Source organism: Tachypleus tridentatus, chromosome 1 (assembly GCF_004210375.1).
Source record: "Tachypleus tridentatus isolate NWPU-2018 chromosome 1, ASM421037v1, whole genome shotgun sequence".
NCBI lineage: Eukaryota > Metazoa > Arthropoda > Merostomata > Xiphosura > Limulidae > Tachypleus > Tachypleus tridentatus.
In genome coordinates, this window is record NC_134825.1 from 159,772,443 (window position 1) to 159,914,201 (window position 141,759).

At 34.5% G+C, this 141,759-nt stretch overlaps 1 protein-coding gene and 1 long non-coding RNA gene across 7 annotated transcripts; one reads left to right on the forward strand and one right to left on the reverse strand.

Annotated features, from left to right (window-relative positions):
• Positions 1-5,428: 5,428 nt before the first annotated feature.
• LOC143228975 (XK-related protein 6-like) lies at positions 5,429-108,729 on the forward strand. The gene is made up of 4 exons (XM_076460530.1): positions 5,429-6,362; positions 96,773-97,343; positions 106,253-106,521; positions 107,448-108,729. Coding segments are annotated over exons 1-4 (1,449 nt in total). The 5' UTR covers positions 5,429-6,361; the 3' UTR covers positions 108,056-108,729.
• LOC143228982 (uncharacterized) lies at positions 30,702-75,606 on the reverse strand. Of its 6 annotated transcripts, none has more exons than XR_013015591.1 (7): positions 75,383-75,606; positions 75,214-75,263; positions 50,126-50,224; positions 43,271-43,453; positions 38,060-38,227; positions 37,819-37,879; positions 30,702-30,972 (listed from the first exon to the last, which is right to left on the reverse strand). It is a non-coding gene; the product is annotated as an uncharacterized LOC143228982 (long non-coding RNA). The 6 variants fall into 6 exon arrangements; XR_013015595.1 differs by lacking the exon at positions 50,126-50,224 and adding an exon at positions 67,467-67,581; XR_013015589.1 differs by lacking the exon at positions 37,819-37,879.
• Positions 108,730-141,759: the final 33,030 nt, after the last annotated feature.

Sequence of the window (141,759 nt, forward strand, 5' to 3'; positions counted from 1 at the left end):
ACAGTGTTGGTATTTAGTATATTAAGATATCTATCATGTGTATATTCAGTAAAACAGTGTTGGTATTTAGTATCTATAGGACAATCAATCAACAGTTTTATCGCTCATTACTTCAAACACCTTTCTCATATCAGTTGAATACCACACTTCTATTAATTATTCTATGTAACTGTTTTACAAAATAAGTTTCAAATGACACAATATCGATACAATCCGATATTTTAAGTCGTTATTTCGTACATTACTGACTGAAAACAATTTATTTACTTAGCATTAGTTTAATAATTCTCATAAAACTTGATGCAAAATGAAAGTTTTGTTATAAGTAATTATCTAATTTATAGACAACGCGATTAAAATGTGAAAAAGGAAGTAAAAAATACAGGAAACGATTAAAAGTAAAATAAGAAATAGAAAAATGAGTGAAAAGAAACTGCGGTAAAACAAGTAATATTACGAATCTCGTTCAATTTCTTAGTCTCGAAAAAATTCAGTGACTTTTTATCAAAGAAGGTTTTTAAATGAAATTGTTACAAAGAGATCAAAGCTGGCTAGGGAAATAGATTACGACTGGGTACACCAAGTCAGTTTAATGTTCTCGTGTAATGAAACAATCATATTGGCGTAAAACAAGACAAATGAAAAAATCTAACTAAAAACATGAGGTTTCTGGTTACTTGCTCACATGATTTATGTTTGTATCGGTGGTTGCATGTCTTCTACTCACACGCTTCATTGAGGTTATTCTAATCAATTTTTGCTCAATTTTGATTCATTAACTTCAATGCTTTACAAAGAATTCGTTTCACTGCATTTTCTCATTGCAAGATCCTCTAATCAAATGAAAAGTTTCTTTCTTATTTTTGCATCCGATAAAATATTGGTTGCGGTATCATTTACTAAAACATGAGAAGGCGTGTATTTGCTAATATGTGAATACGACAGATGCACAAGGTAACGTTACAGGTGAGCGAAAGGTGCTATCGGCTTCAGTTCAAGTGAAAAGGTAATTAATATTGTTGTTGTTTACAAATAATAAACATTAGTGGAACAACATTGAACATTTCATCTAAGAATCCAATCTAAAACTCATGTTTTGTGTCACTGTTACCCCAAAACCTTAAGTATTAGCTCGGAGAAGTATAAGAAAAAAAGAATTCAAACATCAATTATCAAACAGTATCTTTTTCTGTTTTGTTTTTTCGGAGTATTGTTTGTTTGTTTGTTTTTTAATTTCGTGCAAAGCTACATAAGGACTATATCCGCTAGCCGTCCCTAATTTTGCAGTGTAAGACTAGAGGGAAGGTAGTTAGTCATCACCACCCACCGCCAACTCTTGGGCTACTCTTTTACCACCAACGAATAGTGGGATTGACTGTAACGGCTGAGAGGGCGAGCATGTCTGGTGCGACAAGGATTCGAATCTGCGACCTTCAGATTACGAGTCGAGTGCCTTAACTCACCTGGTCATGCCGGGGCCCCGAAGTGCTGATGTTAATTAGAGGAACTACGCAGAACAGTTACATAAAGAATGAGGCCTGGCATGGCCAAGCGCGTAAGGCGTGCGACTCGTAATCCGAGGGTCGCGGGTTCGTGCCCGCGTCGCGCCAAACATGCTCGCCCTCCCAGCCGTGAGGGCGTTATAATGTGACGGTCAATCCCACTATTCATTGGTAAAAGAGTAGCCCAAGAGTTGGCGGTGGGTGGTGATGACTAGCTGCCTTCCCTTTAGTCTTGCACTGCTAAATTAGGGACGGCTAGCACAGATAGCCCTCGAGTAGCTTTGTGCGAAATTCCAAAACAAACAAACAAACATAAAGAATATGCTTCAAGTTCTTAACTTTATGGAATGATTCTTCACATCATGTTCGTTTAGACAGTTGGTATGAACATATAATTGCATCTGAAATACACACAATTCCTCATGCGGGAGTCGGAAATTGCGGCCTGTTAATCATTAACTGGACAGTATCCGTGTCTCTAGTTGCTGTCTAAGATTTAATTACACCGTGGTTAGCTCTTCCTGGTTAATGTTTGCTGAAGGAACTGTCATTATTCCACAGCATTGTCAAATATAGTCAGTCCTCGGCTGCGTTCGTATAACAAAATATAACTTCTTATTTTATGACTTGGTGTTTACGATATTTCATTAGTACACATGTATTTTATCAATACCACGTGTGCTGCTTTTATTCACCTTATATGGCTGCACCACAAAATTCCGGGATTTAAAAATGTAACCTAAATTAATCTTCTAGGTTTCAACTGACAACACGAGAAATGGCAAAGCTCACGTACACAGAACAATAATAAATAAATAAAAACATCGGAAAAGAAAAAAAAAACCGTTTGAAGGAAAAGTCTATAGCATAATCAAATATATATACATGTGTGTATGTATGTATATAAAGATTCACGCAGATTTTTCCACGAACAAAAAATTGCAAATATAAAAAAATGGTTGTCTGTTTTGTTACGTTTAAACACTTGCTGACAAATAAACCTTTACGTCTCGCGCATACTGAAAGCTGTCGGAGCTTTCTTACATTTGAATGTTCATAAAATGAAAGAGTCGTGAAATATCAAGCATAATATTAACCCAGTTTTCAAGCAACCGCCTTAAAATGTCTTGCAGTAATTAAACATCAGATTAAATACCCAGACATAGCACAATAAATAGGCATGGAAGTGACTAAAATCGAATCTTCTACAGGGTTCCCAAAGTGAATCTATTCAATGAAGCATAATAGTACACTGCAATCGTAGAATTTACGTATGGGGTCAAGGAACTTAGAGGATTTTAAGAAACGTTTAAAAATTCTACCTAACAAAGTGTTTGTATATTCATGACCTTAACAGTTAAACAGCTCCAAATAACACGAGTTACACACATTAAACAAATAAATAAGAGAACACTAGTGTAATTAATCTCAATACTTACAGTTAGGGTTCCTCATGTATTTTATCAAATAACGAGTGGTTTTTTTATCAGTTCATTATAATGAGAAGAACGTGTCTTGTGGTTATCGTATCAAGCTATGGATCAGAAAGACGTGGTGCCTTATAAGAATGACAGTTAAATTCTCTAAGTGGTTAATTAAGTGTAGCTGCTTTAGACGGTGTGTGCGTTCGAATGTTTGACCTTATTCTGATCTGTCTCAAACTTTCGACCTGATTCTATATCTCATTGCATCATCAGGTGTCGTATTTACCGTTGTCACAGGTAAAATTTCCCTGTTTTACAATGTGATGAATCCACTAATAATAGCCCGGCATGACCAGATGGTTAAGACACTCGACTCGTTATATGAGGGTCGCGGATTCGAATCCCCGTCACACCAAACATGCTTGCCCTTTCAGCCGTGAGGGCGTTATAATGTGACGGTCATTCCCACTATTCGTTGGTAAAAGGGTAGCCCAAGAGTTGGAGATGGATGGTGATGACTAGCTGCCTTCCCTCTAGTCTTACACTACTAAATTAGGGACGGCTAGCGCAGATAGCTCTCGTGTAGCTTTGCGCAAAATTCCAAAACAAGCAAACAACCCACTGATAATAAACGGTATAGAATAACAAGTCGGTAATTTGAGAGTTAACTTGTTCGAATTGTGTAAGCAATATATATATACATATTTATACGTATATAGGTAGATCCAAGATTCACTAAGTCATATCATTAAGTTCATGTAGGATTTATATTTAATACAATAGATTAGTTCTACATTGAGATTATTGATATGAAACATACAAAGTGCCCGGAAATTACGTTGACAAAATTTTTCATTTGTGTTTCAGGCTTGCAATGTGTACTAGAATTCCATAAGACCAACAGAGATATATTGCAGTGGGACTGAAATATCCTGGAGTGAGACGCGGGCTCAACGAGATTCAGTATGTTGAGAGATAGGTGCTGATAAATTTGTTAATACAATATCTGGACACCCTGCACACTTAAGTTATGATCTAATACTATCAATCGTTGGGGAAAAGTAATAGGGGATCTAATGTTAAGGGCTAATTGGTTTATTACCCTCCTCCACTATATCATCAACTGGTTTGTTAAGGTCAGAGATTAAATACATAGACCATTTTTAGTGTGCAGTGGATAATATTTTAACTTGCTGTTTATTTTATATGGTGATTACAAAAAATTGTCTTAAGAAAGTACATACAGAATACTCCCTGACCTGTTTTCGTTAAATTGCAATTTTGACTTGAGCAAAGTTTTCAGTTTTCTATATTAATATATATTTTTTAATTTTCCTTCTTCCTTGAAATTGTGCACTCTTCACTCTTACCTTTCGTGTTATTTAATGCATTTTTGTCTTTTCGTTTGATTTGCATGTGATTCAGCAAATGGACAAAGGTCACCAAGTCCATTTAACTTTTCATTCATCCCCAGTTACAAAATATAATTCTTTCAGTGACGACTCACAAATGTTTTTCATCGTTGCTCGTGAGACATATCTTAAGTGTTGTCTTACAGAAACAAGTATTACATGCGCAGTATTTTTATCTTCCAGCACATTGATTTACTGGTGTTACATTTCCAACAGCAACGTTTAATGTTTTAGCTGGCACAAGTGTTAAAACAGGCCCACTTCCATCGTATTTCAGCAACTGTTAAACAATTTAGTGTTACAAGTGTGTCAGTGGCTCAAAATCATCATTCTCTGGTGAACTTTTGTATTTATTTAGCGACAAATTCTATTTCTTAGCCATAACTAAGCTAAAAATTCTGAATCTGCCGGGCGAATTGATGTGAGTGAAGATCTGAAATTTGTGCACGAGGCACGACCTAAATTTTTTTCGAAGTAAATGAAGGTAAAGTGATCATCAGAATGAAAAAGGTAAAATACAAACATCACGTGCAGATAAGGTAGTTTTTCATGATATTTTTATATATCTTTGTTTCTTTGAGTAACATTCCAGAATTCAATTAATCTATTAGAACGAAGTATCATGATTAACATCCAGCCTGTTTCAGTTCAAAGTTGCTGATTGTTTCGTATTGATTTCTATCGAGAAAATTAGCTTTTCTTTTTTTTCTGTTTGGAGAACCACAGGAAGTATCCCAAAATTTAGATTGAAAAAAATAATTGTGATAACTTCCTTCATTGCCACCTAACCAAAGATTGAGGCATATTATGTCAGTGTAGCACCATTAAAGCGAATGTCATTGTAACACCATTATATTACGTAAGTTGAGAGATATCTCGATGCCCGTCAGGCTAGATTCTGCCACGACGATAGACAAACCAATTCCGTGCTGAATCAGGAAAATCGAAAATGGAAAACTAAACACGAAAGTGTGAGAAAGCGAGGGGAAGGAATTATGAAAACCCATAATTCCATGCAGAACGAGGACTTAAGAGAAAGCTCTGTATAAAAATCAATAGAAAGACTACAGCAACTGTAGAAGGTAGAGCAGTGGCACGTGCTCACGTACATTCTAGACATCGATGTAGAAACAGATTTACTTTATAGACGTAGATAGAAGAGGCCAGAATAACAACAATGAAGCATCCTGTTGTTGGTATCGTATACTATTAATAACAGAAATGTGTTCTATTGGTTTCTACGTATTTATTGGTGGGCCAAAAAATACCTAACATTGACAAGTACGGTTTGGAAAACGAATGTTAAGCTGCTGAGACGAGTTAGAAAATTGTTATAAAATATTGTTTGTCTGTGAGTTCAGAAAACGTGGGTATGTAAATCACATAGTACGAGTAATTACCTATTCGTACTCAGTTTAGTTTACCTGCTTGGAGAATTTGAATTTATCCGAATGTAATGTAAACTGGTTAACTTGAAGATACAAAAACCCTCGCTTGTCGTGCATACTGATCTCGAATTGCACATCCACAATCTGATATGATACAAGTTAACATAAAAGATATTACGTGATGTAGTTAATTAAAAAAACAACTGGGTAACTTATTTATACGTTACCGTAAAAACAGTTCAAATTCTATTTTACGTTTATCACTTTGACTTGAAAGTGCCAAATATCTTGAGAGAAGATTTTCAGACCACTTTGTCAGGAATCTAAATATTTTGTATCTTAGTGATCGGTTCTGGTAGAGTGATATCTGGATTTTTTATATATATATTTTTTGTAAGCCATGCGTAAGGTTATATAAACTGATTGTACTTCAGTGAGGACTTTTTGCTGCTTTGAGATCTTCCGGATAAGACATACAGTATAACTTCGTATTCTGAACTGTATATTCACGTGTAGACATGTGACGCCTAGGGTCATATCGTGTCTCGTATTTATAGAAATACGTCGTTCCAAAACTAACAGATTCATCTTCATTCCTGAGAGAGAGGGAAAAGGATCTTTGCACTTGGTCACAAAGTAAGTAAACGTTTATGTGTACTCATTAATAGATTGTTTCATGAGCAAAACGTATTAAGAGAAATACGTTTAGACCTTTAAGAGTCACTTCGATTCCTCGAGAGCAAAATCTTTGTTTAGATCGACCAGATAATGCACGTACAAACAAAAAAGCGCTTTCCAGAAAAAGAGAAAAACTATAAGGGGAAACAGTACATAAATAAAGCACATATAAAGGCATATATTCTTTGAAGCGTTGTTAACATAAATATTATGACATGAATTTTCAATGTAAAATCGAACCGAATCTTCAATCCGATGGAGGGTCCTCAGTCTCAGTGAGTTTGTTCATATGAGAGGAGTTTCTATAGCACACCATAACAACACTGTTTCCTGCTTTATCAATAAGAAATATTGGAATTTCTTGTAATGATACACACATACATATTTATATATATATGTGATTGCCTTTATATTAATAATGTGCTAGGTACTTCAAGTTCTCGAGTCTCATGAATCCGTTTGTCGTACTAATACATTCTCCATATAATTATTTAGCTGCATAACTGGCATGGATTGACCAAAGATATATTCATTTGTCGTGTTGTGAGTTGATTAACAATCAAAAGGTTTGAAAAACCAAGTACTACAGCAGCTATTATTGTCTAAACAATACACGAATAACTGTTTGATACAAACTCAGAAATAATTACTTTCTAAACAATATAATAATAATAATTGTTGTCTAAATATTAGTTACATATTTTTTTATAAAGTTGTAATGAATTTTAGAAAAAAAATGTAAACAAATTTTATTTCTTATTGCATCATTTAATGAGTAAAATTAATTATATTTTATCATGAGACATTAGTGTTAGGCCTACTATATTTTCAAACAATATATTCTATATTTAGACCTTTAGGAATTCTCAAGATTTAGAAGAGTTTATAATAACATTTCAACCACTATATTAGTTATATCCATTGCTAACCGACATTCGCACCATAACATCTCTTGTTATAAAAAAAATGGCTTATATGAATGGTGCTTCAACCAATTCTGTGTTTTATGCATACTAGCAGGCTTCAAGGGCTCTGGATTGAGTGAAACAGCAGTGGATTTGACGAATACAGTATGGTTGGAATATTAGTATTATACGCTCTTCTAGTACTTAAAACTCCTTTAAAATATAGATACAGAAGGTAGTGATTGAAACTGTGATAGGTCTAATACTACTGTCTTATGATAGCCATTATTTATTATCATGTCTCGCCAGCTTGTTAAATGCATTCATATCATAACATTTCTGTAGTGAGTAACTCAGGCGATCATTTTCTTGAAATTCCAAAGACATTTCTTCACTAAGGTTAGCATTACAATACAAACTTCGGAACCAATACTCAGGCAGAACTGTACGATTGGCACTTGGAAGCAAAATAAAGAAATCTTATAACTATGAACTTTGCTATAGGCATAAGCGATTTGAAAAACCATTATATTTAAGACCAGTTTTTGTCCAACTTAATATCGCATTTCATATCTGCTTACCCGATGTCTTCAATTTTATTACATATTTTATATAGATATTTGTCCTGATATAAGTTTTGGTAGAGTACAGATGTCTATATAAATGTAATAGTAGTGTCTGTTGTATGTCCACATAACTATTTCGCTTCCTGAAGATGGATCTTCACCGAAATTGGTATGGAGATTTGTTGGGTTCATGTGGAGATACTGTAAACTTGCATTTTAAATCTATTGTTTCACATAGTTCTTTACAGTTATATATAAGAGAAGCAACTTTTCGAGTCCTAATGTAACCTTTCATTAATCATAGATTCACATGCCTTCCGTCCGGGAGTGGGGGGACTTCAGCTAATTTCCCAATTTAAATATAAAAATAAGCATTCAACAGTTTCAATTACTGTTGCCCAAACAGTGTTAATGTAATAAATACGTCATGGCTTTCTCCAGATTACTAATGTAATATATTCTATTGTTCTTAAGACAGTTAAAATTCAACCGTTGTGACTTCAATATGTCTTGATTTTGACATGCTCTTCACGAAACAGGGCCCACCGTGGCCAGGTGGTTTAGACATTCGACTCGTAGTCTGAGGGTCGCGGGTTCGAATCCACGTCACACCAAACATGCTCGCCCTTTGATTCGTGGGGGCGTTATAATGTCACGGTCAATCCCACTAATTCGTTAGTAAAAGAGTAGCCCAAGAGTTGGCGATGGGCGGTGATGAATAACTGCCTTCCCTCTAGTCTCACACTGCTAAATTAAGGACGGATAGCGCAGATAGCGCTAGAGTAACTTTGCTCGAAATTCAAAACAAACAAACATTTATTTAATTTTCACGCAACAGCTAAGGTAGAACAAGCGTTAATAGTTGTACTAAAAACTGATCTATTCTGTAGCCATCACATTTAATAATAAATAGTTAAGGTACAACAAGTGTTAATAGTTGTACTAAAGACTGATCTATTCTGTAGCCATCACATTTAATAATAAATAGTAAAGATACAGCAAGTGTTAATAGTTGTACTAAAGACTGATCTATTCTGTAGCCATCACATTTAATAATAAATAGTAAAGATACAGCAAGTGTTAATAGTTGTACTAAAGACTGATCTATTCTGTAGCCATCACATTTAATAATAAATAGTTAAGGTACAACAAGTGTTAATATGTACTAAAGACTGATCTATTCTGTAGCCATTGTGTTTAATAATAAATAGGGTAACAAACAGGAAAAGAGTCGTTGGTGTATCAGCTTGTTTGTGTGCAGTTTTCGCCATTATGCGCAGTCTCTTTGTGATCCATCATAACAATCCCGTCCGGTTTATGATATATTTAGATACTATTATCCGCTTCTAAATGGTGGAAAATGATATATCTGTTATTACAGAATTGTTCGTTTTCTTCGAGCCGCGTTGCTGTACTTGTCGTTCAGTTCTGTATAAGTATAAAAATTGGAAATAATTTTAATTAAAACAACCACCAACAAAATTGCGCATGCTCGTTGTCTTCAATTTTTACAAAGTTCGGTATTTAGAGCTTGCCTGAGGATAGCTAAAAGCACTAAAAAGTGCTCTTTAAGTATTAATTTCAATAACTTTTTCTCAGGTCCTATTTCTCAACAGGTTAACAAGTGTTCTTATGAAAAATGAAGTTGTAGAATATACTCGAATTATCCTGAAGTACTTTGAGGAACACAGAAAACTTCGAACATGAGATAAGATAATGTTACTTAATTTTCAGCGCCATTTAGATATGTATTATTCAAAATTTCTAAATATTAAAGTTGTATTATATTGTTTGTTTGTTTTTTTGAATTTCGCGCAAAGCTACTCGAGGGCTATCTGCGCTAACCGTCCCTAATTTAGCAGTGTAAGACTAGAGGGAAGGCAGCTAGTCATTACCACCCACCGCCAACTCTTGGGCTATTCTTTTACCAACAAATAATGGGATTGATCGTCACATTATAACGCCCCCACGGCTGAAAAGGCGAGCATGTTTGGTGCGATATGGATGCGGACCTGCGACCCTCAGATTACGAATCACACGCCTTAACCACCCTGGCCATGACGGGCCTTTGTATTATATGTTTAACGTGTGTCAAACAATTGCTGTAGATGATTAGAATTGTGTCTTGTGGAGTTTGTGACTCATAGTTTAAAATGTTCAAAGATCAACCTAGAAAAAAAAATTCATATTTAGTTGCACTAAGTTAGTTTTCGCGTGATTGACTTAACCAGAATTTAAAATTTAAGATATTTGGTTAGCGATTTCAATGTCTTGATAACAACAGTTTTGAGTCACGGAATACTAAAACATTCTTATGTAATACTAGTCTTACACTGCTAAATTAGGAACGGCTAGCACAGATGGCCCTCGAGTAGCTTTGTGCTAAATCCAAAAAATAAATAATAAATAAACAATGTCACTGTGAAACTCACCTTAAATATTGCCCGTTACGGCTAAATTAACAATAACGTAGTTTAACTTAATGTTTTTTGACTTAACTTTACTAACTTAACCTGCTTTCACTTGGTCACCTACATATATTAATATTGTGCAACTGAGGCCTAGAACGTTCTACACACTTTAAGAGGCTATAATGTAACAATACTCACAGGAAATAAGAAAAATGGAGAGGTTTCAGAAATGTAACTTCATTTCGCAACAATGAGCGACACAATGTACCATCCGCATGAACTACATGACGAAATTTGTTGTAACAATCGTTTTTAAGATAAACAACTTTCAACAGTCTTGTTACAAAACCTAAATGAACTCACCAAATAAGACTAAGTAATAACCGTTACGCTAAATAGCCTTGTATATCCAAATATTTCAGCTAAAAAACGAAACCAAAACATATAGTTTAGATATTCAAAGTGTGAACACATTCGTATTAGATCTTTTAAATAGATGCAAAACATGTGGCAAAAGTTTGTTACTGTTGTTGTTTTTTTAAAGCTCGTTCAATGTATGGTTCTGGAAGAAAATGTAGACTTAAAAACAAACTTTCACCTGGTGATTTAGAAGATAAACTAGAAAACAAAACACTTTATTGATAACTTATAAGCCTACTTACATGTCAAAAGTAACCATACACATTAAATGAGGCCTAGAAATTACTGTCCCAGTACATCAGTTAATCTCTATTTACCTGAGTAACTGCTGCTATTTTGCGAGACAGTTACTTCCTTTATGTTAGCAAACATCTTGTATATTATTTATTTGCTGCTCTCTGGAAAGCTTGGCAGTTGAAGTAGACGAAAAGGCTGTGTTCCAAACATTCACATTAGGTTTTTCAGATAATTGCATATATGCTTGGCTCTTAGATAGACAATCCCAGCCCGTCGATATTGTTATTTGTAAAACAGACATATCGGCTGTATCCGTCCTGTAGTCGATCATCATTCCGTTAACAAAGTATATTGTCCAAAAGTCCAAAACAAACAACTACCATTCCTCTAAAATTACGCATTTAAGATCCCTTGGCATCTATGACACCTTAATAAACATGCATACATTAACAGAAAAGTTCCACTTCCATCATATTGAAACTTTGCACACAGTTGTCCACAGTTAGTATAATTATAGTTAAATTGTCCACCTGCTAGATTTCAAGCCCATATTTGACCATATTTCGAAACAAAAGGACATTGTAAATTTAATATCAGCCACCAAAATTCAGTACTGATAAACTTTACACTAAGAAAATGGATTCGTTGTTCAAGGGTTCGTGCATGTAGTGCACACCCCAATTCTTTAAAAGGGTTCAATCCGCAGAAAACAAGCTGACGGACTTCATAAATATTACATTTCCATTATAAGCTTGTTTAGAACTTTGGAAAGATGATTCCCGTTAAACCTGCAAATCTGTAGGCTTCAATATCTTCAACCAATCTGAACTTTTTATCAGATGTTAAACTGTTTTTTTTTATGTTACTCAGTATATTTTTCTAATAGATTAATTTTACTTTGACCATCTTAATGCGGTTAAATGTTTTCATATCTCAATCAAATTTCGTATATGTTATTTCATTAAAAATTACATAAGCTGATTAATTATAATTTTAATAATAATTAAAATTAAGTTCCACATTTAATAAACGCTATCTTATTACCTTATAGATTTAGTTTATAATTTTCAGTTACATGTTCTTACTGTACATAATAAATAAAAACACATATTATACACTATTAATTTAGTACACACGGTGTGTAAGACATACATTATTAATTTAGTACACACGGTGTGTAAGACATACACTATTAATTTAGTACACACGGTGTGTAAGACATACAAGACGCATCTTCAATGAAAAATTAGGCACGGGTGCACAATTTTGAAATTGTTAAATTAAAGTTATAACTCATAACTTGTTTGTTTGTTTTGAATTTCGCGCAAAGCTACACGAGAACTATCTGCGCTAGCCGTCCCTAACTTAACAGTGTAAGAGAGAAGGCAGCTAGTCATCACCACCCACCGCCAACTCTTGGGCTGTTCTTTTACCAACAAATAGTGGGATTGGTTGTACATTATAATGCCCCCACGGTTGAAAGGGTGAACATGTTTGGTGTGACAGGGATTCAAACTCGCGATCCTCGGATTACAAGTCAAGCGCCTTAACTACCTGGCCATGCCGGCCTAATTTATAACTTAAAACCAGTGTATGTAATTAATGACTGAACACAAGGTAATTTTACCTTAGTGTGATCGTATATTTTATACCCTACACCTCTGGTTGGTCTTGGCATATTTATTATTACTTTTTCCATGTTCTTATTTAGCTGCTCTTGGTGTGTTTTTTATTCCGTACAAACGCACCTGATCCCGCTTATCCTGGTGTGCCCTCTTATCCTGGTGTACCCGCCTATTCTAGTGTACCCGCTTATCCTGGTGTATTACATTTACATCCTACTTTAATCCTGCACATACTAATACCTTGGCTGGTCTTGGTGTATTAGTTGTGCATTCTACCTTAGTTGGTTTTGATAAGTTTTTAGTTTTGTACAGACTCCAATTCTTTGGCTGGTCTTGGTGTATTATTTTTCTTTGTGTAGTACGTTAAGTTGCTCCACTTCATGATATATTAACTACAATTTGGTTGTTTCTATACTATGTGTAAAGTTTATTTAAATTTATGGTATTGTTAATACCATGAAATAATATAGCACCTTTCGTCCTGTATTGGCTCACCAATAAGTTTGAAATCTTATAACCCTTATATTCATGACTTGGTCCATGTTATGCAACTATGCTCTTAAAACATAATAACAAAGAAATTGAGTATAATCTGGGATAGTATATAAATACGATAATATTATGACTGCATTGTCCTTGTTGAATGTTAATTAATACCTTCCATATATATATATATATTCCAACCTTCTAAACCATTGTTACCAGGTCATAATATTGTGAATAGTAATCAAAAAGTGCTGCTTAGTGATTCGAAACGTACATGTAACTATATTAGACTGTGTTGTCTTCTGTCATGTTTACATCTTTACAACATGTTATGACAAATCAATTCTTATTTTAACACAACGATAGTTTCATATCGATTTTCTAAACTTGTTGATCTGTGTTTTGCCTCCTTTACTTCTATTTGAAAATATCTACGAAACAACGAGTAATTCCAGCTGTTGTTGTTTTTTTTATAAACCAGGAACAGGTAAAGAATTCTGGAAGTTCTGAAGTGGCGAAAAATTCACAGAACGTTACGAAAATATAGTGTAGGTCATTCTGTAAAAAACAAAACAAAAAAACATTTCTTTAGATGCATATGTTTATTACGGTATTATTTCCATCCATCTTTCTAAATCTTTTACGCTGTTCTGTTCTATTTGAAAAAGAGTTTCACTAAAGATGAAATATTTGATGTTTTTACGAATATTCCTCAGAACCAATCCCAGAAAGACTATCCTGCCCGACAATATCAGAATGTGACTAAATACTATTCTATCCAACAGTATCACAATGTGACTAAAGACTGTTCTATCCAACAGTATCACAATGTGACTAAAGACTGTTCTATCCAACAGTATCACAATGTGACTAAAGACTGTCCAACCCGACCATATCATAATGTGACTAAAGACTGTTCTATCCAACAGTATAACAATGTGACTAAAGACTGTCCAACCCGACCTTATCAGAATGTGACTAAAGACTGTTCTATCCAACAGTATCACAATGTGACTAAAGACTGTTCTATCCAACAGTATCAGAATGTGACTAAAGACTGTCCAACCCGACCATATCAGAATGTGACTAAAGACTGTCCAACCCGACCATATCAGAATGTGACTAAAGACTGTTCTATCCAACAGTATCACAATGTGACTAAAGACTGTCCAACCCGACCATATCATAATGTGACTAAAGACTGTCCTACCCGACGATAGTGACTAAAGTCTACAACAAAACAACTAAATCTTTCATTTATAATAACACAGAAACAAGTTACCAAAGAGAATCAGTTCTTTTGGAAGTTTTCAGACACGATAAGTATTGTACAGCGTCTACAAACCAAGTAACTTCTTGCAGTACGTTTTTACATTGCACAACTAACGCGTACGCCAACAGCACTTATAAAAGTGAATAGAATAAAAGAAAATAAAAACAGCAGAGCAGTATTCTTGTTGAATATACCGTTACGTTTCTCCAGGGAAAAGGACAAGCATCAGTACATCTCGTTGCTTGGCTTTTATGCCACGCACGGAATCGGCTATGTTAAAAGTTTCTTTGGTCGTGACTGCTGCTTTCCCCGTCTACGATGACGCTAATCGGTCCCGAGATTGTAGTAGATCATCTGGAAAAGCGTTGTTATCACACGTGTTATCAGCGTGGGGTTATTGTACATCATATCACGGGAACTTTATCCCAGCATGTCGTCTCTCGTTGGAGTGCTGGCCATCGTATTCAACAAGATTTAATGTAATATTATAACTGAAGCCGGCTCTTCTTTTACACCCTGGCGTCCAGTGTTTCACTAATTCCATCAGTTATCGTTGGTCGACACAGCTTAGCGTTTCGTCGTCCACCATCTCTTTTTTTCTTGTGTGCGTGTGAACGGTCAGCGAAGCCATCGAAGTTTCACGGAGTTATAGCAGAGTTTTCGTAAAACGTCTGTGACTCGCGACGTGGAAACGGAAGTTGGACGGTCGTCGCATTCAAAATGGGAAATGGAAAAGAGCAACAGAATACGAGAAATTTGATAAAAATGCTATTGCCAATTTAACAATAGCACAATGGAAGATGTCATTGACAGCAAGGAAACCCACCTGGTGAAACAATGCATTCTAGTCATTATAAGTATTACAGATGTTAATATTGGACTTAATTAGCTATTCTCGTAATAAGAAATATATTATTAGTTACGATACACGTAAGTAGCTTGTTTTGATCAGAAGAGAAAATAATATTTCCTCATAAGTGAACAGTAGAGAATATAGAAATGATCATGTGAACAGTATAGAATATAGAAATGATCATGTGAACAGTATAGAATATAGAAATGATCATGTGAACAGTATAGAATATAGAAATGATCATGTGAACAGTATAGAATATAAAAATGATCATGTGAACAGTATAGAATATAGAAATGATCATGTGAACAGTATAGAATATACAAATGATCATGTGAAGAGTATAGAATATAGAAATGATCATGTGAACAGTATAGAATATACAAATGATCATGTGACATTCATGCAGAATAAGATGTTATTAAGTAAACATAACGTCACTGAATGCATAGCGGGACAGTTACTGTCATCTTGGTAACCACTCACTCTTAATAAGTAAACATAACGTCACTGAATGCATAGCGGTACAGTTACTGTCATCTTGGTAACCACTCACTCTTAATAAGTAAACATAACGTCACTGAATGCATAGCGGGACAGTTACTGTCATCTTGGTGCAAGGTGGGTTAAGGCAATCGACTCGTAACTGAGGATCGCGGGTTCGAATCCCTGTCGCACCAAACATGCTCGCCTTTCAGCCGTGGGGGCGTTATAATGTGAATGTAAATTCTACTATTCGTTGGTAAACGAGTAGCCCAAGAGTTGGCGGTGGATATTGATGACTAGCTGTCTTCTCTCTCGTCTTACACTGCTAAATTAGGGACGGCAAGCGCAGATAGCCCTCGTGTAGCTTTGCACGAAATTCAAAAAAGAAAGAAAGTAGACACGTGATCAGCAAAAGACGTAGTGTATCGTCTTATCAGTCCTGTATAGTTTAAGTGGCTGTAAATACAAAATTAGAAAAGTGATGAATGAAATAGTGTTCCACCCTCAATAACTAATCACTCGTAGTTAATTAGGCCCATTGTGATGGATGCGGTCAGTTAAAGGTCACGGTCTTACTTTTAATAATATAAGTAGCCGTGTCAGAAGCGAAATATCATAATGTAACAGTGTTTACATCATCCTTGAGAACTGTCAATAAATAATGACTGCATTTTCATAAGAATGTGTGTAAATACTCTATGACTCGTCACAATAGAAAATCATTCCTACCTCACGCAATGTGTATTATTGTGAGATGCTTAGTGCCTTACAGTCATATCTCACGCAGTGTTTATTGTCCTGATGTGGGTTTCCTTGTGCCTTATAAACCTACCTCACACACGTTTACTGTCGCAGTATAGATTTTCTAGTATCTTATAATCCTATCTCATGCACTATGTAATGTCATTACATGGGTTGTCTAGAAACTGATAGTCTTACCTCCCGTACTTTATTATCGTGACGAGCACATCCAATCTCACACAGATTTCTTATTGTAACACGCGTTTCCTGGTGTTTTAAGAGTCCTATCTCATGCAATGCGTATTATTGTGTCATGTGTTTTCTAGCGCCTTATAGTCCTACCTCAATGCACTGTTTACTGTCGTGACATGGGTTTCGTAGTAACCTACAATGAATACTTGTCACGTGATCGCCATGAAAAATGTTAGGTAAACTTATTGGGCTTCTTTTATATCGACTGTTTCCATGGGAACGAAAGACGTGTTAGGTAATGGCGCATGCAACGTCGTCAACTCTAATAATAAACAATTCAAGACAGGTAGTTTATCACAATTTGTAAGCTCTCTGGAGGCTAAGGTGAAAGGTTTTTGAAATTCTGAAAGTAAACGTGTGTTTCATATAATTAATATAAATATTTTGTGTGTAGCGTGTATGATAGTACAAAATACAAACTCTGTGTTCATATAATGAACAAAATGTGTAATTAAAACTATCTTACATAACTAATACATACATGTACACACTGAATATATATTTATGTGTTAAATACGTAAATACAGACAGCATCGTCTTTACTTCAAACACAAGAAATTCGAAAGACGGAATTTTATTTCATTGTTTATAATGCTGAAAGATACGAAAGAAATAAAATATGTTTTAAAGATTAAAAATATGGTGGAGTTCTGAAGTGAAAATCTTCTGTCTTGCGAACACGTCTTAAGGGAAAATTTCCTAAGATAACTAGTTATTCAGTTGTTGGTGAAAACATTAGAGAGTGCGAGATATAATTTAGTTACACCTTAAAATTTAAGGTCAATTCGGTCGTAAAGCTACATATGGGCTATCTAATGTGTCACCATGGTGGGGAATCGAACCCTGAATTTTAGCACTGTAAGTTCTTAAACTGTAAGGAATTGCGAACGATTTTTGTCTAGACACTAAAATATATAAATGTTAGAAATTCATATCCTTTCTTCTCTAATTTCTCTTCGGCTTCTCTTAAAAACCCTGTATGTTTGAATGTGACTAGAGGAACAATATCAGTTTGAAGTGGGTTTCGCTGTGATAAATGACTAGATTCAGTGTTGTTGGTTTCTGTTAATATATCTGAATCTCAGTTTTGTTTCTGAGCTCAAAGTTTTCTCATTAGTTTTGAGAACACAAAAGCACACTGACAGCTGATTCTGATGGGCGTCTCCACGAGAAATAACGGATGTGACGTTCATTAATCATGTGCTACATTATTGGCCGACCTTATAGCACGTGATGAAACTATGTCGCAATGTTTGTCAGACATTTGTCAGACCTTGAAATATCATAAAAGAAAAACGTTTCTGTTTTGTCTTTAAAAAATCGCTACAAGAACAAAAAATGGCGTTGCTCATATTTTTTTCTCTATATTTACATTAGATCATTTGTAGGCCTGTCTATCTATTTACTACTAATTTAAGCTAAATGATCGTTCACTAGGGTTTGTTCAATTGGTAGTATTTAAGCCTGTTTTAGTCAACTACAGATACTTAGTTTCGTGATCTGTTTTTCTGTTTATATACATTACTGTAGAGCAGATAACAGTCTTTCAAGAGATAACATCTGACAACAGATATGTCTCGCAACAGATAACAGTCTTTCGAGACATAACATCTGACAACAGATATGTCTCGCAACAGATAACAGTCTTTCAAGAGATAACACCTGACAACAGATATTCTCGCAACAGATAACATTCTTTCAAGAGATAACATCTGACAACAGATATGTCTCGCAACAGATAACAGGCTGAAAACGTGTACAAGATTCCATGATACGACCAGAAGATTTACTTACCTGTTAGTTGCACTTTTCGAAAAGTTAAAACAAACAGAAAACCTTCCAAGACTGTAACGATGAAGGTACTTTTCGAAACAAGAATGGCTAACGAAAGGAAAAATATATTTATTTATATTCATTATGAATTTCTATGTGCTATTAGTGTTCTAGCAGTTTATGCATCGAGGTTGTACAAATCGTTAGTACTGTTCAGTATATATATGTGTGTGTGTTTGTGTAGATAAATATTTTGTTCACATTGCTTTATGGTAGCTTCGTGTTTGTTTGTTGTTTGTTTAGAGTGTTTATACAGAATTGCAGTACATTACTACCTCTATCCTTTAGAAGTGAAACCAACATTGTCTTATTTCTTCAACACACAAATGTCTGGCTAATGACGAGTGAACTTTAATTAGGCCATCTTTTGATTTCGTTTTGTTTTGTGTTGTTATACACAACGATACAGTGTTTGATGTATGGAATAAATTATTGTAAAACAAGCACTTTTAAATGAGACTACCGTTCACTATAAGAAAGATGAACCCGTAACCCTCAACAAATTCCAAATCGTTTCGGTTAGTTGATTGCACGTGGACTACCATACTCTCCAGGCACGTGCGCCCAAGACTCTACTTCATGATAAAAAGATTTTTCTCAAAGAAATAGTTGGTTAAACTGCACTGTAAAACTAGAACCAATTACATTTTTCTTTTTTAGGTGTCAGCCGTCCAACTTTATTCAAATAAGAGACTTAGGTTCACGATCGGGAAACAGTTTTATAGAAAAAAAAAACACCCAAAAAACACTTCTTTCTGAAGGTACTTCATTGATTACATGGAATATATCAATAGTTGTATAAGTACTTTAAATAAAATTATTAACTAGTGGCTCAATCATAACGATGCTGTTTGCGTGGATTGAAAATCTTAAATACTGAACGATTGCGTTTTGTCTTATCTCTAAATAGCATTAGAATAAATTTATTGATTTAACGTATACAGTTTTCATTTCATTAACTGTCTAATATCATTAGTGTAAACAAGAACATTGTATTGTGAGAGGAGTGATTTAAACACGGGTCTAGATTGGCCCTATTACATAGCGCTGCAGTTCGGAGCTGGCGAACCGGATACGAATCCTTGTGATAATACAAATTATTACTCACTCTATGAGTGAGTTATCCGATTGACAGTCAATTCCTTAGTGTAAAAGATGGATGATAGGGTGCTGCTAATTGATTGGCTACTCTCCAGTTAGTAGTAAAATATCATAGATGGTGCTAGATATTTTTAATAGCCTTGTCATAAAAGAAGATACAAATACGTTGGTATAGTTGTCAAATCCTGTTTAAACATCATTGTTCGAGTCGCTATACGAACGGGAAGAAGCTTAACAAATGAAGGTAAACCAGCCATGTTGGTTTTCTTTAGCTAGATTCAGAATCGATTATTTCAAATCAGGTCCGTTCAGGGCTATTTCCATATCGGAGATAAATTAAATTATGCTGGTGCATGGCTACCTCCAGATCTTTAATAAATCAGCTTAGGTTGGTGCAGGCTACCTCCAAACGGGAGGTAAATCATGTTAGGTTGGTTTGAAACTAGCTTCAGGCTACAGGTGAGACAAACTAGATTATTTCGTGATTATATCCGAACGAGAGAAGTTAGGTTGGTTCAAGGCTAGCTCCAGATTATAGATAAGTTAGATTGGTTCAAGACTAATCCCAGGTTATAAATAAGTTAAGCTGGTTCAAGGCCAGCCAAAGGTTATATGTAAGTTAGGTTGGTTCAAGACAAGCTCCAGTTTATATATAAGTTAGGTTGGTTCAAGCCTGGCTTCAGGTTATAAATAAGTTTGGTTAGTTTAAGACTAATTCAAGATTAGAGATAAGTTAGGTTGGTTCAAGGCTTGCCACAGGTTATAGATAAGTTAGGTTGGTTCAAGGCTAGCACTAAATAGGTAACAGTAAGTTCTCCTGAAGATCTAACAGTAACTTATTTTCTTTTTTATCAATATTAACAGTTTCACAAATGAATCTTCAAGGTAACGTGTGTATAAATGGGCTAGATCTTACCAGAGAGTCATTAGTTTCTGTGAAAACCAACCAGATGTAGCAGGTGGCGGTTTAAGTTCCATTTGAATGAAACCAAGATATTTTATATTAACTTCGAGAATACGTATTAACTTATCTGAGTTAAGATGTCAAGAAAAGAACATATCACTTGATACAAAGGTAAGTTAATGTTACAACAGTATTTACATATTTAATGATTCAATATAAAACCACGAATTTCAAGTATTAATAAAATTCTGATAAGCTACTATTGTAGCTGGCAATACTACTAGTTTTACAGAACAACCTGGTGTTTGAAACTTAACTTATGCATTAAATATAATAATTTTCAATGCGTTATTTTAAAATGAACTTTATAAAAATGACCGTTGTAACAATTATGTGTGCTTTATAATCAAATTATATTTGTATCAGACATATTACGATTTTGAACGAAAATAATAACTCCATCAGAATACACATGTTGTACGAAGTCTCAAATGTCAATGTAATAATTGCGTATGCTCGTTTTACTCTAACATCCTATGTCGATCATTAATATATATATAGTGCATTATCTAACCCCCCCTCCCCCCTCAAGTGGCACAGCGGCATGTCTGCGGATTTACTCCACTAGAAAGTGGGTTTCGATATCTGCGGTTAGCAGCGCACATATAGCCCGCTGTATAGTTTTGTGCTTAATTTTAAATAAACAAACAAAGCATTACCTTAACTTTTACAAGAAGCTTTTTAACAAGAGATTGAAGTGGTGTAACTGCTGTGAGTGGTTACCTTCTGAATGGTTTTGTTTGACTGTTTGGTGTGAAATTGGTGTTTACCTTTACAATAATTTTATTTGACTGTATTGTGTAGTACCTCCTCAATGATTTTATTTAACTGTTTGGTAAGGTATGGGTCGTTATTTTCCAAATAAGTTTGGTAAAATCATTCAGTAGAACAACACTGTTGACTACTTGTAGTTAACGGCTTGAAAAAACTAAGAAGTTAATTTATTTAAATGCCCACATGTTAACAAAACCATTTACCAATTAATCAAACTGTTAATGTCCACTAGCTTACAGTCATTGTTCTTTAGATGGTTCGTCCATTGGTTGAGCAGTAAGCTCGAGAGTTTAAAATGTTAAACATTGGGATGTGATACACGCTGTGGGCACAACACGGATAATTCATTTTATAACTTGGCGATTAAAACCAAATAACTTCTTTAGCTACCTATGTTTTATCTTACTTTAATAAATGCTCTAACTGTCTAGGTCTAACCTTTAATAACTTCCTTAGCTATGTCTATTATTTACACTAATAACTTTAAAGCCAGTCATTGATTATTCTACCGCTACCAAAATTCCCAATGTCACTGCTTTTAATATCATTAAAACTTTATGTTTCTCTCTGAGCTTTTTCTTTAGAAAGTACCTGGTTATTTGTACTCTTTACACTGTTAGTAAAATATACTAGTTATTCATTGCTAATCCTTATACTGTTTATATATCATTCTAGTTATTCCTTGGTGATCTTTATGTTGTTTGTATATCACTCTAGTTATTTCTTGGTAATCCTTATGTTGTTTGTATATCATTCTTGTTATTCATTGCTAATCCTTATGTTGTTTGTATATCATTCTTGTTATTCATTGCTAATCCTTATGTTGTTTGTATATCATTCTTGTTATTCATTGCTAATCCTTATGTTGTTTGTATATCATTCTAGTTATTCATTGCTAATCCTTATACTGTTTATATATCATTCTAGTTATTCCTTGGTGATCCTTATATTGTTTGTATATCACTCTAGTTATTCATTGCTAATCCTTATACTGTTTATATATCATTCTAGTTATTCCTTGGTGATCCTTATGTTGTTTGTATATCATTCTAGTTATTTCTTGGTAATCCTTATGTTGTTTGTATATCATTCTTGTTATTCCTTGGTAATCCTTATGTTGTTTGTATATCACTCTAGTTATTCCTTGGTGATCCTTATGTTGTTTGTATATCACTCTAGTTATTCCTTGGTGATCCTTATGTTGTTTGTATATCATTTTAGTTATTCCCTTGTGATCCTTATGTTATTTGTATATCATTCTAGTTATTCCTTGGTGATCCTTATGTTGTTTGTATATCACTCTAGTTATTCCTTGGTAATCCTTATGTTATTTGTATATCATTCTTGTTATTCATTGCTAATCCTTATGTTGTTTGTATATCATTCTTGTTATTCATTGCTAATCCTTATGTTGTTTGTATATCATTCTTGTTATTCATTGCTAATCCTTATACTGTTTATATATCATTCTAGTTATTCATTGCTAATCCTTATACTGTTTATATATCATTCTAGTTATTCATTGCTAATCCTTATACTGTTTATATATCATTCTAGTTATTCCTTGGTGATCCTTACATTGTTTGTATATCACTCTAGTTATTCATTGCTAATCCTTATACTGTTTATATATCATTCTAGTTATTCCTTGGTGATCCTTATGTTGTTTGTATATCATTCTAGTTATTTCTTGGTAATCCTTATGTTGTTTGTATATCATTCTTGTTATTCCTTGGTAATCCTTATGTTGTTTGTATATCACTCTAGTTATTCCTTGGTGATCCTTATGTTGTTTGTATATCACTCTAGTTATTCCTTGGTGATCCTTATGTTGTTTGTATATCATTTTAGTTATTCCCTTGTGATCCTTATGTTATTTGTATATCATTCTAGTTATTCCTTGGTGATCCTTATGTTGTTTGTATATCACTCTAGTTATTCCTTGGTAATCCTTATGTTATTTGTATATCATTCTTGTTATTCATTGCTAATCCTTATGTTGTTTGTATATCATTCTTGTTATTCATTGCTAATCCTTATGTTGTTTGTATATCATTCTTGTTATTCATTGCTAATCCTTATACTGTTTATATATCATTCTAGTTATTCATTGCTAATCCTTATACTGTTTATATATCATTCTAGTTATTCATTGCTAATCCTTATACTGTTTATATATCATTCTAGTTATTCCTTGGTGATCCTTATATTGTGTGTATATCACTCTAGTTATTCATTGCTAATCCTTATACTGTTTATATATCATTCTAGTTATTCCTTGGTGATCCTTATGTTGTTTGTATATCATTCTAGTTATTTCTTGGTAATCCTTATGTTGTTTGTATATCATTCTTGTTATTCCTTGGTAAATCTTACGTTGTTTGTATATCACTCTAGTTATTCCTTGGTGATCCTTATGTTGTTTGTATATCACTCTAGTTATTCCTTGGTGATCCTTATGTTGTTTGTATATCATTTTAGTTATTCCCTTGTGATCCTTATGTTGTTTGTATATCACTCTAGTTATTCCTTGGTAATCCTTATGTTATTTGTATATCATTCTAGTTATTCCCTTGTGATCCTTATGTTATTTGTATATCATTCTAGTTATTCCTTGGTGATCCTTATGTTGTTTGTATATCACTCTAGTTATTCCTAGGTAATCCTTATGTTATTTGTATATCATTCTAGTTATTCTTTGATTGTTCTTATGTTGTTTACGTACCATTCTAGCTACTCATTGGTGATCCTTTATTTGCTATAAATAAGTCTCTCTTGCAGTATTAACTAACATATGACGCGTAAGTTATCAGTTGTTCAATCAGTAAGTACTCTTTACATTATATTGACCTTCCGTACGTCAGTTGTCAGCTTGTTACAACTTGTTGACCTCTCAAAAACAATACGTACACCAATATTTCTACTTCACGCATAACTGAACATAAATCAATAGGTTATGTCGTTTATTCCTAGTCTAACGGTAGGTGTCTGCTGATGTACTTTTTCAGTTAAAGTTATTAATTGCTATCGAAATTACACAAGTAATATACAAATAAAATAATTTATGTATTTCACAGTTCATGTTTGAATCAACGGTGAGTTTACGGAGTGCATCGCTAAAATCTGGGTTCGAGTTCTCGTAGTGAAATAGCCCATTAAATAGTTTTTGCGCTTAAACTAGTTCACAGTTCGTTGGTTTAAGTAACGAAGGCGAGGTAATTCTATAAAATAAGAACTTTATGTCATACATTTTTTCTTCCACACAAGTCGCTAAATGGAAGCATAGCTCATCAGAATGAATGGTACTATACTGCCAGGGGGCGACAATCGAATTTTGTAAATAAAAGAAAATTCGCTTTAAAGTTGCAAAAAAAGTTACGTAATCAATGTTGTAACCGAAGGACGCCCAGCGGGACCAGAAAAAACGAGTGTGACTGTTTTTTATTTTGTTTTTAGTGGTTATAAATAGGTGTAAAGTTGGAACAAAATGTCTGGCAGGATAGTAAGAAAATAAAATCAGAACGAAGGGTATTCTTCAAAGTAACCATAGCTGCTAAGAAAACCTAACCGTATCACAAACTATAAACAAATATATCTACAAGTACTACTCAAAACCCCGGAAAAAAAAATTGTTTTATGGTTAACGTTTTGGTCAATAGAGAAATTATATTTTTCCTTACAGCGATTTTGACCTTTCATATTTATTATCAGGGCTTCCCATGACGTAGCTGCATATGCTTGCTACTACTTCTCTTTATTATTGCCAGAGAAAAGTACTAAAATAGAAAAGAAAGCAGAAACTCTAGTAAAATATTTGTTATTTTTCTCGTTCTGCCGTTGAACAGAAGTATCATTTTTATTGGGCCCGGCATGGCCTAGCGCGTTAAGGCGTGCGCTTCGTAATCTGAGGGTCGCGGGTTCGCGCCCGAGTCGCGCCAAACATGCTCGCCCTCCCAGCCGTGGGGGCGTTATAAAGTGACGGTCAATCCCATTCTTCGTTGGTAAAAGAGTAGCCCAAGAGTTGGCGGTGGGTGGTGATGACTAGCTGCCTTCCCTCTAGTCTTACACTGCTAAATTAGGGATGGCTAGCGCAGATAGCCCTCGAGTAGCTTTGTGCGAAATTCAAAAACAAATAAACCAAATCATTTTTATTGACAATATTTTCTATTCCTCGACGTATGTTTCACCGTTATTGCATGAGTGGTGTTAAAGTAAAACGGTTTAATCTAATGAAATTTTAGTTTGTGATTCAATTTAAATTATTGGAAATGTTTATTAAGTACATACTTCAGTTTGACATTCAAGTAAGATGATTTAATCACACCACACTTGAATTTACGATTCAAGTGAAGTAATCTAAACCATGCTTCAGTTTGCGATTCAAGTGAAATAATCTAAACCATGCTTCAGTTTGCGATTCAAGTGAAGTAATCTAAACCATGCTTCAGTTTGCGATTCAAGTGAAATAATCTAAACCATGCTTCAGTTTCCAATTCAAGTGAAATAATCTAAACCATGCTTCAGTTTGCGATTCAAGTGAAGTAATCTAAACCATGCTTCAGTTTGCGATTCAAGTGAAATGATTTGGTCAAACCACATTTCAGTTTGCGATTCGAGTAAAACGATTTAATGAGACCACACTTCAGTTTGCGATTAAAGTATGAATATTTAATCAAACCACACATTAGTTCCTCACTGAAGTAGGTTAGTTTAATCAGACTACCTTTTAGTTTGTAATTCTAATAAGATGGTTCAATCAAACCACACTTCATTTTGCGATTCAAGACGATTTACTAAGACAACACTTCCGTTTACGATTCAGTTAAGATTGCTTGCCCCTCGGTTTTAGTGCATAAGTGACTGATTTACGCAAATTGAGAAATATATTTAGATTTAAAATTCCAAAATGAATCAATTTTAAAAGAAATACTAACTAATGAAAGTGATTCTGGTTTATGTTAATCTACAATCATCAAAGTGATTCTGGTATATGTTAAGCTAAAATCATCAAGGTGATTCTGGTACACGTTAATCTACAATTACCAAAGTGATTCTTGTATTTGTTAAGCTACAATCATCAGATCGTTCTGGTGCTTCATTTAGAGTTGAACCTATACATTCCAAACCCGCTCAACGCTAGTCATATATTCATGTTACATCAACTAGAATCTCAGTGAAGTTAACAGCACTAAGTAACAACCCTAATGTCTACGTTTTGAAGTGTAGCTCGTGCGGAACCAAGTACAACCTGTCATTACGGTATCTAGACTAGATTATGGCTTTCTGACATCATTTGTACATTTACACTTAAGCTACATTAAATTAGAAACCGAATTTCTTGTTATATTACCATAAGGCTCAATTTTTCATTTTGTATTTTGTTGGCTTCGCAGTATACTTTAGACATCTATATAAGGTTTGATATGAACAGGATTACTCTATCTATGTAGACTTCATTCTAAAGATCACCCCTTTAAACCACTTTCGCCATTATACAGTACCGTATTGTCTGTCAGTCAGTCAATAGACACTAAAATAACATCACATAAAAGACGGTTCAATTTGTATTCTTGTGACGTCAGCTAAATATGCGCATGCCATGAATCACGAGAAGAATTATGCATTTTATAGGCTACAACACAGCATGACATATGAAATTGAAAAGCAAGTATCAAATATATTTGTTACTCTTAATTTTAATTTTATTTGCTCTTAAGATATAACACTTTCAGGAACTCTGCAGAAGTACATTTAGTAATAAAGTTGATTATCTTAATAAACTGTTGTTAGAGTGGGTTCCCTCAATTACGAACAATATTATACCCTCGAAATAAAATAAAAGTAGAGACCAATGATAAAAAAGAAAACTCGAAATCCTTCATTCTACACTTTTATATAAGTGTTTATAGTCTGATCGTGAAGATATTCTCCCGAGATTATTATCCATAATTACATGTTAAACACATTCTTTTGAGCAAATACAATATTCTAATCAGAACTCTTATTTTACAAAAAGTTGTAGAAATTACGGACATGTCAAGAAGTTAGATCATTCTGATAATATATTTGTTTTGAAGTTAAGCTCAAAACTACACAATGTGCTCTACTCAACACGGATATCGATATCTTCTAGCGTTGTAAGCCCGCAGACATACCGCTATGCCACTGGGAGGACTGTGGAGTCACTGGATTAGAAATCCATATTAATGTCTGTGAGATTAAAACATGTATTTTTCTTTCTTTGTTTTAAAGAAATCAGATCCATAATTTAAACCGTCATTTCTTTGATAAAGAAAGACTAAGACAAAATTTTATAACGCATTCACTAGCTAACCCTTGTTTTATCTTGTCAGTGTTAAAGGATATTAAAATGTTATTTAAAAAAGAAGAACTCTGAGTCGCTTTTGGTTGATAGCTGTGACAAATTGTATTTATAACGAGTGAAAATGCAGCAGGGTGTATTGATGTAAACTGAAAAAAAAAAATGCGTGTACAGTATCTACGCAGGTTTTGTTATGACCATTATATATTAGTTCCATACCCAATCGATATTTAAACATTTTACTTTATTAATAATTGTTATTCTGACTCCAAACACGCAAGTAGAGGCTGCGTTTTTGTCGTTGTTGTTTGTTTTTTTTTACGTGTAAGGCATGTACTTCAAATTGTTTTGGATTTAATTTACTATTGAGTTGTTCTGCATTATGCTTTACTCAATAAGATTCGTTAAAAACGTATTGGTGACGTAATGTAAAACGATAGTATATTTAACATACTTCTCGAGGGTCTTTAAGACCCATCAAAAAGGTGGCGCTGTCTATATACACATAACCATGCTTTATTTAGGTTCCAAGAAGACTCTTGTTCATTGATCTTTAGGATGGAAGAAAATATTACTGTTTATATGAACTTTTATATAGCCACATTTTATTGAGGGTATGACTGTTCATTGATCAACATTATCGAATAAAATTGGTATTGTCTTTTGGATTCGTATCTATTCCATAATATTTTATCGAAGCTCTAGAAAGGCACTATTGAAGTTGAAAACGGGAGAAGGATGTAATATTTTTTAACGCTTTTCTATGTAAAGATGTTATATCGAGTATCTAACAAGATAGTATTAGTGTTAAGGTACCAAAGAAACAGTATTTCTCAGTGATACTCAGAATGTTCTGGTTTGGGGGAACAGGAAATCAATGATTTAAAAATGAATTAAACAAATAAGAAACAAATTAAATGTAATATGCTAGTGTTTTTATTGATTTATCAGACTTGTGAAATTGTTGAACTGGCGACAGCTGCTATCTTCAGGAGTGGTCCGTCTATATCTTTTGTTGTTTAGTCTCTGCACTTCATGAAAGAACTCATTTTCTATGGTTCCGTACAATAAGTAATATCGTACCAATACACCCTTAACAATAGATTTCAGAAAAAGGAACTCTTCAATTCCACACCTCAACAGATCCATCAGTTTTCTGGAGACAGTCTGGAAAAGATATCTCTTCTCTATTTCTCCAGAGAATCGGAGAAGTAAAACAGTTGATGGTATGAAGATCCCGCGAACGTACCAGACTATAAGAAGATTCGTCAGTGTCACATTACTATAAGAAAGTAATAAGGGTTTTAATGCTGATGAAAACGGGGAATGGATTTTGTGTTATCTTTCCAACTAAAACTCGCCCAGCTGATATGGTCGACTAGTGAGGCAAGTCAGAGATTTACTACAGACTGAGAGATCGAACAGTAAATAATAACCTTGTGCATTCTACTGGGAAAAAATATCTCTCTTTCTCTCTTTTTTTTCAATGACGCAGATGTTTCAGTTGCACGTCAAAGTAACACAAACAAACACAAACGATGTTAGTAAATTAACTTTACAACCACAATAAAAAAACTAGAAAAAAAAGCAGGAAAGTTTAACTGAAATAACGTTTTCAAATTCTTGAGAAATCAATTGAAAACAGTGTCACTGAACTGATGTGTTATAATACAGCAGGTACGAGTAGCAAAACACATTGAAATCACAATTCGCTTACGTGTTTAGTTTGAAAAATTATAAATCTTATCGTATCAAGTAATCTTTGTATAATTTAAAGTTATTCCTTCTATTTAACATAAATACAGTCATCTTACCGCTTATAAAAGATGTATTTTTTCTCAACATTTTCATTCGAACTATGAAGGTGTTACTGTTTTTATCTTATATTTTTCTAAGAATTCAAATTCGAATACTTTAGATCTTACTAAAAATATCATTACAAGAAATTTCTCCAAGTACATTTGTCACTTTTAAGTACACTGATTGTATAAAATTTTTAATTGTGCAAGTCCTGCAAATTGTTATTTATAAAAATTCCGTTAAGTTAAGGCTACTACGTTTTTGTTAACTCGAAGAGGTTGCGGTGGGTGATGTTGACGAGCTGATTTCCAGTCCTTCACTGCTAAACTAGGAACGACTAGTGCATATTGACCTCGTATGAAACCAAGCTAAGTCCTAAATAATCCCACGATATTTATTATTGTCTTCTTTTATATTGTGTTTTTTTAAGACGATAAGGTATACAGGTATCTTATATTCTTTCCTGATGAAAATACGATGCTATTTGAATACAATCTTCATCTCGTTCGCTGTATCTTCGAATTTTTTATCAGTATATTAAAGCATGATCATTATACGTTTCAGCATATCTCACAGATGGCAGTCATAGATCCCATATAAATACATACTGTTTTTATAGGTTAACACATATTTTATTGGCTGCAAATGTCTTATCTACTTTGTGGGTTATGCAGTTCTTGTAAGGGTTGGTTGCTAATAAACATTTCCTGCAGTATTTCTTCTTACTGATATCTATACACCTATCGACACCGAATTTTGTGCTTTATAATGTGCAGTACCATTAATAGTTTATGAAATGAATTCTATCGAATGACGTGAAGAGTCCGGAAAACTGTTGATACTGATTAAAAAAATTGTTGAAAATCCAAAAACTGAATTCTATATTAAAATGTTACATATACAATTAAATCAAATAATAACAATAATATTAATAGAAGAGTTACATAACGTGACAGTTTTCCTCTTCCCTGTTTACCATAAACAGGTAATTCTATATTTTAAAATATTCTTAGAAAGAAAAACGTAAGACCGTTTGCAGTATTCAAAGGCCTTTTCAAACGTTGTGAACAGGTAACTTTTAGAGACCGTTTTATGGAAGAAAACAGAAAAGACAAACGGTTCGATTGCATTTTTAGTAACGTGTAAGCAGCTGCCTCGTGACCTGCTGCTCGAGGTGTGCTACATTCACAATGGTTTTCGTTGTTCTCATCTCTACTTGGAGCGAATAAAGAGTTAACATTTACGATCAAAAGGATATAAAACACAGAACTTTATTAAACAGCACAAAACCAATTACAAGAAAAGAAGGAAAATCGCTCAGAAATTTTATAACGTGACATATCTGTTGCATTAATATACTTCCTGTAACCCACCGTTCATTGCGTAAAATGATATAGTAGCTTCGTTTCTTAGCGTTGTATTGTACTGTTCCTTCAAGATTAGAGCTTGATTATTTGCTTGGATGTTTCTTTTGAGAGTAAAATGTTTCAAATGCCTCCATCTCATCACTATCTCTTAACTGAAACAAAGCAGAAAACAAAACATCAACATACTTTACATTGAGCCCGACATAATAGTGTCTTCTCTATAACAGCAAACACTGTATTGAATGACTTCAAGCATCGACAACAAACTCATAAACTGGTATTTATATTCTACTTTTAAAAAAACTCTACACTGTTCATTAAGGTTATTCTGTGATGTTGTTGTTGTTTTTTTTAATCTTGTCACGTTTCTGAAAGTCGAAGAACAGCCTACCAGCATCTCATCAGAGTTCTGTTCATTCATAAGTAGTTTAAAGTTTTAAAACTACTTCAAAGCAATTCCTCCTCAGGGAACGATCGGTTCAGATCAAATAAATTCTGGCAAGGTCGAGCCATTAGCTCTAGGTTTTATTCAATTAGTATGTAATACTTACGATGTACCTGTATCGTATGTAATAGCAATCAGCTTATATACGAGCTGATCTAACATTTTGTAAAAATAAACAACTTATTATCCGCTGATTGTAATCTTGTTTCAGTTAACCAATCATTTTTACAACGTATTTACGTCTTTTATTATTTAAAAAAGTAAATACACGATCGATATTGAAGCAAACAGTTCGAAAAACAGCGAGAAACCTACAATCTAGTTCTTTTACAGTACGATTAATATAAATTATGTTCAACCACATATCAAAATGGTTCTGTTTTACGTGTTTCTATGTTTTATGTTTTACAGAAATGCTCATTAGAATGTTTGTGTGTGTGTGTGTGCGTCTATTGGAAAATCAAAAAACCTAAAAGAAAAAGATTACAGCGTTCTGTAACAACTATTGTATCTCGGTTTCCCTGGAGCTGTTTGTCGATCTCTGTGTCTGAGAGTTTTTTTGTAGTTCACTAAAGAAAAAAAACGTTTAACCTGATAAAAATGAAATCTGCGTTGTAAAGAGTAAATAACCCTAATGGTCATTTCATGTAGTGGCCCGGTATGGCCAAGTGTGTTAACCTGATAAAAATTAAATATGTATTAAGGTTATGTCTTTTCTTTCTGACGTCTATTTTTGATTTTGATTTTTTTATATATAACATTTTTGCCAAGAGCGGAAAATGGACAACAACGTACGTTCTTAAACAGCTGATTGTCACAAACGTTACGATATTATTTGAACATTAAACATATCAACACAAACGACCATTATTATTGATCATCACCAAGACAAGAATTCCACAGTGGCATCAAATACAGTACAAAGTTAGTGAATATTTGTATCTTTCCTAGATATGTAGGTATCAGTAACGTTGTGGTAAGACAAGCATTCCTACTTAATAAGGCCCGGCATGGCCAGATGGGTTAGGGCGTGCGACTCGTAATCCGAGGGTCGCGAGTTCACATCCCCGTCGCGCCAAACATGCCCGTTCTCTTAGCCGTGGAGCGTTATAATGTTATGGTCAATCCCACTATTCGTTGGTAAAAGAGTAGCTTAAGAGTTGGCGGTGGGTGGTGATGACTAGCTGCCTTCCCTCTAGTCTTACACTGCTAAATTATGGATGGCTAGTGCAGATAGCCCTCGAGTAGCTTTGCGCGAAATTCAAAACAAAGAAGCCTACTTAATAATATTTCATTGTATTCAGTGTGATGCGAAGTGTTGCATTAGAAAATACTCTAACCCAGATTTTAATAAAGAATACAAACAAAAACAAGCGATGTTCGAATACTTCGGATATTTAATGTTAAAAACTATATATATAGTGGTAAACAGTCCAGAGGATCATATAAACGCATTAATACATGCCTGGCTCATAGAACTAAGTTATGAAAACGCTGAGAAGATATGAAAAACTAGACCAGTCAGTAAGGCAAATGAATGTCTCTGCTAGATAAGTTTCAATAGGAGGCTGTTGGCGAAATTTGTTGTAGGGCTGTTACGCGGAAATTCTTATGTTTATTTGTTTGTAGCTAAGCGCAAAGTTACCCAATGAGCTATCTGTACTCTTCTCACCACACGTATCGTAACTCAGTCGAAGCTTTTGAGTTCATGTTGAGCGTTGAGCTGTGAAATGAGCTATCGTTGTTGATTGAACTCATCATGAGGATCTAGCTCCAAATTTTAGCGTCGTAATGCATCAAGCTTACCGCTGAGCCATCCGGGAAACGATAAAAAAAATCCTCTTTCAAAAAAAATTTAGTGACTAAAATAAAGAAACTTGCTTGGACAAAGTAATAACGGTTTTGTCTAGATTTTCGACTGCTCAGTATTATAACCGATAAATATTACATTGATCAACGTGTCACCAGGGGCAATTGATACATGTTGAACTGCAAATATTACCCCTTCTTTCTGACCATGGTATTTTGACAAAACAGAAAGAAAATAAATTAGTTTCAGCGTTTGGAAAACTTGGCAATTTTCATTTTAACTTGAGTATTTTTATCTATTAGTTTTCGAAAAATTACTAGCGTGGAAGTTTCAAGTAAGTTTGAACACAGTTTTTGTTAAATTCGTTTCGGTATGGGAGCGTAAAATTAACAACAACAACAACATTTTCCGCATTATTATAGCACAACAAAGTGAATAGGCTTACAATCGTATTCAAACACCAAGTCAATCCTTCATCCAAAGTTTTCTTTAGAAAAAGTGTCGGACTTTTGGTGCGTGTCATTTTCACCAATAAACTAAATTGAATCTATTTTGAGATTTAGAAAACATTTTTCTACAAGTTAATACGATAAGTATTGACTGATGCATAATATGGCACTTTTATGTTTTTGTTTGGGTCTTTCTAAAGAACTAAAGTAAGGCACAAAAACTGCACATTCCACCAAAGTGAACTCTATTTGTCAGTTGTTATTGTTTTTATCACCAACCTAGCCACACAGATCAGATCTAATATAATACCATAGTTCGCAGTCGGCCTCGTCACGTTATGTGTTTTGTTCTAACATATGAGGTGATAGCACATTTCAATTTCTTTAAGCATGTCTTTTTGAACATGTGGCGCCAGCTCTAATTACGTTCATTTATATTTGTGGGTTGAAGTTTATTTGGTTTACTGTTATAGTACTGTAATGTCTAAATAAAATCTTAGAGTATACGTCTACGAACAGTACAGAACAAAGTGTCAAGACATTAGAACAAATTTATCAGCCTTATTTATCAACAAAATCTATGATCTTAATTAGGGCCCGACATGGCCAGGTGATTAAGAAACTAGACTCGTAATCTGAGGGTCGCGGATTCGAATCCCTGTCACACCAAACATGCTCGCCCTTTCAGCCGTGGGGGCGTTATAATGTTACGGTCAGTCCCACTATTCGTTGGTAAAACAGTAGCCCAAGAGTTGGCGGTGGGTGGTGATGACTAGCTGCCTTCCCTCTAGTCTTACACTGCTAAATTATGGATGGCTAGTGCAGATAGCCCTCGAGTAGCTTTGCGCGAAATTCAAAAAACAAATAAACAAACAATTTGTGGAAAACTAGGCCTAAATTTAGTGTTAGAATTATGAGTATGGGATCTAGTTTTAATAGAGTAAAAACGCTAAACTTTTTCCATGTGATTAATGAAATAGTGTGTGCTCTTTTGTACTATTATAATTATTTCTTTATTTCTACAGCTGTTAGATTTTATTATTCAAGAAGCTTTCAAGTCAATAACTAATCTCGAAAACACGGTCGAAATTCTATCATAAAACAGTATTAAGAAACATTTAAACCGTTAACCCTCTGTGTTTGTGGCTAAAATCTAGTAATGTCAAATTACTCTGTGTCTGTAGCTGAAAATTAGTGTTATTAAATCACGAAATCGATATCTCTCTGTGTCTGTTGTTGAAGCTTAGTATTATCAAAATACAAAACTTGTACCACTCTGTGGCTTAATATTAGTGTTATCAAAATATGAAACCGTTGTCAAGACGTTCCTTTTTCTTTTCTTAAGCTTCATTAAGCCTGAAATATTTGAACTTGAACTTGTGGTTTGGTTTGTTTTGAATTTCGCGCAAAGCTACACAAGGGCTATCTGCACTAGTCGTCCCTAATTAAATAGTGTAAGACTAGAGGTAAGGCAGCTAGTTATCACCACCCATCGCCAACTCTTGAGCTACTCTTTTAGCAACGAATAGTGGGATTGACCAAACATTATAACGTCCCCACGGCTGATAGGGCGAGTAGGTTTGGTGCGACGAGAATTCGAACCCGCAACCCTCGGATTACGAATCAAGTGCCTTAACCACCTGACCATGCATTTAACTTGTGAAGCAATAACTAAAATAACAGTTAGAAAGTGGATATATGTCGCTGGTGCAGCGGTAGGTCTACGGATTTACAACACTAAAATCAGCGGTTCAACTCCCCTTGGTGAACTCAGCAGAAAGTCCGAGGTGGCTTAGCTGTAAGAAAAACACACTACACTCACTGTTATGATTAAAATTAAAAGCAAGTGGTTTTAGTAAATGTTTAACTTTGTGTTTGTTGTCTCTAAACTTATGATAATCTTATATATTTCAAGGTATTATATATATATATTTAATGAAATAAGGTTTTGGCATATAGAGCTGATATAATCACACCAACATTTCTGATCATAAATTATACTTCGCAGATTGTAAATCTTAAAATTGCGTGCATATACATGGCTGTCTTTAATACATATGCAGAACAGTTCAGTTTTCTACCACTTGGTTTCAGAATTTCAGAGTGATGTTTTCTTTAAGAATCATCAAATATTATAAATAATCACTTTGTTTAAAAGGAAAAAAAAAGTCGAACATTTCTGGGTATCAGTACAACATACTTATAATACATGTAGCCTAGTTCACTGTTGATCCCAACTGGTAAGATTCGAACTACGGAAGTTATTAAAACCTGGCCAACTTGAGTTTCGGTCTGAATTGAAACTCGAACACGAAGCGAGAGTTCAAGTCACAAGATTGATGTACTTTGAAAGCTAAGATACCAACAGCGAACGGCTCTCACAACAATTCTATTCATCATGCTTGTTTAAACTCCGCCCTCAAATGAAACCAGTATACCGTGAAATATTACTCTACCAACTGTTTCATGGATTTTTTTTTGGCAAGTTGGAAATTCATGATACCAGAAAATGTTTTAAATAGTCACGCGTTTTCATTTTAAAATATTTATATATATTTCTATTATTTATATGTATATGTGTGTATGTTTGCATATTTATGTGACGTTTTAACTTCACGAGGAAAAAATGTCGCCCTCTGAAAATTAATACCAAAAATTTTGTTTCTTTTTCGCTTTAAAATATCTTCCACACATTCCAAGATTTCCACAACTGGACGTGTGTGTACCTTAAATGGAAAAATTAGAATCAAAACTGAAACCGAGTCACACGTTCGTTCTTATCCTTCTCTGCAAGTATGTTAAATTACGTTAATTACGTTGGCCATTTCAGTTCGTCATAAACACAGGCATTTATAACGATATGTTTTCAAATATGGTCTCTACCTTATCATCAGACGTCCTTCTTCAAGTAGAATGTTAATTATTATGAAATAAGATCTTATCGTATGAATTTTTGATACAACTATAGTATAAATTTTAACGATAGTTCCTTGTGTGAATGAATTAACAATGCGCATTTTTCTATGTATTTTACGTTGAGGCGCTTCCAATGACTTACTCAGCACTGTTGATTAGTAGGCTTAACGAAGCGGTGATCGTTTCGTTACACGCTTTTAAATTTCGATTTGTAATTTAGTTACGAAATGTTCCACTTGTAAGTACTTTACTTATTTATAACAAGTTAAATTATATGATACATTTTTAAAGCGCAAAGCTGCACAATAATCTATTTGCACCGTGCACACCGTATGGATGGAACTCCGACATTTAGTGCTATACGTTCTGCGTGGATGTCATTAAATGGTACGAAAGTTTAATTAAGTTTCTTATAACACACAGCTAACGTTCAAAAAATCATGCTGTGATTTTCAATATTAATTAATTTCCTAAAATATGTTCCCCCCTGGTACAGCGGTGGGTTTAAGGATTTATAACGCTAAAATCAGGGGGTTCAAATCCCCTTGGTGGACTCAGAAGATAACCCACTGTGGCTTTGCTATTAGAAAAACACACATTCCTAAAATATTAAACGTTGTAGTATTGCATTGTATTGGTGTTTTAACCCTCTCTGCCTCTATTTACAGATGTAAGTACATAAAACTAAATAACTAGACTTATCAATAAGGAAATCTTCAAATCATTTTTGTTATTTCCCAGTGAGGTTTCTGTGGTTTCTCCACTGAATGCGATAGAAAAAAAAAAAAGATTGTTCCAGCATCAAAGTTTTGTTTGCTGACTTACATAATTCACTTAATATAATCTCTCTTAGTTGTGAAAATGTTCGCTTTTATGACATCTAGCTCGGTAATAAAAAGTCCGCTTTTATTATATCTGCCTCAGCAGTAAAATATTCGCTTTTATTATATCTATCTCACTTATAAAAAGTCCACTTTTATTATATCTATCTTAGTAGTAGAAAAAATGTTCGCTTTTATTATATCTATATTAGTGGTAAAAAGTCCGCTTTTATTATATTTGTCTCAGTAGTGAAAAAACTGTTTGCTTTTATTATATCTATCTCAGTAATAAAATGTCCGCTTTTATTATATGTCTCAGTAAGTAAAAAAGTCCGCTTTTATTATATCTAGCTCAGAAGTGAAAAGGTTTGCTTTTATTATATCTAAAAAAAACAAATACAGTTTTTCAAAACTCTAAGGTAAATTTAAGAGTAAAAAGGTTAAAAATTCGTATGTTTATGTAAAATATTTGATTAGTTATTAGATTAAAAAACAACTGAGTTGAGTAGAAAAGTGATTAAATTTCCTCTTCTTTAAAGATGTTTGAAACTTAGTACCTGATGCTCGTATCCGAGATGAATCATTCTGTTTCGATGTGTATTCCAGATGTTTTACTTTCTATAAAAAAAAAACTAGTTTCGTAAATTTTGTTAGCTCCCTCTATGGTTATTCTGTTACTCCACACAAAAAATCATTTTATCCATTGATTTTCTAGCCACAGAAACCTAACCTTTGAGGAATGAACATGATATGATTTCAATATTGTCATAATAACCAAATAAGCTTCATCATTCTAACCTGAATTATCCTAATCAGTCAGAAGCCATTAGACCGGATGATCTTTCTAGGACTTCACTTATATGCTGCTTGCTCAACGTCATTAACGACGGAATGGCACGTGCCGCTTCAGCTGATGCACTGACGTGAAATGAACAAAACAGCCAACTGATGTCTTGATCTAAATTCCTAGAAGGATAAAATGGAACTACTCAGAAAATGTTCACCAGCAATCCGTATTTATTTACAATGCATCTTCACCGTCTGTTAGGGTTAGCTTAAAGTCATTTTCCGACTGTAGTTAATAAGTTCTTTTAATATATTTTTTGTGCTCTTCATCGAAGTCTTAAAATCTGAGTTCTCTAGATCCTATGATGATAAAAAAAATTCTGTTTTTTTATCTTTCTTATCTGTATTTCATACACTACAGCCCTGGGAACTCAGAAAAAAATGTTCTTTGTCTGGTTAGTCAACTCTCCTAGAACCCATTCCAGCTCGTAATGATTAAGTTAGCTGCTTTCGGCAGTTGATTAAAAGGGTAATTCATAGGAAGATATTCTCAACATTTCCCAAAGAGAGAGGAAGAACTGTTTGGTCTTTTACTGAATTACCATAAGACTCTCGGGAGAACTGAGAGATGCTCCTTATGGTTAGAGGGCTTTAAAACCTCCAAGTGGAATGTTGTCAGCTCGAAACAAGGAACTCTGAATTCACCTACATCGTGTACACCAAAAGCAGTCGAAGCAAGCAAAGCTTAACTAGAAGGGCCATCAGTAGAGTGTATACCTCCGCAACGCATCACTAATATCACCCTCTCTTAAAAAAAGTAAGAAAACGTATTCCTATGTTTGTCGTTATCAGTGGGCCATTTTTGGCAGAACAATGAGGAATATTATCTTGTTTATATATATCCACTAATTTTCATCACTGAGTTAGAGAGCAGCATAACGTGAACAATCATTCTCCATATCAATATATATGGATTTTTTTTTATTTTGGATTTTCCAGAAATTAATCACTTCTAAGTTGGGGCATAGTCCAACTCTGGTAAACAATCCATTCAATCTTTTTGTGAGAAATATCGCTAGCAAACACACACACAGGGGTGGAATCAACATTTGTCCACCTTCGACGGCGGAGTTAACCAGCATCAAGAGTAATCTTATAGAATTACGGTCTTTCATATATAATTACTTATAGGGATAATATAAACTACCATGTTAGTCTAATTAATAACAAACAACTTACCTGTGATTACACTGCTTGTTAACAGTAAGATAATCAATACCGTATGCCTACATTAATTTATATTGTGAGTGCAATAAAGATAACACACTTCGAAATAACATTCTTAGTTAACATTAAAGTGATACTGTTTTGTTACCAAGACAATATAATCCCTAAGAGTACCTTTATTTAATCCGATTATAAGTGCCGACAGTGTTATATTTGAAACACATAGTGATAGTGGTAACACAGTTATGCTCAGAAAAAAACACAACAGCATAATATCTGGAACACCTAACGTCAAGCGAGAATAAGTATTACCTATATAGACGTTATATGACGTCAGAAAGGTACTGTTCAAAAGGATTGTTTTTTTAATTTCGCACAAAGCTACACGAGAGCTATCTGCGCTAGCCGTCCCTAATTTAGCAGTGTAAGACTAGAGGGAAGGCAAGTAGTCATCATCACCCACCGCCAATACATGTACTACTCTTTTAGCAACGAATAGTTGGATTGGTAGTCACAGTATAACGCTACCCCGTTTGAAAGGACGAGCATATTTTATGTCATGCGGATTCGAGCGTGTGACCCTCAGATTACAAGTCCAACGTCCTAACCGCCTGGCTATGCCGGGCCGTTTGGCAAGGAGTAATTCCTTTATTCAAATCGATTTTTACATTCGTGTATAAAGCACTACATGAGTTATTCAGTCTTTACTCGTATTCCTAAAATCGCGTCATAACCTAGACTGCTTTAACACAGTTGTTGTTTTTTGATGTTGTTGTTGTTGTTGCTGATTTATTGTTGTGTTGAGAAACAGAGCTATTTTATTGTGTCATTTACATTGAAGTCTCCCGCTAGTACAGCGGTAAGTCTACGGACTTACAACACTAAAATCACGGGTTCGATTCCTCTCGGTGGGCTCAGTAGATAGCCCGATGTGGCTTTGCTATAAGAAAACACACACATGTAAACTGAATTGATCCATGTGAAATATTAGATAGGTTTTAGATAGGTTCGTTATCAAGTAATTTCTAAACTTTGGACTATATACCCCTAAAAATGGTCCCACCAAACCGTGCACTAAAACATCTGAGAGAAAACAGTTGGAAAATGGAGACAAAACATAAATCGTCTTTTATTGTGTTTTTCTTATAGCAAAGCCACATCGGGCTATCTGCTGAGCCCACCGAGGGGAATCGAACATCTGATTTTAGCGTTGCAAGACTGTAGATTTACCACTGTACGAGCGGGACGCAGAAACCATCTTTTAATTTCATTCCAAACAAAATGCTGTAAAATTCAAACATAAAGCCGTAATAAATAAAACGTCAAAAACTTTAGTCCACGAAAATATACATAAACTGGATATTCTGGATGTCAACTTATATGTAGTTGTTAACCAACTCGTTTTGATTAATACGTTTTCTCTTCCTTCGGGTTTTTTTTTCTTACTTTAGAATTTACTGAAGTGTCAACATAGCGAATGATGGATTACCCAAGTCTGAATTTTATATCGCAATTCTGAGTATAGATAATATGGAGACAGACTGGCCGAAGTGAAATGGAATAGTTTCAATAATAATATTATTATTGCATGAAGATTTCTTGTATTAAACTATGATTGTATAGAAAGCAAAGAATTATTGGAAGTAATGCTGGATTTATGTTACCATTAAGTAGTCTGAGAAACATCAGGATCTGGTGGATTCAGCACATGAAGGTGGATCTGTTTTCACAAAAGAACAAACCGTTTAGATATTATAATGCATGTATTTTTCTTTTTTATGTAAAAACGGCTCGTTCGGGCTGAGAATATATTTTACGTAGAGGAACGAACAACGTTTCGACGTTCTTCGGTCATCGTCAGGTTCACAAAGAAAGAAAGAGGTAACTGACCGGAAGTTGACCACATGTTTGAAAGGGGTTGCGTAACTGAGTGTCGGAATGTAGAGGGCGGTGTTAGATGTTGGAATATATAATTTTATATTATTTATTTTATTATTTTTAATATAGGTACAAAGGTGTTCCTTTGTATTGGTTTATTTTGGGCTTGAGTTGTTGTATAAGTAAGGCTTCTTTAATTTTGCGTTTGTTTATGTTTGTTATTTAGTATTTGAGTGTTTTCTATGGTTATGTTGTGTTTATTAGACTTGCAGTGTTCGAAAACGTGTGAAGGTGACTTTTTATGTTCTTTGAATCTGGTTTCCATTTTTCTACTTGTTTCTCCAATACAGAAGTCGTGGCAGTTATCACATTGTATTTTATAAATAATGTTGGTGTGGTGTTTGTCAGTGTAGTTTTTACATAGTATAGACCTCAGTTTTGTGCCTGGTTTTTGAATAAATTTGGTATTAACTGGAATGTCATATTTTGTTACTAGTTTTTGCCAAATGTTGTTTATTTTTCTGCTGATGTCGGGAATATATGTTATGCAGCAGTATATGGTTTCGTGATTTTTTGATTCGTGAGATATATTTACTTTTGTTGGTTGATTTTGCTTTTACAGTAAATACAACGAAATTATTTTTCGTGCAATGTATTTTATTTCAAATCTCAAGGGTAGCATCACTTATCACAAAAAAAAAGTGTTGTTGTTTTTGTTCTAGGTTAACAATAAGCTATGCAAATATAATTAATTTTGACAATAAAAGTGGATCAGTTTTCAGTGAAAATGTGAATAATAAACATAATCAAAATTCTGAAAGATTTTAATGGACTATTCCTTGTTTCTTAAATATAACAACGTTTCGGGCTTAAGAATTTGTCAGTATAGAAATGGAATGAAGCATAAGAACACAGTAAACTTCCATCCTACAGTAAATGTATATGTATATATTGTAGGGTTATTACGACGGTTGTGACACTTAATATACTAATTTATCATCTGTGATTCTCGGGCAGTTGTTTACGTGGTGGCGCTCATCTCCTCTCCAGATGCCCTCCCCTCTCATTTCGCAGTGAAAGACTAGAGGGAAGGCAACAAATCAATACCACCTTCCGCCAACTTTTGGACTACTCTTTTACCAACGCCTAATGAGATTAACCGTAACATTATAATGCCCTCATAGCTGAAAGAACGAGTATGTTCAATGAGAGGGAATTGAATCCACGACCCACAGCTTGTGAGTTAAGCACCCAAACTGCAAGGCCATGGTTGTCTTTCTACAATACATACACTACTGGGCCCGGCATGGCCAAGCGTGTTAAGGCGTGCGAGTCGTAATCTGAGGGTCGTGGGTTCGCATCCCCGTCGCGCCAAACATGCTCGCCCTTTCAACCGTGGGACTTTATAATGTGACGGTCAATCCCACTATTCGCTGGTAAAAGAGTAGCCCAAGAGTTGGCGGTGGGTGGTGATGACTAGCTGCCTTCCCTCTAGTCTTACACTGCTAAATTAGGGACGGCTAGCACAGATAGCCCTCGAGTAGCTTTGTGCGAATTTCAAAACAAACAAACATACGCTACTTAAACTACAAAACAAGAAATCTGAAAGATTTTCGTCGTATTATTACATTTATTTTATCGTAAGTATTTTTTTATTCCAGAATGATGAGTTAGCTTGAAATGTTGACTTTATAAATAATTATGAAATATCGATTAGTTTGTCATAGTTAGTTGAAAACAGACCTTAAAACTAAAGCAAGTAGAAGATCGTCGTTCCTGTATATTCTGTAGCTTTGCGCGAATTTCTAAACAAACGCATACACTCAGTGGCCACTCAAACGTACTGAAAGTCCTTCCTTTTCCTACCTTTTCAATGTCATCTTAACTCTAGCACATTGATATCCATCCAAGATTAGTTTTGACAGGCATTTTGCAAAACGTTGCTATTTATAGATTTTCGGCACGTTTACAGCTATAGAAAGTTGTGTTATGTTTTTAGTTGTTGTTGTTGTTATTTAAAAAAAATAAAGTTAACTTTAGATTTAATAGTTTGTTTTTTTTATTCTGGTACATGTCTATTTATCTTCCACAACTACTTCAGTTATCTCTATGACTTACCTTACGGGTACAAGCATGGTTTATTTGATTGACTCATTGGACTGTATATGCAAATATTTCTGATTCTAGATGTGGTGCTACAACTTTCTTCTAGGGGTGCGTTATAAGAGTGTCAGTCAATCTCGGCTTTCGGTTGAAGGTATCCACTTCAAGCGATGAATATGTTGTGGATTGGCTGTCTTCCTTGTGATCCGTGTTTCCAAATTAAGAACAGAAAATGAATGAGTCATATAGGTCTCTGACCTGGTCAGTTACCTCATTGTGCATATAGATTGTCGCTTAAGTGAACAAGAAAACTAACTTGTCATAAAAATCATTTACAACTAACACTGGTTCCTTAGTTGTCTTCCGAGATAACTTATACAAATGTTTAAATAAAACAAATTAGAAATAATTAAATCAAATCACATACAAAAATCTCCAAAACAAAACTGAATTTAATATTGATGATTTAATATTCATCGGACAATTACTAATTTTTTGAGTGACAGGGAGCATAAGAAAACACGAGATTAAACTTTTAACTTTAACGCATAGAGAACATTATTATGGGTCACTACAGAGAATAAATTTCATGTACATTGTTTGTGAACCCGGGTTAGAGAATAGCTAACTATACGATAAAAAAAAAAAAATATTGTGTTACGGGCTATCTCGCGTGTGTAGTTATTCCAAATACATCAGAGAAATCAAATGACCAATCGGTAACCGCATAATGGAGCATGGTGTGGACTTAGGAAACAGAAACACCAATACATTCTTTGGAATAATTATACAACAGCACAGAATAATCGAAGGATGCCCTATTTATGTTTTTACTGCAAAAGGTTTGGAAAACAACAACTAGAGTTAATAGAAAAATACTGGAAGCGGCTAAGACTTATAAGCTCAAACTAGGAATTGGAAATAGACACACCCAGCTTATAATCAAAATTGTATATGGCAAAGAGTCCCTTGTATTCTTTGTTTTTGTATTTCTATATTATTATCATTTATCTATTTATTTTAAGTGTTTCTATTCAAAAGTGAAAATACGTTATGCATTTTAGTACGTGTACATAAACATTCATTTTCTGTTGGAATGAAAACAATGAAAAACGAATTCATCAAATCCATGCCTTCATAAATAATTAAAAGAAATACCCGGATAAATAAAACGTAAAACTTGTTCCTTGTCGGATATACAAAGTGTATGTTTATGTTGCCATTTAAGACTCATAACAACTCCTGAAGGAGATCGAAAACTAACTCAAAAAATGGTTTCTATTACACGTATGAATATGGTTAAAATCAGTTATAAAAACTTTCGTTCTGATATTACTCATATTAGAATAAGTCGTCTGTTAAACATAGCCTTTTTAGAGTTGAATATCTTTGCCCCCGGACTACAAACATTTAAATAAATTTTTATACCGTATATTGCTGTGGTATTATATTTATTCTGTGTAATAAGACGTCTTCTCATGTTCATTATTAGTGTACAACCGACAACTATCTGACGTTGGCCTAAAGCGGAAACGTTCCTAAAGAATTCTGTTTTTGGTTTGCATTCAACGTCTGGTTTCGTTTTCTTAATTTATCGTTTCTTTTCTTTTATTCAAACATGTGAACATATAACAGTTTCTATAAAACAACCAATTAATAATAAACATTTTCCTCATAACTTTTCATATATCGACCTTTTTCTTATATTATATTATTATATAATTTTTGTAAGTTAATATTTACAGCTGATCAAAGCAAGGTACAAACAAGATTCGAAATAAATATCAACTCAGTAATAAATATAGCTATTTTAAAATATACTCATTTATTCAGTTCCGGTCGATAAAAATTAGAGTGTCTTGTTTCACCATTTGTTACTTTCGGTGTCAGCAACGTTTTCGAACTTAATCCCAATAATGTATCATCAGGTTCAGCCAGCTTAGGAGATTTAGGTTAGTTTTGAGTGAATACGTTAAGCTACCAGTGCAAAATTAAATTAATGATGAAATGCAATACAGATAATTTAAATACACAAACACGTAAAAACTAATGTCAAGTTTTTGTAGTACTGCAGGCTTTATGTGTCTTTTTTGAAAACTAGTCATCAATATATAGAGAAATATAATATATTATCTTCCTTAATAACGACTTGTGACCAATTGTAACCCACAGTAATTATTATAGCAACGTCAAGTGTTTGGTAAATTAATGTGGCACACGCAGTAAGACAGGGATGGACTAATTGTAATTAGGGCCTGAAGCTAATTTTATTTTAAGAGCCCTTTACTATATATTTTGTATTACCAAAATATGTACAGTTCATAGTAAATTTACACAATTTACATTTATAATACTTAGTCTGTTTGAAAAACAAACATTAAACCTCAACACACTGATAATGATTCTTCTCATCAACAACAGCAATACCAGTGCACAGGCTGATATAAAAATCGTAAATGGGAAATAAAATACTGACAATTAGAAGATAAAAACAAAAAATATATTGAATACGTCCTAATAATTATTTTAAATCTGATATTTTAATGTCACGTTCCCTATACACGTGTTTGCCGTATTGACTTGATTACAGAGTGATCTTGAATTTAAAGCGACCCCCATATTCAGAAACCATGAAAAAGAAAATGTGAGCGTCATAACGTTCTTTTAGGACCAAAAATCAATGCTATAGCTAAACAGTCTGTAGTTGGATTAGTTTCAAGAAATAGCAATGACCTAGAGCAAATATCTTGCTCGTATGAGTAGATAGAAGGCATCTGGACATTCAGGAATGCAACAGGCTAGGGTAGAGAGAAGGCATCTGGACATTCAGGAATGCAACAGGCTAGGGCAGAGAGAAGGTATCTGGACATTCAGGAATGTAACAGGCTAAGGTAGAGAGAAGGTATCTGGACATTCAGGAATGCAACAGGCTAGGGTAGAGAGAAGGTATCTGGACATTCAGGAATGTAACAGGCTAGGGTAGAGAGAAGGGTCCTATAGTCGGCCGCAATTATATGGCGACTGTACATTTTACAACCTAATTATAAATCAGAAATCATCGCCTTATAATCGGGCCAATAAGGTATATAAATTTTATTTCTGAGCTGATCATCTCCCCTTTAAGCATGGGTCCTGAAATTTCAGCCTCAATGTTTATCTTTTTTTCTAGATATTATTGTTATTAATAGTGAATTTTTCGAAATTAATTATTGTATGTACATTGGAACTAGTGTTTACCATTTATCTTTGTTTATTAGTTTTTGCTATCCATGCCAAGTATGGATGGTTAAAGTCGGTTTCCTATGTTAGACACATCTCAAAGCATGCTCAAAAGAAGATAATCATTGAAGCTAAAAATAATTAACAAAACCTCAGACACCTAACCAATGACGTACTGCTGTCAATATATAGGAAACTATTAAGCAGCTTGCATCAGTAATAAAGATTCAAATAAGCATTTCGATTAAAAAATCTCTGAAATTCAAACACTATATTTAGAGTTTTCTTCTCCATTGGCACAACTAAAATTTCTATTATATGTATTGTTCAACATAGTCTCTAAGATGTGAAAACATCAGAGGTGAGGTACTTTTACTCGTATTCAGTCTTGAGCTAAGACTAGCTCTTTGGTGTGTTAGCTAAACAGTTGTTTTTGTTCTTTGTGTATGTAAAAATGTAGCTTTATCTCAAGGGAACTTTTAAAGTATTTTTATAAAGCTGCAGTAAAAATTTTTCTACCAAAATAGGAAAAATTAAATGTTGCTACAATAGGCATATACAAGTAACAAGTTACTGATATTAAAAGCAAATCAGTTTTTACCTAAACTAGGCATTCACAAACATTATACTTAAGACTAATGGTTATGACAGTAAGGAACAATCAAGAAGAAAGTTTGTAAGCCACTTTAAAATCACGTTACATTCCATAATAGTGTAATGTCTGAAAACACGGTAATCGGAATTAACCACGGAATACAATTACTAAAGCATACTTCAAATAGGTGCAGTCTGATTCATATTCAGCTGGACAGTTTTGTCATTATTGTAATCCTGTTAGAGTTGTAGACTGATGATGAGTTAGATGCACAAAAAACACAGGAAATTTAAACCTAAGGATGTTTTCAATTTGCTTTATGGCAAAATTATTCATAATATCTACTTTAATTCGTAATTGCTGACCAATGAAAAGGTAACCAGTAATAACCTACCCAGAGGAAAGGTACCCTAACAAGAAGGAAGATAGCCAGCTTGTAGTACCCAATCAGAGAGAAAATAGCCAGTCAGTAGTACCCTAACCAGAGTGAAGATAGCCAGTCAATAGTACTATAATCAAAGGGAAAGTAGCCAGTCAATAATACCATACCGTCCATCATCCACGTTCAAGGACCCACGTTACTTTTATAACGCATCCATATCTTAAAATGTGGGAAATAATTTGTGATGCCACAAGTATTCGAAACTGTACTATCACCTCTAAAATCTAGAACACTATCACAGGGCTAATCCACGGAAAAAACTTAATAAATATAAAATTTGAGTTTGACATATGGTACTAAAATTGTCAGCTTCATGAAAAATATGAGTCTTAAAACGATTTTTAAACATTTTTTTGTGAATAGCATAAGACGTTTATCTTGTTATAATTAAAGTTCAAACTTCATTGCCCAAAGAATATCATTGGGCTTTAGAAGGAATTGAAAAGTGGTCCATGAAACAAGTAAAACACTATGATAGGCTTGAAGACAAATAATAAAACACAAGATCGTAAAAATATACAGAAATTTTAGTCTGTCAAAAGTACACAGTGTTAGAGTGAAACATAACATTGATTAACATTAAAACAATTTATATAACATTGAATTAAAATAAGACGACAGAGACGTTCTTATTATATTAAGATATTATCATTTGGAGACCGCAATTTGTAGTAGGAACGATTGTTAGAATATTACGTACACTTACGCTAAACAAATATTTAGTTTATGTTGTTTTTTTGAAAAAAAAAAAAGAGATGAAAACTATTGTAATCTAAGATTGTCCATAGAACAATTCTCATCCCAATGAGCTTGCTTAATCCATGTGGACATTTTACCATTTTCAGGGCCGGATTAAGACCTTTATGGGCCCTAAGCACTGAAAAGATTATGATGACCCATATATATGTAATTTGAATTAAAAGCGATACGAAACCGTAAAATAAATGTTTACCTTTCGAAATGAAACAAAACTTAGATGTATGCTGAAATTAAAATAATGTTTCTTTGTTTTGGGTTTGGTGCCCTAAGCACGTGCTTAGTCTGCCTATTGGATAATTCAGGACTTGTCATTCTCATAAAACATGTTAGACTGGGCAGACCATAAAATGTGGTTAAAAAGGCATTGATAATTTGGAATGGAGTCATTTACAAATGTTTAAAATCGCAATCTTGTCATATGAGTTGGCCAGATGTAATACAAATTTTGCCTTGACATTATATTATATATATTAATTTGAGAGGACGATCAGTACGCTTCTTAGAAAACTAGTATAATATTATATACAGTCCCCTTACAACCATCACATACAGTCTCTCAGCAATCATAATATACAGTCCCTTTACAGTAATGGCCCGGCATGGCCCGGGTGCTTCAGTCGTATTCTGAGAGTCGCGGGTTCAAATTTTCGTCACACCAAACATGCTTGCCTATTTAGCCGTGGGAGTGTTGTAATGTTACGGGCAATCCCACTATTCGTTTGGTAAAAAGTAGTCCGAGAGTTGGCGGTGTGTGTTGATGACTAGCTACCTTCCCTTTAGTCTTACACTTCTAAAGTAGGGGCGACTAGCGCAGATAGCCCTCGTGTAGCTTTGCGCGAAATTCCAAAACTAGATAAACCCTTTACAGTAATCATACACAGTCCCTTTAACAAACAAATAGTTTTCTTCAAATGATTAAACTAGAAAGTACCGCGTCTGTTCGCTCATCGTCAGAATCAGATTAATGGAATCATATATTGTGGTATTCGAATTTATCTAATCAAAATTTAGGAGTAGTTTAAAAGCCAAGCGTGCCGATTTAAAGGGGTAAAAATAGGTATTCAGACAGTTGTTAATTGGAAACGATGTGAGAAGCCTGAAATGTCATCACGATTACAGAAAGCCGGTTCTTCCTGGTCTGCTCTCAACTTCGTAATCACCCGCCATGTTACAAAATCCATTTAGACTGGCAGATATAGATAGAGCGCTAAAGCACATACACATGAAGTGAACACAGCAAGGAACAGTGGATGATGATATTCTTGCTATTAAAGTGTGTTTCTTACTCATTCATTACTGTCATGTTTAAACTGTTCTACATATTTGTTAAAAAGGAAGTTAGACGGATATGTCAGGAAATAACGTTTATCGAATATACAATAACTTTTTGATCTTAAGTACTTAATTAATTAATTAGATGATTTATTTTATTTTGTGAATAGAAGACGTTAATGTACACTTTCTTTGAATTGTGGCTTTTTATCTTCTTATCATCTGAAAGTACAGTCCAATTTTGTAATATTTAGACCGCACTTTTTACTTGTCCAACTTCATGCGATAATATGTTTGTGTTATGACAAGCTTTTAATTTACACAAATTTATGCCCCTAGATGTGTGTTTAGAAAACTTTTGATTTCAATAACTTTATGCGGCAACGGCAACATATGTGTCAGAATTTTTTTTTTTTTTACACGGCTTTTCCGTGTAGTCTAGATCTATGGCTCACAGAAAGCAAATACCTGTTAAACTCTCTCATATTGTTTACAGTTTCCGAGTTATTTTAATTTCTACATAATTTCACGTGACTAATTAAAGTAATAATAATAATAAAATTATACAGTATAAACTGCTTACCAGACGCCCACCGCTAGTACAGCGGTAAGTCTCCGGATTTACAACCCTAAAATCAGGGGTTTGATTCCTCTTGGTGGGTTCAGCAGATAGCCCGCTTTGCTATAAGAAAACACACACACACACACGCTTACCAGACATCTCGATCATTCGTTAACCGTGACAGATACGTTGACTAACAGGAGTTAAACTACAAGGGTACCATATCTATATGATAGGAAAGACCATATCTATATGATAGGAAAGAAAAGGAAAACATGAGGTATCAGAGTAGACTTTTAACCTGCCACCAGGTATATTAAACTTATTATTATTCAGTAGTACAGTTCATCTAAGATATCACACTAAAAGTCTCAAGTTTCAATTTTGAGAAAGTACGCTAGGAAGCATTCAAGTCTTGTAGCATTTCATAAAATATTTGCTGCACCCTCTAGAGCCCGACATGGCCAGGTGGTTAAGGCACTTGACTTGTAATCTGAGGGTCGCGGGTTCGAATCCCCGTCACACCAAACACGCTCGACCTTTCAGCTGTGAGGGCGTTATATAATGGAATGGTCAATCCCACTATTCGTTGGTAAAAGAGTAGCCCTCGTGTAGCTTTGTGCGAAATTCAAAGCAAACCATACACCCTCTAGTGGTACTGTTCGTATTATCTTTGGCAGGTCCATTGAGTTATTTCACGACAGTGTGTCTGTTTATTCGTTTGTAATTAAAACAAAGCTAAACACTAGATTATCTGTGCTCTGCCCGTCACGGGTATCAAAACTCGGTTACAGTGTTGTAAGTACACAAACATACCGTTGAACTACTGGGGACAAAGTCTTTCAGGAAGACGTGTTTCAGCTAAATTATAAAAAATGATATCCTTGTGTTCGACTAAAGTTACGGGGTTTCTAAAGGAACGCGATTAGATTATGTTATTGTTGATTTTGGTATTGCTAAAATCAAGGCCAAAGATTTTTGTTGTTAGCTTTTCCAGTTTCAGGAGAGAATTCATGTTCTTTATAACAGAGTCATGTCGATGTTGTCAAAAGGTTTATAATCATTATTATTAGAACAGACGCTTTTGGAACAAAGACCTTTGTCACAAGATATAGTTTATTTATTGTGAGATTGGTGAAAATTTGTATGTGTTACAGATACTGATACTTTTAGTTTAATATATTTGTTGTGAAAGTGGTGAGAGTTTGTATGTGTTACAGATACTGATACTTTTAGTTTAATATATTTGTTGTGAAAGTGGTGAGAGTTTGTATGTGATACAGATACTGATACTTTTAGTTTAATATATTTGTTGTGAAAGTGGTGAGAGTTTGTATGTGTTACAGATACTGATACTTTTAGTTTAATATATTTGTTGTGAAAGTGGTGAGAGTTTGTATGTGTTACAGATACTGATACTTTTAGTTTCATATATTTGTTGTGAAAGTGGTGAGAGTTTGTATGTGTTACAGATACTGATACTTTTAGTTCAATATATTTGTTGTGAAAGTGGTGTGAGTTTGTATGTGTTACAGATACTGATACTTTTAGTTTAATATATTTGTTGTGAAAGTGGTGTGAGTTTGTATGTGTTACAGATACTGATACTTTTAGTTCAATATATTTGTTGTGAAAGTGATGAGAGTTTGTATGTGTTACAGATACTGATACTTTTAGTTTAATATATTTGTTGTGAAAGTGGTGTGAGTTTGTATGTGTTACAGATACTGATACTTTTAGTTCAATATATTTGTTGTGAAAGTGATGAGAGTTTGTATGTGTTACAGATACTGATACTTTTAGTTTAATATATTTGTTGTGAAAGTGGTGAGAGTTTGTGTGTGTTACAGATACTGATACTTTTAGTTTAATATATTTGTTGTGAAAGTGGTGTGAGTTTGTATGTGTTACAGATACTGATACTTTTAGTTCAATATATTTGTTGTGAAAGTGGTGTGAGTTTGTATGTGTTACAGATACTGATACTTTTAGTTCAATATATTTGTTGTGAAAGTGGTGTGAGTTTGTATGTGTTACAGATACTGATACTTTTAGTTTAATATATTTGTTGTGAAAGTGGTGTGAGTTTGTATGTGTTACAGATACTGATACTTTTAGTTCAATATACTTGTTGTGAAAGTGATGAGAGTTTGTATGTGTTACAGATACTGATACTTTTAGTTTAATATATTTGTTGTGAAAGTGGTGAGAGTTTGTATGTGTTACAGATACTGATACTTTAGTTTAATATATTTGTTGTGAAAGTGGTGAGAGTTTGTGTGTGTTACAGATACTGATACTTTTAGTTTAATATATTTGTTGTGAAAGTGGTGAGAGTTTGTGTGTGTTACAGATACTGATACTTTTAGTTTAATATATTTGTTGTGAAAGTGGTGTGAGTTTGTATGTGTTACAGATACTGATACTTTTAGTTTAATATATTTGTTGTGAAAGTGGTGAGAGTTTGTGTGTGTTACAGATACTGATACTTTTAGTTTAATATATTTGTTGTGAAAGTGGTGAGAGTTTGTATGTGATACAGATACTGATACTTTTAGTTTAATATATTTGTTGTGAAAGTGGTGAGAGTTTGTATGTGTTACAGATACTGATACTTTTAGTTTAATATATTTGTTGTGAAAGTGGTGAGAGTTTGTATGTGTTACAGATACTGATACTTTTAGTTTCATATATTTGTTGTGAAAGTGGTGAGAGTTTGTATGTGTTACAGATACTGATACTTTTAGTTCAATATATTTGTTGTGAAAGTGGTGTGAGTTTGTATGTGTTACAGATACTGATACTTTTAGTTCAATATATTTGTTGTGAAAGTGATGAGAGTTTGTATGTGTTACAGATACTGATACTTTTAGTTTAATATATTTGTTGTGAAAGTGGTGAGAGTTTGTGTGTGTTACAGATACTGATACTTTTAGTTTAATATATTTGTTGTGAAAGTGGTGTGAGTTTGTATGTGTTACAGATACTGATACTTTTAGTTCAATATATTTGTTGTGAAAGTGGTGTGAGTTTGTATGTGTTACAGATACTGATACTTTTAGTTCAATATATTTGTTGTGAAAGTGATGAGAGTTTGTATGTGTTACAGATACTGATACTTTTAGTTTAATATATTTGTTGTGAAAGTGGTGAGAGTTTGTGTGTGTTACAGATACTGATACTTTTAGTTTAATATATTTGTTGTGAAAGTGGTGTGAGTTTGTATGTGTTACAGATACTGATACTTTTAGTTCAATATATTTGTTGTGAAAGTGATGAGAGTTTGTATGTGTTACAGATACTGATACTTTTAGTTTAATATATTTGTTGTGAAAGTGGTGAGAGTTTGTGTGTGTTACAGATACTGATACTTTTAGTTTAATATATTTGTTGTGAAAGTGGTGAGAGTTTGTATGTGTTACAGATACTGATACTTTTAGTTTAATATATTTGTTGTGAAAGTGATGAGAGTTTGTATGTGTTACAGATACTGATACTTTTAGTTTAATATATTTGTTGTGAAAGTGGTGAGAGTTTGTGTGTGTTACAGATACTGATACTTTTAGTTTAATATATTTGTTGTGAAAGTGGTGTGAGTTTGTATGTGTTACAGATACTGATACTTTTAGTTTAATATATTTGTTGTGAAAGTGGTGAGAGTTTGTGTGTGTTACAGATACTGATACTTTTAGTTTAATATATTTGTTGTGAAAGTGGTGTGAGTTTGTATGTGTTACAGATACTGATACTTTTAGTTTAATATATTTGTTGTGAAAGTGGTGAGAGTTTGTGTGTGTTACAGATACTGATACTTTTAGTTCAATATATTTGTTGTGAAGTGGTGAGAGTTTGTATGTGTTACAGATACTGATACTTTTAGTTTAATATATTTGTTGTGAAAGTGATGAGAGTTTGTATGTGTTACAGATACTGATACTTTTAGTTTAATATATTTGTTGTGAAAGTGATGAGAGTTTGTATGTGTTACAGATACTGATACTTTTAGTTTAATATATTTGTTGTGAAAGTGGTGAGAGTTTGTATGTGTTACAGATACTGATACTTTTAGTTTAATATATTTGTTGTGAAAGTGGTGAGAGTTTGTATGTGTTACAGATACTGATACTTTTAGTTTCATATATTTGTTGTGAAAGTGGTGAGAGTTTGTATGTGTTACAGATACTGATACTTTTAGTTCAATATATTTGTTGTGAAAGTGGTGAGAGTTTGTATGTGTTACAGATACTGATACATTTAGTTTAGTATAGGTGACCATTGCCTCAGGTGATAGAAGAAGTGTTTTGATAAATTTGACAAGAAGGGAGTTTACATGAGTGTAGAAATCTAGTCTGATATCTGAGAGCTAACAGTCCAGATAAAAATATCATTAGTATGATATATATCTTTCATTTCTGAAGTGCTTGTATCAAAAAGCTTTATTTCCTATGGAGATACCAGAACTGAACGTAACTTCAATGTTGTCAAGAAGGCATTCGTTGTTGAGTTCAAAAGAAGTAAGTTTCAGATTAGACATTTACAGTATAATTTAAACATTGGAATGAAGCTCTTCCACGTAAATACATTCCCTCTTGGAGTGAAGAGAGGACTAGCGTTGTGGTAACTAGCCTAATGGTTGTCATTATATGTCTGTCCTTATTCCATGAAGCTCTTCCACGTAAATACATTCCTTCTTGGAGTAAAGAGAGGACTAGCGTTGTGGTGACTAGCCTAATGGTTGTCATTATATGTCTGTCCTTATTCCATGAAGCTCTTCCACGTAAATACATTCCTTCTTGGAGTGAAGAGAGGACTAGCGTTGTGGTAACTAGCCTAATGGTAGTTATTATTTGTCTGTCCTTATTCCATGAAGCTCTTCCACGTAAATACATTCCTTCTTGGAGTGAAGAGAGGACGAGCGTTGTGGTGACTAGCCTAATGGTAGTTATTATTTGTCTGTTCTTATTCCATGAAGCTCTTCCACGTAAATACATTCCTTCTCGGAGTGAAGAGAGGACTAGCGTTGTGGTAACTAGCCTAATGGTAGTTATTATTTGTCTGTCCTTATTCCATGAAGCTCTTCCACGTAAATACATTCCTTCTTGGAGTGAAGAGAGGACGAGGGTTGTGGTGACTAGCCTAATGGTAGTTATTATTTGTCTTTCTTTATTCAAGGCAACAGTAGCTTTTTTTAGAAACTGTGTGGTGTCCTTTATGTAACATGAAGAAGTAGAAAGCATTCCTTAGACTTGGTGATCAACAAAGCTGACAGTGTTTCAGTTGATTAAACGAAGTTAGACATAATAATTCCTTTGTAACAACCAAATTTATTAATTTTAAATCATTTAGAAATCTGCCACGTTTTGTTGTTTCAGACATAAGTACTCGAACATTTACTAATCAAATTGTTCTCAAGTGATAATTTAGGTGTTTCTTTATTGAATTATTACCGAGTTTCTTATCAATATCTGAGTCATCCATTTTCTTATACTTGCTTGTTATTCTTATTAAAGTGATTTATTTGAACATTCTAACTGGGGCGCAGCCTTTAACAAATGGTTATTTTACAATGCAGGAGAGAGGGAAAGGTTAGAGTTGAATATATTCTCCTTAGTTGATGTTTTACGGGAAGAAAATAGTGGGAAGAGAGAGAAAATGGAAAGATTGTAAGTTTCTCATCAGAAGATTATACCTGATAGAAGGAGAGTTGGTTTATTCAAGAGACAGTACAATCACAACCAATAGTTCTGGACATTTGGTTCCAATATACATAAGCATTTAACAGTTAAAGAAATGACATCTACAGTTCTTTCCGCATAGGTATCAAATGTAAAATATTTTTTTAAAAACTTGGTGTGTTTAGAGATTCGTTCTATGAAAGTTAAACTTCCAGTACAGACAGTTCTTAAAACACGTTAAAGAACTGTTTCCAGTTATTTCTCAATTCAACTCTTGCTGTTATTTACAAACACTGATAAGAGGTAAATATGATCTCATTTTGTTGCTGTTATTTACAAACACTGATAATAGATAAATATGATCTCATTTTGTTGCTGTTATTTACGAACACTGATAATAGGTAAATATGATCTCATTTTGTTGCTTTTATTTACGAACACTAATAATAGGTAAATATAATCTCATTTTGGAAAACGTTAATGCTGTCTTATAAATCCTAATAATTGTATTTCATTTCGTGTTTTTGTTCACTAATTTGAAGTAACTTAGTAACACTTGTACCGTATTTAATCGTTTATTTGCTATGGAAGCTTAAGTTATCTCCAAATTCTGTATAATTGTTCAACGAGCATTTGCTTGTATAGTTCGAATATTTATAATCTTTAATTAACTGAAGATAAAATTATGAATTTCGTTAAAAACAAAGTATGTATTCATGGATTCATTTCGAGAAGATAATCAAATAAAATGAATTTCTTAACAATACTTAAAATATATATATATATAAATACTTAAATATATCGTTTCTTATCTTTTTAGCCGTACATTTAAGAAAAATTATATAAAATACAGTTATAAGTTATGATTTCTAACGATATTTTCTAAATAAAAGTGGCGCCCCCTAACGTGTGCTGAATGCAAGTTCAGTCAGGTGTCAGGATTACATGGCAATCACATTCTGATGTAATTAGTTAGAATAAGATTATATAAAGGCAAATTAACATGTTAATAAACTACTAACCGAAACGTTATATAACACGTATAATTTATACGCAGTATCTGGACTTAAAGAATGCATGAATTTTCAAACAAACTTTGTTTGAAAACTGTTGTTTTTTTACAAGTAAATTTAAAAGTAAAGTTTACAAGTGAGTGAATTATACATTAATAATACTCATCATATATAATCAAAGAAAAACTTTATAACAGTAACTAATTTGTTCTGTGTAATGTAATTGTTGAGTAACAAATAAAATTATAAATTTATTTGCAAATACACTAACCTGGATGCCACTTCTCCTACAGATAGCCCGACATGGCCAGGTGGATAAGGCACTCGAGTCGTAATCTGAGGGTCGCGGGTTCAAATCTCCGTTACACCAAACATGCTCGCCCTTTCAGCTGTGGGGAAAGAGTAACCTAAGAGTTGGCAGGGGTTTGTGATGACTAACTACCTTCCCTCTGGTCTTACACTGCAAAATTAGGGACTGCTAGCGCATATAGCCCTCGTGTAGCTTTCCGCGAAATTCAAAACAAAGTTTGCATTGAATGATCATTAAAAAAATTAGTCAAAGCACGTTTTTTAGAAGTGTAAAGTTAAAGATAAGAATTACTTGTTCTTGTCACATCACTTTCCCCACTAAATTAATTAAAAGAATTTATAATACATCAAAATCTCTATCATACAGCGTAGACAAATTTTATGAATATAAAATGTGTGTCACCTACGGTAAACTTGTTAATTGAAAACGTCAAAAATCAATAGCAAAGCCAAGCTCTTACCATATCTTGTTATAAAGTAATTTTAACGACTTAACGAAACTTTGTGCCAGAAGATAAAAAATGATTGTTGTCAACGCAGTTAACTCAAATTTTAAACCGATTTATAAGCGATCATTTTGATTTACTATCCATGCTAGTCTTGAATTATTGTTTTTAATCTATATATACCAGAAACTATGTAACCAATTAAAATTTATAAGCTTAGCCCCTCAAACTGAAATAATGTACATATATATACACTAAATAGTGTTTCATTACTATTTGTATTAATCCATTATGTACCAGAAATCTAACTTTTTTCTTATTTCGTGTAGATTTGTTTGTTCCTTTGCTGTTTTTTTCATTTCGCACAAAACTACACGAGGGTTATATGCACTAGCCGTCCCTAATTCAGCAGTGTTAAACCACAGTAAATGCAGCCGGGATTCACCCCCACACACACCCACCGCCACCTTTTGGGCTACTCTTTCACTAACGAATAGTGAGATTGATTGTCACATTATAACACCCCTACGACTAAAAGGGTGAACCTATTTGGTGTGATGGGGAATCGAACCCGCGACTCTCAGGTTACGAGTCGAGCTCCCTAACCACCTGGAATGCCAGGCATTTTCGTGTAGAAGTTACGGTCGATTTTTCGCTTAAACTACTAATCACCGAAACCTGCTCGTCTTTTCGTCACATATTTTTATCAGTTTCTCACAAATTTAAATCGTATAATATACTTGTGAACCAGAAAAAATCCTGAGGTTTTAAATAAAAAGAACAACAAGTATCAGCATATGACAAACTAAATTATCAAAAGGGTTCTGATCACCCAAAGATCTCTGAAGTTTAAGTAACCGAAATACCCGGCAGTTTATGTACAAACTGGAAACCTGTGAGGTTTCGATGAAGAAGAGGATTCATTATCTCAAAACCTATAAGTGGACAAAAAACGAAACGATGAAAAAATTACGACTCTTCTGATTAAAGTCACACTTTTTGAACCAATACATTTTTTGAGGTTTTAATTAACTTAAAAATTTATCATTTTCAAACAATCTAGCAAACTAACAAGGTTTAAAACTTTGAGATTTCTAAAAACCACAAATTTATCAATTGCACTTACATTTAAGTTGAAATGTCCAAAGAGATTTCATGTCACTCCGGACGTTGCTTAGTGGTAAGCATTACGACTGTGAATTCATTAGTTCATGGATTGTCTTCCATTGCCATAAAATTGCGATTTTTTTTTTCAGCCGTAAATGCATTATAAGAGAGACTGTTAAAATTCCACTATTCGATTATGGTAACCCAAAAATTGGCGGTAGGTGTTCTGGACTAAATTCTTTTCCGCTGGAATATCAGTTGAAAATTATGGAAGTCTAGTACAGGTTCTTAAATAGCTTTGAGCGAAAATTCTGAAACAGTCAAATACCTTGCATCTTCATAGAATTATTTTTCTTAAAAGTGCGGAGATAGTTAGTTCTATGTTCTTGTGAAAAATCTTTATCCATACATAGTGGTTTGGTTTTGGTTTTGTTTGAATTTCGCGCAAAGCTACATGAGGGCTATCTGCGCTTGCCATCCTTAATTTAGCAGTGTAAGACTAGAGGAAAGACAATTAGTCATCACCACCCACCGTCAATACTTGGACTACATATTTACCAACGAATAGTGGTATTGGCCGTCAAATTAAAACCCCTCCCACGGCTGAAAGGGCATGCATGTTTGGTGTTACGGTGATTCGAACCCGCGACCCTTGGATTACGAGTCCAGTGCCCAATACACAGTGAAACAGATACATGTTATAAGTTATATTAGAAAATCGTGAATTAGTGCTATACTAACAGATAACTACAAATCTTTTGCGGTCAAATTATAATTAGTTAAGCCTTTTTCAAGTTCGTATTGTATTCGACAAAAAGACCAATTAACATTGTAACTTGCGTATATATTTTTTTGCTTTAGTTTACTTAGGGGTAAACTTTACCATACATAATATTATTAGTAATAAAACTTACAATTTTCTTCTACAACCTAACGTTTCAAAAACTTTAATAAGCTTTTTATATATTGTTGTACAAAATGTCTATTAAAGTATTCTTACTCCTGCCTTTTTTTTTTACATCCGTTGAGATTAAATGCATGCGCATTTTTATAACAGAAAAAAAAAGTGTTATTATAACTGGTTTATTTTCCAAATGTAAATCACAGTAAGAAATGGTAAAACTTCATCTGTCTACTATCCAAGTATTATAAATGTAAAATTCACGACGTGAATTTTAGAAATTTGAATATGTTTACGACTATTGTTCATCGAAACTAGTTATTATAAGAAATATAAGATTTAATCTTGATACCGGTTAACAGAAGACTGTTCCTCGGAGACTTAGTTTATTGTTTATAGTAAATGATATCGTTGTACTAACACACTAAACACAGGCGTTATTGTTTGACTATTTGATTGTAGTAAATGCGATTATTGTTGTTGGACTACCTGAACATTGTAAATTACAGTTAAGCGCACAACTACACAATGGGCTATCTGTGACGTTCCAACCACGAGTAATGAAGTCATGTTTTTTAGTATTAAAGATGATAGGCGGTAAGTTTATGGACTTACAAATCTAAAGTGTACGATTTCGGTCCCTGCGCTGGACAAACAAAGCGCAGATAGCCCATCTTGTAGCATAGCGTTAAAAAGAAACAAACAAAATGAAAGATTAGTTTGTTTGTTACACTTTCTCAGTTTATTATTTTTAAAACTGCTCTTTTAAAACTTACTCAGATAAAAGCTCTTATGCAAAACTGCGAAACTTCAGCAACTGTTCCGTTATTCTTTTCGTTATCAACTCTCTCCAGGGAACTGACTTAACGATTCGTTTAGTGTTAAGAACGCGTTTCAACAAAAATAATTCATCGAATCATGTGGTGTGCATTTGCTTCACAATTACTACGACGGGATATTTTTGTCCTGATATAACTATTACCTTTGTATAAACCTATTAAAATTCTCACCTGTTGCAACGCGTTAAAACATCCTGGAGACACAAAATGTCGCGACTTCCTGCAAAATGTATGAAACTCAAAGCTACAATAACCGCAAAGTATCATGATGTTCAACACGTGTACAGATATTGATAACACGTAAGAGCACTTGGATATAGCACAATAACATTTATACGACTACAAATGTTGTGTTCTGTTTGAGTAAAGCATTAGTGGCCACGAACTTTCTTTGTAGACAACGAATTTTATCTTTAACAGAATAACTGTTAGAATACATCCACTTCTCAAGTAAGACAATCGTACACTTTAGAAAACAAACTAATATAATAACTGACAAAAACATTCAACTATTCCGACCAATTCTCTTAATAGAAAACTAAGAAATTATAATTTCCGTGTGTTTGTTGTTAAGCAGAGAGTTACGTAATAGATTATCTTACACTTTTCTCACCGCGGGTATCGAAACTAAATTTTAAGAGTTATAGACATTTTCATGTGGAAAGTTATGTTTACTATGATTTAATTATGACGACATTGACGAAATAAATGTTATCAATCATAGGAAAAAAAATCACGAAATTTAAGAACAAACTAATCAGTCTCGAAGTCCAGAAAACGAGCATTGTTCCGGTACTAAAATAACAAATATAACTAGAAAATTCTTCCTTATTTAATAAACTTTATTTATGGTTCTCTTTTGTAACATGATATAACGAAAGCTAGAAATATTTTCAGAATCCAATGTGAAGTAGCCATTGTGAATAATAATCCATTAACATCTTAGAACTGAAATTTTAGAATCATCATAGAGCTGAAGACATTAATGTAAATAAGGTTTCATTTGAAGTTCGGTTTCACTTTATTTTATACAAACATTTTATTAATGGTTGCGTCTTTTTTATCGATATTAAGTCTGATTAAAAGGTTTAGTATTGACAACTGACGAATAATAGTGTAATTGAATCAATCAGTTAATCATTTTATGTCTTCAATTGAAAGATAGTTGCGTTTAAAATTCTTTTAAATGTTTACTGATAAAGTGGAACCATTAAGTTTGTTTTCGAATTTATCGCAAAGCTACTCGAGGGCTATCTGCGCTAGTCGTCCCTAATTTAGCAGTGTAGAACTAGAGGGAAAGCAACTAGTCATCACCACCCACCGCCAACTCTTGGGCTACTCTTTTACCAACGAATAGTGGCATTGACCATCCCATTATAACGCCCCCACGGCTGAAAGGGCGAGCATGTTTGGTGCAAGGAGGAGTTGAACTCTCAACCTTCAGATTACGAGTTGAACGCCTTAACCCACTTGGCCGAACCGGAGCGGAACCGTTACCTTTCTCGCTAAACTGAGGGCAAACTTAAGTATGTTTGGTTTGTTTTTAGCGTTGTAAGTCTGCAGACATACCGCTATCACTAGGGGGCTAAATAGGTTTAGCTTAAACATATACTCGTGTTCTTTTATAAAATATTTTAAGTTTTGGGAAATCAAAATTCTGATGAAAAAAAATAGCTTTTTTCATTTTCAAAATTGTAAAAAAAATAACAAGTAAACGTTAATAGTTCAGAACTGAATTAAAATTATAAATTTTATGGTTAGAAATTCACGTTAATACAGAAGATTAAAACGTTATATTAAAATAATTTTAAATATGGAATTCAACAAATCACGTGACAATCTCAGCCAGTATAAAGGTGGGATGAGACGGTATTATAAGTACAACGTTTTGATAGTGTTTGGATCTCTTATAAACAGCGTAATGCCACATAGACGGAGATAACCCTTCTGGTTAACGGTGTTGGAATATGGATCAACTTGGTCACAAGGATCATCCAGAAACACACTGGAACAAGTCCTTCTCCAGCCGTGGTAACCGAAATGAGGTGTCTTGTATTTGGTAAAAACCACGAACACTAAAATTAATGGCAAAAACCGTTCACGTGCCATAAGGAACAAATAGTATAAAACATAATTAAAGTGTTTCCGCTCAGAAAAGTGGCAGAAGTTGCATGCAGAGAAGTTTTTTCTCTGACATATCCGTTCAACCGTGGCATACCTCAAGCAGCTAAGAATGAAATCGGTATATATACCATTCCATAATAGTCAAGTCGCCGGACGTAACACCTTCGGTGCTCTGTGTGATCGGAATTTTGAAAGTGGCATGAAAACCACTTCTTCGTTTATTAGATGGATTATGAAAAGCATTCAATGGTGAGTGGCATGTTTTTGACGTAGCATCATTATCAAGGAGCCTTTTAAAACTAAAACTACGCTGTAGGACTTTTATTAAAATGTATAGTCGTCAACTGGGGCGTAACCGGACGTGGTCACGTGGCTCCAACGGCGTGTTGACTTTCGAAATTATTCTAATATAATGTATCCAACTTCTTTATATAAAAGACGTTAGACTTATTATCTGATTCTTAAAAAATAACGTTAAATTATAAATAAAAGGATAAGTAAATAGATTATGGGGAGTAAACATCAAATATTGAAGCAAAACTACAAAATTAAGTTATCTAACTTAATATTTAACCATAATTAGTTGTCTTTATGCCTAAACATATCAATACATGAAATATTTAGAAACACATTTGATGAAAGATAATGTGTTTTAACTCTTTCTCAAATAAAATTTGTTTGGCTTTTTTATGTGTGTTTTCATATAGCAAAGCCACATTGGGCTATATTCTGTGTCCACCGATGGGAATGAAACCCCTGATTTTAGCGTTGTAAATTCGTAGACTTACCGCTGTACTAGCGGGGGACACTCGTTTTGATTTTCACGCAAAGCTACACCAAGACTATATTTATTTCATAGACATAATTTGGCAGTGACAAACTAGAAAGAAAACAGCTGTTCAACACCATCCATCCAATTCCAACTCTTTCACCAGTGAATAGTTGGATCGACCATCACATTATAGAATTTCAATGAAACTCACCATTTTAATATTTTATTACGTGGAAACTTATGAAGATGAATGACCTTTTATATCTCTTCAACAGCGTTTTAAATATAATATTTTAATTTGATGCTATTATATGTTAAAGGAAAATCGAGAAGTTGTCTGAGCTTCTCACAAATAGATATATTTGGTCACTTACCGAGATAAAATTTTCTGTTAAGTTTATTATGGACACAAGTAACATAAAATTGATTGGTTATGAATAAATGAAACAACTGTGAGCTCTTGAAACGTAATGTTACGTAATGAACTCCCTATTGCACCTACAATGATACAGTATGTTTTTATAAAACATTAAGCTCTAGTTAAAGACGCAATGCCGAAATGTTGACAAAATAAAAGCTCTTCATAAAAATATTCTGGATTAATTTAAGTGATATAGTGTTCATTATGCAAAGTTAGCCATTTGATGAAATCGTAAAACCGTTAAAAAAAAACGTTTCGTAAGAGAGGTTGATTTTAGTGACAGAAAGTTCATTATAGAACGTTAAGTTTCAGATAAAAGTTTAATTTATTTATAATTACGTGTATTTTACTTTAATATCCATCAGATAATTAAAAACAGGAAACTCAACTGATTACAAAGAAGAAAATTAAGTATTCATAAAAGAGATATTTGCATAATTTCCATAATCAAGTTTTAAAAATTAGATTGAACAGCTTTATTATCTGAATATTTTGAAACGTTATAGTTTCGATAAAACCTTTGTGACAAGAAAGGCATATTGACGATAGAAAGTACAGAAACAAATCAGATTTAAATATATTTTTAAAAATCTTGCTTCGTTGTCGAAATTGTATATCGATTAATCTCGTTAAACATACAAAGATAACAACGTCTAGTCAGTAGCTGCAAGGTGTTACTGCTTTTGTAGTGGTTGGCGTGCCGGTCTGTGGAACTGAACTAGCATGGTTCGGATCCCGTTAATACCAACAAACAAATAATTAATGTATTAATGTCTGAAAATAAAAACGTTGGGCTTCGGCCCAAAAATAGATAAAATCGTTATCTCTTCTTTCAGCCAAATTACCATCATCAGGGATTGTATTGCCCTTAATTGAAAAAAAAAAAAAATCAGGGCTTTATCTTCCACTTTATCAAACAAAATAAATTTGTCATCGTTTTTTTTAATGTGCCTGTAAAGAAATTATTATAATCAAATAAATTTTGCACTCCGCACTTTGGGCCACGAGTGCATCATCAGAGTAACATTCAAGCTGCAGTATTCTGGTAGATGGTGTTAACTATCTGCGTTGCCTCTGGTCTGCGTCACTTTAATATTAGCGACGGTTAGTACAGATAGTCTTTTTTGTATGTAGGTTCACGCAGAATCCAACAGACAAATTATTTCATAGACATTATTTACGGTAGGTTTTGGCACGTGGTGTGTTTCAGTATAAATATTTGTAATCATAAGATACAAGTTGGGCGGATGGGTGTCTTTTGTTAACGTACTGTTTGGAAGAAAAATCATCTTATTAAGAAATTCACAGAAAGTTCAAACAGAAGTTTATACCATGTCTACATTAGGTGTGTCAATAAGATCCCAAACAGTCTATGATACAAGGGAAATCCCAAGTATACAATTGAGTACTTGTGCTCCCAGTGGCACAGTGGTATGTCTGCGAACTTACACCGCTAAAAACCGGTTTTCGATACCAGTGATGGGCAGGACACAGATGGCTTACTGTGCAACTTTGTGCTTAATTCCAAACAAACAATTGATGTATATAAACTTTGTTTAAAGACGTGCTTATCTCATTAGTATTTGGCGTTTATGAGAATTCCAAATCAAGTAGGATAACTCATAGAAAATGTGTACATTCTAGTGAGTTAAATACTTGGAGGAACATCGTGATGGTAGCAAAAGCTCTTGGATTGAATTAAAGAAATTTTCTACAAACATTTGTTTCTACAACGAAATACCAAAGTCTGAATCTCGCTTTCTTTCTTAGTCACTTGTCAATTTATGAATAATCTTTTTAGTAAGGCTTACACATAATGGTATGAGAAACGTATCATCAGAAATGACCGAAACGCTTTCTCGGCAAAACCTCTGTTTGGACTGTAGACACCCAGTCTTAGAGAAATGTATGCTTGTAAGGCTATCTTAAGACGTTTCCACATAATGCGTTTCTCTGACATCTTTTCGTGAATGTAGGAGATCAGACAAGGATAACAAGACAATGTACGTAGGAAATGTGCATAAGTTTCTGATAAGAATGACCTACACGTCCAAATGGTTTCCGCTATCTGAGCTTCATCTGTCTTGACCTTTTGCATGCTGAACGAACATGAACTAAATCCAAACTATTCATGTGAAAAATTATCTGACATACTGAGACGTTCACAAAAGTACGCTGTCTCTGTCTGATACATACGTCATTTTCCGAGACACGATGTCTCCTTTTAACAATACATTGAATTTAGGATCTCGTCAGGATAAAACTCGGAAACAAATTGTCTTTTTTTCACATTGTTAAACCTATGACATATAGGAAGGCTTACACTGAAAAATCCAACACAATTTTTCCCCCCAGCAAGGACTGAAAACGCGTCGTTAATCATGAATAATTCATGGCATAAACATATTTTGAGATTTTAGTGAGATTACTGGTATTACAACAACAACAAAAGGAAGGCTTATAGTAAAGTGTAAAAACAAAACATGTTACACGAGGTTAAGTATATTGTCGAGCGATCCGTGTGTGTACTATCCGTTGTTTACTGAAAAATAATTTAACCCACATAGAGGCTGCAACTTAATGACATATATAGCATCCCAACTAAGTATATCTATACAGCTAAAATAAAGGCAAATATTAAAAAAGAAAACCAAATGTTGCTCAACCTTTTAAGTTACAAGGCGTAATAATTCAGTCGGCCCCCACATGAAATAATTTAAATCACCTTTGTAAAACCATGAACTACTGAAAATATGTCATAAATTTAAGGAGTTTGTTTTTTGAATTTCGTGCAAAGTTACTCGATGGCTATCTGCGCTAGCCGTCCCTAATTTAGCAGTGTAAGACTAGAGGGAAGCAGCTAGTCATCACCACCCCCCACCAACTCTTCGGCTACTCTTTTACCAACGAATATTGGGATTGACCGTCACATTATAACGCTAACACATTAATATAGCTGTGTTTTTATTTCTATTAATAACATGTTGTAACAGTTGTGCCATAGGAGAATACAAATTACATATGGTTCTTTGTGTCATGTTTATCTGCAGAATACAAACTACATATGGTTCTTTGTGTTACGTTTATCTCCTTTCTTTTAGTAAATTGAAGGATTCATTTATTATAATAAAAACAAATTTGTATTATTAAATTCAACAAATTATGAAATAAATATTCATGATTTTAGTAAAAAAAATACGTTGGTTTAAGAAGTCTTGACAGAAATTAATAAAATCCCTATAACCCGAGCGCTTTCGAAAGGTGGCTTTTCATTAAATAAATATCAGATTTCCATTATTTGGAATATTTTAGAAAGTTAATAAAGTGAAAAGTTTGTTTGTTTGTAAGTAACCACAAAGCTACACGTTGGGCTTTCTGTGCTCTGCCAACCACGGCTATTGAAAGCCAGTTTCTAGTGTTGTAAGTCCGTAGACATGCCGCTGTGCTATTGTAGAGCGAAATGAAATGTTTTGATTTCCCTGCAGTTACTTTGTTTAATCTATAAACAAAAAAGCGATTTTAGTCGAGATGAAAAACACTCTCATTACTAAAACTGTGTTAGGGATATATTTTAATGCAAGATTAGCTTGTCAAGCGAATTTCACAAGATAACATATTGTTTACTTCAGTGAGGGCAGGAAAGCTGTTAGAAATGTGAAGCTAATTGGCTACAACGCCCTCTAATTTGTAAAAAATAAAATATAATTAAAATATTAAGTGAACTTAATCGGTTGTATGAGATAAAATAATATTACCTGATTCTTTTGAATTAAGCACAAAGTTACGCAATGGGCTATCTGTGCTCTACCCGCCACGGGGATCAAAATCCGGTTAATAGCAGTTTGAGTCCGCAGACATACCGGTGTGCCACTGGAGAGGAGAGACAAAATTTTTAATTATCACAGCTGTAGTCTGTTTATTAGAAGGTAGCAAACGACAAACTTTGTAGGACTAGTTTTTATGAAATCGCTGTTTTGGTTTAGGCTCGTATTACAGTCGTATTCGATAAAATTTTCTACTTCAACTTGACAAAACACTTTTACACGAAAAGTAATTAGATTTTGAAGAATAAAAAAGGAGGTGGGGAAAAAATCTCTCTGGCTTTTAAATGTAAAACGTTGTAAGTATGTTTAACATTTATCCTAAAAAGAACACTCGAAGGAATTGAGTTACTTTAAAAGTTTCCATACAAATGAGTTTGCACAGCGAAGAACAGAAGTTAAAAGTCTTTTTCCCGCTTAATTAAAAATGCATTTGGTCCTTTCACAGTTTCGTAAATGTTAAGAGTGAATAACAAAGGAGTGGACTGTTAAAGCGGAAATTGCAATTAATTTACTTGATTTAAAGTTCCCGAAAGACTAACAAAAATATTTGAAGCCAAAGGAGTAATAAGTGTAATGAACTTAGTTATCAGAAACAAATCCGTTTGAAGTAACACACGTTGCTTAAATCGAATGGCTTTTCACACAATGAATGTCAGTAGTAATAGATGGAGAATGAAAAACCACTCGCTGAAACTTCGAGACAAACGAATTTGTTTACAGACAATTACTGATATAAATCCGTACAGTTTCACCCGTGATAAAACAAAAGGTTAGAAACATATTTTTGAAAGATTTGTGTTTTATTTAAAACCCTATGTGAGAGAAACATTCTACGTGGTTGCTATTCGTGAGTTATTTCGTTTTTTCGTTCTGTAAATCATTTGGTCCTATATTTACACTAATGTTTCACTGACTCCCTTAAAACATTTTTTTTTGTTATTCACACTAACTTGATTCATAATTAATTAAATCGGATGTATGTGAATACATATGGGATCTTACGTTTACGTCACCGATGCATTAATTGATTTTTGAAAACACGAGCTCACGGCTGTGTAATACATTTACGTTGTCAATGTTTTACGAAGTAGCTGCAAAATTATTTGGCGGTTATATTCGAAATTCAGAAATAGTTCATTTATCAGGTGAATAACATTTCATTATAAATACGTTCTATAATTTAAATATTTGACACCGTGATGAAACAACCTTTTAATAAAGTTGTTCTCACAGTCTTAAATAAACAAACCAAGTAATACTCTTCACTCTATACAGAAGTTTCTCTAACAAACCAAGAAACACTCTTCACTCTATACAGAAGTTTCTCTAACAAACCAAGTAACACTCTGCACTCTATACAGAAGTTTCTCTAACAAACCAAGTAACACTCTTCACTCTATACAGAAGTTTCTCTAACAAACCAAGTAACACTCTTCACTCTATACAGAAGTTTCTCTAACAAATCAAGTAACACTCTTCACTCTATGCAGAAGTTTCTCTAACAAACCAAGAAACACTCTGCACTCTATACAGAAGTTTCTCTAACAAACCAACTTACACTCTGCACTCTATACAGAAGTTTATCTAACAAATCAAGTAACACTCTTCACTCTATACAGAAGTTTCTCTAACAAACCAAGAAACACTCTGCACTCTATACAGAAGTTTCTCTAACAAACCAAGTAACACTCTTCACTCTATGTAAAGTTCCCTAACAAACCAAGTAACACTCATCAGTTTCTCTAACAAACCAACTTACACTCTTCACTCTATACAGAAGTTTCTCTAACAAACCAAGTAACACTCTTCACTCTATACAGAAGTTTCTCTAACAAACCAAGTAACACTCTTCACTCTATGTAAAAGTTCCCTAACAAACCAAGTAACACTCACTCTATACAGAAGTTTCTCTAACAAACCAACTTACACTCTTCACTCTATACAGAAGTTTATCTAACAAACCAAGTAACACTCTTCACTCTATACAGAAGTTTCTCTAACAAATAAAGTAACACTCTTCACTCTGCAGAAGTTTCTCTAACAAACCAAGAAACACTCTGCACTCTATACAGAAGTTTCTCTAACAAACCAAGAAACACTCTACACTCTATACAGAAGTTTCTCTAACAAACCAACTTACACTCTTCACTCTATACAGAAGTTTCTCTAACAAACCAACTTACACTCTGCACTCTATACAGAAGTTTCTCTAACAAATCAAGTAACACTCTTCACTCTATACAGAAGTTTCTCTAACAAACCAAGTAACACTCTTCACTCTATACAGATGTTCTCTAACAAACCAAGTAACACTCTGCACTCACTCTAACAAACCAAGAAACACTCTGCACTTTATACAGAAGTCTCTAACAAACCAACTTACACTCTTTACTCTATACGGAAGTTTCTCTAACAAACCAACTTACACTCTGCACTCTATACAGAAGTTTCTCTAACAAATCAAGTAACACTCTTCACTCTATACAGAAGTTTCTCTAACAAACCAAGAAACACTCTGCACTCTATACAGAAGTTTCTCTAACAAATCAAGTAACACTCTTCACTCTATGTAGAAGTTCCCTAACAAACCAAGTAACACTCTTCACTCTATACAGAAGTTTCTCTAACAAACCAAGTAACACTCTTCACTCTATACAGAAGTTTCTCTAACAAACCAAGTAACACTCTTCACTCTATGTAGATGTTCCCTAACAAACCAAGTAACACTCATCACTCGATGTAGATGTTCCCTAACAAACCAAGTAACACTCTTCACTCTATGTAAAAGTTCCCTAACAAACCAAGTAACACTCTTCACTCTATACAGAACTCTGAAACACTCTGCATTCTATACAGAAGTTTCCCTAACAAACCAAGTAACACTCTTCACTCGATATAGATGTTCCCTAACAAACCAAGTAACACTCATCACTCGATGTAAATGTTCCCTAACAAACCAAGTAACACTCTTCACTCTATACAGAAGTTTCTCTAACAAACCAAGTAACACTCTTCACTCTATACAGAAGTTTCTCTAACAAACCAAGTAACACTCTTCACTCTATACAGAAGTTTCTCTAACAAACCAAGTAACACTCTTCACTCTATACAGAAGTTTCTAAGAAACCAAGTAACACTCTTAACTCTATACTGAAGTTTCTCTAACAAACCAAGTAACACTTTTTACTCTATGTAGATGTTCTCTAACAAACCAAGTAACACTTATCACTCGATGTAGATGTTCCCTAACAAGCCAAGTAACACTCTTTATTTATTTTTAACTAAATAGAAATTTCTTTCATCAAATCATGTGATACGCTCAACTTTTTAACTACAGATACCTTTAAACAAACCAAATTAAATTATTCACTTTGTAGCTGTTTTGAAATCTCTATAACTATAAAGTTATACAAATAATCCATATGTCTAATCATACTTTCAAATGTAATATCATTTTTTCCATCTGAGAGATAAACACTAATGCTTTTGGCCAAAAGGTAACTTTTACCATTATCCTATAATCATGATTTGAGAAACTCGTGAAAATGTTCTCAATCAGGGTGTCAGATTTTCAGATAAAAACTCATTCAACCAGACGATTGCAGGAAAGTAAATATTCAGTTAACCAAAGGAGCACGAGATGCTGACTTTCAAACTGGTCAGAAATAAGTAAACTTATTTAGAAATCTGAAATAAAATATAAATTTCATTGATGATCTGAAATACATATTTAAATCAGATTGTTTTACTAATACAAAAAACTGTCTTAAGTTGAACTATAGCTACTAATTACATGCGCTTTTAGTTGCCACGAAAAATGTTTAAAACCCAAAACGAAGAGTATGGCTTGGGTTTAATAACCCAACACCTTGTAATACTTTAACAGTAATTGTAAAACACCCCTATAATACTTTAACAGTAATTGTCTTCTAGCAAACACATCTGCTAATACCGATTCAACAGTATTTTAGCATTGTGTGTGTGTCTTTTCTTCTAGCGGAGGAAGCCACATCTGTTTGTTATACAACGTCCACCGATAGGAATACAATAACCGCTGATTTTAACAGTAATTATACAACATTGTAAGTCTGTAGATTATACAACACCTATAGCTAAAAGCAATTAAACATCTATAATACGGAGGATGTAATTATACAATACCCAATAATAGTTTAGTTACACAACGTCCTATAATACTTTAATATTAATTATACATCACCCGATAATACTTTAACAGTAACTATGTCAAGATATATCTAAATAGCAGACTTCCTGTGATAAGAAACGCACTACAAAATACGTTTCTTGTTGTTTTTATTTGTTTTGTTTTTTTAAGTGAAGGAACCAAAGTTTATGGCTAACCAATTACAGCAGTAGACGTGGCTGATTCGGAATTTTTTGAACTCCGCTATTTTTAGTTTTTTTTTAGGGTTTTTTTTTTTTTGCCTGTATGTTATTATGTACATATATAAGTATTTTGCCTTTCTGTTATTATGTATACATACAGGTGTTTTTCCTTTATGTTATTAGGTATACATTTAGGTGTTTCTCCTTTCTGTTATTATGTATACATTTAGGTGTTTCTCCTTTCTGTTATTATGTATACATTTAGGTGTTTCTCCTTTCTGTGTACACATATAAGTATTTTGCCTTTCTGTTATTATGTATACATATAGGGTTTTTTTCCTTTCTGTTATTATGTATACATGTAGATGTTTTGACCTTTGAATCTAAAGGTTTTAGGATATTTAACGTTCTGTTTCTTTTTTCTATTTTCAAAGTGATTTCATTGGATGAGAAGTGATCCTACACGTGCAGGTTAAGCAGAGGTAATGATGTATATAATTGCTAAACCAAAAAATATTTTAATCTGTTTTCAGATCGTTAATCACCCATTTTATATATATTGTTGCATCCGGGGAATTCTTCTCCGCGATGCACCACAACTACTGAAAAAGAAATCAAAACTAAGTATAAAAAGTCTCGTGCTTGATGAACTACAAGTATTTAATGATAACTAGTGCAACTGAATGAAACTAACTCGTCAATAGAATTTGAATTAGGCCCGGCATGGCCAAGTGGGTTAAGGCGTGCGACTCGTAATCTTGAGAGTCCCGGGTTCGCATCCCGCTCACATCAAACATGCTCGCCTTTTCAGCCGTGGGGGCGTTATAATGTGACGGTCCATTCCACTATTCGTTGGTAAAAGAGTAGCCCTAGAGTTGGCGGTGGATTGTGATGACTAGCTACCTTCCCTCTAGTCTTACACCGCAAAATTAGGGCTGGCTAGCGCAGGTAGCCTTTGAGTAGCTTTGCGCGAAATTCAAACAAACAACAACAAACATTTGAATTACGTAACATCCGTTTAATTTCTCACTTTATTCAAAATGTTTTACCCATTATCGTTGTTTATTATCTGAAATATTTTCTCTAACCTGGGAAAAAAATACATAACGTTTTTTCTAATTAATTAAATTTGTATACGAACTATACGTATTATATCACGACATGGAACAAAATGTACAATATACTAAAATATTCGTTCTCAATTTGATATCACTGCAATATATTATCTACAATACAATTGTTTTATTCTAAATATGGCAACATAGAACAAATTTGAAACGCGTGTATGAAGTGTTTGAATATAACGCCGACATAGAAAATTATCCTTTGAAATCATTAATATAATGTTGTTGTTATTCTAGAGCGAACTAATTTCTTCGCACAATGTGGATGCCAGGTATGGCGATCTGCACCTGCCTCACTAATGAGACACGGTCACAATAGGCACACTTTAAAGTTGATTTGTATTTAATTACAAAACTGAATTTGCTCGTGCTCAAAATATATCAAAATACACTAAAGCGTGGGACAACGCACGTGAAGCCTGTCATCAAAAATAGCATAATTAGTTAGTTTGAAAAAAAAATCAAATTAAAGAAGGAAAAAAATTACAACGTTATGGTGAGAATACTACTAGAACCTCAGTAAGTTTGACAACCATAAATAAATAATAACGTAAAATGTATGAAGGATAATATGCTAATTAGGTAATGGTAAAGAGTTTCATTTTTAAATTAAAGTGATTTCTGATAAAGGTCTCACTATCCGTGGATCTCTACGAATTGAAAAAAATTCAACCGCTACAGAAACGATTAAAAGTTTATCAAATTAATTTCATATTAATAATATAAAAACCTAATTTCTTCATTTTTACTAAATGTTTGAAATTTCTTGTATTGGAAAAAAAACGCATATCAGCTATAAATCCAGATAACCGTCAGTATCGTATTGTTTGTTTTTGTTTTGAATTTCGCGTACAGCTACAAGAGGGCTATCTGCGTTAGTCGTCCCTAATTAGCAGTGTAAGACTAGATGGAAGGCAGCTAGTCATCACCGCCAACTCTTGGGCTACTCTTTTACTAACAAATTGTGGGATTGATCATCACATTATAACACCCACAGCTGAAAGGGCGGGCATGATTGGTGCGACCGGGATTCGAACTCGAACCCGCGAACCTCAAGTTACGAGTCGAGCACTTTAACCACCTGGCCATGCCGGGCCTCAACCGTCGGTAATCATACAGTATCTTTGATTTTACGTCGGTTGTTTATAATTCACTAATACTTGGGTCCAGCCACTTCGTCATTCTTTTCAAGTGTTCAGGTCACCCCTTTACAAAATAAGGAGCTGCAAGATGTGAAGTATGACCTCTTAAGATCAGGAAATATTTAAAAACAGTCACGTTTGTTCTTCGACACCGATTGTGCTGGCATCATATAGGTAGTTTCAATTTGTGTTTTGACTTTTTTTTTACTTGTTAAATAACATTCATTTTTAACGACATCATTTAAATAGTTCATAGCAATGCAAACAACGATTTATAAACAAGGGGTGGGGTTTGTTCATGATTTACTTGTTGTTGGTTTGTTTAATTAAGCTCAAAGCCATTCAATGTCCATCTGTGCTCTACCTATTACGGGTATTGAAACCCGGTTTCGAGCAGTGTTATTCGCGGACTTACTGATGGGTTACTGGTGGGGTTGATAGTGGAACCTACTACATGTTTTGACAGAATTTACCTAAAGAAGACAGATCACTGTTCTGTTGCACATATAAAATGTTCCACTATTAATAGAATTCTTCCCTGCGTTTATAAATCATTGTAGGCCTAGCTACTATTATATCAGAATAACGTGTTTCTTTACTCAAGTATACTAGAATATTTTACTATTTTTTCATTAAAATTTTTTTTTGTTTGTTTGGGAATTTCGCACAAAGTTACTCGAGGGCTATCTGTGCTAGCCGTCCCTAATTTAGCAGTGTAGGACTAGAGGGAAGGCAGCTAGTCATCACCACTCACCGCCAACTCTTGGGCTACTCTTTTACCAACGAATAGTGGGATTGACCGTCACATTATACACCCCCACGGCTGGGAGGGCGAACATGTTTAGCGCGACGCGGGCGCGAAACCGCGACCCTCGAATTACGAGTCGCACGCCTTACGCACTAGGCCATGCCGGGCCTCATTAAAAATAACATTAAATATTTATATTTATTTTTAGTATATCCTTTGTTTGTTGTTAAGCGCAAAGCTTCACATTGGGCTATCTATGCTAATCCTACCTAAGGTATCGAAACCTAATTTTTTGCGTTATAATACTTCAGACTTACCACTGGACCACCTGGGGGGAGAGACGTACAATATTTTTGTTTCTTTGGTTCTGTAAAACATAAAATAAATTATATTTAATTTCTTTCACCAACCGCTACGAAACATTAATCTAAAATTTTGTTTCTCTAGATAGATTCTTTAAAATATATAATCAAAATACACGTTTACCTTTCTTTGAAACAATATTTATAAAACAGGTTATCATCCACTATTCTTTGTTTCTTCCATCCCGTGAAGAGTTGTCATAAAACTTGTAATTTAATGTCCTCCGGTTTGTAAATAGCAGCCGAACTACTTAAACCTGTTTTCAGAGTTTGAGTGCTCATTATGGTGCCTCTGCTATAAATGCCATACTTTATTGACTGCTTTGTAAGCATCATCGGAAATCCCTGGCGCCCTGAGACATCTACTTGCCTTGTTCACGTGCTTCTTTATGAATATAATGGTAGTACACTGTCACGTGATTTACATACCTGTAATTACGAAACAGTCTCAGAACCGAAGACCTGTGTTTTCATTTTTGTGTTACTGTATTATTCAGGATGTTATTCAGCGCTAAGAAAAGTAAACGTATTTTCAAGTTTAAAATACAGAAGAAAATTGTAATTTATTCAAGGAAGTCAAGACAATTTGAGAAGACAAACCAGTGAAGATGATAATTTACAATCCGAAACTACCAAAACCAAATTTTTTAATTACCTTTTATTTGGCTCGAAATACAGAAATTCCGTATACTTTTCGTTACATGTGTTCTATACAGAGACCACTTGTTCTGATCGCGGTCAACTAGATGTCAACTAGACATTACAAGTTTGAAGAAACGAAAAGCAATAGCAGGCTGAATTTACTATCATAGTGTTAAGTTTTAAAAAACTATTTTTAAGGAAAAACGAATTACTTTATATTTTCTACGTATATTAGGTCTTTAGGGTTTAGTGAAAAGGATATTTTAATTTGTGTGTTTTTTATAACAAAGCCACTTTGGACTGCTGTGTCAACTGAATGGAATCGAACTCCTGATTCTAGCGTTGCAAATACAAAGACTTACCACTGTCCCACTGGCGGACGATATTTTTATAATTGGCGTGATTAACCTTGGACGAAATCAAACTAACGAGACGAGGAAACAGAAGTCTCGTCTTGATTGTGTAGTTTGTAATAAAGCAATTCTTATATGGTTCAATGTCAATAAATGGGATAATATCTTAACATTTGATGTTTACTGCTATTTTCTGAGAACCAAGTTCCACTTTTTTATGATATGTTAACACTCACCAGTACACTTTGCGGTTGCCTAGGAAACAGAAAAATTGCAAACAACTTTTCCCATTCTGCTGTTCAAATTATGCATTTCTGTTCTTTTTCAGTGTAACTATATGTTTATCTTTACAAAATAAAAACTAAAGTACAACATACAAGAATTTTATCAGATAAATCTCGTAGTTGTGTTTGTATGTTTTATTATTTTAGATTCAAACATAATTGATATTAGTCCTTAACAGATATGTATACACACACACACATATATATATCCTGATCGTAAGTTAAGCCCTGTTTGAAAAAAGCAGAAAGTATGTTTTGTTGGATTCTGCGTAAAGTCATACGAGGACTATCTGCACTAGTGGTCCCTAAGTCAAACACCTCCAATCGCCAACTCTTAAGTTACTCTTGTCAAACCGCATAGATCAGTTTAACTGTGACTCTTTTCACGCACACACGGCTCCGAACTGAAAATTTTGAAGAATATCAACAGTGTCGTATTTAATTAACGTGTATTTAATTAACTTGTATTTACACTAAAAAAAAAAATTATAGTGTCACGTGACTACGATGAGTAGGCTTACAAGCTAACTTATTAAAACCTCCTCTAAAAACAATCTTTACTCTAAGATATGCAGATGAATAATATTTTACCTTTTAATTTATGAATGATGTAAATTTATTTCAATTCAATTCGATAATTATTGTTTTTATATAATGTTTCTTTTATAAGAAGAGGTGATTGGGCATGCGCGGGATCCTAATCCAATCAAAAGCTGCAACTGTTCTGTTCTAACGATATTTTCTGGTTGATTTCCACTATTTTTTACTTCAAAGATAATCTTTAAATTTATGTTTATATAAGTAGGCCTTGCTCATTTGTTGCAAGTCTCAGTTTTTCAAGTGTTTTCAGTTTTTGTGAAAAGGAATGTTTTGGAATTTCACATCCTTGTTTGATTTACTTTAAGTTCTGACAATGGACTATCTGCGCTGTGCTTTAAGCAGAGGTTGATGTTAGCATTTTAAGCCCTGAAACTTACTGTCGAGAGCCAGCATGGGATAAAGGTTGGGCAAAAAAATTAGAAACGCCTTTTCGAAGCGACTTAATAAGGTGTGGTTACTTTGGTTATTAGAATTACTTTGTCGCGTTATAGTGGGGTATCTGAGGTATTGTAGGCCTATCATAGCCAGATGGTTAGGGCGATCGACTCATAATCAGATGGTCGTCGATTCGAATCCCAGTCACACCAAACATACTCGACCTTTCAGAGATGGGGGCGTTATAATGTGTCGGTCAATCCCACTATTCGTTGGTAAAAGAGTAGCCCAAGAGTTAGCGGTGAATGGTGTAGACTAGCTGCCTTCTCTTAACTCTTACACTACTAAATTAGGAACGACTAGCGTAGATAGCCCTCGTGGAGCATCATGCAAACTTAAAAACAAAAACAAACTGAAGTATCGTAGAATACGAGCTGAAGAATTAGGGTTCCTTCCTCGAGGACACAATGTTAAATAAAGCCTATGATGATCTTCGAACTACTGTTATATGAACCTGGGGAAACTTGTTGGATAATATTAATGCTGTAACAACCTTTGGTACTGTTCCTCTTGCAGGGGCCTGGCATGTTATGGTGGTTAGGAAACCTGAATAGCAATCTGTGAATATGATTGCCCTGTTAACTTTATAGACCTTATAATGCAACAGTCAAGCACACTGTTAGTTGGTAAAAGAGTAGTCCAAGGCTTAGCGGTATGTGGAGTTAATTAGATACCTTTCTCCTAGTCTATCACTGCTAAATTAAGAAGATGTAGCGCAGATAGCCCTCGTGTAGTTTTGTGTATAATTCAATAAACAAACAAGTTCTCTTGCAACTTCTACAATCTATTCTCTTTGAAAATCAATTGAGTCACATTTATTTCCAATGTTACTCAAGAACTAACGTAAAATACAGCTTACGTTTAACTACTACAGATTACCTGTCTCTCTATGAATTCATTGGAATAATGTATTGAACACCCAACTGAGAATCTGCTCTGTTTAATATCTGAATAAAGGGGGTGTACACCTTCCATTTTGTTTGATTTTTTTCAACTCTCGTACATTTAATAATACCAACTGACTATAACTCGAATATTCTGACAGTCCAGTTTAAGTAAATGACTCACAAAGGACTGTGTTCCTTTCTTTATTTTAATCAAAGTGACATTAAGCCTTTTTCATGCAGTAGAATCATACATTTCTCAATGCCACGCCCTGATTAAGTGCGTTCAGTAAAAAATAATCTATCAACTTATCGACACGCGAATAAAGAAAGTTCAGCGCCGCGTGGTGCCGAGAACTATTATTCACAATAGTATCCATCCATCATGGTGTTCGGTGACGGGCTGTTAGAAAACTTAGATAGGAAGTAATTAACACGTATCGGTGGTATTGATTGTGCTGCTAAGAATCAAGGAAGTTAGTCTGCAGTAAGCATGGCATAACTTCTAGTTGCAAGCATATTAAATAGGGCTTTCAACAACGAACCGGAAATGCTTTCAGTAAGCCTAAATTAGCGTGTGTTTTTTGCACACTGAATAAACTTTTGTACTGTTGTTTGAAACACTACCCTTAAAAGAAGAATACAGCTATAGCTCAATATAGAAATGTCCCGTTTGTTTTTCATTTTACTTGGAGCAGAGAGCCTAGCTGCTTTACGCTACCAAAACGCTAAACAAACAAACAACCAACGTTGATCTTGTCATTCACCGGTTTTAAAGAACTACTATTAATTCAGCCAGAGTGGAGTTTTTATCTTGATGTCTTAAAACTGTGTATTTTTGTTGTTGTTGTTTTTAAAACAATCCCACTATTCGTTGGTAAAAGAGTAGCCCAAGAGTTGGCGGTGGGTGGTGATGACAAGCTGCCTTCCCTCTAGTCTTACACTGCTAAATTAAGGATGGGTAGCACAGATAGCCCTCGAGTAGCTTTGCGCGAAATTCAAAAAAAAAAACCTATTTTATTAAGTGATACAATTTTTCTTCGACATTACGCAAGCATACACATTTCTCATCAATTATTTAAATCTGATTCTAATATATCGCCAGGGGACTGTTGTGGCCAGATGGCTGTAATTTAGCACTGAGGGTTGAAATGGCCTGATGGTTAGAGCAGAATCACGTGTTTGTTTGTTGATAAGTGTAAAGTTGCATGTGAAGTGCGTACCGCAGTATCAAAACACTATTTTAACGTTATAAGTCTTCTGACATATCATTAAACCACTGGGGGAACCGCGGGACATATACCCGTGACCGCATACGTTCAATCTTTGGATCGTGGAAATATTATAATTAATGATAAATCCCACTATTTTTGGTAAAGAGCATCCCAACAGTTGGCGGTAGATGATGTTGACTGAGCTGCCGCTTCAAAATTGGGGACAACTGATAGAGATAGTCTTAGAGTAGCGTTACGCAAAATTCAACAAACAGAAACATTTGGTGCAACTTATCTTAAATATAATTCCATCTTGGTAATTTGCTTTCTTTGGACTTAAAAAAAGCATTTATATACTTCTTAAAACAACTAAGTTTGTTCTTACTAAGAATGTTCTCATCATTAGCTAATTCAACAATTTTTTCATACAAACTGCACAATTAAATTTTTGGCAGAATAAAAAATAATTTTCAGTTTTAATTAATATTTTATACAAATTTTTGGCAGAATAAAAATAATTTTCAGTTTTATTTAATATTTTATACAAATTTTTGGCAGAATAAAAATAATTTTCAGTTTTAATTAATATTTTATACAAATTTTTGGCAGAATAAAAATAATTTTCAGTTTTAATTAATATTTTATACAAATTTTTGGCAGAATAAAAATAATTTTCAGTTTTATTTAATATTTTATACAATTTTTTGGCAGAATAAAAATAATTTTCAGTTTTAATTAATATTTTATACACGTTTAAAATAATACATTTTAATTTCGTTTTACAGCTTGGGTCTAACTTAATAAAATTTATAAATTATTTAGAACGTTGGCTGACGACTCCTTTTAAGTTATCATTAAAACTGAATGGTTCAGTCTGGAAAATTAGAAAGATTTTACTGGTGTGACAGTTTGAAATCTGTCTTTATTGGTAAAATATCAATACTTTGATTAAGTTTGTAAATAAGTCTCGTCTTCGTTCTTAGGCACTTCAGTAACTTTAAGCTTACTTTGTGTGTGTGAGAACTTTATAAATTTTTAAGAAGTTATAGATTGAGGTGTAATGCGCAAACACGAGTATTTCATAAAAGCTTCAGACATATTAATCACTTGCAATACTAATTTTCTTTGGCATAAAATTTTTAATTTGCAGATACGCACTTTGATTACGGTTATCATCCATCTTGGAAAGTGCTTTAATGAAACACTTTACAAATTAGAATAGAAAAGTGGGCGTAGTCGTACACAAAGCTCCTGACACCAAAAGTAGTATAGCATAAGTAGATGAGACCGAGAATGATGATTGATTGTTCCAAGAAATTTCCACACCTGCTTATGTAAATTATGTACATTTTTGTAAAACGCTTTTCGCATATATGACGCATATTTTATAACTCGGAAAACTTTGTAATAATGCTATGATACATTGAACGTTTCTTTAACGTGACAGTCGCATTTCTCTGTCTGACGTAATTTAAGATTTTTAACAAATTACTCTGACACATTTTAGCAAATATGTGTGTGTCTTCTTATAACAAAGCCACATCGCGCTATTTGTTGCGTCCAGTGAGAGGAATCGAAACCCTAATTTTAGCGTTGCAAATCCGTATACCTACTGCTGTCCCTGCGGAGGACATTCAGCAAATGTAATAATAAGCAGATAAAACACTACAAGAATTATCCATATTTCAGTAATGTATTACGATGATTAACCAAATCTCAATAAAATGTTACGAGTATTATCTGTATCTCAATTAAGTATTACGAGAATTAACCAAATCTCAGTAAAATGTTACGAGTATTATCTGCATCTTACTTAAGTATTATAAGGATTAACCAAATCTCAATTAAGTATTAAGAGGATTAACCAAATCTCATTTAAGTATTACGAGGATTAACCAAATCTCAATTAAGTATTGCGAGGATTAATTAAATCTCAGTAAAATGTTACGAGTATTATCTGTATCCCACTTAAGTATTACGAGGATTAACCAAATCTCAGTTAAGTATTACGAGGATTAACCAAATCTCAGTTAAGTATTACGAGGATTAACCAAAATTCAGTTAAGTATTACGAGTATTATCTGTATCTCAGTTAAGTATTACGAGGATTAACCAAATCTCAGTTAAATATTACGAGTATTATCTGTATCTCAGTTAAATATTACGAGTATTATCTGTATCTCAGTTAAATATTACGAGAATTAACCAAATCTCAGTTAAGTACTCTTTATAGCAACAGAAGAGTTGTTTTTTTTCCTCATATTCGAACAATCGCAGTAACTCCAGTATAAGTTAAATAATCAAATATAGAACATTTCTCACTCCACAACTCGAATGGATGTAGTCTAGTGGTTAAACTGCTTGGACTGTAAATCTGCATTTTTAGGGTTATGAGTGCAGGATACGAGCAAATGTTAGGTTCCGTTATTTGGTCAGGTAAGAGTAGCCCATGAATTGGCGGCTGATGTCAACTATGTGCTTTCCTTCTAGTCCATCGTATCTAAATTAGCTCAGGTAGCTCTCGGGCAGCTTTGCACGAAATTATGTAAACCAAAAAATGAGCAAACTTTTTCTATTAGCCCTTTATTACACTTTGCAGCTGAAGGTAACAAATCAAACTGTTGTTTTATTATACATTACAAATGTTTCAGCTCTATGCCTGTATGTTCTTCTTCCAGGTTATAGTCTAAGTAAACCATGGAATTATTTTTATTGGTTCTCCAATTGAACAATGTTACTTCTAGGTAACACTCATTTATAACTTATCAAATATAATTCAGAAAAAATAACACTTTCTTATACAGTATAGACCTATTTAAACGTGCTCCGCTAGTACATCAGTAAGTCTACAGATTTACAACGCTAAAATCAGGGATTCAATTCCCCTCGGTGGAGTCAGTAAATGTGGCTTTGCTATAAGAAAACACACACACCTATTTAAAGAAAGTATTTTCCACTCTATTTTCATAGTCCGCACTTTAGAGACAGTTAAGCAAATGGAATATTGAATAGAATCATATTAATAACTAATATGCGATGAATTATGCAAATTTAAAAGAATAGTTAAAGCACTAAATGTCGCTGAATTACTTTATCTAGGTTCTAGATATTAATAATCCAGAAAGCTGTAGATCATTTAAACCAAGTATCGTTAAGACTATCTCACTCCTTGAGTAAATATTAAAAATATGTGAAGTCACATGGCTATTAATGTAGTTTTGTGCACAGAAATAGTAAATACCCCTAATGGTCATTTCATGTAGTAGCCCGTTTTGGCCAAGCGTGTTAAGGCGTGCGACTCATAATCTGAAGGTCGCGGGTTTGCATCCCTGTCGCACGCAAACCTGCTCGCTCTTTCAGCCGTGGGGGCGATATAATGTGATGGTCATTCCCACTATTCGTTGGTAAAAGAGTAGCCCAAGAGTTGGCGGTGGGTGGTGATGACCAGCTGCCTTCCTTCTAGTCTTACACTGCTAAATTAGGGACAGCTAGCACAGATATGCCTCGAGTTGCTTTGTGCGAAATTCAAAAAACAAACATTTCATGTATTTTGAATGCTTCAAATATGAAGATTTGTTACTGTATATGTTAATGGTTAAAAATTTTAAAGGCTTATTTTGATCGTTTAGAATACACCAAGTTCGAAGATTTGCTGCTCTATTTCACTTGTGTTGGTGTACATTAATGGCAAAGAATTTAAACATCACAGCCACTTATCTGTTTGAAATACTTTGATGACTAAAATTTACCATTTTATTTGACTTAGCTTACAAAATATTAGTGGTCAAGACTTACTAAGCAGATTAACCCGGAAGTTAAGTTAAAGACTAAGAAATCCCTGAATAATTAGATAATGTATTTTAATATTCAAGGTTTAATGGCCAAGTGCGAGTTTACCTGATCCATTCTCATTAATGGCCATCAACCACAATCGCTGAGATGGCACAGTCGGCCATTTTTTGTTGTTGTTTGTTTGTTTTCTATGCTTAGTGGTCGCTCTGTGAAAAAAAAAAGTTTCCTTCTTTCTTTTCACAACAAAAGCTCTTGTTCAACTGACCGTTCAAAACGTATTTTCATTTCTTTATCTACAGAAAATTTGAACAGCTAAATTGATCGTTGCTTACTTTCCCTCAGATTCGACAACATTCACGAGCAGTTCTTGTGTTGAACATTGTAACTGCTGAGACGACTTCCTGTCTGGAGGAAGAAAGATTTCATCAAATGTCTCAGCCCTTGTTTAGCTTCTGATGTTGACAGACTAGCCTGTTGTATTATTAGGCTCTGCTTCAATAAGAATAGAACAAAAAACAAATAAGTAAGACTGGATATTCCAGTTTTAATGTTTTGTTCCAATTAAATGTGCGCAAGCATGAAATAACCTCTTATTGATTTCTGTTTATCACTACTGTTCAGGTAATAACAAAGGTATTTATTATAGGGGGCAACTACTGCAATTGTGAGTGAACTAGAATGTGTGATAAAGCCTTTAACATGGTTGTCACATAGTTAGTACCAGCTGTTGTCCAGTAGTTAGCGAATCCTGACTGCGAATTCGAGGATTTGTGGTTCACAACCTGAAGCCAAAAAATATGTTCCGCTTTCTAGGGGTGTTTAAGTCCTATTATTCAATACTAAAGAGTTATTGGTAACTGCTTTCCCTCTAATCTATCAGTTCAAAATTAGGAACAACTAATCCTTGTGTTAAAGTTTGAAACCACTAAACAAATAAAATGCAATTAATACAAGTTGGTCAGAAAATTTTATGGATTAAAGGCTGACTTAGCGACATTAACGCTTTCAGAACCAACTGGAACATTACAGTGCGAGATAAACGATTTTCAAATTATTACAAATGTTCTTTTTTCTTTGAGTCAATTTTCCAAATACGTTTCGCAGAAGAGCATGCCATTCAGTAAACATCTAATTATTTATCATGGTTATTTTTATAACAACATTTTAAAATGGTACTGTTTGTTTGTTTTGAATTTTGCGCAAAGATACTCGAGGGCTACTTGCGCTAGTCGTCCCTAACTCGTGTCAACTTTTGAGCTTCTCTTTTACCAACGAATAGTGGGATTGATCGTAATATTATAACGCCCCTACGGCTAAAATGGCGAGCATGTTTGGTACGACGGAGATTCGAACGCCTTAACCCACCTGGCCATGGCGGGCCTAAAATGGAACTGAAAGTTACGCAATATTTCATTTACATAAAAAGAAGAATAATTTATCCCTAATCTTTTAATGACCCATATTAACACTTTAGAAGTTTGCTAAACATTATTGTGTTGAAATATAGGCAGTAAAGATAAGGTCTGTAGTAAAATGGTTTGGATTTCTTTTAGAATGAAAATAACTGTCACACATAGGCTAAGAACCTATGCAAGGTTCTTTGTTTGTTTTCTTGAATTTCATGCAAAGCTACTAAAGAGCTGTCTGTGATAGCAAACCCTAATTTCAAACGAATAGACTAGAGGAAATAATAGATAGTCAACACCAGCCACCGCCAACTCTTGAACTACTCATTACCAAAGAATAGTGAAACTGACCGTCACATTATTGTGTCCCTTCGCTAAGGGTGAATATGTTCGCTGATGGGAGTCGAGCCCCCGACCCGCATGCTGCTAGTTAAGTGCTCTAACCTAAACCTCTTTAATTTATCAATAAATATGCTCATTAGCTTCAAAGTTTCATTTATTTCACAGTATTAATAGAACTTTCGACACATTAAATGTGGTAGATCTGAAAACTTTAATGGAACACAACTGCCTGCTGAAAGAAGAAAAAATAAAAGAACGTTTCGGTTTCTATACTATAACCTCAGATATAAGCCAAAACGTCCGTTTCTTTCTACAGGCAATTATCGCCCATTAAAGATTTCAGGCCTGCAGCAGTTATCATTGACTTCAAATTCGTGACCTTATTAATAAGAACAAAGACCTGCTATGGTTTTATTCTCTTGAAATGTTTACACGTTCTATAGTAATTCCTGTACGCTGAATTAAAAAATGATATCCACTTTTCTCCTTCACGTAAAGACTTTTCACAAAACATTATACGTAGTTGTACATAAGTGAATCAATTTCATTGAAATCGAATCACATTTTGTTACGCTTAAAAGGGTGACAACCACTGGCTACAGATTTCTCTCGACCAATTGCGATGTGAGAATCTTATCGATCGTTCTAGAACTCAAACATAATAATAAAAAATGTTCATTGTGCTAAACGAAATAATAATTTTATCTAAGTGAGATTTTTCTTTCTAATTTGTGTGTGTTTACGTTTTCCTTATAGCAAAGCCACATCGGGCTATCTGCTGCGTCCATCTCGGGAAATCGAACGCCTGATTTTACTGTTCTAACTCCGTAGACTTACCAATGTCCCAGAGGGCGACTCCCGATTTGTAAGAAGTACTTACGTAAAAGCAAAAATGAATATTATTTTCGAAATCTACGAAAATAAATTATGCAAAATCCACTATTAAAGCCAAAACAACTTTTATGAGTTTAAATCTCAGGCCTGCGTCAGATTGTATATTCAGAATTCTCAAATTATTACTGTAAAAAATAACGCCTTGTAATAATAAGATAATCAGTGCTACATTAGTAGATATAAAACTAAGAGTAAAGTTTTAGACACATAAAATAGTTGAAAAGTAATGACGAATTCGAACATAAAAACCACTATGCTGTTATGTACATCTAAAAATATGTGCTGGTATTATTACACTCTTTAAGTCTGGCCGATAGATGTCGCGTTTGAATTAGTGTATGGATGTAGTACGTATGAAAAATCGCCCGTTTAAGTTTTAGCTGTTGTATATAAATTCGAGGAAGAATACATTTAGACCATATAACTGTGTATGTGTAAATATGTTAAATCGAAAAAGATTTGGCTTAAGTAGAACGTAATTCCTATGCAGTAGTAACTGAGTTAATGCGTTTCGTATGTTTGTGGTTAGGTGTAAAATTACGCAGTAGACTATCACAGTGGGTATCAAAACCAGATAATTAGCGTTATAATGTGTCAGGCTCACTACTGAGCCATCGGGAGAGAGAGTAGTGTGTCAAATAGTGCAGTAGATGAGGTCATAATAAGGGGCTTTTTAATATTTCTTGCATGTTCTGAAGTAGAACAGATTTCTTGGGTTGTGATTTTTATTCTGTGATAAATTGTGTGTTGTTCCCTTGAAAAGTGATCACTTTGAACAAAACATTCCGTATCACTTCTTGAATCATCCATAGGAATGGATATTAAGAGAGTATTACTGAAAGTTCAGTACATAGCAGTCTTAACAACATGGGAAATCACTACATGGTAGTCTTAACGACATGTAAAATCAGTTCATATCAGTCTTAACGACATGGAAAATCAATACATAGTAGTCTTAACAACATGGGAAATCAGTACGTAGTAGTTTTAACGACATGTAAAATCGCTTCATAGTAGTTTTAACGACATGGAAAATCAGTTCATATCAGTCTTAACGACATGGAAAATCAATACATGGTAGTCTTAACAACATGGGAAATCAGTACGTAGTAGTTTTAACGACGCAAAAGTCAGTACCTGCCGATCTTAACAAAATGGAACTCATTACAGTGTTAACAACATGTAAATTAGTATATACCAATCTTAACAACATGAATTAATTTAATAAATACCAGTAGTACAGCATGAAAATCAGTACACACCAGTTTTAGCAACATCGAAGCTAAGAGCTGCACGAGTGTTGTACAAACATTGTTTGTGTATGTTTTTACAATGGTACTATTAATTCATTTGATCGTGTGTTATATAATATTAGTAAAATAATTAATCATCACTCATATTACGATATAGAAAATTAGAATAGTTTATTGGTGTAATTTCATTTTGTTTGCGACAAAGCAAATTATCTCGCAGAACTTTGCTCAGGATAAAGTACTGTCTATATAATCTATCTCACATGTTTATTGAATGACTAATATGAAAACTAAACATGTTTATATCAAGGTTGAGTTTGCTTTGTTTTACATATATGAATATCCAAATTTCTGTTGCTGTGTATACAGAGTGTGTTTGGATATTATATTATTCATAAAAGTACTATTTTTCATTGTACTTTCAATGATATTCTTAATGAAATAATATATATATATATGGATAGATGGCGCACAAACTGATAAGCTAAAACGGGATACCTGAAATATTCATTATTCATTAGCAGAACTTTCTTTAGGTTTTAAAATATGTTACTTGTCTCAAAATATAATCGTGATGCAACAGACTTACTTTATTTAACAACGAACAAGGTGTATAAGACGATCTCCCAGAGCTTATACTGACTTGAACATATTAACTTACTTCCTTTTCACCAGTGATTAGTTTCCATTTAGGTCGGCTCTTATGGAATTGTGTATGAATGTATTTTTTGAAATTCTCATTATTGCAACTCTCCTTAAATTTATACATACCGTTACACTGTCTAAAATCATTCGTTCTCGAACTATATTTACGTCCCTCTCCTGCATAACACTGAAAATCGAATTCAAGTACCAGTAGTGGACACAGCACAGATAGCCCATTGTTAAGCTTTGTGCTTAACTACAAATAAACAAGCTATCTCGTTTAAGTTAATGCTTTTTAATGCGTATATAACTATACAGTACTTGAAACTTATAGCCAGCAAATATTACTCGAAAAAAGCAACACAAAATGTTTCGAAAAAAACTTGATAAATTAAATAATTTACAATATTTTACGCACACGCTGTAACAGTTCACTCCTGTAACCATCTATTGTTACTGTAACTTACCCAATTTATTAGTCATGCATTTAGTTCGTTTTTCATTCCATTTTCATAAATCTATCATTGGACTGGGCTGTTTTGAATTTCGCGCAAAGTTACACGAGGGCTATCTACGCTAACCGTCCCTTGTAGTGTAAGACAAGAAGGAAGGCATCTTGTCATCGCCAACTCTTAGGCTACTTATAAATCCTCCATGGCTGAAAGAGCTACCACGTTTGGTGTCACGGGGATTCTAACCCGCGACCCATAAATTACGAGTCGGGTGCTTAACCATCTGGCCGTCTATCATTGTCTCCTAAGTCCTCTAACGCGGGTTTCGTTTTATTCTTACCTCTTGTTCTTGGTTCTGTGTTCTTCCACTAATAGTCCTTTCTTTAAATCACAATTCCAACCACTTTGTTTTTGTTGTTTTTTTTACTTTCGCGCAAAGCTACGTAAGGGCTATCTGTACCAGCTGTCCCTAATTTAGTAGTGTAAAGCCAGAGGGAAGGCAGCTAGTCATCAGCTCCCACCGCCAATTCTTGGGCTACTCTTTTACTAACCAATAGTGGGATTGACCGTCACATTATAACACCCCCACGGCTGAAAGAGCGAGCATATTTGGTGTGACAGAGCTTCGAACCCTCAGATTACGAGTCGAGTGCTTAACCACCTGTTAACATAAGTCTGTAGTTACGACAACGACTGTAATGAAGAGATGTTACTCTCCGCGGTAGAGTCTTTCATTACAACAACTGTAATGAAGAGATGTTACTCCCCACGGTAGAGTCTTTCATTACAACGACCGTAATGAAGAGATGTTACTCTCCACGGTAGAGTCTTTCATTACAACAACTGTAATAAAGAGATGTTACTCTCAACGGTAGAGTCTTTCATTACAACGACCGTAATGAAGAGATGTTACTCTCCACGGTAGAGTCTTTCATTACAACAACTGTAATAAGGAGATGTTACTCTCCACAGTAGTCTTTCATTACAACGACCGTAATGAAGAGATGTTACTCTCCACGGTAGAGTCTTTCATTACAACAACTGTAATGAAGAGATGTTACTCTCCACAGTAGAGTCTTTCATTACAACGACCGTAATGAAGAGATGTTACTCTCCACGGTAGAGTCTTTTATTACAACGACCGTAATGAAGAGATGTTACTCTCCACGGTAGAGTCTTTCATTACAACAACTGTAATGAAGAGATGTTACTCTCCACGGTAGAGTCTTTCATTACAACGACCGTAATGAAGAGATGTTGCTCTCCACGGTAGAGTCTTTTATTACAACGACCGTAATGAAGAGATGTTACTCTCCACGGTAGAGTATTTCATTACAACAACTGTAATGAAGAGATGTTACTCTCCACGGTAGAGTCTTTCATTACAATAACTGTAATGAAGAGATGTTACTCTCCACGGTAGAGTCTTTCGTTACAACGACCGTAATGAAGAGATGTTACTGTCCACGGTAGAGTCTTTCATTACAACAACTGTAATGAAGAGATGTTACTCTCCACGGTAGAGTGTTTCAGTCAGAACGTACAAAATATTTCGCGCTCGCACTGGACAGACCACCACAGTTGAATTTACATCTCAACAACAGGTGCAAATGACCAAGTGGTTAGGGCGTTCGACACGTAATCCGAGGGTTGCGAGTTTGAATCCTTGTCACACCAAACATGCTCGCACTTTCAACGATGAGAGCATTAACATGTAACGCTCAGTCCTACTATTCGTTGGTAAAAGAGTAGCTCAAAAGTTGGCGGTGGGCGGTGATGACTAGCTGCTTTGCCTTTAGTCTCAGACTGCTACAGTAGAGACGGCTAGCACAGATAGCCCTCGTGCAGCTTTGAGTGAAATTAAAAAAAAACACATACAAGCTGGGGTAGAGTTTTACAGTACGTGTTTTCACTTCTATTACAAGTTTATCATCCTCGAAGCTGTAAGACGGTCGTGCCCTAGCCACAGCTGCTGTTGGCAGTTTAATTTCAATCCATTACTTATCGTGATAACCTTATTATCACGTATATTACCCTTTTTACTTTCAATGGTGCTGCATCTAATGCTAGAGACAAGTACGTCCTTTAACTGACGTTTACAGTGTCTAAACAAATGAGTGAAACTACCAGTAAGTTCTGAAGGACAATAATTCTAAATTATTCTCACGAAAGCTTAGTTCTTAACGTTTACATGTTATTTCTATGGGTTAGATAGTGATTTTTGCAACATTTTCCATCGTCACCTCTGAACACTTCAAGTGGCTTCCTTGATAGGGGTTAGTGATTTTTGCAACATTTTCCATCGTCACCTCTAAACACTTAAAGTGGCTTGCTTGATAGGGGTTAGATAGTGAGTTTTGCAACATTTTCCATCGCCACCTCTAAACACTTAAAGTGGCTTGCTTAATAGGAGTTAGATAGTGATTTTTGCAACATTTTCCATCATCACCTCTAAACACTTAAAATGGCTTACTTGATAGGGGTTAAATAGTGATTTTTGCAACATTTTCCATCGCCACCTCTAAACACTTAAAGGGGCTTGCTTGATAGAGGTTAGACAGTGATTTTTGCAACATTTTCCTTCGCCACCTCTAAACACTTAAAGAGGCTTGCTTTATAGGGGTGAGATAATGATTTTTGCAACATTTTCCATCGTCACCTTTAAACACTTAAAGTGGCTTCCTTGATAGGGGTTAGATAGTGATTTTTGCAACATTTTCCATCGCCACCTCCAAACACTTAAAGTGGCTTGCTTGATAGGGGTTACCTAGTGATTTTTGCAACATTTTCCATCGCCACCTCTAAACACTTGAAGTGGCTTGCTTGATAGGGGTGAGATAATGATTTTCGCAACATTTTCCATCGTCACCTCTAAACACTTAAAGTGGCTTGCTTGATAGGGGTTAGATAGTGATTTTTGCAACATTTTCCATCGTCATCTCTAAACACTTAAAGTGGCTTGCTTGATAGGGGTTAGATAGTGATTTTTGCAACGATTTCCATTGTCACCTCTAAACACTTAAAGTGGCTTGCTTGATAGGGGTTAGATAGTGATTTTTGCAACATTTTCCATCGCCACCTCTAAACATTTAAAGTGGCTTGCTTGATAGGGGTTAGATAGTGATTTTTGCAACGATTTCCATCGCCACCTTTAAACACTTAAAGTGGCTTGCTTTATAGGGGTTAGATAGTGATTTTTGCAACATTTTCCATCGCCACCTCTAAACACTTAAAATGGCTTGCTTAATAGGGGTTAGATAGTGATTTTTGTAACATTTTCCATCGTTACCTTCAAACACTTAAAGTGGTTTGCTTAATAGGGGTTAGATAGTGATTTTTGTAACATTTTCCATCGTTACCTTCAAACACTTAAAGTGGTTTGCTTGATAGGGGTTAGATAGTGATTTTTGCAACATTTTTCATCGCCACCTCTGAACACTTAAAATGGCTTGCTTAATAGGGGTTAGATAGTGATTTTTGCAACATTTTTCATCGCCACCTCTAAACACTTAAAGTGGCTTGCTTGATAGGGGTTAGATAGTGATTTTTGCAACATTTTCCATCGCCACCTCTAGACACTTAAAGTGGCTTGCTTGATAGGGGTGAGATAATGATTTTTGCAACATTTTCCATCGCCACCTCTAAACACTTAAAGTGGCTTGCTTGATAGGGGTTAGATAGTGATTTTTGCAACATTTTCCATCGCCACCTCTAGACACTTAAAGTGGCTTGCTTGATAGGGGTGAGATAATGATTTTTGCAACATTTTCCATCGCCACCTCTAAACACTTAAAATGGCTTGCTTAATAGGGGTTAGATAGTGATTTTTGCAACATTTTTCATCGCCATCTCTAAACACTTAAAGTGGCTTGCTTGATAGGGGTTAGATAGTGATTTTTGCAACATTTTCCATCGCCACCTCTAGACACTTAAAGTGGCTTACTTGATAGGGGTGAGATAATGATTTTTGCAACATTTTCCATCGCCACCTCTAAACACTTAAAATGGCTTGCTTTATAGGGGTGAGATAATGATTTTTGCAACATTCTCCATCGCCACCTCTAAACACTTAAAGTGGCTTGCTTAATAGGGGTTAGATAGTGATTTTTGCAACATTTTCCATCATCACCTCTAAACACTTAAAATGGCTTGCTTGATAGGGGTTAGATAGTGATTTTTGCAACATTTTCCATCGTCACCTCTGAACACTTAAAATGGCTTGCTTAATAGGGGTTAGATAGTGATTTTTGCAACATTTTCCATCATCACCTCTAAACACTTAAAATGGCTTGCTTGATAGGGGTTAGATAGTGATTTTTGCAACGATTTCCATCGCCACCTTTAAACACTTAAAGTGGCTTGCTTTATAGGGGTGAGATAGTGATTTTTGCAACATTTTCCATCGCCACCTCTAAACACTTAAAATGGCTTGCTTAATAGGGGTTAGATGGTGATTTTTGTAACATTTTCCATCGTTACCTTCAAACACTTATAGTGGTTTGCTTGATAGGGGTTAGATAGTGATTTTTGCAACATTTTTCATCGCCACCTCTGAACACTTAAAATGGCTTGCTCAATAGGGGTTAGATAGTGATTTTTGCAACATTTTTCATCGCCACCTCTAAACACTTAAAGTGGCTTGCTTGATAGGGGTTAGATAGTGATTTTTGCAACATTTTCCATCGCCACCTCTAGACACTTAAAGTTGCTTGCTTGATAGGGGTGAGATAATGATTTTTGCAACATTTTCCATCGCCACCTCTAAACACTTAAAATGGCTTGCTTAATAGGGGTTAGATAGTGATTTTTGCAACATTTTTCATCGCCATCTCTAAACACTTAAAGTGGCTTGCTTAATAGGGGTTAGATAGTGATTTTTGTAACATTTTCCATCGTTACCTTCAAACACATAAAGTGGCTTGTTTGATAGGGGTTAGATAGTGATTTTTGCAACATTCTCCATCGCCACCTCTAAACACTTAAAGTGGCTTGCTTGATAGGGTGAGATAATGATTTTTGCAACATTCTCCATCGCCACCTCTAAACACTTAAAGTGGCTTGCTTAATAGGGGTTAGATAGTGATTTTTGCAACATTTTCCATCATCACCTCTGAACACTTAAAGTGGCTTGCTTGATAGGGGTTAGATAGTGATTTTTGCAACGATTTCCATCGCCACCTTTAAACACTTAAAGTGGCTTGCTTTATAGGGGTGAGATAGTGATTTTTGCAACATTTTCCATCGCCACCTCTAAACACTTAAAATGGCTTGCTTAATAGGGGTTAGATGGTGATTTTTGTAACATTTTCCATCGTTACCTTCAAACACTTAAAGTGGTTTGCTTGATAGGGGTTAGATAGTGATTTTTGCAACATTTTCATCGCCACCTCTGAACACTTAAAATGGCTTGCTCAATAGGGGTTAGATAGTGATTTTGCAACATTTTCATCGCCACCTCTAAACACTTAAAGTGGCTTGCTTGATAGGGGTTAGATAGTGATTTTTGCAACATTTTCCATCGCCACCTCTAGACACTTAAAGTTGCTTGCTTGATAGGGGTGAGATAATGATTTTTGCAACATTTTCCATCGCCACCTCTAAACACTTAAAATGGCTTGCTTAATAGGGGTTAGATAGTGATTTTTGCAACATTTTTCATCGCCATCTCTAAACACTTAAAGTGGCTTGCTTAATAGGGGTTAGATAGTGATTTTTGTAACATTTTCCATCGTTACCTTCAAACACTTAAAGTGGCTTGCTTGATAGGGGTTAGATAGTGATTTTTGCAACATTCTCCATCGCCACCTCTAAACACTTAAAGTGGCTTGCTTGATAGGGGTGAGATAATGATTTTTGCAACATTCTCCATCGCCACCTCTAAACACTTAAAGTGGCTTGCTTAATAGGGGTTAGATAGTGATTTTTGCAACATTTTCCATCATCACCTCTGAACACTTAAAGTGGCTTGCTTGATAGGGGTTAGATAGTAATTTTGCAACATTTTCCATCATCACCTCTAAACACTTAAAGTGGCTTGCTTGATAGGGTTTTAATAATACTTTTTGAATAGTTGCGTCTTAACATGATTAAGAATGCTGATGTATTTTTTAAAAACAGGAATATGCATGACGAGTTATCGTTTTGTGTGTGTGTGTACTAAAAACCTTATTTTGTTAAAACTTAATTATTTTTACCCACTGCTTTGTACTCAAAGAGTAATAACACCATGTAACACAAAGTTTGTTCCTAGATAGTATGTGTTATTTCTTTACTGCTTATGTTGTAAAACTACAGAAAATGGCCATTATTCCCTTCAAACTTTGCTTTTGTGACCTGGTTAATGAATTTAATAAATTGACCTATTTTCTGTATAAAAACGGGCAAATTTGCTCATTTGCATTTACATAAGGTCTAAATAAAACAACATATGAATCAAGATTTACATATATTTATACTAAAGTTATACAAAAATGTTTAGAAGTCAGTAGTTTTTCGAGATTTGCGACTGTAATGTAAATCATTTTCACATATCAGCCCCCAAATATAGTCTCCCATCATGTTTTCGTTATACGCTTCCAGGTCACAAAAGCAAAGTTTGAAGAGAAAAATAGGTCTTTTCCATTTACTTTAGGCATAAGCAATTGGGGAATAACACTTTCTGCCCAGGAACAAGAAAAAGTAAAAATTCTGTTACACAGTGTATTTAAAAATAAGCACTTTCCAACCCATGTTTCTAAACTAGTTAAATTTCTCTTTGAGACTCAACTTGTTTTATTTCTTTTGTGAAAACAGTTTCAATCAATATTTCATGTTTGTTGACAGTTGCTGCGGAAATAAAGTTTAATTTTTCACAGCTCGCAAGCTTTGCTTTTGTACTCAAAGTCCGTAATAAACAGTAGATGGCGCTATATTTTTCTTTTTGTAGGACAAGATTATTTACAAGTGGAAAAACTAAAGTGTTTAAGGTCAACAACCTCGTAATTCTGCTGGTACTGTTAAAATTACTGAAGATGGCATAATTGTGTGGGTGAAATTTTTTTGCATTTAGTTTATTTATAATATTAAATAACATCCCAACATGTGTATATATTATATCGCGTTACCTTGACTTTTTGCACTACAGAAAATATAGGTAAACATTGAGAACACTGACAGCATGCAATATATAATTGAGAAGAAAACACTACGAGGTGTAACCTGTTTCTCATTGGTGTTTTGACAAATTGTACAATCATATATTGGAATAAAAAATAAAAACTTCAATATTACTTCAGCATACGTATATCACAAGCTGACACCTAATGTTGAATGTCAAAAAGTAAACATTCACTTATTTTGTGATGATGGACACGTATTTTTAAGTAGATACAAAATTATCATATATTTTTTAAAAACTTATCCATATACATAGAGACACATTAACTCATATACATAAAATAAAACAGACATTACATTTTGTAGTTGTAGTTTTTTTGTAAACATTATTTTTATTTTTAAGCTAATTTCCTGTTACCTTAAGCATATCAATAGCATATACTGCTAATGGGATGGTTCAGATGGTAGCTCGAACTTTATTAATGCAGTGATGTCGTAATTTCTTAGTTGGTGTGCAAAATAATAAGATAGAATAAGCTTTTTCCCGAATTCAAAATTGCGGGTATCTTGTTGTCAAGAAGAGCTGTTCAGAACTATCGAACGAGATAAGACATGACAAAAACCGATCTGTTCTCGTGTGCTGTTTCAATACTGTAAATTTCTAGAAGTGGAGTAATTGTGTGGGTAACTTTCTTGTACCTACATTTGTGTCCTTTGGTTCATTTACCAGGTACTTAACATCCGAAGTGTATCTCACCGCCATGTCGCAACGATAATGTGTTTTTTAGTCTAAAGAATCAAGCTTTTTCACTACTACGATGATAGGAGCATTAGATGGTGTTCGTATTGTTGTCTGGAATTGAGTGATAGAACACAAAACTGGTTACATTCACATTTTATAGCTAGTACAAACACAAAATCTTAATCCATTTGGATGCCTTTGGAATGAGCTTGAATGATGCATTCTGTCTGCACTTATGATCCAATTGTTTATCATACGTTTCGATAAACTGACAAGTATCGAACAAGATACTTTTCTGTATCTTGTGGGGTTTTCGTCCTACTAGGTCCAGGACGTCCAATTAATTAGTAAGTAATGGCAATAATAATGTGCACTTTCAGAACACAGAAAACGATATTTTCTGTAATGCAAGTTAAAATACTGACGACATGAAGCCAGACCACTCTTATTAAGTTTTTTTTTTTTTTTTTTTTTTTTTTAGTGGACAGACACCCTATGGTAGCTGTGAATGAGTTGGAGATGCAGGATCCCACCTACTGGGATGATATCCGTTATAATCGGAAACTCCATTACCAGAGGAGTCAGGGGTATCAGGCAGGAAGACCACAGGAAGAAATACGGCCTTCACCCCACGTGTCCGAGGGAGCTCATATTGAGACAATCTTACAGGACCACCATTATCCTTGTCACGGTTTTCCACTCCATCAAACGGAATTTATCTTCAGCAAACAGGTGGACCACACAGGAGCCTTCTCTCTGGTCAGCGCTTTCTTCACTCTTGTCTGTATTTTCTCATACACCATTGACATCGGCACGGACATCGCAGTGTGTTATTTCTTACATCTGGAGGGAAACTCGTGGTGGTTTGGACTGACCTTAGCAATCACTGTTATTCCAGGTCTCACGGTTAATGCCTTCAGCCTCCGTTGGTACATGCACGATCAAGAGGAGCGTAAGAGCCATTCGTCAAATGTCCAAAGACCAAAAATGTCCAAACTAGACTGGACAGTGCGTGTTTTTTTCCACATTCTTCTGTTAGGACCTGTCATCAGGTTTGTGATTTGATATTTCAAAAAGCTGATAAATTATAATTAAAGTTACGCTTAACTATCATAAATAAATTTAAAGTGAACATCCAATTTGAAATTGAGCATAGAATTAAATACACCTTGGCGTAAGTTACTGTTGTTGCTCACTGTAAAAATATACCGTAATCTTAAAAGTAGATGTTAAGTCGTGCCTCCCATTTAATTTTTAAGTGCGTCAGACTAAAACTTCATAGTGTAGGTTTGTGCCCTTATAGCAAAGCCATATTGGGCTATCTGCTGAGTCCACCGAGATGAATCGAACCCCTGATTTTAGAAATGTAAATCCATACACTTACCGCTGTTCCAGCGGAGGAAACACTTCACATTAGAATTTACAGTAGGTAACTAAATAATTACTTTCAAGGTCCAGTAAAATCTCATATAAACTTTGTAACTTTTACAAGTACGTACGTGTAAAACAATTAAAGAGATCGCGGCCAGTGGCTTAGCAGTAAGTTTGAATGAGATATGATCCCTGCTGTATGGGAAGCGCAAATGAATTCATTACTGTTGCATAAGATCTTCTAAGTGGATTCATCAGCTACGCTAGTGTTTTTTGTTTGTTTTTTTTACTTTCACAAGCTTATGTCCCTGTACGTTTGCCCTACAATACAATAAGTGTGGCATGACCCACGTTGTAGCGCATTGTTGGTCGCTATGATATAGATCGATTATAAGCTACAAAAATAAAAAGAGATATCATGTGCTGATACGCATGTGTAATAACAACAAATACTAATCAAATGGCCGGTTTGAGATCTAATTACAGTTTTGGACTCTGGTTTGGTTTTTTGAATTTCGCGCAAAGCTACTCAAGGGATATCTATGCTAGACGTCCCGAATTTAGCAGTGTAAAACTAGAGGGAAGGCAGCTTGTCATCACCACCCGCCGCCAACTCTTGGGCTACTCTTTTACTGACAAATAGTGGAATTGACCGTAACATTATAACGCCCCCACGGCTGAAAGGGCGAGCATGTTTGGTGCGACGGGGATTCAAACCCGCGACCCTCAGATTACGAGTCGAACGCCTTACCCACCTGGCCATGCCTGGCCTTGTACTGCGAAGGTCAAACCGCTTCGATTGATATAATAGACCAAGCTCAAGATCTCAAAGATTATTTTACTTTAATCCTACCTAAAGAATTTCAAGTACCGCGACTGCTGAGAATTCCTCCGTCTTTTCCTTTTTTAACAGTTTTCTGATATAAAGTCTGATTTAGTTTCAACACTACAGTCTTGAAATATATTCATTTATTGCAACCTGCGCTTGTAGTTCCTGAAAAGACATTGATCAACAACCTTTTCGGAGAAAATTTTTGAACGCTATCAGAATTATCTAAACATTCTAAAATATTCGTTACTTATTACAGAGTTCAGTCAAGACGGTAAAACAAATGTTTATTGAAAACTGGAACCTGTTACTCAGTTAAAAACTCTAGCGACCAGCGACTATTCTAGAATTTTCCCTCACTACTTCTAACTAAGTTATTAGGAGACTAATCCCAAATAAGTAGCTTTTGAAGCTAATTTATTTCTCGATGTTCCAGCTTCGGCTGACGTTCGGTGACCTCTATGGTGGGAATTATGGATTTTTTTTCAGACAAATTACGGATAAGACTTCGTTAAGCAAAGTTACAAAACCTCCATAAGCCACATCTTTTAACAATATAAGTATTGTATTGCATTGTTACGCCTTGCATACATATGTAATAAAGGATATTACTTTATTCTAAATCATTAAGATATCAGCCACTGTATGCTTACATTAACTGCTTTAACTGTTGGTCTATATACTTTTCAAGTCGTATAGACACATATTAGGAGTTATTATAGGTTTTGCCTCCGGTGGCCCAGCGGTATTTCTACGAACTTATACCACTAGAAACCGAGTTTTGAAACTCGTGTTGGGCAAAGCACAGATAACCCTTTTTATAGCTAATAAACAAACAAATCGTAGATTTACTTATCTCTCAGGTCATAGAGAAATACATTAGGAGCTGTTGAATATTTATTTAGCTTCCAAGTCGTATACACATACATTAGGAGCTGTTGAATATTTATTTAGCTTCCAAGTCGTATACACATACATTAGGGGCTGTTGAATATTTATTTAGCTTCCAAGTCGTATACACATACATTAGGGGCTGTTGTAGTTTTTTTTCTCTACTAAAATTATACATTGGAAGATGTAATATGTTTGTATCTCAAGACGGCTGGTACGGGTATTAAAACTTTTATTAAAATAAAGCAGAGAACAACGTTTCTTTATTACTTCAAATGGGTTTCTCGTCATCATGAACAATAATAGCTTTGTGTAATTTTATCAAATCGTATAGACATCCAGTGAGAGTAATGACAAGCCAGTCTGTATAACTTTCAAACACTATACTTTTATATGTTTGTCTGATTGTTTTAATTTCGCGCAAAGCTACACGAGGGCTATCTGCGCTAGTCATACCTAATTTAGCAGTGTAACACTAGAGGAAAGACAGCTAATCATCACCACCCACCGAATAGTGGGAGTAATCGTAACATTATAACACCACCCATGGCTGAAAGGGTGAGCGAGTTTGGTGTGAAGGGGATTCGAACCCACGACCCTCATATTACGAGTTCAGTACCTTAATCAGCTGGCAATGCTGGGCCCTATACTTTTATAAATACATATTATAACTACAGCGGTCCATCCTCTCCTATTACCTTACACAGATCTCGCATCTCTTGGGTTCTTTATCGTTGTCTCTGCGAATTACCCACAATTACGCAAAATTTCCTTCGTCGTGTGTGTGCGAGCTGCTAATCTCGGGGAAGTATTTTGTCGAACAAAATAACAAACTTTTGAAGTTCAGGCTGTTAGTAGGTAATGGTCGATACTTTCTATTGGGCAATGTTTTTAATAACATCTTTTATGTATTACTGGAAACATTCTTATTATGTGAGTTGCTCAGGTATTGCTTAACGTTTCCATTCAGACACCAAAACACTTGTTTCAGGTTTAGGACTACAACAATTACAAAACTGAACTCTCTAAATAAGCCATTTGTTTTAATGTTTGTAAAGCATATTGGAGTACATGAGATATGTTTTAATGGTAAAGATTGAATCTCAACTTTAACATGACCTAAATATTTAAAAAAGAAGTGAAAAATAAACTTTGTTTTAAAGTTTGATCCCAGAAATTTTCTCTATCAATTATCAATTGATATTCTAATGTGTTTCTGCTTTATTATAATAAATGTGTATCAGGGCAAAAACAAAGATTATATATATCGTATCCGTATCTATCTATTTATCTTTGATTACTCATGATCGTTTTTACGTAAAGCACCTCCCATCTTGAACGCCTGAGAGCTCCATATTCATCTAATGTTGATTTGCATTTTTATGAAGAATTTCAGATTCCTAGAGTTTTGGCGCCAGAACAGGACGTAGTTTTTATGATTACAAGTTGCGAAATATCATATAGTGCTCGGCCTGAAAACTTGATTTCCTTGCGGAGTTTTGGGTTAAAAACGGATCGCAGAGAAGAAGGGATGACCTCAACATGCTGCTTGTCGCACGAGGTATTTCACCGTCTGATTCGCGTCGATTACAAACCCAGTGGTAATAAGCACGTCTAAGTTTTAATCTAAAACAAGCCAAATATCCTAATAACCTCGCATTCGTTTGTGTATTTCTGTTTCGCACCAACTGATTCCATCCATTACGGTATTCTGACAATATTTATTGTTAGGATGGATTTTTGCTTTCTTATTGCTAGCAAGACCAGTTGTTTGTTATAAAACTTTAGTATAGTAATAAGGCGAAAACATTGTGAAAAGATACATAATAGTGATTTTACATTATACAGTTTAACAACCACCGTCATGGTTTTACACAGTTATATGAATAGCATTATTACAAGGAAAAATAAGCGCCCATCAAGGTAATTTTAACTTTGCAAACTATGTTAACCTGAAGATGATCTAAGAAGGTCGAAACGTTGTTCCATACTTTATTTTCATTGAAAGTTTTAACACCCATATCAGCCGTCTTTAGAATACAATTTTACTTTCAGTGGGTTTCTCGTCATTATAAATAGTGTTAAGTTTATCCAAAAGCAATGGCGCGTGTAACACTCATTACTTCTAATTCTTCTGTTTATATATATAAACAGAAAGATTGCTGCAACTGAAATCTATTTTGCACATTATTTCTGCATATAACGATCCCTTGTCACAATAGATCTGATACATTGCTTTGGCTACTTTATCTTCAGTATATTGATTCTTTGTTGCGTGTTCATCTGGTAATTTGCTTTGGTTACTTTATCTCCAGGATACTGATCCCTCGTTACAGTTGATCTGATAAATTGCTTTGGTTACTTTACCTTCAGTATATTGATTCTTTGTTGCGTGTTCATCTGGTAATTTGCTTTGGTTACTTTATCTCCAGGATATTGATCACTTGTTACAGTAGATCTGATAAATTGCTTTGGTTACTTTATCTTCAGTATATTGATTCTTTGTTACAGTTGATCTGGTCGGTTTATCTTCAATACCTTGATCTTTTGTTTACTCTCGAAGCAAGGGAGAATTTTTTCTCCCCAAACTAAATTCTTGACCATAATATCTGAGGCTCAGCATCACAAGTCATATCAATCTATATCTTAACTTGTATAATACTTAAAGAACAATCCTCATATACTCATCACTTATCACAATAAATAATATTCGGCTTGGCACGTTTACTCTTTTGAACAAACTTTCATTGCTTATGTACATTATCACTGCATCTAAGCCTTTATTAACTTCAGTAAAACTGTGCTCCTTTCTTCTGGAGCTATCAAGTCACACGGTGAAACGCAAACAATGAAATCATAATCCTTCTTAAAACTGACTGCAACATTTCCTGTACCCGACATCAGAAATACTCTCAGAGATATCTATCATGCGAGTGGTATAGGTTTGTTCAGACATATCTTCCTCGGGATAATTAGAGTAAATCCAAAGATATCTTCGTAATCCGGCCAGTTATGAAAAACTCTGTAAATGTAATCCACTTCTTCATGTATCGAGGTCTCATAGTTTGTTAATTAGAGAGTATATATTTTTTCCTATTTCGTTTTTGTTTCTTGTTCAGAGGCATTATTGACTGGTTTAATACAGTCGTATCATTCTAAAACCCATCTGATAAAGGATGAAACTTCTTTCACGTTACACATAACATCACAGCCTCAAAGTTTAGTAGGCCCGGCATGGCCAGGTGGTTAAGGCACTCTACTCGTAATCTGAAGGTCGCGGGTCTCAATCACCGTCACACCAAACATGCTCGCTCTCTTAGACGTAGGAGCGTTACAATGTTACAGACAATCCCACTATTCATTGAAGGGTAGCCCAAGAGTTGGCGGTGGGAGGTGCTGACTAGCTGTCTTCCCTCTAGTTTTTATAATGCTAAATTAGGGACAACTAGCGCAGATAGCCCTCGCGTAGCTTTGCAAGAAATTGAAACCAAACCAATTCAAAGTTGAGTCCTATTTATTATAAAGATCCCTGAGAGATTCTAAGCACCTGGAAAATAATTATTAGTCACCTTTTTAAAACCAGCTGATAAGTTTTTGTTGTATCGCACAAGTCTCTCACTAATTTCAAAAATATTCCACCCTAACAATGATGTGTTAGTTCTTATCATTTGACTGTAATGGTGGATTTATAGCCGCAACAACAAGTATTTTAAAATAAACTTTAAAATTTTACCGTTGAAATTGCAACCAGTGTTTTTATTTTCAGTGGCTTCTCTCCTTTCTGTAAAATTTAACGAAATTTAACCTAATAAAGCTTTTTATTATTTCCCTTAAAATTATGTCGAACAAAATAAAATAACACCTATTAAACAAAGCTGTAATACAAAGTTTTAAAGAAGAATCAACAATATTTATAGTATATTTCAGTTTCACTTCCTAATTACTACACAGCGACGAAAGAAGATAAACGGTTTTACACCATCTCTATGTAATAAAGTATCTAGACTCCTTTTCTCTGGCATCAGATACATATCACATATGTAAATCATTGCTTATTTGGAATATTTATAATTTAAAAGTGTTTTTTTTATTCTTTTAAATCTGTCATAAGCCACCACGGCATAAGTATATTTTAGTCACACTGAATAGAGACTGTTTACTATTGTAAACAACTTTTTACTGATCGATATTTCTATTTTCTAACGTAATGCCAGGAAGAAGTCTTCGATGTTCGATCATTAAAGTCTCATTATATGTGGATCTTCTACTTTTATACACAACTAACCCAGAGTTTGCCTTGCAAATGAGAAGAGATAATGACATTTCGCGCCAAAACCGAGACAGTTAAGTACTTGAAGACGTCTGATCTCGGCCTATGTAACGTTAATGTTTAAATAACAATTTCATTAGAAGTCACTCCTGATTCATCACATTGTTGTATCTTATAGATAATAGACGCGCACGTTTCTGGAGGATGCTGAAAAGCGCAATCTCTAATGTAAAGTACTTCAGTCTAATGTCCTCTGAGATGGCTGTCATTCAATTACATTAAAGTACAATGACTATTTTCGTGCAATGAGGCAGATTGCTTGAATGTAGGATAAAGGCACTTGTACTGTAATATCAAAAGTCTTTGTTAAAATGACTCACGTGAAACTATGAATCATGACAAGTTTAAGTAAACGTAGTACAGCCATCAAGCCCATTTTCTTGTCTGAAGTCATTAAATTAATTACTCTGTAATTTCATGAATCCTTCTTTCTTATCCCCCCCCCCCTAAGAGAACTGACTTATTCGGAAAGATGGTACGGTGTAGAATAGTTCACAAGCCCTAAAGTTAAGAAGTAATCTTTTATAAGACAAATGGGAAAGTCCACACTAGCTAAAATTAATGACATTGTGGGTATAACGTTAAACTTTATTTCTCTCTTCGCTAGATTTGTGTTGGTATTTACAACAAATTCACTAAAGGACAGATCCCTAATTTTGAACTACTGACCAGTGGGAAAGCAAACAGCAACACCTTACTGCCCACGTTAAAGAATTGTTTTTATTCTTATAGTATACACACACACAGCTTAATATTCGAGAAATACTTAGTGTTGTCGCATGGATTCGAATCCGGACAGGCAAATTTGAAAACTACAATTCTACCACACAGCCAACTCCACCAAATAACTGGCTGTGAAGAAGATGCTGCCGCTTTACAAAATGATTTAGATCATTTAGTCAGTTGGGAAAATAAATGACAGATGAATTTTAGTTATAATAAATGTAAGATATTGCATGTGGGTTGTCATAATTTCAATTAAAAATATGAGTTTGACATGAATAACCTTAAAGTTGTTGTGAAAGAAAAGGGTCTTGGAGTAACGGTTGGTCAATCTCTTAAGCTGTACAGTCAGCATGCTGTTGCTAACAGTAGAGAAAATATGATTTTAAGTTGTAGTTACAGAAGTATTGAAAACAAATCTAAAGATGTTATAATTCTATTGTATGGGTCACTGTTTAGGCCACATTTGGAGTATTGTGTTTTGTCTGGGGCTCCTTACCTTAGAAAAGATACTGAAATGTTGGAAAGGATTCAGAGAAGGGTTGTTAGAATGGGGCCTGAGATTGAGGGTTGTCATATGAGGAGAGAATAAGAACCTTAAAACTGATTTATCTTATAAAACAAGAAGAGTTAGAATGGATCAGATTGAAGTGTTTAAGATTGTAAAATAGACTGATAATATTGGTGCATCACGGGAATTATGGAATTATGGGATACAAATATAGATTTTGGCAAGTTAGAAGCCGTCTTTAGCTAAGATGATCTTATTTTTCAAATACAGTGTTTGGCCTATGGAATAGGCTACTTTTATATCTTGTGGAAGCAGTAAATTTGAGTGTATTTAAAATAAATATTGATAAATATATGAATGATAAAGACTGTCTTTTAAATTGTTTAATAGTTTTAGTTTGTCTTAGAGGAAGGGACAGTCAAAATGGGCCAACAGATCCCTTGTTAACCCTAAATATTATATTATGTTAACGAACCAGGCGAAGGCTTATAAAAAAGATTTTCTCTTTTGTTAACCTACAAACAAATAATGTGCTTTTTGTTTGGGCATACATTTTCCTTAATGTTTCTTAGTAATATTCTTTCGTCTTGCACATGGTGTTTGTTTGGTATTTTCTGATAATGAGATACATTCTGTTGCAATGTAACTATTCTTTAATATTTCACAGCAATAATATGTTTTCTGTTGTTAGGTGACATTTTTATATTCTATAGCAATGATATACCTTCTGTTGCCGAATGATTTTTATATATTTATTTACAAACAGGTACTTTCTTTGGACATGTAACTTTCTTGTATTTTTAAACAATAAGATATCATATGTTGGTACGTAACGTTTTCTTTAATTTCCTAATAATAAGGTGTCTTATTTTCACACATGACTTATCACTGATATTTTCACACATGACTTATCACTGATATTTTCACACATGACTTATCACTGATATTTTCTAGCAGTAAAACGATTCGTGTCGACGCATGACTTGTCTCCCTTTTAACTTTTCCTAAAATAAAACACTTTCTGCTTTTAAAAGATGAGAACCTCGAACGACAATTCATCCCGGGTCACATTTTCACCGAAACTGTAGCGGAAACGTAACCTTTATCAGCAAACACGCGTATAAAAATTCCACTTAGAGGTTCTGGGATCATTAGAAATCACTCCTATACGTAAGAGTTCTGGATTAATAGCTCACAATAAAATCCTAAATTCTTTCATGTTAACATTTCTAGTGAGTTAAGAAAAACCGAAATGTTGTTTGAAACTACTCATTTTTTGTATATGTGATTTCGTGATATTTTGTAGATATATCGACCTTATGATCTATGGACTTCGAAGCAGAAGAGAGCGTCGACAACAGCAGCGAAGGGCGAGAGAGTGGAATTTGACTTTTCGAAGAACACCAGAAGCGACGATAGACGACAATGTCGACTACTACCAACTAGTGATTCTGGAGGACAGGGATACTTCTCTCCTGTCTCTGTTTGAAAGCTTTATGGAGTCTGCACCTCAGTTAGTTCTACAAATATACATCCTAGCTAAAAGAGGGGTTGTACCTAACGACCTTTGGACAGGTTAGTGTGATCATTACTACCCACTGTAATAAAACGACGTTGTAACTCCGAGGTATTAGTGGCTCCTAAAACCATAATTAAATCCCTTACGTTTTGCACATGAACAAAGGTTAATTGTAGGATTATTTCTGAATTTTGCGCAAAGCTACTCGAGGGCTATCTGCACTAGCCGTCCCTAATTTAGCAGTGTAAGACTAGAGGGAAGGCAGATAGTCATCACCACCCACCGCCAACTCTTGGGCTACTCTTTTGCCAACAAATAGTGGGATTGACCGTCACATTATAACGTCTCTACGACTGAAAAGGCGAGGACGTTTGATGTGGCGGGGATGCGAACCCGCGAGCCTCAGATTACGAGTCGAGTGTCTTAAACGCCTGGCCATGCCGGGCCACAAAGGTTAATAAATATTTAAAAATTCTATAACTTCATAATGTTAACGATGTATATATCTGAGCTTTATATGTACCAGGAGATTAAACTGCTTATCTGCTATATGACTTTACCTACATATAACAACAGATAACTTAAGAAACATAGTGTTTAGCTTATATTTTTATTTATGAATATCAGTCACAAAGAGACTAATTAGAGTGTTTTTATTTAACATTCGATCAATAATAGATAAAACAAAACTTATTGTCTATCAACCTATCAGTTCTACTGTTGATTGAAAGACCCCGTTGGCAACGACTTGTGGTTGGACAATTTAAAAGAAATATGAAAAAATAATTTGAAACTCAAGTGTTTTGCTTTGTTTTTTATAAGTATTATATTTATCTAAATAAAAATTATATTATTTATCATCCTTTTTTTAAGGTTCCAATAAGTTTCCCAGTTTTTAAAAAATATATGTATTGCTAGACATATTCTTTTACTTATGAATAATATATCCCCGGAAATAATCTAAATATCTTTCACTTTACAGTTGGTATCCAGTTGGCGTCAGTAGCGTCGTCTCTATTTGAGCTGTCGTGGTCATTAGCATCATATCATAGAGCCTTACGACGGTCAGTCGAGGACAAGCGGAACATGACCTGGGTCGGCACGAGTATCCAATTTCTGTGGCGCTACTGTACCACAGCTGCCAGGGTGCTGTCTTTGGCACTGTTTGCTTCCGAATACGGGTACTGGATGTTCCCAGTGTGCATCGGGCACTGGGGCATCATGACGGTGTGGGTGATGCACCAACAGACCAGCTTCTGTGATTCGGAGACTGGAGAGAAACGTCAGTGTGAAGAGTACCTGTTTAACATGGTGATTGGAGCTGTCTACCTGTTCTGCTTCTTGAACGTGAAGGACGAACCAACTCGCATCAAGTATCTGGCCTATTACATCATTGTATTCATAGAGAACTTGTCAATGATTGTCTTGTGGTACGTTAGAACTGACCCAAATGTGTGGTACCATTTGCCTGCCCTAATCGGTGTCTTTGGCAGTTTTGCTCTGGGTATAATTTTCATGCAGCTATACTACCGTTTCTGCCATCCTGAAGCCAACATTCCATGTAGCGATCGTCCTGCGAATTGCTGCTAAGCGTCGGTTACTATAGCTATGGCGTTGTGTCTGGTAACCATTAATCAACGCGATACCATCTCTAACAACTATCTCCTGGTCATTGTTCTCGACAGCTACTTAGCGACTTAAATGGTTAACGTCACACAGCTGCTTAGATCTGTGAATCATTTTACTACAGTCGAATCTTGGAAGACTGATGCATCATAATTACAGCTGACATTCAATTAATTGTGGCGTTCTTGTTTGTTGTGACATAGTTTTTTAAAGGTTGTAGTTCGCTTGCACGTGACAAAGACTTATATCCTTGAATAGGATCCTAGATGTTGCATTGTTTACCACGTGACTTAGTCGTAGTTGCCTCAGACAAAGTTTGTGATAGTTACGACACAACTGCTGGATGTGATACAGTTTTTGTTGCTGTAATTGGAATATTTTTGTGACAACATTTTCTCAAAACGAATCAGCTGCTGTGTATGATACATTCTCGATTCAGCTGCATATAATGTAAATGATAACCATAGATAGAGCTATGAATTAGCTACTGGACACTACACAGTCTTGCCACGTGCGTTAATGTACACTTAACTATTAAATAATTTCATTAACACAGTAATATGATTTGGTAATTCTATTCAAGACAAACCTTCATTTGGTAATTTTGTTCAAGACAAACCTTCATTTGGTAATTTTGTTCAAGACAAACCGTCATTTGGTAATTTTGTTCAAGACAAACCGTCATTTGATAATTTTGTTCAAGACAAACCGTCATTTGATAATTTTGTTCAAGACAAACCGTCATTTGGTAATTTTGTTCAAGACAAACCTTCATTTGGTAATTTTGTTCAAGACAAACCGTCATTTGGTAATTTTGTTCAAGACAAACCGTCATTTGGTAATTTTGTTCAAGACAAACCTTCATTTGGTAATTTTGTTCAAGACAAACCGTCATTTGGTAATTTTGTTCAAGACAAACCGTCATTTGGTAATTCTATTCAAGACAAACCTTCATTTGGTAATTTTGTTCAAGACAAACCTTCATTTGGTAATTTTGTTCAAGACAAACCTTCATTTGGTAATTTTGTTCAAGACAAACCGTCATTTGATAATTTTGTTCAAGACAAACCGTCATTTGATAATTTTGTTCAAGACAAACCGTCATTTGGTAATTTTGTTCAAGACAAACCTTCATTTGGTAATTTTGTTCAAGACAAACCGTCATTTGGTAATTTTGTTCAAGACAAACCGTCATTTGGTAATTTTGTTCAAGACAAACCTTCTTTTGGTAATTTTGTTCAAGACAAACCGTCATTTGGTAATTTTGTTCAAGACAAACCGTCATTTGGTAATTCTATTCAAGACAAACCTTCATTTGGTAATTTTGTTCAAGACAAACCTTCATTTGGTATTTTTGTTCAAGACAAACCTTCATTTGGTAATTTTGTTCAAGACAAACCTTCATTTGATAATTTTGTTCAAGACAAACCGTCATTTGATAATTTTGTTCAAGACAAACCTTCATTTGATAATTTTGTTCAAGACAAACCTTCATTTGATAATTTTGTTCAAGACAAACCTTCATTTGGTAATTTTGTTCAAGACAAACCTTCATTTGATAATTTTGTTCAAGACAAACCGTCATTTGGTAATTTTGTTCAAGACAAACCTACATTTGGTAATTTTGTTCAAGACAAACCTTCATTTGATAATTTTGTTCAAGACAAACCTTTATTTGGTAATTTTGTTCAAGACAAACCTTCATTTGGTAATTTTGTTCAAGACAAACCTTCATTTGATAATTTTGTTCAAGACAAACCGTCATTTGGTAATTTTGTTCAAGACAAACCTTCATTTGGTAATTTTGTTCAAGACAAACCTTCATTTGATAATTTTGTTCAAGACAAACCGTCATTTGATAATTTTGTTCAAGACAAACCGTCATTGACCTTTACACAAGCAACTTCTAAAACGTTTCGTTGGATATAGAAATTTCGTTGTTTTGAATCAACTTAACCTTAACTAAAACACCATCTAACGAAACGAATTTATACGTAAATGCATAATCAACTAATAATAAGTTACGTTTCGAGAAGTTAATTAGTTTGCATTAAATTTGTAGGAATATGAAGCTATTGCACCTCAAACAAAAACAAGTGAAAGTTCGAGATGCTTTCGTGTTTAACAAGGTAGCTCCTTAGCAAATAACGAGCGTTGTTAAAGCACATTTCTTAAATTTGATATACGCAACGTTACAGACTTGTGTACTGATGCCTTAAACCCATAATCTTCGTCTGGGTTATTAACTGAAGAAAATGTTTGACATGTGTCACCAACTTCGTTTAGTTTATTGTAAGAGGACGATGCTTGACTTGTGTCACAACTATAACATATGCACAGAATTTCAACACAACAAATATCACATTTGCTTCCATATTTTTGTCCATGTTCTTCCCACCCTCCTTGTGAGTTGATGGTATGCTTACGGACTTACAACACCACGAAGACAGTCCAATGTGAAGATTTATGTTAAAACAATTACTTTCGTCCATTTGATGTGATAACTCTGGAGAAAACAAAGTCTCGCGAGTCCAGTTGTTATTATTTGTTGCGGTAACTGTAAATTCAGAGGTTTAAGCAAATATAATTTCCTCGTGGTTTCTACAGAGAAGGTTAAAATTAAAGCAAATATTTAAAATAATTATATTCGGATATTAGTTTTTAAAATATTTTAAAATATCAATTACAACAGGAGTATTTGAAGAGATAAGTCTGTGTGTTTAAGACAGTGTGAATTAGAACGATACAAGACAGTGTGACTTAGAATGATATAAGACAGTGTGAATTAAAACGATACAAGACAGTGTAAATTAGAACGATATAAGACAGTGTGAATTAGAACGATACAAGACAGTGTGAATTAGAACGATATAAGACAGTGTGAATTAAAACGATACAAGACAGTGTAAATTAGAACGATATAAGACAGTGTGAAGTAGAACGATATAAGACAGTGTAAATTAGAACGATACAAGACAGTGTAAATTAAAACGATACAAGACAGTGTAAATTAGAACGATATAAGACAGTGTGAATTAGAACGATATTCCTTTTCAAAAATAAATTATATTGCTTCATCCACCATGAATAAAATAGAAAAGTATGTCTTGTAAATACATAACTTGAACGTGTCCACAAACATGAGGTCTTTCTTGCGCCTTGGTTCGTATGAAAACCATTAATTTTTAGAGAATCCAAAATTGGTCGTCAAAGCTGTTGTTTGTTATTTTGTTAATGGCGTGTATCAGATACCAACAAGAGAGATGTGGATGCCAACAGTTTCTGTTGACAATGACGAGATGGCGCACAGTTGATTCTTGAGAGACCTACTTGACAGTTAGTTAGCAATGGCTCCACGTGAACTGTGAAGAATGTGCTGACTGTTCTTGTGTGTTATAGTATGATGCTATACAGTTACAATTTGATCTTACTGCGCAGTAATACAGGGTTGTATGTAATTTTTCACCAAAGGACTTCATACTGAGGATGATAAACCTCAGACTCCTAAGTACAACTGCTCATAAGCGACAAAGTATAATTAGTCAGTTTCTAACAATCTGACCAGGTATGAAGAACAATGGTTGTCTGAAAAAAAAACTTCCCTTGAGTAGAGGTTATACTTTTGACATCTTGTACATATTCAAAGTTCTTTAAAAATGTGTTGAATAATCAATATTATTACGTATATGTGTTTGTAAAAGTTCTGCCCTTCTAGTATAGTGTGTAAAAAGGTGTAATAAATGGCTGTGATATAATCTTGTAAAAGTTTTGTATTTCTAAGTTTGGCCATGAATAAAAAAGAAGAAGAAAATACAAATTTCGGAGAGAAAAATAAGATGGCGTCTGTGTCATAACTTCAAGAACATTATCAATGAAAGTGTTGGTACCCATACCAGCCGTTCTGAGACACAACTTCAAGACCGGATTCAAGTCGCCAATGACTTACAATATTAAGTAACTAAAAATACAAGGACAAACTTTACAAGAAGTTTGAATTCATTCCATATATTACGTATTTTAGTGGTCAGTATGTTTTTCTTATATCATAGGACAGTAATTTATTTTCCATCGATAGAACGTCAGTAATAGCTAAAAGTACCTTAAAATAAACGCCATTCAAATACGTATACATCTATATATAAATACAAAAAACATGAAAACAGGTAATGACATTTTCCACAGTGACTATACGGTGATGCCACATGATATCCTGTAATACCACTATGAATGGATAGTTAGAGTTGATGATGTCCTACATGATGTCACTGTGAATGATTAGTTAGAGTTTATGTCTTACATGAATGTCATTGTGAATGGATGATTAGAATTAAGACATTCTAAATGATATTACTGTAAATGGATGAAAATGAAATAGAAATCCTATAACCCGAACTCTTTCGAAAGGTGGACCTTTCGTTTTACAGTTTGCCCCGGAAGAAGAAAAGTCCACCTTTCGAAAGCGCACGGTTTATAAGATTTCTATTTCATTTTTATCAGAACTTCTTGGACCTACGTGCTTTTAGAACACTGTGAATATCCATTCATCCATTTAAAGCTGGACTTTAAACTTTGAAACCAACGTTCACTTGTTGTAAAGATGAATAATGTTTTTGAAAATCTTCATAAGCGCACAATGTTTAAAGTAACTCTGCAATTTAAATAAAAGGGAGAAAAATATATTAGTTCTGAAAATGGTGACTTCCATGCCAAATAAATGTAACATTCAATTCTTACCGTCTATGGAACGAGTAATCTATATGGAATACATAAAGGTTTTCTAACACCAAATTATATATTTTTTGTTTCATAAAATGTAAACGTTTTCCATCAGAACTTCTGTCTTAATTTAGACCTTGAACATCACAGAGAACCGATGCATAGAGAAAAACTCTAAATCGTTACGATATACCACGAGAAAACATCATTAAAGTCAGTTGCTAGTATTCAAACTTCCCTTGGGTATTCTATAATTTTAGATTCAATAGGGTAATTATGATAAAAAATTACATATGCTGCTATCATGTTTCATTTTTATAAATGGCTTTTAACGTCTGTGATGCTTTAAAAATAATTACAAGTGACGAGTATTTGTGGATCATGTTATTCTCTAACCTTATAGCATAGACACCGTAGAAATGGTCTTGTTATTCCTATTTCTGTTGTGTAAATGTCATTCATCTGGCACGGTGGGATGGTTAAGGCACTCGACTCTTCGTCTGAGGTTCGCGGGTTCGAATCCCCGTTACACCAAACATGTTAGTCCTTTCAGTCGTGGGGGCGTTATAATGTATCTGATCAATCCCATTATTCGTTGATAAGAAAGTAGCCCAAGATTTGGTGATGGATTATGATAAGTATCAGCCTTCCTTCTAGTCTTACACTGCTAAATTATGGGAGGCTAGCGCAGATAGCCCTCGAGAAGCTGTGCGCGAAATTCAAAACAAATTAAACCAATCATTCATGTTCATGAACTTGGTGATATTTTATACTTGTCAATTAAAGAAACTGTGTATTTTAAATAATAAAATTAATATTCTTTAATCGCCTTCATACGCAAGGACACACGTATATGTTATAAATTAATGCAAAAAAAATTAATTTTTGAGATCGCTGTTTTATTACATATCTAAATATTAATTTATATAGTTGAACTTTTTTTTTTCCTATTTTCCCCACAAACCCAAACTAGATTATTACTACGCTAGGCCCCGTCAAGGCCATGTGGTTAAGGCACTCGACCCCAAACAATCTGAGGGTCGCGGGTTCGAATCACCGTCACACCACATATGCTCTCACTTTCAGCCATGGGGGCGTTATAATGTGACGGTCAGTCCCACTATTCGTTGGTAAAAGAGTAGCCCAAGAGTTGACGGTAGATGGTGAAGACTAGCTGCCTACTCTCTAGTCTTGCACTGTTAAATTAGGGGTGGCTAGCGCGGATAGCCCTCGAGTAGCTTTGCGCGAAAATCAAAAGAAACCAAACAAACAAACCAATTACATTCAGTTTCAATAGAACTAGGCTGTATTTGCTCATCACTTGAGGTTTTCTTGTGTGATGCGTGTTTCTTCAGCCATTTATCCATATTGGAGAAAGAGTTTCTTAAAAATGAACAACTTAAACCTTTTAGTTAGTACAAACTAAATCACAAACAATTTTCTCTTTCTTCTCAAAACAAACTGACGCTTCTAGCACTGGCCACTAGCAACTTGTCTGCTGCTACCTGGCGCTACCAGATATAAGACTCTGGTCTTACATGCCTGTCAATTTCCATTAACAGAGAAAGTAAATTTAACACATTTGGAATAAAATTCCTTAACCTTTGGTGTCAAAGAACTGGTTAACTTAAATGAGCAAATGACGCTTTTATATGAGACAAAATTCCTTCTGCCTGCCCTCAAGTCTTACACTTCTCAATTAGGTACGGGTAGCGCAGATAGCCCTCGTGTAGCTTTGCGTGAAATTCAAAACAAACAAACCAATACTACTCCAGATCAAAGCTTTAAATATATTTCAATTTCTTGAGAGTTTGATACAAAAACGTTAACAAAAGCTGAACATTTGTTGGTATTTAAGAGAAGAGGTGATACAGTAAATCACATTTCGAGTCATAAAGTTGAAAACCTAATATTTGTTTTATTCCTTTTATATCACTTCCTAAAGAAAAATGTTACAATAAAAGTTAAAAAACAATGACAGAACATTTAGGGAGTCAATTATAATTTAATTATCTAAACCACTAGTGAAAATATTAATAATATATCATCTTATCAGCACCATCTTTTGGATACAACAGAAATAAAAGCTGTAATTATTGGAATCGAAGCTACGCTAAACAACATTATACAGTTAAAAACCTGAAAACTTCGCAAGAAATTCACAATTAGAAAATAGTGTATTTAACTGTTGTACAATGTTTTGTTACTCGGCTATTGTTATTTGTCTGACAACCATATAGGCTTTATCGTAATGAGCTACGTACCACGTAACCTGAGTTTCCCATTTAACACCTGCAACTTTCTCCGACAAGTTTTTTTTATCCTATATTATTTTGAACGTTTTTTTTTATACTTCTTTTTAGTCGTACAAAAATTATTGAGACAGAAAATGAATAATTTTATATTTTCAGTATGAGCGAACTGCTTTTCACGAATGGTTGTAGAAAGAATTCAGTATCAGACAGCTGCTGTGAGGTGTTCTCTGCTTGTACTGTCCAACCCCACATTGTTCGTCTTGTAACGAAAACATCTGAAATGTTCGTATACCCATTCCACGCAGCCCATAGCTTTCGTATCTGGGGCTTTTAAGAACGACACAGTTGACAAATGATGCACGTACAGTTGCTATGCAAAACTGTATTCGTTAGCGCACCACACTTTGATCGAACACGTACAATTAAGCTCATGAAATGATGGAATCAGTGAATTATACCTAATAACAAATAGGTTGAAAACCGATGTCTGGTTTCGCACCCTTTTTGTCACATACGGTGAAACTACATGGGGAAAAAAAACTACCTTTCTGAATACCGTCATCACAAACACAGCGTGGTAGTTGCATTGTTTTAAGTAACTGACCATTTCTTCGATCGTGAAATCACTTGAGGTTTCAGACACTCAACGATATTCCGAATACTCTGAATTATGAGCCGTCAATTTTTAGTATGTTTTGCTATTAACAACTTCTACGAGAAGACAAAGATATTCTTACAATTAAAACGACTAAAGCCAGTCACAAAAGTGAGGAAAACAAGATGTCTTATATTTCTACTTATAAGTTTGTTCGTTCCAGATATTCGTACAAATACATAAGGGATTTTTTTTTTTTTGAATTTCGAACAAAGCTACTCGAGGACTATCTGCGCTAGCCGTCCCTAATTTAGCAGTGTAAGACTAGAGAGAAGGCAGCTAGTCATCACCACCCACCGCCAACTCTTTGGCTACTCTTTTATCAACAAATAGTGGGATTGACCGTCACATTATAACGCCCCCACGGATGAAAGGGCAAGCATGTTTAGCACGACGGGGATGCGAACCTGCGACCCTCAGATTACGAGTCGCACGTCTTAACACGCTTGGCCATGCCGGGCCTTTAGGGTTATCTATTCCTAATTTTAAGTTCAGAGGTTATAGAGAAGACAACTATATTGCTAATCAACTGCACTCACTGCGAATTCATGGGGTACTCTAATCAAATAGTAAGATTTCCCCCTCACTTTTATAACTGCCCTAAATCATTGTATATTGATCTTTCTGTTGGTGAAAAAAAAACCCAACAGATCAGACAAATTAAAACAGGGTTTATTTAAACTGTGTAAAACCACCACACAATGTCTTGGTTGTTAAACTAAGTAACCTTTGTGGTTTGGAAACAGATAACGTCTACCATGACCACTTTAAATTACATGGTATGTCATGCACTATGAATCTTCTGGAACCATAATCACCCCAGCATGTCGGATATCACGTAATACAGATGGTCAGTTTCACCTTATAATTAAAAAAAAATATGATTCCTTCGAGACTTTCAAGATCCACACGATTTAAATGTTCTGAAAATTATGTTCATAAACATTTGCCTTTCGCACGTGCAAATCTTTCAGAAACTGACAAATAAAGATCACTTCATATCATACTTTTTATAAGTAAATAATTTGTTAATAGAACGTCATCAGGTAGATTGTATTAAAAACACTTTCGAGATGTCGCAGGTACTTTGAATATATAACTTTTACTATTACAAATGCGAATATCTGTTATTTAAAGTCAGGAGCTCCTTGTGGTGATATTTACTGTTACACTTACAGTAAAAGTGTAGAAGTACTAACCATCTGAATCAGTTTTTGGTTTCAGTTTTGGTTTCTTAATTCGCAGTTTTAGTTCAATCTTTACTAATTCAACTATTATATTAATTAGGAAATTCAGTTATTTTAACTCGCCCTCTGTGTTTTACAAAAACAAACCTATTCTTGTGACTTTATCAACTTCATATCTAAGTCTGCTTTACTCTCAGGGTACCTAATGTTGTGACTATACCTGGACTACTGTTACCTCGAACAGAACAATCCACCTATTTATTTGTTACTATTAATAGGTTGATTGTTTTTCACAATTTTAAGAGGGTTGTTTTATTAAATTGATGGTAGCAAAACACACAGTTAACGTTCGAAGTTTAAATTACGAGAACTTTTATGATAAAAAATCTCACAAAATTCCAGTTTCTATTTCTATTATATTTTACATTTCTCCAAATTTTAGGCACATAAATACTTTTCTTTTCTCCATATTTTAGGCACACATATACTTTTCTTTTCTCCATCTTTTAAGCACATAAATACTTTTCTTTTCTCCATCTTTTAAGCACATAAATACTTTTCTTTTCTCCATCTTTTAAGCACATAAATACTTTTCTTTTCTCCATCTTTTAGGCACACAAATACTTTTCTTTTCTCCATCTTTTAGGCACACAAATACTTTTCTTTTCTCCATCTTTTAAGCACATAAATACTTTTCTTTTCTCCATCTTTTAAGCACATAAATACTTTTCTTTTCTCCATCTCTTAGGCACACAAATACTTTTCTTTTCTCCATCTTTTAGGCACACAAATGCTTTTCTTTTCTCCATCTCTTAGGCACACAAATACTTTTCTTTTCTCCATCTTTTAGGCACACAAATACTTTTCTTTTCTCCATCTTTTAGGCACACAAATACTTTTCTTTTTTAACTGAAATAAACAATTATTATTTGATTCCATTTACCAAGTGTAAGAAAGCAACAAGAAAAGATCAGAAATCGTAAGTGTCTGTCAGAGTTAAATAGAATAGCACCAGTGGAAATACGATAAAATATCGTACATAAACTGATTAGATTTTGAGTGAAACCGGTTATTATTGGGTGAAAAAAAATGACATTAGGTTATTATAAAACGATTACTTACCATTCATTGTACATAAACGAAATGTTTTTTACAGTAGAATTATTCTAGAAACAACTAGTTATGCGTTTAACATTTTAAAAAAAAATGTTCGAAAAACTTGTGTCTATCGTTAAAATATCGCACACAATTAACCGAGAATGTTAGAATTCACATGTGTTTGGATTTTCTTTTGGTTTAATTTTTGGATGTAATGTTTTGCGGTAATTTTATTCCAGGTGTCACTCTTATATATCAATTTGTATTCAATTTACAATAATAAAAGAGCTACAAATCTGACATGTTTTTACGTATGTTTTTTTTCTAAATCTAAATTTCTTAATGAAATTTTAAAACAACACTTAAAGTTCAGATATTAGATTTTGATTTAAAGTGTCGTGAAATGTGTACTGTTAAGAGATTCAGTAATATGAAATTAAAATATCTATATTCTAAATGTCTCTCAGAAAGTCAGTTGTGAGTTTTGAGACTGACAATACTAAAATTCGGGGTCGACTCCCCGCGATGAACAGATGTAGCTTTTTAGTAACAACAAATAATGCTTTAAAATTTAAGATTTCATTGACTTTGTACTTTGAACAAACCAGTTAAATTACTTGTAACGCTTTGTTTTGATTAATAATACAAAATAAACTGAAATTCTATTTACAATAAGAAGAAACAATAATTTATTTTGTGTCTCAAAACCCTGAAGTAAAGTTAAAATAATGGTCAGTTTTTATCGTTAAAGTCAAACATGCTTGGAGAATATCCGACTTCACAATAACTGAGCTTCTTAGTTTACCTTTGCGCCACCAGAGGGCTAGATAGAAAAGAACCTTTGAAAATTGGCGCTAAGAATTGTTTAAGGTTACTTGTTTCTTAAAATACTTGGAAAAGATTCAACTTCATAATGACTATATTACGAAAAAGAAGTCTGATGAGTGCTCTGAGTTTCTTAATTTACCACTGCGCCACCAGAGGGCTAGAGAGAAAAGAGCCGATAAAAAATTGGCGGGAAGAATTGTTTAAGGTTACTTGTTTATTTCTACTCAAATAAAAATTCAACACTTCGATTGCGCAAATGATAATGAAAAACTGTGGTATTGCCCTAATTTTAATGATAAACCAAGAAAAGAAGCTACCTATAAGAAATTACATCAATTCATAGGTCAATTATTTTTGTTGGGGAGTTTGATATATTTTTTAATTAATCAAATTTAAGCAACCACAAAAAATGGACAAGTATTTAGACGCGTGGGATGTTTAGTCAATTTTGAGATCACAAGAACTTGGTAAAAATAGAGAATGTAACTGCATGTTAAATGTCTGAAATAAACCTTCTACTACATTTTACCACCCCCAATGGCACAGCTTCAACACTAGAAACCGTGTTTCGATACCTGTGATGGCCAGAGCAAAGATAACCCATTGTGTAGCCTTGTGGTTAACTTCAAACAAACAATTACTACATTTTAAAAACTAATTTAAAATTCAAGTTCATTGACAGATAATATTTACACAACAATATTATCATTTAGCTGTTTAAATATAAAGACAAAGCTTACATCTTAAATATTTGAAATAAGCAGTAAATTACCTAAATACCTTCTCGTGTTCCAAAACACGTGAGATTGAAGAGTAATTTGCACTCAAAAATAACTGACGTCACTGTTAGTAATGTATAACAATAAGAAAAGGTATGGATATTAACAGCGAAACGGACAAATTATGTGTTTGGTTGGTTTTTTTAGCTCGAACGTTGTTTTGATTTTCAGCTTTTGTTTTGTTTCTGTGCTAAATAATATTCGCCCAAGAGTTGGCGGTGGGTAGTGTTGACCAGCTGCATTCCCTCTAGTCTGTTGCTGCTAAATTAGGAACGGCCTGCACAGATAGCCCTCGTGTAGCTTCGCGCGAAATTCAAACAAGCAAACAAATCGATGAAACTTTGGGGGCACTCAAGACAATACATGGACATTGCCCTGAAAAGGGCCGGAGTACTGTGGGTTACTCTGGCCCAAAAGCACTATAACAACAACATACCAGTAGCCGACATGAAAGTTAGGGATGGAGGAGGAGGTCTTGTGCACCTGACCCTCCTGGGTTTTTTAATTCAACCCAAATACCCACAAAGAAGAAGCGAACTTTGTAGAATGGACGGAAATTGTCTGTTGTGGAAACACAAGCGTAGAGGACGACGTTTCGAAAGGCGAAACAAGGTGAGCATTTTAACTGGTAGAAGACTTCACAATAAACTATTATGAATATACAGTTGAGGATGGGTGGTGATGACTAGCTGCCTTCCCTCAAGTCTTACACTGCTAATTAGGGACGGCTATCGCAGATAGCCCTCGCGTAGCTTTGCGCGAAATTCAAAATAAAGATAAAATATGCTTTCATATTATAATTCACATTACTTAGTCGTGTAAAAAAATGTTAAATTTAACTGGAAAGCCTTAAATTTTCTTTTGGAATGAATGTTTAAAGGTGTTTTTGTGGAGATCTACTGAACTACCCTAAAGTTTTATATTAATTTAACAGCAGGTATTTTAGAATGAAGTTTTAAACGTTGGCGTGGTTTGTCTGGATTTAAGCACAAAGCTACACAATGGGCTATCAGTACTCTGCCCACCATGGAAAATTATACATGAAATATTTTGGAATGAGAGTTTAAAGGTGTGTGTGTGTAGAGGCCTGACAATCTAGCTTAAAGTTATTTATTAATTTAACAGGAGATATTTTGGATAAACATGAAATTGAATGCAATGAAAAGTAACTGGAGCTTGAACATTAATCTCCTAGTATTTCTTCAAGTACATTAAATTCATACTGTTTGTTACTGTTACACAAAATAAAAATATATGAGAAACCAGTGCACTGCTGTGACATATTCGTACACGTGAGAAAACGTAGCAGTTAGGCTTAGCTTATTATATATATATATATAAAGAGAAAGTGTTGTATAACAGCGTGGGTACAAATTTGTGTTGTACGTGCATGTATGCTAATCGGAATTAAATTTCAGTTTTTCTTCGTTTATTTAGAAGTATCTACGTATCTACTTACCTCATGTTTTGTTATACTGTTTACATACGCACGTTACGGTTCTAAAGACTCAGACGTCAACTTCAGAATACGTTTTCTTTATTTTTCCCTTAGAAACAACCGTATTTCCGTAACTGGCTTTAGAGGACGAATGATAACATAGGTGTGTGATGTTGTGGGCTTCAGTACTCGTACTTGCTTTACATCTAAAATTTAAATTATACTTTCATTCCACTTGTGAGGCCTGCTAATATAGGATAAAGCTTATACACTTTGCATTCCCGCCGCTGTGTGGGTCCTATTTCTCAGGCGCCGTTCCTTTTATGATTATATTATAGTGTTGTAGCATTAAAGATTGTATCCCAGTTTTATTTGTTTGCCATATATGTGCAACGCTAGTAGTGTTTGGTTTATTAATATTGTTTTCCGTTCATTATTGGGTTTTATACATGTGCAGTAGTGCCCACAAACCATAATGAAAACGAAATACAGACTGGGTTTTATTTGAGGAGCCAAAATAAATAGATTTGCCTTTTTCCTAAAAAAGTACTGAGCTGCGAGTGATGAATCATCACTGGATTTCATTCGATTCTTGTTAAATAGACAATAGTGTTCTAGTAGAAAAAGCATGCAATTGATTCGTTCCCAACAAGGAAGTTTATGCCTATGTCTGTTGGCCCTGAAGAACAACACTAAATCGCGCAATGACAGATGAGTCAGCGAACTAGATTTTGAAGCATGTTAAATAAAAAATTGTCATAAAAAATTAGACAGAAATTGCATATGCAAAAAAATAATATAAAACAACAAATTTCAGTTATAAGAGGCATCAAATAAGTACAAATTCAAAGTGCGCGGTAGGCTGAGTGCATAATTAATTGATAACTTTTATTTTAATTCAATCAGTAACACTTCTTATGAAATTAGCCCTAACAAATCTTAAAGTGAACGTTGATGAAGATTGGTAGAAAAGGAAAAAAAAAAAAAAACATCCACGAACTATCTTTACAATTTTGTATTATTTGCTACTCAGTTACCTGGTCCGGCATGGCCAGGTGGTTAAGGCAGGCGACTCCTAATCCGAGAGTCGCGGGTTCGAGTCTCCGTTACACCAAACACTCGTGCCATTTTAGCCGTAAAGGACGTTATAATATGACGGTCAATCCCACTGTTCGTCGATAAAAGGGTATCCCAAGAGTTGGCGGTAGGTAGTGATGACTAGCTGCCTTCCCTCTAGTTTTCCACTGCTAAATTAGCACAGATAGCCCTCAAGTAGCTTTGTGCAGAATTCAAAACAAACCCAAACTAAATTACCTGTAGGTAATCTCAATATTCGTGGTTCTTTTGGGTTTTTTGTATGATACATAAACAATTTTAAATAACATTTCCTTTAGGTGTAGAATTAGATACGGCAATCGTTTCTAGTGGATAGCAAACAGCTAAGAATTAGAATAAACTAGAAAATAACAAGAAATAAACAAAAATCAAAGTAAACTGAACAATAGCACCCGAGAAACAAAAAAGCTGAACAATAGAAAACAATTACAAAGAAAAAATCTAGAAAATAGTTAGTTAAAAATTACTACGAAACAACCTGTAAAATAGCTAATAAACACCAAAAAACAGATTCAGCTGAAGAATACTCAACAATAATAGTGTAAATTAGCGAATAGCTGGTAATAACAATGAAACAGAACAAACTGGACAATAGTCGATAATAATGAAAAACAAACTATAGAATAGCTAACAATAATCAATAAAGAAATATAGAGTTGCTGTGAAACATCGCAAGCTGGAGAATAGCCGAAAACAATAAAAAATAGGGTAAACTATCGAATAGCCAAGAATTAACCCTTCAAAAACGAAAATTGGATAATAGACGGTAATAGCTAAGAATAAGAGTAAACTGGCAAATGGTTATCAATAATCATGAAGTGACAAGCTGGAGAATAGTCGAATAGAAACTGGAGAAAGACAAACAATGATAGGGAATAAAAGTAAACTGAAAAATAGCCAAGAAAAACACTCAAGTAGAGAACAGTTAACAAGAACCAAGAAGCAGAAAAAGCTATGGAATAGCCAACAATGAGAAAGAAACAAACTGAATAATAGCAATAAATAAACAAGAAATGGAGCAACTGAATTATAACGGACAACAGCCAAGAAACAAGCTCGAAAAGTAGCCAAGGAAAACCAAGTAACAAGATAAACTGGTAAATGGCTGGAAATAGCCGAGACTAACACACAAAAAAAAAACAACAGAGTAATTGAAGAAAAGCTGACAACAACCAATACAGAGTGAAGTCTGGAAAAGCAGACAACAACCAAGAACAGAGTGAAGTCTAGAAACGCAGTCAATAACCAAGAAATAGTGCGACGTGAAGTTCAGCTACCAACAAATCGGGACCTGGCAAAATGGAAGATAGCTGACTTTAAAACAGAAATATGAAATTAAAGAATAACCAAGAAACAGACACTAAACAAATGAAAATTACAAACATCCCACGGAGTGTCTTGGCTTTATTTTCAACAATATTCATTAAATCTCACACATAAAGTGTGTAAATGGTGTGAAAACGTTAACCTCACAAGCAAGGGCACTAGTTTTGTTTTGTTTCTTGCTATTTTTTTGTTAAGGTTTCCGGATAGAACGCTTTACAAAGTTTTGCGCAAAGCAACGCAAAAGTTACCTGTGCATAGCTATCCCTAATTTTGAACTGATAGATTAAATAGAAAGGCAGCAACCTCCTACAATTCTAAGCTGCCTAAAGTTCGAAATACTTTTTTATGGTGCAAGGGGGCGGGAGCCATGAGCCCTCAGATCCACAGTCTAATCTGAACAGAAAAAAACCTTTACTCAGAAAGTAAGTTATGTTGATAATTTGCCTCTACTTCTGTGTGAATATCCTTAAAATCCCTTCACACACAAAAAAGTTAAATTTTACTCGTTAATTTATCAGCATTTGAACTAAATGATGTTATGTTGACCTCTTGTTGTTCCTCAATCAAGTAACATTTTCTTGTGTTTACTCGAGAAACACTAATAAGAGGTGTTTTTTTTAAGTTGTCAAAACCCGTCCCTAAATCCTATTATGTTTCGCGCCATTGTGTACCAATCTCTATCCTGCCTGAGTTACGTTTCTACTCTTCGTAATTTTAGAGACGGAAAGACGAAAATGAATTAATTTATTGGTTTAACTAATTTGCCCGAAGAAACAAAGAGAACGTTTAAGTGCTATTTTTGAATTGTTATTGGCCTATAATTAATTTAGAACATTGCACGTTTGGCCTCGTTTACGTCACAACATGTGGATTACAGTAAAAAAATAATAATATTTGACAGTACACCAGCTTAACCCAGAAGTCCAGTGGGACGGACTTAGTAACAGATTTTCTTTTACCAGGAGAGGGGAAGAATTATAAAACAATAAAAAGTAACGATGTTTGAATTACGGTTATTAAAGCAAAACTTAACAACTCTTGGAGCTTCTGTGCATGCAAAAATATTTCCTGTTACACAACATTCGTGATGCATACATATTAACTAGACACCCTCCCCCAGCTGAGTCCAAGTTGGTCTTCCCCTGTCTGCAGGTAAAAATCAAAGAAGGGATTTTGTCTCATATAAAAGGGCCATTTGTTTTTTTAAGTTAACCGGTCCTTTGACACCAAGGGTTTAGGAATTGTATTCCAAATTTCCAAATGTGTTAAATTTATTTCTCTGTTAATGGAAATTGACAGACATGCAAGACCTGAGTCTTACATCTGGTAGCGCCAAGTAGCAGCAGACAAGTTGCTGGTGGCCAGTGCTAAAAGCGTCAGTTTGTTCTGAGAAGAGAGAGAAAATTGTTTGTTTATGTACAATTTGACACGTCCGTGCATACAGTGGGCTATACCTGTGTCAGTCCATATATTGTTTAGTAAACACTTATTCTGTCCAGAATGCACCTATATTGGCTTAGTATGTTTATAGCTGTATTTGTTTTCGTTCACTCGTGATCCGACATATTTGGTTTGTTTTGAATTTCGTGCAAAGATTCACGAGCGCTATCTGCGCTAGCCGTCCCTAATTTAGTAGTGAAAGACTAAAGGGAAGGCCGCTAGTCATCACCACCCACCGCCAACTCTTGAGCTACTGTTTTACCAACGAATAGTGGGATTGACCATAATATTATAGCGTCCCCACGGCTGAAAGGGTGAGCATGTTTGGTGTGACGGGGATTCAAACTCGCGACTCTCATAGTCCGTGAAGAGCGCCCTAACCAACTGACCGTACTGTTCCAGATCCGCTAATCCCACGTATGGTGTAGATCAGTAATAACTCACACTTATTAAAGTATTAAAAACAATTACCTAAAGATCTGGGTATGTTCCACGTTCACCCTGATGTTAAACACGTGTATTAAGTTCAGTGATGTCTGTCACTGATAAGGATACAGATACGTGTATAGACAGGTTCATAAAGCACATTTCTAATAGCATCAGTGTTTCTAAGCTACAGATCTAGCTTCTCCAATACTCTAATGGTCTGATCAACAGTAAGATTAATCTTATATAATTACATGCTTTATCACACCGTATGTGAATTATTTAATATCAGTCTAATTAAGTAATTAATCAAACTTAAGTCAAGCTGCCTTACTATAAATCGAATCATTTCCAACAAGCAACATTATTATCAAACATTATAGCGTTCATATGAAGGTGGTAGAAATTGCATAATACAAGTGTGTGTATTTATATATATATACCTTTACATATATATATGCATAACTTATTTCTAACATCCGAAGGAAAAGAAAAATATATATCCCTACCTTGGTTGATATAGTAAACATGTTCATACTTACAATTATAAAACTTAGTCATAATACTGATATACATAAAGATAATACATACGTATCGTACCAAAATTTATTTTTATGGTTACTAGCCTATGTAATGATTTAGGAATTATTAGTACTAGTCCATCAAGACAGAGAAGAAATACGATAAATGGAATAATAATAAAAACTCCCAGTGGAGAAGGAAGGTCCACCTTTCGAAAACACTCAAGTTATAGGGTTTTCATCTCATTTCAACAAAGTTATGAGATATGAACCACACAAGAGAAAAGTGTAACAAGCTTTCAACATCCGCCTAGGTGATAACACACGCACTCAGTCAGTCTAGAAGTTTATAAAATCTGGGTTAGGTGATAACACACGCACTCAGTCAGTCTAGAAGTTTATAAAATCTGGGTTAGGTGATAACACACGCACTCAGTCAGTCTAGAAGTTTATAAAATCTGGGTTAGGTGATAACACACGCACTCAGTCAGTCTAGAAGTTTATAAAATCTGGGTTAGGTGATAACACACGCACTCAGTCAGTCTAAAAGTTTATAAAATCTGGGTTAGGTGATAACACACGCACTCAGTCAGTCTAGAAGTTTATAAAATCTGGGTTAGGTGATAACACACGCACTCAGTCAGTCTAAAGTTTATAAAATCTGGGTTAGGTGATAACACACGCACTCAGTCAGTCTAGAAGTTTATAAAATCTGGGTTAGGTGATAACACACGCACTCAGTCAGTCTAGAAGTTTATAAAATCTGGGTTAGGTGATAACACACGCACTCAGTCAGTCTAGAAGTTTATAAAATCTGGGTTAGGTGATAACACACGCACTCAGTCAGTCTAGAAGTTTATAAAATCTGGGTTAGGTGATAACACACGCACTCAGTCAGTCTAGAAGTTTATAAAATCTGGGTTAGGTGATAACACACGCACTCAGTCAGTCTAGAAGTTTATAAAATCTGGGTTAGGTGATAACACACGCACTCAGTCAGTCTAGAAGTTTATAAAATCTGGGTTAGGTGATAACACACGCACTCAGTCAGTCTAAAAGTTTATAAAATCTGGGTTAGGTGATAACACACGCACTCAGTCAGTCTAGAAGTTTATAAAATCTGGGTTAGGTGATAACACACGCACTCAGTCAGTCTAGAAGTTTATAAAATCTGGGTTAGGTGATAACACACGCACTCAGTCAGTCTAGAAGTTTATAAAATCTGGGTTAGGTGATAACACACGCACTCAGTCAGTCTAGAAGTTTATAAAATCTGGGTTAGGTGATAACACACGCACTCAGTCAGTCTAGAAGTTTATAAAATCTGGGTTAGGTGATAACACACGCACTCAGTCAGTCTAGAAGTTTATAAAATCTGGGTTAGGTGATAACACACGCACTCAGTCAGTCTAAAAGTTTATAAAATCTGGGTTAGGTGATAACACACGCACTCAGTCAGTCTAGAAGTTTATAAAATCTGGGTTAGGTGATAACACACGCACTCAGTCAGTCTAGAAGTTTATAAAATCTGGGTTAGGTGATAACACACGCACTCAGTCAGTCTAGAAGTTTATAAAATCTGGGTTAGGTGATAACACACGCACTCAGTCAGTCTAGAAGTTTATAAAATCTGGGTTAGGTGATAACACACGCACTCAGTCAGTCTAGAAGTTTATAAAATCTGGGTTAGGTGATAACACACGCACTCAGTCAGTCTAGAAGTTTATAAAATCTGGGTTAGGTGATAACACACGCACTCAGTCAGTCTAGAAGTTTATAAAATCTGGGTTAGGTGATAACACACGCACTCAGTCAGTCTAGAAGTTTATAAAATCTGGGTTAGGTGATATATAACACACGCACTCAGTCAGTCTAGAAGTTTATAAAATCTGGGTTAGGTGATAACACACGCACTCAGTCAGTCTAGAAGTTTATAAAATCTGGGTTAGGTGATAACACACGCACTCAGTCAGTCTAGAAGTTTATAAAATCTGGGTGAGGTGATAACACACGCACTCAGTCAGTCTAGAAGTTTATAAAATCTGGGTACCTCTTTTGAAAACACTCAAATAGGTAATAGCTAATTTAATTTGTCTTGGGCAACTAGTGGGTAACGTACCAGGCTTCCGTCGCCGCTAGTGGCTCAGATGTAAGTTTTAAAATTTATAACGCTGAAGTCGGGTTTCAATGCCAGCAACTGTTGGAGCGCAGAGAGTCCATTTAGCTTAGCCAAAATCAAACAGACAGGCGACTTTTAAGAATACCAGCACTACGAGCACTGAAATCGTCTTTCTTAGAGCTTCTCTGAAAATGGCAACAGAATAGCAACCGAAACGTAAGATAAAAAATAGTTAATAAGTAATATGCAACCGAAACGTAAGATAAAAACTTGTTAATATGTTCTTAGTTAAGAAAAAAGCTACCAGCTGATAATAATACTTAGATGATCATATAGGTTATTAGCTATGACAGACTCGCAATGAATGCCTGCTAAGCTTTCTCACTTCTCAACAAACTCTGTTCTTAAAACGAGATAATTGAATTGTGCGAAAAAAACACAATAAATCTCACTGATCGAATTCAATAAATTGCTTTGTGTTTTTGTCTGTGTCTTTTCTCTTATAGCAAAGGCACATCGGGCTATCTGTTGAGCCCACCGAAAGGAATCGAAACCCTGATTGTAGGGTTGTAAATCCGTAGACTTATCGCTGTAATAGCGGGAGGTAATAAAGTGCTAAATTAACAGTCTGAATATTGTCAAATATTAATAGTTTGAAAATAAAATGAAGCTAGACAATTTAAGAATGAAGATAAATTATAAAGACATCGAATAAAATCAGAATTGAAATTTTATAAAGTAAATATTGAAATGTCCTGTTGGTTTATATATTTGGACGGTTTGAGTTTACGTTATTAGTATGCGCTGATTCACATTACTAGAGTATTAAGGGTAATACCATTTTATACTCGAGTTTAAAGGACTTGAGTGTTAAATCGCTGCTGCTTAATATGCTTATCAAAACAAGCCATTCCTTCGCCACTCAAATTACGATGTTTTCAAAATATTAGAAATACATACGTAATAATTTCTGTAAAAATTGGAAATATGAAGCAATAACATAAATCGAAACCCGACCTTTAATATTACAAACTTACAATTGAGTCACTGGGAAGCAGATACAAACACCTATAGCGAACACAAATATACTGCCAAAATAAAAATAACTGTACATCAACTGAGAGTTTACAACGTATATGAGTACTTTTGAACATAACAAATACGTAGATGCTTCAGTCTGGGGTTGTGATGTATTGATTATGAGGAAAGCATTTTAGACTACTACACCAATCATATGAGAAGCCAGTTAGATCATTAATTGTTCTGCCTGGATATGATAGGGGTGGTCTTTACCATAATGTAAACATATTATGTTCTGTAGACTGTTGGCGACATCAATGGTTTGGTATCAAATGTATAAAGTAAACTATGGTGTACAAGGTCGTTAAATTATAGCACCTCTCGCCAGCAACTCTAGATATCTTTCTAACGCTACTTTAGAAGCAGGTAGTGATTAGTCAGTGGTCAAGATGTCGACCAAACAGTAAACTGTTTATCGAACTTGTGGGAGGAGAATATGTGTAAACAGAAGGTCACGAGATGGGAACTCTTCAGTCCAAATAACTACTGTAGCTCTAGTTTCTTAGAACAGATATGTGCGTTGAAATGGAGTCACTGAGCCTATAAGAACCATGTTCGGAAACCCTTGCTATCACGTAGTTTATGGAGATAAGCGCCAACTGTAGCTAAAAACAAGCAGCCAAATTATAAAAAATATGGGAATCTGGTGTATCGTGAGCAGAGGTTTTCGCCACTTAAATGGAAGATGAAAGATTCAGGCTGAGTGACGAGGATCCGGTCTTTTCTTGGTATATTTGTTTGTTTAGAATTAAGCACAAAGCTACACAATGGGCTATCTGTACTCTGCCCACCACGGGTATCGAAACCCGGTTTTAGCGTTGTGAATCTGTAGACATACCGCTGTGCCACTGGGGAGCCTTCTTGGTACATATTGACTACGATAACACTGATCAAGGCTATGTTTTCTCAAAGATACTGCTTTTGCCAAGTGGACATTCTGGCCATGCAGATGGTGCAAACGTAAAGAAAACACCACCTAGACTGTCCACTCTGTTTTACCAACACGAAGAGAAGAGGTCCTCTTTCGAGCCCAGCACCAAGCAATAACCCGATGCTGATTATTGTGTCTGATTCGTTCTTGGTTTGTCTTGGCACTATTACAATCTGACAACATGCTAATATTGACAACATGCTAATATTGACAACATGCTAATATTGACAACATGTTAATATTGACAACATGCTAATATTGACAACATGTTAATATTGACAACATGCTAATATTGACAACATGCTAATATTGACAACATGTTAATATTGACAACATGCTAATATTGACAACATGTTAATATTGCAACATGTTAATATTGACAACATGCTAATATTGACAACATGCTAATATTGACAACATGTTAATATTGACAACATGCTAATATTGACAACATGCTAATATTGACAACATGCTAATATTGACAACATGTTAATATTGACAACATGCTAATATTGACAACATGTTAATATTGACAACATGCTAATATTGACAACATGTTAATATTGACAACATGCTAATATTGACAACATGTTAATATTGACAACATGCTAATATTGACAACATGATAATATTGACAACATGTTAATATTGACAACATGCTAATATTTTTTAACAAACTGACGTTTTTCTTTCTTTTTTTAATTTTCTTCCAGAACTTGTTAAAAAGTACTTCTGTCGTCAAAAACAAATGATCCAACGTTTCCGGAACCCGGCATGGCCAGGTGGTTAAGGCACTCGTCTCATAATCCGAAGGTCGCGGGTTCGAATCCCATCACGCCAAACATGCTTGCCCTTTCAACCGTAGGGGCGTTATAATGTGACGGTCAATCACACTATTCGTTGGTAAAAGAGGAGCCCAAGAGTTGGCGGTGGGTGGTGATGACTAGCTACCTTCCCTCTAGTCTTACACTGCTAAATTAGGAACGGCTAGCGCAGATAGCCCTGGTGTAGGTTTGCCCGAAATTCAAAACAAACAAACAAAATTATTCAGTAATTTCCTAAACATAGTCAGAAAATTTATTTTACAGCCCTCGGTTGTTATACCAAAATCCAGTGTTCGTCTGTCTGTTTGTTGAGAGTCACATGCGGTTTTTTTTTGTTTTTTTCATTCTCTTGTAATATTATAAAACTAAACCGTAATATCCATATAAGTTTCTTATACGTTCAGGTGAAACTTTAAGAATATTATTCTCTCGTCTAATGAGTGTCTATACAGTTCAACTTTTAGCTAACAATCCTACAATCAGTCTGATAATCAAATCTGGCTTATAATTTACTACTGTCTGTTTCATAAAAAAAAAATAACATCATCGTCAAATTTACTATTGTTCTTTGGAATTACTCTATTTTTAATGAAAACTATCACATAATTACTGAAATATTCTATTAACAAAATATTTTAATGTTATTTTATACATACTATACTTCTGTTTGTTAGATGTTTATGGTTTTCGCTGACAAAAACATGTGGAAGCACTTTTAACATCAAGCTAAGTGATTTTTCCGGATTCATTCTAGTACCCGTACGTGTATCGAAACTCTATACAACGACTCTCATTTGTTTCCTGTTGTTGTTATTGTTTTTCGAATACAATTTGATTACTGAAATTACAGACACTACTGATGTAACCACGATGGTTTAAAAATACTCAGTAATAAACACATAACAACAATTACACTTGTACAGTATCATCACAGACACTACTCATGTAATCACGATTGTTTAAACATGTAACAATAATGACAACGTGCTATGTTACCACGATTGGTTAAAAAATACACAGTGAAGAATAGTTTTAGTATATCATGATAAATCCTATTAAAGTTCTAGTCCTTTAAATGAACGAGACATTGATTTAGAAGAAACATGTTCAACCCACAAATCACCAATAGATTATATATATTATATATAATATTATATTCAAGTAATGTTTCGCGATTATTTAGCTGCGCCACAATTGACATTCACCAATTTGACAGTGGTAGGTCTATAGGCTTCAAGGTCCTATTACCTACGGTGAATATCCCAGCGTGGCTTTGCTCTACAACACACAAACAGTGTTAACATTTATTTATTGTGCGTTGTTTTTGATGTAAAACTACGTTCTATTCTTCTTCCATTTCAATTACACGTTGAAAGAACAGCAAACAAACTTCACCAATATCATCCAGATGGTTATTAGTAAACTAAGTCAGAACTTTGTGGAACATTTATGAGCAAAGTGGTTACACAGTCGTGATAAAACTTTGCAGAATGGACACCAACTGCCTGTTGTGGAGACACAAGTGTAGAGGATAACGTTTCGAAAGTGTTCTGTCTTTCGTCTTCAAAGAATGGTTACAAAGTAGAATGTGGAAAACCAAATGACCAATAGAGGGAGACACTTGCTGACCAATTATTTCCATGAACTATATAAAATAATAAAGCTTCGATTATAAACACCAGTCAACAAACTCGGTAATTATTAGGTAGCAGTTATCATTTATTAATGTATATGAGATCTGGAACATTTTTAAATTAGTAAAATGACAAAGACAAGAATGTATTAAGTGCGTCGATGAAAGAAATGGGCTTACCCAAAGCCCATATGAAAGTTCTCAAGGCCAGCTAGTGGCTCCATCTGTGTTTTCAAAAACATTTAATTCTATTTTGTTTTGTATATTTCCAAAGTTTCCCTCTCTCAATACATCCGGTCGTGATGACAGAGATAAAAAAGAGCCAGTAAATTACATTGAAATCATCTCATATCAGTTGAGTTCAGATAGAATACGTTCATAGATAAGCAAAGACTGATACTCTGTTGATGTTGAAGATAGTCTTGTGATATTTTAAAACCTTCGTAGTTATTATTACGTACGCTCTACTCACCGCACCAAACTTTCCTACACTGAACTTTATTGACAAACTTCACATAATGTTCCTTAGAAAAGTGTCTACAGATTGGAAAATACAGAGTCCAGTAACCTCCATTGTTTCATCCAGCCATCTGCTCTTTCTAACATCCGGTACGCTTTTGCGATAATATCGAATGATTGGATTCTTCGGTAGGTTGCTGTTTACACTTGTTCTAGAGGAAAGAATGACATATGATATTTTATATCCAATTCAAGATGGTGGTGCGACATGTTCCTAATACTATTTTAGTTCCTGTGAGGCATCCAGATTCCACACCAAGAGTCGGCACCTGTTGGTGCATTCCTTAGAATTATCTCGTAGTACTCAATTCAATACAACAATCAGTTGTTTTCGGTACACAACACACTTAGCGTGGCTATTGTCTGTTGACCTGATGTCACGTCTTAAACGCTAAGGCTTGCACAGTCTGGTTTGATCAAGCACGAATGTGGATAAAAAGCATCATTTGGATCACTACCACCAATTCCATTGATATTTGGAGAAGACGAACAAGCATAAGAAATCTGGAACAAATGAGTCTCAGTTTATTAGGTAATGAAATTTATAGTGTAAATTGTACCCTAAGTTTTGCTCAGTAAATTGAAGTTTAACTTTCTGATATATACAGAACTTACGTAAATTTAGTGATTACCTTCACTGACATCGCAAAATAAAAACACCTCAAAATTTCACGTGAAAAACACCGGATAATGGATTAAACACGTTAACTTTCGGCAGGTGAGTGGTATTTTATCGTTTCCATGGGTAAGCATAAACGAATAATGTGTTGTGGTTGTTATGTGTTTGCACATGCGTAATATTTACACTTTTGTCACCATTATTTTATTAATCGATATTCTTACATTATAGATCTATTTATCCTAGTAGCAGAGGAAGCATATTGCTATCAAACTGGACATAGCTATTTGTCCATTACATTTGAAAACCACACAAGCATCCTGTGTCTCCCTTATACACTAAAAATGTTATATTAAAGCCTGATTCATCTTTTTCGTTCTTGAAAAAGCCCAGATGGTTAGGGTACTCGCCTCGCAACCTCCGAGCCTCGAGTTTGAATCTTCGTCCCGCCAAATATGTTCACCCTTTAAAAAAAATATGGTAGGGTTATAATGTTACGGTCTATCCTACTATTGGTTGATAAAAGAGTAAATAAAGAGTTGGCCGGTGATAGTGATGGTTGTTGCTTTTTTTCTAGTCTTTCACTGCTAAATTAGATACGGTTAGCGTAGATAGCCCTCGTGTAGCTTTACGCAAAATTCAAATAGTTTGTGTCACATTTAAATGTCCCTTCTTTTCTCACTTCATGCAGACATGTATGATGTGTTCAATACAGCTAAAAAAAAATCTATATTTATCGATATAATCTTATAACTGATACTTATAACCAGCCTTCCCGTACATGGATGGGACCCAAACACGTCTGTTTCCTTTTATCATGGTCTCACGCGCATGAAATCAAAATGTATTTAATGCAGTAGGTAGCCTAAATGTTTTTTTTTTTATTATTTGTATTAGTAGGTAACACCACAATACTGTGTAATGTCGAATACAATTTAATTCCACTTTTACGAAACAACAAGTTTCGTCATTTCGTCACTTCCACATGGCCTCTTAAATCATATTATAGATAAGTATAACTGAATCCGGGTGGTGGTGTCTCTCACTGTGCCATTCAGATTAATCACTACAACCTCCTTTTGTATAGTTTATCAATTGTGACATATAAAAAGGTCCTTAATACATCTACTTTGAACCAACGATTTAATAAAGTTTTAACGTATTGGCTCTGAATTTGTCATGAGAATCCAAAGATAAATTTGACAACCACTTGATCATATTCAAGTGATTCTTCAAATTATTTAATATAACAGCGACCAAAATATGTTTTTTGTTTGTTTTTGAATTTCGCGCAAAGCTACACAAAGGCTATCTGTGCTAGCCATCCCTAATTTAGTAGTGTAAGACTAGAGGGAAGGCAGCTAGTCATCACCACCCACCACCAACTCTTGGGCTACACTACAACCAACGAATAGTGGGATTGACCATAACATTATAATGCCACCACAGCTGAGAGGGCTAGCAAGGATAGCTTTCGTCTCCAACAAACGTAAAGGCCAGCTGTATTTGGTTCCATACGTGAGCTAGTTTCTATCTATTTTGTAAGTCCTTGAATAGTAAGCAGTTGGCAGAGAACTGAAAGTTAACTGCTGTAACTCCTCTTTTCAAGAAAGGTAATAAAAAATTGTCCCAGTAATTATAGACTCATTAGTCTTGCATCAGTTATGGGAAAGTTCTGAAAAGAGCCATTTAACAAAGTTTAGACTTTTATTGGACCATCAACGTGGTTTCAATAAGAGAAAATCTTGCCTTACAAATCTTTTGACGTTCTTTAACCTGTTCAGTGCCGTAGATGAGATAACTCGTCCAAGCCGATCGGTAACACAGTGCCACGGGCGAGTTAATTCTTTCTCAATAATACCTAACTTCAATGCTAAATGTCAGCACCATACATGCATTTGACCTACTTACAAATTGTTTCACTTTCGATCCAAAATGGCGTCACGAAAAAAGTTACAAAATGAAGAAGCATTAGAGTTGTATTTTGAACTTGGTTCGGAGTCGCCGTAGCAGCTGATATGCTTGGCAGTCAACAGGTTAAAACAGTTACTGCCTATGTTTGTTGATGATGGTAACTTGAGTGAGGATTATAGATTTAGTGTATCTGAATAGTCAGAAAGCATTTGACAAAGTGCCACATAAAAGGCTTGTAAAGAAACTCATCTCTTTAGGTGTAGGGGATAAGTTAACTAATTGGATAGAAGAGTGGTTTGATGGAAGGAAGCAGAAGGTTGTTATAAGTGGAGTTCAATAAAATTGGATTAATGATACAAGTGGTGTGCCTCAGGACTTAGTCTCAGGACCATTGTTCTTATTAATTTACATTAATGACATAGATGAAGGAATAGTCAATAAATTACTTAAATTTGCTGATAATATTAAGATTTTGAGTGCTGCTGGTTGTGAGGAAAATGCTGCTGCTTTAAAAAAGGATTTAGATCATTTAGTAAGATGGGTGAAAAGTGGCAGATGGGTTTAAGTATAACAAATGTAATATAATACATATGAGCTATTGTTATTTGAATTATAAGTATAATTTGCATGGGATCAAACGTAACAATTTTATGAAAGAAATGGATCTTGGTGTAGTTGTTGATCAGTCTCTTAATCCTTCCAAACGGGGTGTTGTTGCTAGTGGTAGGGCAAATAGGATTTTAGGTTGTATCTACAGAACTGTTGAATACAAGTCTATTGTATATCACTGGTTAAGCCAAATTTGGAGTATTGTGTTCAGCTTTAGCTCTCTAGTTTAAGAAGGATATTGAATTGTTGGATAAAGTTCAGAGGAGGACTACTGGAATGGGAGAGTTGTAATACAAGGAAATGTTACGATTTATCAAATTGTTTTCTGTTGATAAAATAAGAGACAGGGGCAATCCGACTGAGGTGTTCAAGACTATTAAGACACAACCTATTTTCATGCTTAATTGTGAGAACAGTAGAACTAGGAGACATAAGTTTAAATTTTGGCAGGGGGGATGTCATCTTCAGCTTATATAGTTTTATTTTTCTAACAAGGTGGTTGGCTTTGAAATGGGTTGCTTTCAGATGTTGTGGAGACAGTAAATTTTAGCAAGTTTAACCCTACATTAGTAACTTTTCTGTATAGAATAAATTCGTAACTTGGGATTGTTCCACACCCCACAACAATAACAAAATAAGTTTTATTAGATTGTTAATCTACCTATGTGAGCGTCTAAAGTAAATGTGTTGTGAAGGATTCCATAGACTATTATTCATTCTTTATATTTTGGAAGTGTTAACAAAAGAATAATGGAAAAAAATCAGATACTGAGGCGTGATATCGCTTTATCCATAAAAAATATTCGATTAAAAAGGTTTTTGTTATCTAAAGAGCTTTGTATGAATAATTTTGAACTAAAAACATCATTTGTTGGCAAACATCAATGAAAAAAACCTTAAAGCTAATATAGTCTAGCTGCTAACTCAGAATCTTCTATGACATTGAAAGCACTAGATATAAACTTGACTGTGATTTGTGTCTTCAAATGCTCCTATGTGTTTGTGAGACTGTTCGCACAATTTTAGGGATAGGAAAAAACTCTAAGGGGCTGGTTTTAAGATTTTTTTTAAATTTATTTATCAATAGATTTAACTTAGTTTAGAAGATGGGCCAGGAAAGATGGATCATTATGTCCCATGTTATGAATCACAATATACATTACAAGTTACAAGCTATGTTGTAATTCACAAAATATACTAATATATTACATGTCAAAAGCTATATTACATATCACAGCGCCTATTACAGATCACAATACATAGTACAATTCACAAGCTAAATTACAAGTCAAATATATATTTAAAGTCACAAAATGTTACGTGTCATTTGATCATACATAGAAAAATGTAAATATTTCAGATTTTGCCCCGAAGGTCACACTATATTTTTGTACTGTCTTAAACATTCTGGTTTGAATAACTACAGGATGTAGAAAAGAAAACTCACTCTCAATAATTGCCTTCATTTTTACACCACTTTTAGTCTCTGCTCTACTGTTAACACTCTACTTACATTTGTATGTTTCATTGGTAAAAGAGTAGCCCAGAAGTTAGTGGTGAGTAGTGATGACTCGCTGCTTTCCCTTACACTGCTAAATTATGGACGACTAGCACAGATAGCCCTCGAGTAGCTTTGTGCGAAATTCAAACCAACCCAAGCCTTCCTACACCATTGGCTTAAAAAACTGATCCTGCTGCACGCCACTGGAGTTTATTTAAATTTATTCGAAGCATTTCGTGCAAATAATAATAATTGTACTAAAGCTGCTATGAAGTTTAAAAACACTTTTCGTTATTTTTGTTTGTTTAGAATTAAGTACAAAGCTACACAATGGGCTCTCTGTACTCTGTCCATCACGGGTTATGAAACCTGGTTTTTAGTGCTAAGTTCGCAGACTGTAGCTGTGCCACTAGGGGGCCTTTTCATTATTCTTCTCATAGCCTGACGTCTCAATACTTGTCGTTTCAATACATTTATAATTTTACAGTATTTTAATATTCACTGCGTATCTTCATTGATTGAAACTTGGTTGAATTTTTTCGTTCCTACTAACAAACTCGTGTAACCTACATCATTTTCCAACTTCATTCGTTTCACATAACAGAATTTTGAAGAGACTTCACAAAATAAATAAACATCGTTATTTTTTTACCACTGATTCCAGGACTAATAAGCTCAAACGAACACGAGGTCTTTCTAACTATCACGTGATTACCAGATGTTATTACGTTTATTCATTTTAAAACCGTGACGGCTACATTAAAATAAAACACGAGAACTGGGATGGCTGCTCTTCCTCGTAACGAACGTATGCGTGTAAAAAATACAGTGAGTTAGTGTTAAGTTTTAACTGCAAAATAACATACCTTGTCCACTAACATTTATTCAAGGCGATAAATTCAACTAACCAAAACAAGGGAGAATTTATTTCTCTACAAAGTATATAATTAACGTGTAATGGAAACAACTTTAGTATATTTTATTAGCAAGGGACAATTCAATAAAGGCTAAAAATAGTTTATGATAGATATTTAGGCTTAACAAATTCCCAGTATGAACATCTTGTTTGAAGTATTGGTCTAAACATTGTGGATCTGAAACATGCAAAAACCAATCACAGATAATCACATCTGTGTATTACGTTACCCAAATTTGATGTACTACAGTATATATATGACAATATGATGAGAAACTCCGTTATAATAAGATAGAAATGTATCCATTCCGTAGACTTACAATTTTTCCAGCCTTTACACGCATTGAACTTGTTTGATTTTATCTTATCAAAATTAAAAGGTTCAACAGTGATTCCTCATAAAGATAAACTGAAACACAAACGCTAGTTTCATAAAACTGTGTCAACTAAAGTTTTAAACCTGTTGAAACTTATATAGAATTGAGTACGTAATATTAAAACGATTTCTGATCTTCTTCCCGTTCTAACATCCGGTCATTATACTTCTAACGACCGTGCATCTTGATAGTAGTTCTTCAGGGTAGTTCTCAATGCATAAGTCATTGTTGTACATATGACATTTCCAAAAACTGCCACTCTATCCAGCAAGCAACATTGTTTTGAAATGGCAAGATAACAGTTACTACAATTGAAAAGGAAATTGAGATGTAACTATATTTCTGGATGTAGAATACGCCGAAACGGCAGTGCATTCATGAAATAGGACACGTGAACCAGGAACGTAACTAATGACTTATCAATGTTTTGAAATGTGTTCAGAAATATATTTCTATGATGCACTAAATTATTTTTCGTTTTAATTGTGTGTGTGTTTTATAATACTATGCTACAGTAGCATATTAGCATGGCTACTATTATCAAAGAAGCTTTCTTAATTTAGAAATAAACGACCTTATTTAAACCATTTAAAGTTTTGTACTTGGTTTATTTTGAATTTCGCGCAAAGTTACACGAGGGCTATCTGCGAGCCGTCCCTAATTTAGCAGTGTAAGACTAGAGGAAAGGCAGCTAGTAATCATCATCTACCGCAAACTGTTGGGCTACTCTTTTACCAACGAATAGTGGAATTGACCATCACATTATAACGCCCTCACGGGTGAAAGGACGAGCATGTTTGGTGTGACCGGGATTCGAACCCGCGGATTACGAGTCGAGTGCCTTAACCACCTGGACATGCCGGGCCAAGTTCTATACTCTCAGTTTCGGTTTGTGTTTCAGAGAACGCTCCTGAAAAAAACTGTAAAGCGAAACGTTGAGTGGTTAGTTAAATAAAAACAACATTTTGATGTTATAAGATCATCTATTTATAAATTCAGATAAATTATTATTTAACTTTTGTAGTGAATAATGGTGTATGAAAGACAGTATGTTGTTTTTATTTGAGAAGCATTCACTAAACACAAACTGAAACTAATGCTGTTATAAGTTCGTTTATTTCCAGTAATGAAACGATGCGTTTATTTAACTTATTTAACAATATCTTTATAGATGAAAAATTGTGACTTTAGAAAAGCAAGTGTCAGAATATAACGTTAACAGGAAAACTTATGTTAGGGCCGATGCTGATTTATAAAAGGCATTAACACGTTTGTTATGTTATTAATGCACGAATCTTGTATGTTTCAAGTTTTATGTTATGCAAGTAAAAAGATTAAAATTTAGACAGTTTTATTTATTTTTGGAAAAAACCTCAATGAGTGAAGTTCACGTCGGTTTTATTAGAACGCATGTAACAAACGGAGGTCTATTTCTTTATTATGTTTGCTTATTTATTCATTTCCAATACATTCATAATTGTAACCAGAAAAAACTGAATAATAGAAACTCATTCTAAGTACAAGTTGACTTCCATTTGCCCTACACAGTCTAGCATCGACCGTTTATTGTCTAGCGTACGTTTTAGATCGGAAGGACTGGCATGGCCAAGCGCGTAACGCGTGCGACTCGTAATCCGCGGGTTCGCGCCCGCGTCGCGCTAAACATGCTCGCCCTCCCAACCGTGGGGGCGTATAATGTGACGGTCAATCCCACTATTCGTTGGTAAAAAGAGTAGCCCAAGAGTTGGCGGTGGGTGGTGATGACTAGCTGCCTTCCCTCTAGTCTTACACTGCAAAATTAGGGACGGCTAGCACAGATAGCCCTCGAATAGCTTTGTGCGAAATTCCAAAAACAAAAAAACAAACCTTTAGATCGGAAACACGATTTTGAGGGCACGTAAGCTTCTGTATTGTTATAACGTTATTAAGGGTAGCGATACGTGTTGTTGTTTTTTTTCCCCCATAAAACCACAATTTCAGTTAGTAGGCAATATAAAAACCTGGTTGGTATTTGAGCTGGATTAATATCCAATGAATAATTAGAATTTATGTGGTTGTTATGGAGATATTTTTGTTTTCTCACTACTAAATTTGGTTCTTTCGATTTGTTTGCGTCTTCATGGTGAGACTACAATATAGAAAGACAGTTCGAAAATAAATTTAAAAAGGTTTTATTGTTTGTTTTGGAATTTCGCACAAAGCTACTCGAGGGCTATCTGTGCTAGCCGTCCCTAATTTAGCAGTGTAAGACTAGAGGGAAGGCAGCTAGTCATCACCACCCACCGCCAACTCTTGGGCTACTCTTTTACCAACGAATAGTGGGATTGACCGTAACATTATAACGCCCCCACGGCTGGGAGGGCGAGCATGTTTGCCGCGACTCGGGCGCGAACCCGCGACCCTCAGATTACGAAGCGCACGCCTTAACGCGCTAGGCCATGCCGGGCCCAAAAAAGGTTTTAAGCGAATAACTTTGAAACTAAAAGATGCATTTATTTCACCGCCAACTCTTGGGCTACTCTTTTACCAATGAATAGTGTGATTGACCGTCACATTATAACGTCCCCACGGCTGAAAGGACGAGCATGTTTGGTAGGAAGGGGATTCGAACCTGCGACTCTGTACATAAAAGATGCCATTAAGGTTTTTTAAAAAATATATATTTTGAAATCTTTCACACCTTAGTTGTTGTAATCTTCAAAAATGTTACCTGTCGCTAAGAAAATCGAATACTCGAAATCATAAAGCAATTTTTATTCAACGCTTTGTAGAAGCCTAATTGTTTAGCAAAATCTATAGAATAATAAGCTGTTTTGATTAAATATTTATTTTAATTTTTAA

What these genes read in the sequence shown, in the direction of transcription:
- LOC143228975 (XM_076460530.1), top strand. An exon ending in CTGTTAGGACCTGTCATCAG is followed by an intron (nt 97,344 to 106,252) that starts GTTTGTGATTTG and finishes GATATTTTGTAG; the next exon opens with ATATATCGACCTTATGATCT. An exon ending in ACCTAACGACCTTTGGACAG is followed by an intron (nt 106,522 to 107,447) that starts GTTAGTGTGATC and finishes TTCACTTTACAG; the next exon opens with TTGGTATCCAGTTGGCGTCA.